Here is a 144,179-nt window from a genome sequence, read left to right on the forward strand (position 1 = left end):
TTCAGCTACATTAATCTTGTTTAATCAAATAAACTTCTTCTCATTTAAACCTAACCTTATTAAAAGAGCAGAAAAAGGAACAATTGAAATAAAAAACTTAAATTGAAAATGATAACAAATCTATTCTCAACATTTGACCCATCAACTAACATCTTTAATTTATCATTAAATTGAACTAGAACATTTCTAGGACTATTATTAATCCCATCACTATTTTGACTTACACCATCACGAATTAACATTATCTGAAATAAACTAAATTTAACCTTACATATTGAATTTAAAACACTTCTTGGACCAAAATCATTTAATGGAACAACATTCATTTTCATCTCAATTTTTATTATAATATTATTTAACAATTTCATAGGATTATTCCCTTATATTTTTACTAGAACAAGACATTTAGCATTAACATTTGCAATTGCCCTACCTATATGGCTAAGATTTATATTATTTGGATGAATTAACCATACTAATCATATATTTACACACCTTGTACCACAAGGTACACCGCCTGCATTAATATCATTTATAGTACTAATTGAAACAATTAGTAATGTTATTCGACCAGGTACATTAGCAGTACGGTTGGCAGCAAATATAATTGCAGGACACTTATTATTAACCTTATTAGGAAACACAGGACCATCTATAGCAATAAACTTAATCTCATTACTAATTATTGGACAAATACTTCTATTAATTCTAGAATCAGCAGTAGCAATAATTCAAGCCTATGTTTTCTCAATTCTAAGAACTCTATATTCTAGAGAAGTATATTAAACCTATGTTAACAACTCACTCAAACCACCCATTCCACTTAGTAGACTATAGACCTTGACCATTAACAGGAGCAATTGGAGCAATAGTCCTAGTATCAGGACTAGCAAAATGATTCCACCTATTTAATATTAACTTATTCATAATTGGATTTGGAATTACCCTACTAACTATAATTCAATGATGACGAGATGTAGTACGAGAAGGAACATATCAAGGATTACATACAGGATTTGTATCAATTGGATTACGATGAGGAATAATTTTATTTATTGCATCAGAGGTATTATTTTTCGTTTCTTTTTTTTGAGCATTCTTTAGAAGAAGATTAGCACCAACAATTGAACTAGGAATACTATGACCTCCAATAGGAATTCAACCCTTTAACCCTATACAAATTCCATTACTTAATACAGCTATTCTTTTAGCATCAGGAGTAACAGTAACATGAGCACATCATAGTTTAATGGAATCTAATCATACTCAAGCACTACAAGGATTATTCTTCACAGTGTTATTAGGACTATACTTTACAATACTTCAAGCATATGAATATTGAGAAGCACCTTTTACCATTGCAGATGCAGTTTATGGATCAACATTCTTTGTTGAAACAGGATTCCATGGTTTACACGTAATTATTGGAACAATCTTTTTATCAACATGTCTACTTCGACACTCAATAAATCAATTTTCACCAAGACATCACTTTGGATTTGAAGCAGCAGCATGATACTCACACTTCGTAGACGTAGTATGATTATTCTTATATATCTCTATTTATTGATGAGGTAGATAATTGTTTTTCTAGTATAAATAGTACATTTGACTTCCAATCAGAAAGCTTGGTATAAATCAAGAAAAACAATTCTAATTCTATCAACAAGAGTTTTCATTAGATTTATTATTCCAATAATTGTTATAATCCTGGCAACAACACTATCAAAAAAATTAATTAATGATCGAGAAAAAAGATCACCATTTGAATGTGGGTTTGATCCAAAAAGATCAGCACGAATACCATTCTCAATACGATTCTTCCTAATCGCAGTAATCTTTTTAATTTTTGATGTAGAAATTGCACTAATTCTACCAATTGTAATTATTTTTAAAACTTCAGACATTATAATCTGAACAGTATCAACAATATTTTTTATTCTAGTTCTATTAGGAGGACTATACCATGAATGAAACCAAGGAGCATTACAATGAGCAGAATAAAGGGTTGTAGTTAAATATAACATTTGGGTTGCATTCAAAAAGTATTGATATTATCAATCAACCTTAAATAGAATAAGAAGCGAAATATTGCAGTCAGTTTCGACCTGGAAGATTGGTATGTACTACCCTTATTCTTATTAATTGAAGCCAAAAAGAGGCGTATTACTGTTAATAATATAATTGAACTATAATAGTTCCAATTAAGGAAATGTAAAGCCAATATGAAAGCTGCTAACTTTTTATATTAGCGGTTAAACTCCGTTAACATTTCTAAAATTTATATAGTTTAAATAAAACATTACATTTTCACAGTAAAAATAATATATCTATATTTATAAATGCTTAAAAATAAAAATACTTCCTTAACATCTTCAGTGTCACGCTCTAATTATAAGCTATTTAAGTAAACGAAAAACAATATTACCAAAATAAATATTCAAAAAATAAAAGTTAAAAGATAAATCTTGAAATTAGAATCATATCAACCTTGAATATAACCAATTAAATAAATAAATAATCTATATAAACCTTGACCACCAAGTAATTCACCTCAACCATAATCAAATGACTTAGATGAATAATAACCTATTTTTAAAGGAATATATCTAATAAACTTAGTTGAAAGAAAAGGTATAAATCATATAGAACCAGCAAATCTAACAAAAGAAAGTATACTTAAAGAAAATAAATTATGAGAAAAATCAAAATTAGAAATAAGATAACCTAAATAAGCACCTAAAATAACAACTGTAATAGTTAAAAACTTTAAATAATAAGGTAAAGCAATCACATATTAAAACAATAATAATAAAACGATTTATATTCTTTTCACCAGATATATAATCCTCTCTATAATAAATAACCAAAGAAGAAATATATATAACAAAAGATATAAAAATAAGAGATATTCAATCCAAAATTAAAGTTATAACAACTATAGAACCATTTAAATTGAAAAGCTCTCACTCAACAAAAACTCTATAATCAATTATTAAATAATAAATACCTAAAATAAAAATTATAGTTCTCGAAATAAACAAAGAAAAAAAACTCAAAGAACAAATAGAAAATAAATTCACGGCCTAAGATGAAAAACTTCATATCATTGATTCCACAAAACAATATTTTTAATTAAAATACTTAAGCAAACTAAACAAAGAAATATTCACCCTTTAAACAGAGAATATTTAAAGGCAATCAATGTAAAAGTAAAAGATGATATTCACGAAAATAACCAAGAGAACAAGTATAAACTCCAGAATAATAATTCCCATGCTGAGAATAAGAATATATATACAAAGTATAAACAGCTCTAAAACAAGATAAAAAAATCAAAGCAAAGAATCTAAAAGAAGATCAAGATATAATTCTATTTAATAATCTAATTTCACCTACCAAATTTAAAGAAGGAGGAGCAGCCATATTTGATGATCTTAAAAGAAATCATCATAAAGCCATTCTTGGCATCAAATTAATTATACCCTTGTTAATTAATAATCTTCGTCTACCTAAACGTTCATAAATAATATTAGATAAACAAAATAAACCAGAAGAACATAAACCATGACCAACCATTAGAGAAAGAGAACCTACACAACCTCATCAATTCATAGTCATCAATCCACCAATAACCATTCTTATATGAGCAACAGAAGAATATGTAATTAAAGACTTTAAATCAACCTGACGAAAACAAATAAATCTTACAATAACACCCCCAGATAAACCTAAAGACAATCAAAAATAATTAAACTTTAAACCCAAATAAGAAATAACCTTTATAAAACGAAAAATACCATAACCACCTAACTTTAATAAAACACCAGCAAGAATTATTCTACCTGTAATAGGGGCCTCTACATGAGCCTTAGGAAGTCATAAATGAACCAAAAACATAGGTATCTTAACTAAAAAAGCCAAAATTATAAATACATAAAACATAAAATAATAAGAACCAAAATCAACCAATAAAGGAAAATATAAAGTATTAGAAAAATCATAAGCCTTAAATAAAACTAATAATAAAGGTAATCTAGCAACCAAAGTATAAAAAATTAAATAAACACCAGCCTGCAAACGCTCGGGTTGATAACCCCAACCCAAAATTAAAAGTAAAGTAGGAACTAATCTAGCCTCAAAAAAAATATAAAAAGAAAGAAGACTTAATCTAGCAAATGAACAATAAAGCATAATTATTAAAATCAAAACCATAAAAACAAAAAAATTAGAATGATATGAACTTAAATAAACTGAACCTCTAGCAGTGATTATTAAAGAACAAATCCAAAAACTAAGTAAAATTAAACTAAAAGAAAAATAATCAATACCAAAATAATATCTAATTATATTCAAATCAGCATATGAATAAACACAAATTATAAAAACAAAACCCGACAGAAACATTAAAGAATGAACCAACCATCAACAATTATTTAATAAACAAAGAGGGATCAAAAAAATAGTTATAAATAAATACTTTAACATAAAGATAAACCAAAAGAATTAAAAAAATCATTACCATGAGAACGAATTATTGAAACTAAAATAGAAAGACCTAAAGCACCCTCACAAACAGAAAAAACTAAAAAAATAACAGGAAAAAAATAATCATAATCAAACTCAATAAGAAAAACAATAACTAACATCTGTGCAAATCAGGATATCTTGATTATTTATTTTATTATATTTATTTTTTGTTTATTTAATTATTTAATTTAAATAATTTTATTGTATTTTTGTCTTAGTATATTTTATAGAATTGATTTTTTAAATTATAGTTTATTGGTAATAAAAGTGTTTTATGAAATATTATTTTAATTTTTTTAAGTAGATTTTATTTATTGTACCTTTTGTATCAGGGTTTATCAAAATTTTAGTATTTATTTTACTTGTCTCGATTTGGGTTGATTTATAAATAATTTATAGTTAATGTATCATAATTATTATTAAATTATTTATAGAAATGAGATGTTAATCGTTTCCCAAGATATCTAGTTTCTTAAGAAAAAATTTAATTTTTTAAAGTTATTTGTTTTTATTTAATTTTTTAAGTAAAAATATTAACTTATTTATTCTTTAAGGGATAAGCTTTGAAGTTAATAACCTATAATTTATTTTAAAGAAATTTAATAGTAAGCTTTAAACCAGCTATCTTTAAGATTTCGTTTTAGTTCATTATTTTTTATTTTGATTTTATAAATATTTTAGGTTTTTTATTAAGATTATTAATTAAATTTTAAAATTTTTGTAATAATGATAGAATTAGTATATTTATTTGTATGAAATTTTTACCTTGTGAACTTATTATAAGGAACTAGGCAAAATTGATTTCCGCCTGTTTATCAAAAACATGTCCTCTTGTTTATATTTTGAGGTCTGGCCTGCTCACTGAGCGTATTTTTAAAGAGCCGCGGTATTTTGACCGTGCAAAGGTAGCATAATCATTAGTCTCTTAATTAGTGGCTGGAATGAATGGCTTGACGAGAAATCAACTGTCTCTTAATAAATTTTTGAATTTAACTTTTGAGTCAAAAGGCTTAAATTCTTCTTTAGGACGAGAAGACCCTATAGAGCTTGACATTTTACTTTTATATAGTTTTTTGTTTGTCTTTCTATATTTAATGATGATGTTTTGTTGGGGTGACATGAAGAATAGATAAACTCTTCATTATTATATCATTTATTTATGTTTGTTATTTTGATCCATAATTTATGATCATAAGATTAAGTTACCTTAGGGATAACAGCGTAATTGTTTTTGAGAGCTCATATCGACAAAGCAGATTGCGACCTCGATGTTGGATTAAGAAAAATTTTGGGTGCAGGAGCCCAATGATTAGGTCTGTTCGACCTTTAAATTCTTACATGATCTGAGTTCAGACCGGCGTGAGCCAGGTCGGTTTCTATCCTAAGATTGTTAATCCATATTAGTACGAAAGGACCATATGGTTAAAATATTTTTTGTTATATTGATTAATATTAATTTATTTACTATTTTGACAGATTAATGTGTTGAATTTAGAATTCATTTATGTAGATTTTTTCTACAAATAGTATTGATACTTTATGATTTATTTATATTTATTTTGAATTTTCTTTTATTGGTTATTTGTGTTTTAATTAGTGTTGCCTTTTTAACTTTATTAGAGCGTAAGGTTTTAGGTTATATTCAGATTCGAAAGGGTCCAAATAAGGTAGGTTTTGTTGGAATTCCTCAGCCATTTAGAGATGCTATTAAGTTAATTTGTAAGGAGCAGCCAATTCCTATTATATCTAATTACCTACTTTATTATTTATGTTTTTAATTTAATGATTTCTTTAGCCGTTTGAGTAATTTTTCCTTATTTAACTTATATGTGTTCTTTTTCTTATGGATTTTTATTTTTTTTATGTTGTACTAGATTAGGTGTTTATACTGTTATAATTGCTGGTTGATCTTCTAATTCAAATTATTCATTATTAGGTTCTCTTCGTTCTGTTGCTCAAACAATTTCTTATGAAGTTAGTTTAGCTTTAATTTTATTGTCTTTAATTATTTTAATTGGTAGTTTTAATATGTTTGATTTTATAAACTATCAGCTTTATTGTTGATTTATTATTATTTCTTTTCCTTTAGCTTTAGCTTGTTTTGCTACTTGCTTAGCTGAAAGTAATCGTACTCCTTTTCATTTTGCTGAAGGGGAATCTGAGTTACTTTCAGGACTTAATATTGAGTATGGTGCGGGTGGTTTTACTTTAATTTTTTTAGCTGAATATACTAGAATTGTCTTCATAAGAATGTTATTGGCTTTAATTTTTTTGGGCGGTGATTTTTATTCTTTTATATTTTTTATTAAGCTTGCTATTATATCTTTTGGTTTTATTTGGGTTCGTGGAACATTACCACGGTTCCGTTATAATAAATTAATGTACTTAGCTTGAAAAAGTTTTTTACCTTTATCTTTGAATTTTTTTATTTTCTTTGTTGGTTTAAAGATTTTATTTATCTCATTTGTTTAGTGAAATTTTTTGAGAAAAGTTAATAGAAGAGTTAAACTTCTAACTTTATGTTTTCAAAACATATGCTTTTCCTAAGCAAATTAACTTTATTCCTTAATTAATTTATCTCATGCGTTTGCGACATGGACATTAATTAAGAAATATGTGAAGTAAATAATTGTTAAGATTTGACCTGTTATAATATAAGGTTCTTCAACAGGTCGTTTACCAATTCACGTTAGTAAGCATACAACAACTACTATAATTCAGAATAAAATTTGATTAATAGGGTAAAATTGAATGCCTCGGAATGGTGTTTTATTATAAAATGGTAAAATTTTTAAGATTCTAATTGATAAAAATAATGCAATAACACCTCCTAACTTATTAGGGATAGATCGTAGAATTGCATATGCAAATAGGAAATATCATTCTGGTTGAATGTGAACTGGTGTTACTAATGGGTTGGCAGGTACAAAGTTATCTGGACCTCCTAATAGGTAAGGATTAATTAAACATAGTATAATTAATAATGATGTTATTATTACAAATGTAATAGAATCCTTAAAGGTAAAGTATGGATGGAATGGAATTTTTTCAATATCTCCATTTAGTCCAAGAGGATTATTAGATCCTGTTTGGTGAAGAAAAAATAAATGAATTGCTGCTATAGCAGCAATAATAAATGGTAATACAAAATGGAATGTGAAGAATCGATTTAATGTTGCATTATCAACAGCGAATCCTCCTCATACTCATTGGACTAAATCTGTTCCTAAGTATGGGATTGCTGATAATAAATTAGTAATTACTGTTGCACCTCAAAAAGATATTTGGCCTCAGGGTAAGACATATCCTATAAATGCAGTTGCTATAACTAAAAATAAAATCACTGTACCAATTATTCAGGTATGTATATATATATAAGATCCATAGTAAATTCCCCGTCCTACATGTAAGTAAATACAAATAAAAATATTTATTCTTTCTATAGGTTTTTTAATTATTAGTCCTAATTTAATTAGAATTTTATTAGGTTGAGATGGTTTAGGTTTAGTTTCTTATTGTTTAGTTATTTATTATAAAAATGTAAAATCTTATAGTGCTGGTATATTAACTGCACTTTCTAATCGTATTGGTGATGTTGCTATTTTAATTTCTATTGCATGAATGTTAAATTTTGGTGGTTGAAATTATATTTATTATTATGATTTTATTTCTAATTCTTTTGAAATAAAGCACATTACTATATTAATTGTTTTAGCAGCTATAACTAAGAGAGCTCAGATTCCTTTCTCTTCATGACTTCCTGCTGCTATAGCAGCTCCTACTCCTGTTTCTGCTTTAGTTCATTCTTCTACTCTTGTTACTGCTGGTGTTTATTTATTAATTCGTTTTAGACCAATATTGGATACTTATAATTGTGGTTGATTTTTACTTTTAATTGGTTGTATAACTATATTTATGGCTGGATTGGGCGCTAATTTTGAGTTTGATTTAAAGAAGATTATTGCTCTTTCTACTTTAAGACAACTTGGTTTAATAATAAGAATTTTGGCTATAGGTTATCCAAAGCTTGCATTTTTTCATTTATTGGCTCATGCTTTATTTAAGGCATTATTATTTATATGTGCAGGTTCAATAATTCATAATTTGAAGGATTCTCAGGATATTCGTTTTATAGGATCAATTGTTAATTTCATACCTTTAACTTCAGTTTGTTTTAATGTTTCTAGTTTATCTTTGTGTGGAATACCTTTTTTAGCGGGATTTTATTCAAAGGATTTAATTCTTGAGATGGTTTGTTTAAGATGAATTAATTGTTTAATTTTTTTCTTTATTTTGTTTCTACTGGTTTAACTGCTTCTTATTCTTTTCGTTTGTTTTATTATTCAATATCTGGTGATAATAATTTTTATTCTAGATTTTCTTTTGATGATAAGGGTTATTATATTTCATTTGGAATAATTGGTCTATTGTTTGTTGCTGTTTTTGGTGGTAGTCTTTTATCTTGATTAATTTTTCCTATTCCTCATGTGATTGCTTTACCTTATTATTTAAAGTTTTTAACTATTACAGTTGTTATTTTAGGTGCTTATTTAGGTTATCTTATTTCTAATTTTGATTTTTCTCATAATTTATTTTCTTTAAGTATACTTTCTTTTGTTAGATTTGCTGGTTCTATATGATTTATACCTTTTCTTTCAACTAAGTTTATTAGATATATTCCTTTAAAAATAGGTTATTATTCATCTAAGTCATTTGATTATGGTTGAGGTGAATTACTTGGTGGTCAAGGTTTATATAGATTATTTATTTATTTAATTGGTTATATTCAAGGTTGATATGATTCTAATTTCAAGATTTATCTTTTAACTTTTATTTTTTGAATATTTATTTTGGTAATATTGTTTTTCGTTTACTTAAATAGCTTATAATTAGAGCGTGACACTGAAGGTGTTAAGGAAGTATTTTTACTTTTAAGTATTTATAAATATAGATATATTAATTTTACAGTGAAAATGTAATGTTTTATTTAAACTATATAAATGTTAGAAATGTTAACGGAGTTTAACCGCTAATATAAAAAGTTAGCAGCTTTCATATTGGCTTTACATTTCCTTAATTGGAACTATTATAGTTCAATTATATTATTAACAGTAATACGCCTCTTTTTGGCTTCAATTAATAAGAATAAGGGTAGTACATACCAATCTTCCAGGTCGAAACTGACTGCAATATTTCGCTTCTTATTCTATTTAAGGTTGATTGATAATATCAATACTTTTTGAATGCAACCCAAATGTTATATTTAACTACAACCCTTTATTCTGCTCATTGTAATGCTCCTTGGTTTCATTCATGGTATAGTCCTCCTAATAGAACTAGAATAAAAAATATTGTTGATACTGTTCAGATTATAATGTCTGAAGTTTTAAAAATAATTACAATTGGTAGAATTAGTGCAATTTCTACATCAAAAATTAAAAAGATTACTGCGATTAGGAAGAATCGTATTGAGAATGGTATTCGTGCTGATCTTTTTGGATCAAACCCACATTCAAATGGTGATCTTTTTTCTCGATCATTAATTAATTTTTTTGATAGTGTTGTTGCCAGGATTATAACAATTATTGGAATAATAAATCTAATGAAAACTCTTGTTGATAGAATTAGAATTGTTTTTCTTGATTTATATCAAGCTTTCTGATTGGAAGTCAAATGTACTATTTATACTAGAAAAACAATTATCTACCTCATAATAAATAGAGATATATAAGAATAATCATACTACGTCTACGAAGTGTCAGTATCATGCTGCTGCTTCAAATCCAAAGTGATGTCTTGGTGAAAATTGATTTATTGAGTGTCGAAATAGACATGTTGATAAAAAGATTGTTCCAATAATTACGTGTAAACCATGGAATCCTGTTGCAACAAAGAATGTTGATCCATAAACTGCATCTGCAATGCTAAAAGGTGCTTCTCAATATTCATATGCTTGAAGTATTGTAAAGTATAGTCCTAATAACACTGTGAAGAATAATCCTTGTAGTGCTTGAGTATGATTAGATTCCATTAAACTATGATGTGCTCATGTTACTGTTACTCCTGATGCTAAAAGAATAGCTGTATTAAGTAATGGAATTTGTATAGGGTTAAAGGGTTGAATTCCTATTGGAGGTCATAGTATTCCTAGTTCAATTGTTGGTGCTAATCTTCTTCTAAAGAATGCTCAAAAAAAAGAAACGAAAAATAATACCTCTGATGCAATAAATAAAATTATTCCTCATCGTAATCCAATTGATACAAATCCTGTATGTAATCCTTGATATGTTCCTTCTCGTACTACATCTCGTCATCATTGAATTATAGTTAGTAGGGTAATTCCAAATCCAATTATGAATAAGTTAATATTAAATAGGTGGAATCATTTTGCTAGTCCTGATACTAGGACTATTGCTCCAATTGCTCCTGTTAATGGTCAAGGTCTATAGTCTACTAAGAGGAATGGGTGGTTTGAGTGAGTTGTTAACATGGGTTTAATATACTTCTCTAGAATATAGAGTTCTTAGAATTGAGAAAACATAGGCTTGAATTATTGCTACTGCTGATTCTAGAATTAATAGAGGTATTTGTCCAATAATTAGTAATGAGATTAAGTTTATTGCTATAGATGGTCCTGTGTTTCCTAATAAGGTTAATAATAAGTGTCCTGCAATTATATTTGCTGCCAACCGTACTGCTAATGTACCTGGTCGAATAACATTACTAATTGTTTCAATTAGTACTATAAATGATATTAATGCAGGCGGTGTACCTTGTGGTACAAGGTGTGTAAATATATGATTAGTATGGTTAATTCATCCAAATAATATAAATCTTAGCCATATAGGTAAGGCAATTGCAAATGTTAATGCTAAATGTCTTGTTCTAGTAAAAATATAAGGGAATAATCCTATGAAATTGTTAAATAATATTATAATAAAAATTGAGATGAAAATGAATGTTGTTCCATTAAATGATTTTGGTCCAAGAAGTGTTTTAAATTCATTATGTAAGGTTAAATTTAGTTTATTTCAGATAATGTTAATTCGTGATGGTGTAAGTCAAAATAGTGATGGGATTAATAATAGTCCTAGAAATGTTCTAGTTCAATTTAGTGATAAATTAAAGATGTTAGTTGATGGGTCAAATGTTGAGAATAGATTTGTTATCATTTTCAATTTAAGTTTTTTATTTCAATTGTTCCTTTTTCTGCTCTTTTAATAAGGTTAGGTTTAAATGAGAAGAAGTTTATTTGATTAAACAAGATTAATGTAGCTGAAAATATAATGAATAGTGAGAATCATATAAGAGGGGATATTTGAGGGATTTGGATATAATTTCCCCATCAGAAGTAGTCGTTAATTTACTATGATTTGGTTTAAGAGACCATTACTTACTTTCAGTCAGTATCATGCTGCTGCTTCAAATCCAAAGTGATGTCTTGGTGAAAATTGATTTATTGAGTGTCGAAATAGACATGTTGATAAAAAGATTGTTCCAATAATTACGTGTAAACCATGGAATCCTGTTGCAACAAAGAACGTTGATCCATAAACTGCATCTGCAATGCTAAAAGGTGCTTCTCAATATTCATATGCTTGAAGTATTGTAAAGTATAGTCCTAATAACACTGTGAAGAATAATCCTTGTAGTGCTTGAGTATGATTAGATTCCATTAAACTATGATGTGCTCATGTTACTGTTACTCCTGATGCTAAAAGAATAGCTGTATTAAGTAATGGAATTTGTATAGGGTTAAAGGGTTGAATTCCTATTGGAGGTCATAGTATTCCTAGTTCAATTGTTGGTGCTAATCTTCTTCTAAAGAATGCTCAAAAAAAAGAAACGAAAAATAATACCTCTGATGCAATAAATAAAATTATTCCTCATCGTAATCCAATTGATACAAATCCTGTATGTAATCCTTGATATGTTCCTTCTCGTACTACATCTCGTCATCATTGAATTATAGTTAGTAGGGTAATTCCAAATCCAATTATGAATAAGTTAATATTAAATAGGTGGAATCATTTTGCTAGTCCTGATACTAGGACTATTGCTCCAATTGCTCCTGTTAATGGTCAAGGTCTATAGTCTACTAAGAGGAATGGGTGGTTTGAGTGAGTTGTTAACATAGGTTTAATATACTTCTCTAGAATATAGAGTTCTTAGAATTGAGAAAACATAGGCTTGAATTATTGCTACTGCTGATTCTAGAATTAATAGAGGTATTTGTCCAATAATTAGTAATGAGATTAAGTTTATTGCTATAGATGGTCCTGTGTTTCCTAATAAGGTTAATAATAAGTGTCCTGCAATTATATTTGCTGCCAACCGTACTGCTAATGTACCTGGTCGAATAACATTACTAATTGTTTCAATTAGTACTATAAATGATATTAATGCAGGCGGTGTACCTTGTGGTACAAGGTGTGTAAATATATGATTAGTATGGTTAATTCATCCAAATAATATAAATCTTAGCCATATAGGTAGGGCAATTGCAAATGTTAATGCTAAATGTCTTGTTCTAGTAAAAATATAAGGGAATAATCCTATGAAATTGTTAAATAATATTATAATAAAAATTGAGATGAAAATGAATGTTGTTCCATTAAATGATTTTGGTCCAAGAAGTGTTTTAAATTCATTATGTAAGGTTAAATTTAGTTTATTTCAGATAATGTTAATTCGTGATGGTGTAAGTCAAAATAGTGATGGGATTAATAATAGTCCTAGAAATGTTCTAGTTCAAATTAGTGATAAATTAAAGATGTTAGTTGATGGGTCAAATGTTGAGAATAGATTTGTTATCATTTTCAATTTAAGTTTTTTATTTCAATTGTTCCTTTTTCTGCTCTTTTAATAAGGTTAGGTTTAAATGAGAAGAAGTTTATTTGATTAAACAAGATTAATGTAGCTGAAAATATAATGAATAGTGAGAATCATATAAGAGGGGATATTTGAGGGATTTGGATATAATTTCCCCATCAGAAGTAGTCGTTAATTTACTATGATTTGGTTTAAGAGACCATTACTTACTTTCAGTCATCTGATGAATTTCAAGGTGTACTAATTTTTTTTAGTTACTTTAGATTGACACTCTAATGTTATTTATTTTAACTAACTCCTTAAATTATCTTAGATAATCACTTAATAAATAAATTTACTGAAGTTCTTTCAATTACAATTGGTATAAATCTGTGGTTTGCTCCACAGATTTCTGAGCATTGTCCAAAGAATAATCCAGGTCAATTTATTGTGAATGTTCCTTGATTTAATCGACCTGGCGTTGCATCAATTTTAACCCCTAATGCAGGAACTGTTCATGAGTGTAGAACATCTGATGCTCTTCCTAATACTCGTACTTCTGTATTTATTGGTAGGATTGTTCGGTTATCTACATCTAGTAGTCGGAATCCATCATTTTCTAGGTCTTGTTCTGTTGTTATATAAGTGTCAAATTCTACGTCTATGAAGTCTGAATATTCATATCTTCAATATCATTGTCGTCCAATGGTTTTAATTGTAATTATTGCATCTACTGAATCATCAAGTAAATATAATAGTCGTAATGATGGAAGGGCAATAACAATTAATGTAATTGCTGGTAAAGCTGTTCAGATTGTTTCAATTAAATGTCCATGAAGTATATTACGGTTAGTATAGGCAATAAATAATATATAACTTAGGGCATAACCTACAATTACTGTAATTAATAATAATACGACCATAGTATGATCATGAAAGAATGATAATTGCTCCATTAATGGTGAAGCTCCATCTTGAAGAGATAAATTTGATCATGTTGCCATTAATAAATATTTTCTAATAAAAGGTCAAACCTTTATTTGTAGAGCTTAAATCTACTGCACTAATCTGCCATATTAGAATCTAGAGATTAATGGTAATTCTGAGTAACTATGTTCTGCAGGAGGGTTATTTTGTAGTCATTCTGTTGATCTTCTTATGTTAGCTCTAAATATAATTGCTCGGTTTGTAATCATTCTTTCTCATATAATTACAATGAATATAATGATTCCTACAATAGAAATTGTAGACCCAATTCTTGATACTACGTTTCATGATGTATATGCGTCTGGGTAGTCAGAGTATCGTCGAGGTATTCCTGCTAATCCTAGGAAGTGTTGAGGAAAGAATGTTAAATTTACTCCAATGAATATAATTGTAAGTTGGATTTTTAATCATGTATTATTTATAGTTAATCCTGTAAATAGTGGATATCATTGAATGACACCTCCTATAATTGCAAATACTGCTCCTATAGATAATACATAATGAAAGTGGGCTACTACATAATATGTATCATGTAATACAACATCAAGTGATGAATTTGCTAATACTAATCCTGTTAATCCACCAATTGTAAATAGGAAAATAAATCCTAGAGCTCATAATAATGGTGGATTGAACTTAAATTTAGTTCCATATAATGTAGCTAATCATCTAAATACCTTAATTCCTGTAGGTACAGCAATAATTATTGTTGCTGATGTAAAATATGCTCGTGTGTCAACATCCATTCCTACTGTAATTATATGATGTGCTCATACAATAAATCCTATTAGTCCAATTGATAGTATAGCATAAATTATACCTAATGTTCCAAATGATTCAATTTTTCCTCTTTCTTGACATACAATATGTGAAATAATTCCGAACCCCGGTAGAATTAAAATATAAACTTCTGGGTGTCCAAAGAATCAAAATAGATGTTGATATAGAATTGGGTCACCCCCTCCTGCAGGGTCAAAGAATGATGTATTTAAATTTCGATCTGTTAATAATATAGTAATAGCTCCTGCTAAAACTGGAAGTGAAAGAAGGAGAAGTAATGCTGTAATAGCTACAGATCATACAAATAAAGGTGTTTGATCTAAAGTTATACTTTCTGATCGTATATTAATTGCTGTTGTAATGAAATTCACTGCACCAAGAATAGATGATACACCTGCTAAGTGCAGTGAAAAAATAGCTAGATCTACAGATGCACCCCCGTGTGCAATAGCTCCTGCTAGAGGAGGGTAAACTGTTCATCCTGTACCAGCACCATTATCTACTATAGAAGATGTAAGAAGAAGGGTTAGTGAAGGTGGTAGTAATCAAAAACATATTATTATTTTTTCGTGGAAATGCTATATCTGGTGCACCAATTATTAGTGGAACAAGTCAGTTACCAAATCCACCAATTATAATAGGTATTACTATAAAGAAAATTATTACGAATGCGTGAGCTGTAATAATAACATTATAAATCTGGTCATCCCCAATTAGAGATCCGGGTTGGCCAAGTTCAGCACGAATAAGTATTCTTATTGATGTTCCTACTATTCCTGCTCATGCTCCAAATATGAAGTATAAAGTACCAATGTCCTTATGGTTTGTTGAGAACAATCATTTTTGCGGTAAGATGGCTGAATTTTAGGTGGTAGACTGTAAATCTACTTATGAGATGTTTTCTCTCTTATCATATTTAGGTCTTATATTCAATTATGATTCTAGACTGCAATTCTAGAGGTGTAAAATTTTACTAAGGCCTAAAAGATTATACTTTTAATTATAACTTTGAAGGTTATTAGTTTGATTAACTTAAGTCCTTAGTATAATGAAATTAAGGTTGATGTTGAAATCAATCCTATTGTTGAAATTATTACTGTTATAGGAAGAATGATTCTTGATTTTTGGGACTTTATGTTTATAGATCACGAATTTTCTGTGTATGATATAATTAGAGCTGAGAATCTAATACGTATATAGTAGTAGACTGTAATTGTAGTTAATACAACTATAATAGTTATAATAGTTGTTATATTGTTTTCTATTAATGATTGTATTACAATTCATTTTGGTAAGAATCCAAGGAATGGTGGTAGTCCACCTAAAGATAATAAAGATAAGAATATTATTAATTTAATTTCGGTTTTTATATTTCTGGCTGAATAAATTTGATTTATGAAAAATAAATTTATTTGCTTAAATAATAAAACTATAATTAATCTTAATAGTGAGTAAATAATGAAGTATAGTTCTCAGATGTTTTCTCTGACTGTTAATGATCTAATTATTCAACCTAGATGTCTGATTGATGAATATGCTAAAAGTTGTCGTAAGGATGTTTGATTTAAACCTCCTATTGCCCCAATAAGTTCTTAATTGAATACAATAAGATAAGACCATTATTGGGGCGATTATTTGTCATGTTATTAATGTTAAACAATTATTTCATCTTGATGCTCCTATAACTTCTGGAAATCAGAAATGGAAAGATGCAGCTCCAATCTTTAATAATAGTCTAGATCTAATTATTATTGATGGGATAAATTCTGTTTCCCATCCCATTGGATATTTTATTTGAATCAGCAAAATTGAAAATAATAATAATTCGATGCTATTGCTTGGACAATAAAATATTTAATTGATGATTCATTTATTATTATATTTTTATTTCTTGTTAGGAGCGGAATAAATGAAAGTAAGTTGATCTCAAGTCCTATTCAAACCCCAAATCAGGAATTTGATGAAATGGACAGGATCGTTCCTATCATTATGTTGATAGGAAGAGAAGTTTTGTAGAGTTGTTGGTCATTAAAAAGGAGAGGATTGATACCTCTATAAATGGGGTATGAACCCATTAGGTTGTTTAGCTTACCTTTTTACATTAAGGTGTATGATGCACGTTAGTTTTTGATACTAAAGGAGGTAGTTTAATTCTATCTTATGTAATTTTAATGAAGGTAATTTTATTTACTTTAATTACCCTATCAAGGTAACCCTTTAATCAGGCACTTCATTTATTTAATATATAAATCGAAAGTTTTTTTTTGAAATTCTTTTATGTATTATTTTGTTTAATTAGGATTAATTTATCCTGCTCATTTTATATTTTTTTATATATATATATAATAAATAATTTATATTAATATATTACATTTAATTGAAATTAAAGTATTATAAGTTCATCTTACCATTATCAATTGATTATTTTAATGCAATTATTTACCTAGGATTATAGCTACTTATGTTTTTAGCTTAAAATAGGTTATTATAATATAATATATATAATAATATGTAATTTAATATTTAATATTATTATAATTGGATATAATAAATAAAATTATTAATTTAAATATAAAATATTATAATTAATATAAATAATTATATTAATTATAATAATATAATTATGTAAATTATCTATAATTAGATTATTTAACTAATATATATGAAAGTTAACTTAATATAAAAAAAGAAATCATATTAATAACATATTATATTAAATTACATAATTGTATAAAATATATTTATTATATTATTTAATCTTTCTTTATTTATTAGTGAAAAGAAAGATTAAATAAGAAAGAATATAATACATTTATTGCTATACATGTTCCATATTAATCTTTAATTATATATAATAGAGAAGTTGTTGTGGTCATACATAGGGGCGTTTCTTTTTTTTTGTTAATGTTTGTGGTTTTTTTCTTTTTTTTTCTTTAAATATTTGAATCTTTTATTTTTTCCTGAATTAATAGATTTAAAATTTTCTTATTTTTTATTTTTAAAAGTTTTATTCTTGCTTGTTTATTCACTTTTTCTTTGTATTATATGTAAGTTTTGTTAGACTAAATGTTCTTTTTGCAGTAATTTGATTTAATTATCAAGTGATTTTGGATTTAGCAATTGATTTAGTATCGGCATAATTCGTGCCAGCAGCCGCGGTTATACGATTGATACAAGTGAATATTATTGGTTAAAACAGTTGTTTATATTATTAGGGTTGAAATATAAATTTGTAAGGTGAAATGTTAAAATTTATTTGTGGCCCTTTTTATGAATCTGTGAAATTTAAATAATAAACTAGGATTAGATACCCTATTATTTTAAATGTTAATTATATTTACCAGGGTACTATTAGTTAAGGTCTTTAAACCCAAAGAATTTGGCGGTATCTCATTCCATTCAGAGGAACCTACCCCATGATTGATAATACACGATTTACTCTACTTAATTTATTTGTTTGTATATCTCCGTTATCAGAGAATCTTTTTAGAGTTATAATTCTCAAGATTTATAATTATAAAATATTTCAGGTCAAGGTGCAGCTTATAGTTAAGAGGAGGTGGGTTACAATAGATTTTTGTTTATAACGGATTTGATAGTGAAATACTGTTAATGAAGGTGGATTTGATAGTAATTTAATTTATTTAATTTAACTGATATTGGCTCTGAGATGTGTACACATCGCCCGTCGCTCTCATTATTGATTATTCTATTTTATTTTAAAGTAGCTTCAATTTAGATGAGATAAGTCGTAACATAGTAGATGTACTGGAAAGTGTATCTAGGAAGAGTTTCAAGATATAACTTATTAGTAAAGTGTTTCATTTACACTGAAAATTTTTCTGTGCAAATCAGGATATCTTGATTATTTATTTTATTATATTTATTTTTTGTTTATTTAATTATTTAATATAAATAATTTTATTGTATTTTTGTCTTAGTATATTTTATAGAATTGATTATTTAAATTATAGTTTATTGGTAGTGTAAGTGTTTTATGAAATATTATTTTAAATTTTTTTAAGTAGATTTTATTTATTGTACCTTTTGTATCAGGGTTTATCAAAATTTTAGTATTTATTTTACTTGTCTCGATTTGGGTTGATTTATAAATAATTTATAGTTAATGTATCATAATTATTATTAAAATATTTATAGAAATGAGATGTTAATCGTTTCCCAAGATATCTAGTTTCTTAAGAAAAAATTTAATTTTTTAAAGTTATTTGTTTTTATTTAATTTTTTAAGTAAAAATATTAACTTATTTATTCTTTAAGGGATAAGCTTTGAAGTTAATAACCTATAATTTATTTTATAGAAATATAATAGTAAGCTTTAAACCAGCTATCTTTAAGATTACGTTTTAGTTCATTATTTTTTATTTTGATTTTATAAATATTTTAGGTTTTTTATTAAGATTATTAATTTAATTTTAAAATTTTTGTAATAATGATAGAATTAGTATATTTATTTGTATGAAATTTTTACCTTGTGAACTTATTATAAGGAACTAGGCAAAATTGATTTCCGCCTGTTTATCAAAAACATGTCCTCTTGTTTATATTTTGAGGCCTGGCCTGCTCACTGAGCGTATTTTTAAAGAGCCGCGGTATTTTGACCGTGCAAAGGTAGCATAATCATTAGTCTCTTAATTAGTGGCTGGAATGAATGGCTTGACGAGAAATCAACTGTCTCTTAATAAATTTTTGAATTTAACTTTTGAGTCAAAAGGCTTAAATTCTTCTTTAGGACGAGAAGACCCTATAGAGCTTGACATTTTACTTTTATATAGTTTTTTGTTTGTCTTTCTATATTTAATGATGATGTTTTGTTGGGGTGACATGAAGAATAGATAAACTCTTCATTATTATATCATTTATTTATGTTTGTTATTTTGATCCATAATTTATGATCATAAGATTAAGTTACCTTAGGGATAACAGCGTAATTGTTTTTGAGAGCTCATATCGACAAAGCAGATTGCGACCTCGATGTTGGATTAAGAAAAATTTTGGGTGCAGGAGCCCAATGATTAGGTCTGTTCGACCTTTAAATTCTTACATGATCTGAGTTCAGACCGGCGTGAGCCAGGTCGGTTTCTATCCTAAGATTGTTAATCCATATTAGTACGAAAGGACCATATGGTTAAAATATTTTTTGTTATATTGATTAATATTAATTTATTTACTATTTTGACAGATTAATGTGTTGAATTTAGAATTCATTTATGTAGATTTTTTCTACAAATAGTATTGATACTTTATGATTTATTTATATTTATTTTGAATTTTCTTTTATTGGTTATTTGTGTTTTAATTAGTGTTGCCTTTTTAACTTTATTAGAGCGTAAGGTTTTAGGTTATATTCAGATTCGAAAGGGTCCAAATAAGGTAGGTTTTGTTGGAATTCCTCAGCCATTTAGAGATGCTATTAAGTTAATTTGTAAGGAGCAGCCAATTCCTATTATATCTAATTACCTACTTTATTATTTTTCCCCTGTTTTTAATTTAATGATTTCTTTAGCCGTTTGAGTAATTTTTCCTTATTTAACTTATATGTGTTCTTTTTCTTATGGATTTTTATTTTTTTTATGTTGTACTAGATTAGGTGTTTATACTGTTATAATTGCTGGTTGATCTTCTAATTCAAATTATTCATTATTAGGTTCTCTTCGTTCTGTTGCTCAAACAATTTCTTATGAAGTTAGTTTAGCTTTAATTTTATTGTCTTTAATTATTTTAATTGGTAGTTTTAATATGTTTGATTTTATAAACTATCAGCTTTATTGTTGATTTATTATTATTTCTTTTCCTTTAGCTTTAGCTTGTTTTGCTTCTTGCTTAGCTGAAACTAATCGTACTCCTTTTGATTTTGCTGAAGGGGAATCTGAGTTAGTTTCAGGATTTAAAATTGAGTATGGTGCAGGTGGTTTTACTTTAATTTTTTTAGCTGAATATACTAGAATTGTCTTCATAAGAATGTTATTGGCTTTAATTTTTTTGGGCGGTGATTTTTATTCTTTTATATTTTTTATTAAGCTTGCTATTATATCTTTTGGTTTTATTTGGGTTCGTGGAACATTACCACGGTTCCGTTATGATAAATTAATGTACTTAGCTTGAAAAAGTTTTTTACCTTTATCTTTGAATTTTTTTATTTTCTTTGTTGGTTTAAAGATTTTATTTATCTCATTTCTTTAGTGAAATTTTTTGAGAAAAGTTAATAGAAGAGTCAAACTTCTAATTTTATGTTTTCAAAACATATGCTTTTCCTAAGCTAATTAACTTTATTCCTTAATTAATTTATCTCATGCGTTTGCGACATGGACATTAATTAAGAAATATGTGAAGTAAATAATTGTTAAGATTTGACCTGTTATAATATAAGGTTCTTCAACAGGTCGTTTACCAATTCACGTTAGTAAGCATACAACAACTACTATAATTCAGAATAAAATTTGATTAATAGGGTAAAATTGAATGCCTCGGAATGGTGTTTTATTATAAAATGGTAAAATTATTAAGATTCTAATTGATAAAAATAATGCAATAACACCTCCTAACTTATTAGGGATAGATCGTAGAATTGCATATGCAAATAGGAAATATCATTCTGGTTGAATGTGAACTGGTGTTACTAATGGGTTGGCAGGTACAAAGTTATCTGGATCTCCTAATAGGTAAGGATTAATTAAACATAGTATAATTAATAATGATGTTATTATTACAAATGTAATAGAATCCTTAAAGGTAAAGTATGGATGGAATGGAATTTTTTCAATATCTCCATTTAGTCCAAGAGGATTATTAGATCCTGTTTGGTGAAGAAAAAATAAATGAATTGCTGCTATAGCAGCAATAATAAATGGTAATACAAAATGGAATGTGAAGAATCGATTTAATGTTGCATTATCAACAGCGAATCCTCCTCATACTCATTGGACTAAATCTGTTCCTAAGTATGGGATTGCTGATAATAAATTAGTAATTACTGTTGTACCTCAAAAAGATATTTGGCCTCAGGGTAAGACATATCCTATAAATGCAGTTGCTATAACTAAAAATAAAATCACTGAACCAATTATTCAGGTATGTATATATATATAAGATACATAGTAAATTCCCCATCCTACATGTAAGTAAATACAAATAAAAAATATAGATGCTCCATTTGCGTGTGAGGTTCGGATAATTCAACCATTATTTACGTCTCGGCAGATGTGTACTACACTACTGAATGCTATTTCAATATTTGATGTATAATGTATAGCTAAAAATAGTCCAGTTACGATTTGAATTACCAAACATAACCCTAATAGGGATCCAAAATTTCATCAAAATGAAATATTTGTTGGGGCAGGTAAGTCAATTAAAGAGTTATTAATAATTTTAATTAAAGGATGTCTTAATCGTAAGGGTTTATTCATTAGTAATTATCTTATTTTACGAATAGGTCCCTGATTAATATTGGTGATTTTAACAACTGCTAGTAGTGCTAAAAATAAATAAATTATTATTATTATTGTAATAATGAATGTTGGTCTATTATATAATTTTTCTAAAGATATTGTTATTTCTTGATAATGGATTGAATTATCAATATTTATAGTTTCGGTGTTTTTGAAAAAGTCTATAAATATAGATATATCTAGAATAATTAATATTAATATGATAAATACTCACATTATTAATGTTATAATTATAGTGATTGATTTAGGCTGAAATATTTCGTTTGATGCAATTCTTGTAATGTAAATAAATAATACTAGTATACCACCAAGAAATGTTAAAAATAAAATATATGATAATCAATATCTTTCTATTATTGTTCCTGTTATTAATCCAACTAGGAAGGTTTGAAGGATAATAAAAAGCATTATTGATATTGGGTGTCTTAATTTAATAAAATTAATATTTATTACATTTGATAATGATATAATTATTATTTTGATCATTTCAGGGGTTAGTTTATTTAAAATACCGGTTTTGGGGACTGATGATGGAAGCTTTTCCACCTCTGAAGTTTTAAAAGTGGGGGCTGGACTTATTTCCGGTTTACAAGACCGGCGTTTTTTTTAAACTATTAAAACTAATGTTTATATTCTCTATTTTTACTTCTTTATTGATTTATTTTGCTGGTGTTTATGTTTTTTCTTCTAAACGTAAACATTTATTAATGGTTCTTTTGAGATTAGAATATATTGTTCTTTCTTTACTTATGTTAGTTATTGTTTTTCTTATTGAGTTTGATTATGATTATTTTTTTCCTGTTATTTTTTTAGTTTTTTCTGTTTGTGAGGGTGCTTTAGGTCTTTCTATTTTAGTTTCAATAATTCGTTCTCATGGTAATGATTTTTTAAATTCTTTTGGTTTATCTTTATGTTAAAGTATTTATTTATAACTATTTTTTTGATCCCTCTTTGTTTATTAAATAATTGTTGATGGTTGGTTCATTCTTTAATGTTTCTGTCGGGTATTGTTCATTTGCTAGATTAAGTCTTCTTTCTTTTTATATTTTTTTTTAGGCTAGATTAGTTCCTACTTTACTTTTAATTTTGGGTTGGGGTTATTAACCTGAGCGTTTGCAGGCTGGTGTTTATTTAATTTTTTATACTTTGGTTGCTAGATTACCTTTATTATTAGTTTTATTTAAGGTTTATGATTTTTCTAATACTTTATATTTTCCTTTATTGGTTGATTTTGGTTCTTATTATTTTATGTTTTATGTATTTATAATTTTGGCTTTTTTAGTTAAGATACCTATGTTTTTGGTTCATTTATGACTTCCTAAGGCTCATGTAGAGGCCCCTATTTCAGGTAGAATAATTCTTGCTGGTGTTTTATTAAAGTTAGGTGGTTATGGTATTTTTCGTGTTATAAAGGTTATTTCTTATTTGGGTTTAAAGTTTAATTATTTTTGATTGTCTTTAGGTTTATCTGGGGGTGTTATTGTAAGATTTATTTGTTTTCGTCAGGTTGATTTAAAGTCTTTAATTGCATATTCTTCTGTTGCTCATATAAGAATGGTTATTGGTGGATTGATGACTATGAATTGATGAGGTTGTGTAGGTTCTCTTTCTCTAATGGTTGGTCATGGTTTATGTTCTTCTGGTTTATTTTGTTTATCTAATATTATTTATGAACGTTTAGGTAGACGAAGATTATTAATTAACAAGGGTATAATTAATTTGATGCCAAGAATGGCTTTATGATGATTTCTTTTAAGATCATCAAATATGGCTGCTCCTCCTTCTTTAAATTTGGTAGGTGAAATTAGATTATTAAATAGAATTATATCTTGATCTTCTTTTAGATTCTTTGCTTTGATTTTTTTATCTTTTTTTAGAGCTGTTTATACTTTGTATATATATTCTTATTCTCAGCATGGGAATTATTATTCTGGTGTTTATACTTGTTCTCTTGGTTATTTTCGTGAATATCATCTTTTACTTTTACATTGATTGCCTTTAAATATTCTCTGTTTAAAGGGTGAATATTTCTTTGTTTAGTTTGCTTAAGTATTTTAATTAAAAATATTGTTTTGTGGAATCAATGATATGAAGTTTTTCATCTTAGGCCGTGAATTTATTTTCTATTTGTTCTTTGAGTTTTTTTCTTTGTTTATTTCGAGAACTATAATTTTTATTTTAGGTATTTATTATTTAATAATTGATTATAGAGTTTTTGTTGAGTGAGAGCTTTTCAATTTAAATGGTTCTATAGTTGTTATAACTTTAATTTTGGATTGAATATCTCTTATTTTTATATCTTTTGTTATATATATTTCTTCTTTGGTTATTTATTATAGAGAGGATTATATATCTGGTGAAAAGAATATAAATCGTTTTATTATTATTGTTTTAATATTTATTCTTTCTATAGGTTTTTTAATTATTAGTCCTAATTTAATTAGAATTTTATTAGGTTGAGATGGTTTAGGTTTAGTTTCTTATTGTTTAGTTATTTATTATCAAAATGTAAAATCTTATAGTGCTGGTATATTAACTGCACTTTCTAATCGTATTGGTGATGTTGCTATTTTAATTTCTATTGCATGAATGTTAAATTTTGGTGGTTGAAATTATATTTATTATTATGATTTTATTTCTAATTCTTTTGAAATAAAGCTCATTACTATATTAATTGTTTTAGCAGCTATAACTAAGAGAGCTCAGATTCCTTTCTCTTCATGACTTCCTGCTGCTATAGCAGCTCCTACTCCTGTTTCTGCTTTAGTTCATTCTTCTACTCTTGTTACTGCTGGTGTTTATTTATTAATTCGTTTTAGACCAATATTGGATACTTATAATTGTGGTTGATTTTTACTTTTAATTGGTTGTATAACTATATTTATGGCTGGATTGGGCGCTAATTTTGAGTTTGATTTAAAGAAGATTATTGCTCTTTCTACTTTAAGACAACTTGGTTTAATAATAAGAATTTTGGCTATAGGTTATCCAAAGCTTGCATTTTTTCATTTATTGGCTCATGCTTTATTTAAGGCATTATTATTTATATGTGCAGGTTCAATAATTCATAATTTGAAGGATTCTCAGGATATTCGTTTTATAGGATCAATTGTTAATTTCATACCTTTAACTTCAGTTTGTTTTAATGTTTCTAGTTTATCTTTGTGTGGAATACCTTTTTTAGCGGGATTTTATTCAAAGGATTTAATTCTTGAGATGGTTTGTTTAAGATGAATTAATTGTTTAATTTTTTTTCTTTATTTTGTTTCTACTGGTTTAACTGCTTCTTATTCTTTTCGTTGGTTTATTATTCAATATCTGGTGATAATAATTTTTATTCTAGATATTCTTTTGATGATAAGGGTTATTATATTTCATTTGGAATAATTAGTCTATTGTTTGTTGCTGTTTTTGGTGGTAGTCTTTTATCTTGATTAATTTTTCCTATTCCTCATGTGATTGCTTTACCTTATTATTTAAAGTTTTTAACTATTACAGTTGTTATTTTAGGTGCTTATTTAGGTTATCTTATTTCTAATTTTGATTTTTCTCATAATTTATTTTCTTTAAGTATACTTTCTTTTGTTAGATTTGCTGGTTCTATATGATTTACACCTTTTCTTTCAACTAAGTTTATTAGATATATTCCTTTAAAAATAGGTTATTATTCATCTAAGTCATTTGATTATGGTTGAGGTGAATTACTTGGTGGTCAAGGTTTATATAGATTATTTATTTATTTAATTGGTTATATTCAAGGTTGATATGATTCTAATTTCAAGATTTATCTTATAACTTTTATTTTTTGAATATTTATTTTGGTAATATTGTTTTTCGTTTACTTAAATAGCTTATAATTAGAGCGTGACACTGAAGATGTTAAGGAAGTATTTTTACTTTTAAGTATTTATAAATATAGATATATTATTTTTACAGTGAAAATGTAATGTTTTATTTAAACTATATAAATTTTAGAAATGTTAACGGAGTTTAACCGCTAATATAAAAAGTTAGCAGCTTTCATATTGGCTTTACATTTCCTTAATTGGAACTATTATAGTTCAATTATATTATTAACAGTAATACGCCTCTTTTTGGCTTCAATTAATAAGAATAAGGGTAGTACATACCAATCTTCCAGGTCGAAACTGACTGCAATATTTCGCTTCTTATTCTATTTAAGGTTGATTGATAATATCAATACTTTTTGAATGCAACCCAAATGTTATATTTAACTACAACCCTTTATTCTGCTCATTGTAATGCTCCTTGGTTTCATTCATGGTATAGTCCTCCTAATAGAACTAGAATAAAAAATATTGTTGATACTGTTCAGATTATAATGTCTGAAGTTTTAAAAATAATTACAATTGGTAGAATTAGTGCAATTTCTACATCAAAAATTAAAAAGATTACTGCGATTAGGAAGAATCGTATTGAGAATGGTATTCGTGCTGATCTTTTTGGATCAAACCCACATTCAAATGGTGATCTTTTTTCTCGATCATTAATTAATTTTTTTGATAGTGTTGTTGCCAGGATTATAACAATTATTGGAATAATAAATCTAATGAAAACTCTTGTTGATAGAACTAGAATTGTTTTTCTTGATTTATATCAAGCTTTCTGATTGGAAGTCAAATGTACTATTTATACTAGAACAACAATTATCTACCTCATCAATAAATAGAGATATATAAGAATAATCATACTACGTCTACGAAGTGTCAGTACCATGCTGCTGCTTCAAATCCAAAGTGATGTCTTGGTGAAAATTGATTTATTGAGTGTCGAAGTAGACATGTTGATAAAAAGATTGTTCCAATAATTACGTGTAAACCATGGAATCCTGTTGCAACAAAGAATGTTGATCCATAAACTGCATCTGCAATGGTAAAAGGTGCTTCTCAATATTCATATGCTTGAAGTATTGTAAAGTATAGTCCTAATAACACTGTGAAGAATAATCCTTGTAGTGCTTGAGTATGATTAGATTCCATTAAACTATGATGTGCTCATGTTACTGTTACTCCTGATGCTAAAAGAATAGCTGTATTAAGTAATGGAATTTGTATAGGGTTAAAGGGTTGAATTCCTATTGGAGGTCATAGTATTCCCAGTTCAATTGTTGGTGCTAATCTTCTTCTAAAGAATGCTCAAAAAAAAGAAACGAAAAATAATACCTCTGATGCAATAAATAAAATTATTCCTCATCGTAATCCAATTGATACAAATCCTGTATGTAATCCTTGATATGTTCCTTCTCGTACTACATCTCGTCATCATTGAATTATAGTTAGTAGGGTAATTCCAAATCCAATTATGAATAAGTTAATATTAAATAGGTGGAATCATTTTGCTAGTCCTGATACTAGGACTATTGCTCCAATTGCTCCTGTTAATGGTCAAGGTCTATAGTCTACTAAGTGGAATGGGTGGTTTGAGTGAGTTGTTAACATAGGTTTAATATACTTCTCTAGAATATAGAGTTCTTAGAATTGAGAAAACATAGGCTTGAATTATTGCTACTGCTGATTCTAGAATTAATAGAAGTATTTGTCCAATAATTAGTAATGAGATTAAGTTTATTGCTATAGATGGTCCTGTGTTTCCTAATAAGGTTAATAATAAGTGTCCTGCAATTATATTTGCTGCCAACCGTACTGCTAATGTACCTGGTTGAATAACATTACTAATTGTTTCAATTAGTACTATAAATGATATTAATGCAGGCGGTGTACCTTGTGGTACAAGGTGTGTAAATATATGATTAGTATGGTTAATTCATCCAAATAATATAAATCTTAGCCATATAGGTAGGGCAATTGCAAATGTTAATGCTAAATGTCTTGTTCTAGTAAAAATATAAGGGAATAATCCTATGAAATTGTTAAATAATATTATAATAAAAATTGAGATGAAAATGAATGTTGTTCCATTAAATGATTTTGGTCCAAGAAGTGTTTTAAATTCATTATGTAAGGTTAAATTTAGTTTATTTCAGATAATGTTAATTCGTGATGGTGTAAGTCAAAATAGTGATGGGATTAATAATAGTCCTAGAAATGTTCTAGTTCAATTTAATGATAAATTAAAGATGTTAGTTGATGGGTCAAATGTTGAGAATAGATTTGTTATCATTTTCAATTTAAGTTTTTTATTTCAATTGTTCCTTTTTCTGCTCTTTTAATAAGGTTAGGTTTCAATGAGAAGAAGTTTATTTGATTAAACAAGATTAATGTAGCTGAAAATAAAATGAATAGTGAGAATCATATAAGAGAGGATATTTGAGGGATTTGGATATAATTTCCCCATCAGAAGTAGTCGTTAATTTACTATTATTTGGTTTAGGAGACCATTACTTACTTTCAGTCATCTGATGAATTTCAAGGTGTACTAATTTTTTTTAGTTACTTTAGATTGACACTCTAATGTTATTTATTTTAACTAACTCCTTAAATTATCTTAGATAATCACTTAATAAATAAATTTACTGAAGTTCTTTCAATTACAATTGGTATAAATCTGTGGTTTGCTCCACAGATTTCTGAGCATTGTCCACAGAATAATCCAGGTCGATTTATTGTGAATGTTCCTTGATTTAACCGACCTGGCGTTGCATCAATTTTAACCCCTAATGCAGGAACTGCTCATGAGTGTAGAACATCTGATGCTCTTGTTAATACTCGTACTTCTGTATTTATTGGTAGGATTGTTCGGTTATCTACATCTAGTAGTCGGAATCCATCATTTTCTAGGTCTTGTTCTGGTGTTATATAAGTGTCAAATTAACGTCTATGAAGTCTGAATATTCATATCTTCAATATCATTGTCGTCCAATGGTTTTAATTGTAATTATTGCATCTACTGAATCATCAAGTAAATATAATAGTCGTAATGATGGAAGGGCAATAAAAATTAATGTAATTGCTGGTAAAGCTGTTCAGGTTGTTTCAATTAAATGTCCATGAAGTATATTACGGTTAGTATAGGCAATAAATAATATATAACTTAGGGCATAACCTACAATTACTGTAATTAATAATAATACGACCATAGTATGATCATGAAAGAATGATAATTGCTCCATTAATGGTGAAGCTCCATCTTGAAGAGATAAATTTGATCATGTTGCCATTAATAAATATTTTCTAATAAAAGGTCAAACCTTTATTTGTAGAGCTTAAATCTACTGCACTAATCTGCCATATTAGAATCTAGAGATTAATGGTAATTCTGAGTAACTATGTTCTGCAGGAGGGTTATTTTGTAGTCATTCTGTTGATCTTCTTATGTTAGCTCTAAATATAATTGCTCGGTTTGTAATCATTCTTTCTCATATAATTACAATGAATATAATGATTCCTACAATAGAAATTGTAGACCCAATTCTTGATACTACGTTTCATGATGTATATGCGTCTGGGTAGTCAGAGTATCGTCGAGGTATTCCTGCTAATCCTAGGAAGTGTTGAGGAAAGAATGTTAAATTTACTCCAATGAATATAATTGTAAATTGGATTTTTAATCATGTATTATTTATAGTTAATCCTGTAAATAGTGGATATCATTGAATGACACCTCCTATAATTGCAGATACTGCTCCTATAGATAATACATAATGAAAGTGGGCTACTACATAATATGTATCATGTAATACAATATCAAGTGATGAATTTGCTAATACTAATCCTGTTAATCCACCAATTGTAAATAGGAAAATAAATCCTAGAGCTCATAATAATGGTGGATTGAACTTGAATTTAGTTCCATATAATGTAGCTAATCATCTAAATACCTTAATTCCTGTAGGTACAGCAATAATTATTGTTGCTGATGTAAAATATGCTCGTGTGTCAACATCCATTCCTACTGTAAATATATGATGTGCTCATACAATAAATCCTATTAGTCCAATTGATAGTATAGCATAAATTATACCTAATGTTCCAAATGATTCAATTTTTCCTCTTTCTTGACATACAATATGTGAAATAATTCCGAACCCCGGTAGAATTAAAATATAAACTTCTGGGTGTCCAAAGAATCAAAATAGATGTTGATATAGAATTGGGTCACCCCCTCCTGCAGGGTCAAACAATGATGTATTTAAATTTCGATCTGTTAATAATATAGTAATAGCTCCTGCTAAAACTGGAAGTGAAAGAAGGAGAAGTAATGCTGTAATAGCTACAGATCATACAAATAAAGGTGTTTGATCTAAAGTTATACTTTCTGATCGTATATTAATTGCTGTTGTAATGAAATTCACTGCACCAAGAATAGATGATACACCTGCTAAGTGCAGTGAAAAAATAGCTAGAGGGTCAAAGAATGATGTATTTAAATTTCGATCTGTTAATAATATAGTAATAGCTCCTGCTAAAACTGGAAGTGAAAGAAGGAGAAGTAATGCTGTAATAGCTACAGATCATACAAATAAAGGTGTTTGATCTAAAGTTATACTTTCTGATCGTATATTAATTGCTGTTGTAATGAAATTCACTGCACCAAGAATAGATGATACACCTGCTAAGTGCAGTGAAAAAATAGCTAGATCTACAGATGCACCCCCGTGTGCAATAGCTCCTGCTAGAGGAGGGTAAACTGTTCATCCTGTACCAGCACCATTATCTACTATAGAAGATGTAAGAAGAAGGGTTAGTGAAGGTGGTAGTAATCAAAAACTTATATTATTTTTTCGTGGAAATGCTATATCTGGTGCACCAATTATTAGTGGAACAAGTCAGTTACCAAATCCACCAATTATAATAGGTATTACTATAAAGAAAATTATTACGAATGCGTGAGCTGTAATAATAACATTATAAATCTGGTCATCCCCAATTAGAGATCCGGGTTGGCCAAGTTCAGCACGAATAAGTATTCTTATTGATGTTCCTACTATTCCTGCTCATGCTCCAAATATGAAGTATAAAGTACCAATGTCCTTATGGTTTGTTGAGAACAATCATTTTTGCGGTAAGATGGCTGAATTTTAGGTGGTAGACTGTAAATCGAGAAAAAAGATCACCATTTGAATGTGGGTTTGATCCAAAAAGATCAGCACGAATACCATTCTCAATACGATTCTTCCTAATCGCAGTAATCTTTTTAATTTTTGATGTAGAAATTGCACTAATTCTACCAATTGTAATTATTTTTAAAACTTCAGACATTATAATCTGAACAGTATCAACAATATTTTTTATTCTAGTTCTATAAGGAGGACTATACCATGAATGAAACCAAGGAGCATTACAATGAGCAGAATAAAGGGTTGTAGTTAAATATAACATTTGGGTTGCATTCAAAATGTATTGATATTATCAATCAACCTTAAATAGAATAAGAAGCGAAATATTGCAGTCAGTTTCGACCTGGAAGATTGGTATGTACTACCCTTATTCTTATTAATTGAAGCCAAAAAGAGGCGTATTACTGTTAATAATATAATTGAACTATAATAGTTCCAATTAAGGAAATGTAAAGCCAATATGAAAGCTGCTAACTTTTTATATTAGCGGTTAAACTCCGTTAACATTTCTAAAATTTATATAGTTTAAATAAAACATTACATTTTCACTGTAAAAATAATATATCTATATTTATAAATACTTAAAAGTAAAAATAATTCCTTAACATCTTCAGTGTCACGCTCTAATTATAAGCTATTTAAGTAAACGAAAAACAATATTACCAAAATAAATATTCAAAAAATAAAAGTTAAAAGATAAATCTTGAAATTAGAATCATATCAACCTTGAATATAACCAATTAAATAAATAAATAATCTATATAAACCTTGACCACCAAGTAATTCACCTCAACCATAATCAAATGACTTAGATGAATAATAACCTATTTTTAAAGGAATATATCTAATAAACTTAGTTGAAAGAAAAGGTATAAATCATATAGAACCAGCAAATCTAACAAAAGAAAGTATACTTAAAGAAAATAAATTATGAGAAAAATCAAAATTAGAAATAAGATAACCTAAATAAGCACCTAAAATAACAACTGTAATTGTTAAAAACTTTAAATAATAAGGTAAAGCAATCACATGAGGAATAGGAAAAATTAATCAAGATAAAAGACTACCACCAAAAACAGCAACAAACAATAGACCAATTATTCCAAATGAAATATAATAACCCTTATCATCAAAAGAAAACCTAGAATAAAAATTATTATCACCAGATATTGAATAATAAAACAAACGAAAAGAATAAGAAGCAGTTAAACCAGTAGAAAAAAAATAAAGAAAAAAAATTAAACAATTAATTCATCTTAAACAAACCATCTCAAGAATTAAATCCTTTGAATAAAATCCCGCTAAAAAAGGTATTCCACACAAAGATAAACTAGAAACATTGAAACAAGCTGAAGTTAAAGGTATGAAATTAACAATTGATCCTATAAAACGAATATCCTGAGAATCCTTCAAATTATGAATTATTGAACCTGCACATATAAATAATAATGCCTTAAATAAAGCATGAGCCAATAAATGAAAAAATGCAAGCTTTGGATAACCTATAGCCAAAATTCTTATTATTAAACCAAGTTGTCTTAAAGTAGAAAGAGCAATAATCTTCTTTAAATCAAACTCAAAATTAGAGCCCAATCCAGCCATAAATAAAGTTATACAACCAATTAAAAGTAAAAATCAACCACAATTATAAGTATCTAATATTGGTCTAAAACGAATTAATAAATAAACACCAGCAGTAACAAGAGTAGAAGAATGAACTAAAGCAGAAACAGGAGTAGGAGCTGCTATAGCAGCAGGAAGTCATGAAGAGAAAGGAATCTGAGCTCTCTTAGTTATAGCTGCTAAAACAATTAATATAGTAATGAGCTTTATTTCAAAAGAATTAGAAATAAAATCATAATAATAAATATAATTTCAACCACCAAAATTTAACATGCATGCAATAGAAATTAAAATAGCAACATCACCAATACGATTAGAAAGTGCAGTTAATATACCAGCACTGTAAGATTTTACATTTTGATAATAAATAACTAAACAATAAGAAACTAAACCTAAACCATCTCAACCTAATAAAATTCTAATTAAATTAGGACTAATAATTAAAAAACCTATAGAAAGAATAAATATTAAAACAATAATAATAAAACGATTTATATTCTTTTCACCAGATATATAATCCTCTCTATAATAAATAACCAAAGAAGAAATATATATAACAAAAGATATAAAAATAAGAGATATTCAATCCAAAATTAAAGTTGTAACAACTATAGAACCATTTAAATTGAAAAGCTCTCACTCAACAAAAACTCTATAATCAATTATTAAATAATAAATACCTAAAATAAAAATTATAGTTCTCGAAATAAACAAAGAAAAAAAACTCAAAGAACAAATAGAAAATAAATTCACGGCCTAAGATGAAAAACTTCATATCATTGATTCCACAAAACAATATTTTTAATTAAAATACTTAAGCAAACTAAACAAAGAAATATTCACCCTTTAAACAGAGAATATTTAAAGGCAATCAATGTAAAAGTAAAAGATGATATTCACGAAAATAACCAAGAGAACAAGTATAAACACCAGAATAATAATTCCCATGCTGAGAATAAGAATATATATACAAAGTATAAACAGCTCTAAAGAAAGATAAAAAAATCAAAGCAAAGAATCTAAAAGAAGATCAAGATATAATTCTATTTAATAATCTAATTTCACCTACCAAATTTAAAGAAGGAGGAGCAGCCATATTTGATGATCTTAAAAGAAATCATCATAAAGCCATTCTTGGCATCAAATTAATTATACCCTTGTTAATTAATAATCTTCGTCTACCTAAACGTTCATAAATAATATTAGATAAACAAAATAAACCAGAAGAACATAAACCATGACCAACCATTAGAGAAAGAGAACCTACACAACCTCATCAATTCATAGTCATCAATCCACCAATAACCATTCTTATATGAGCAACAGAAGAATATGCAATTAAAGACTTTAAATCAACCTGACGAAAACAAATAAATCTTACAATAACACCCCCAGATAAACCTAAAGACAATCAAAAATAATTAAACTTTAAACCCAAATAAGAAATAACCTTTATAACACGAAAAATACCATAACCACCTAACTTTAATAAAACACCAGCAAGAATTATTCTACCTGAAATAGGGGCCTCTACATGAGCCTTAGGAAGTCATAAATGAACCAAAAACATAGGTATCTTAACTAAAAAAGCCAAAATTATAAATACATAAAACATAAAATAATAAGAACCAAAATCAACCAATAAAGGAAAATATAAAGTATTAGAAACATCATAAACCTTAAATAAAACTAATAATAAAGGTAATCTAGCAACCAAAGTATAAAAAATTAAATAAACACCAGCCTGCAAACGCTCAGGTTGATAACCCCAACCCAAAATTAAAAGTAAAGTAGGAACTAATCTAGCCTCAAAAAAAATATAAAAAGAAAGAAGACTTAATCTAGCAAATGAACAATAAAGCATAATTATTAAAATCAAAACCATAAAAACAAAAAAATTAGAATGATATGAACTTAAATAAACTGAACCTCTAGCAGTGATTATTAAAGAACAAATCCAAAAACTAAGTAAAATTAAACTAAAAGAAAAATAATCAATACCAAAATAATATCTAATTATATTCAAATCAGCATATGAATAAACACAAATTATAAAAACAAAACCCGACAGAAACATTAAAGAATGAACCAACCATCAACAATTATTTAATAAACAAAGAGGGATCAAAAAAATAGTTATAAATTGATTTCCGCCTGTTTATCAAAAACATGTCCTCTTGTTTATATTTTGAGGTCTGGCCTGCTCACTGAGCGTATTTTTAAAGAGCCACGGTATTTTGACCGTGCAAAGGTAGCATAATCATTAGTCTCTTAATTAGTGGCTGGAATGAATGGCTTGACGAGAAATCAACTGTCTCTTAATAAATTTTTGAATTTAACTTTTGAGTCAAAAGGCTTAAATTCTTCTTTAGGACGAGAAGACCCTATAGAGCTTGACATTTTACTTTTATATAGTTTTTTGTTTGTCTTTCTATATTTAATGATGATGTTTTGTTGGGGTGACATGAAGAATAGATAAACTCTTCATTTATTTATGTTTGTTATTTTGATCCATAATTTATGATCATAAGATTAAGTTACCTTAGGGATAACAGCGTAATTGTTTTTGAGAGCTCATATCGACAAAGCAGATTGCGACCTCGATGTTGGATTAAGAAAAATTTTGGGTGCAGGAGCCCAATGATTAGGTCTGTTCGACCTTTAAATTCTTACATGATCTGAGTTCAGACCGGCGTGAGCCAGGTCGGTTTCTATCCTAAGATTGTTAATCCATATTAGTACGAAAGGACCATATGGTTAAAATATTTTTTGTTATATTGATTAATATTAATTTATTTACTATTTTGACAGATTAATGTGTTGAATTTAGAATTCATTTATGTAGATTTTTTCTACAAATAGTATTGATACTTTATGATTTATTTATATTTATTTTGAATTTTCTTTTATTGGTTATTTGTGTTTTAATTAGTGTTGCCTTTTTAACTTTATTAGAGCGTAAGGTTTTAGGTTATATTCAGATTCGAAAGGGTCCAAATAAGGTAGGTTTTGTTGGAATTCCTCAGCCATTTAGAGATGCTATTAAGTTAATTTGTAAGGAGCAGCCAATTCCTATTATATCTAATTACCTACTTTATTATTTTTCCCCTGTTTTTAATTTAATGATTTCTTTAGCCGTTTGAGTAATTTTTCCTTATTTAACTTATATGTGTTCTTTTTCTTATGGATTTTTATTTTTTTTATGTTGTACTAGATTAGGTGTTTATACTGTTATAATTGCTGGTTGATCTTCTAATTCAAATTATTCATTATTAGGTTCTCTTCGTTCTGTTGCTCAAACAATTTCTTATGAAGTTAGTTTAGCTTTAATTTTATTGTCTTTAATTATTTTAATTGGTAGTTTTAATATGTTTGATTTTATAAACTATCAGCTTTATTGTTGATTTATTATTATTTCTTTTCCTTTAGCTTTAGCTTGTTTTGCTTCTTGCTTAGCTGAAACTAATCGTACTCCTTTTGATTTTGCTGAAGGGGAATCTGAGTTAGTTTCAGGATTTAATATTGAGTATGGTGCGGGTGGTTTTACTTTAATTTTTTTAGCTGAATATACTAGAATTGTCTTCATAAGAATGTTATTGGCTTTAATTTTTTTGGGCGGTGATTTTTATTCTTTTATATTTTTTATTAAGCTTGCTATTATATCTTTTGGTTTTATTTGGGTTCGTGGAACATTACCACGGTTCTGTTATGATAAATTAATGTACTTAGCTTGAAAAAGTTTTTTACCTTTATCTTTGAATTTTTTTATTTTCTTTGTTGGTTTAAAGATTTTATTTATCTCATTTGTTTAGTGAAATTTTTTGAGAAAAGTTAATAGAAGAGTTAAACTTCTAATTTTATGTTTTCAAAACATATGCTTTTCCTAAGCTAATTAAGTTTATTCCTTAATTAATTTATCTCATGCGTTTGCGACATGGACATTAATTAAGAAATATGTGAAGTAAATAATTGTTAAGATTTGACCTGTTATAATATAAGGTTCTTCAACAGGTCGTTTACCAATTCACGTTAGTAAGCATACATCAACTACTATAATTCAGAATAAAATTTGATTAATAGGTTAAAATTGAATGCCTCGGAATGGTGTTTTATTATAAAATGGTAAAATTATTAAGATTCTAATAGATAAAAATAATGCAATAACACCTCCTAACTTATTAGGGATAGATCGTAGAATTGCATATGCAAATAGGAAATATCATTCTGGTTGAATGTGAACTGGTGTTACTAATGGGTTGGCAGGTACAAAGTTATCTGGACCTCCTAATAGGTAAGGATTAATTAAACATAGTATAATTAATAATGATGTTATTATTACAAATGTAATAGAATCCTTAAAGGTAAAGTATGGATGGAATGGAATTTTTTCAATATCTCCATTTAGTCCAAGAGGATTATTAGATCCTGTTTGGTGAAGAAAAAATAAATGAATTGCTGCTATAGCAGCAATAATAAATGGTAATACAAAATGGAATGTGAAGAATCGATTTAATGTTGCATTATCAACAGCGAATCCTCCTCATACTCATTAGACTAAATCTGTTCCTAAGTATGGGATTGCTGATAATAAATTAGTAATTACTGTTGCACCTCAAAAAGATATTTGGCCTCAGGGTAAGACATATCCTATAAATGCAGTTGCTATAACTAAAAATAAAATCACTGTACCAATTATTCAGGTATGTATATATATATAAGATCCATAGTAAAATCCCCGTCCTACATGTAAGTAAATACAAATAAAAAATATAGATGCTCCATTTGCGTGTAAGGTTCGGATAATTCAACCATTATTTACGTCTCGGCAGATGTGTACTACACTACTGAATGCTATTTCAATATTTGATGTATAATGTATAGCTAAAAATAGTCCAGTTACGATTTGAATTACCAAACATAACCCTAATAGGGATCCAAAATTTCATCAAAATGAAATATTTGTTGGGGCAGGTAAGTCAATTAAAGAGTTATTAATAATTTTAATTAAAGGATGTCTTAATCGTAAGGGTTTATTCATTAGTAATTATCTTATTTTACGAATAGGTCCCTGATTAATATTGGTGATTTTAACAACTGCTAGTAGTGCTAAAAATAAATAAATTATTATTATTATTGTAATAATGAATGTTGGTCTATTATATAATTTTTCTAAAGATATTGTTATTTCTTGATAATTGATTGAATTATCAATATTTATAGTTTTGGTGTTTTTGAAAAAGTCTATAAATATAGATATATCTAGAATAATTAATATTAATATGATAAATACTCACATTATTAATGTAATAATTATAGTGATTGATTTAGGCTGAAATATTTCGTTTGATGCAATTCTTGTAATGTAAATAAATAATACTAGTATACCACCAAGAAATGTTAAAAATAAAATATATGATAATCAATATCTTTCTATTATTGTTCCTGTTATTAATCCAACTAGGAAGGTTTGAAGGATAATAAAAAGCATTATTGATATTGGGTGTCTTAATTTAATAAAATTAATATTTATTACATTTGATAATGATATAATTATTATTTTGATCATTTCAGGGGTTAGTTTATTTAAAATACCGGTTTTGGGGACCGATGATGGAAGCTTTTCCACCTCTGAAGTTTTAAAAGTGGGGGCTGGACTTATTTCCGGTTTGCAAGACCGGCGTTTTTTTTAAACTATTAAAACTAATGTTTATATTCTCTATTTTTACTTCTTTATTGATTTATTTTGCTGGTGTTTATGTTTTTTCTTCTAAACGTAAACATTTATTAATGGTTCTTTTGAGATTAGAATATATTGTTCTTTCTTTATTTATGTTAGTTATTGTTTTTCTTATTGAGTTTGATTATGATTATTTTTTTCCTGTTATTTTTTTAGTTTTTTCTGTTTGTGAGGGTTCTTTAGGTCTTTCTATTTTAGTTTCAATAATTCGTTCTCATGGTAATGATTTTTTTAATTCATTTGGTTTATCTTTATGTTAAAGTATTTATTTATAACTATTTTTTTGATCCCTCTTTGTTTATTAAATAATTGTTGATGGTTGGTTCATTCTTTAATGTTTCTGTCGGGTTTTGTTTTTATAATTTGTGTTTATTCATATGCTGATTTGAATATAATTAGATATTATTTTGGTATTGATTATTTTTCTTTTAGTTTAATTTTACTTAGTTTTTGGATTTGTTCTTTAATAATCACTGCTAGAGGTTCAGTTTATTTAAGTTCATATCATTCTAATTTTTTTGTTTTTATGGTTTTGATTTTAATAATTATGCTTTATTGTTCATTTGCTAGATTAAGTCTTCTTTCTTTTTATATTTTTTTTGAGGCTAGATTAGTTCCTACTTACTTTTAATTTTGGGTTGGGGTTATCAACCTGAGCGTTTGCAGGCTGGTGTTTATTTAATTTTTTATACTTTGGTTGCTAGATTACCTTTATTATTAGTTTTATTTAAGGTTTATGATGTTTCTAATACTTTATATTTTCCTTTATTGGTTGATTTTGGTTCTTATTATTTTATGTTTTATGTATTTATAATTTTGGCTTTTTTAGTTAAGATACCTATGTTTTTGGTTCATTTATGACTTCCTAAGGCTCATGTAGAGGCCCCTATTTCAGGTAGAATAATTCTTGCTGGTGTTTTATTAAAGTTAGGTGGTTATGGTATTTTTCGTGTTATAAAGGTTATTTCTTATTTGGGTTTAAAGTTTAATTATTTTTGATTGTCTTTAGGTTTATCTGGGGGTGTTATTGTAAGATTTATTTGTTTTCGTCAGGTTGATTTAAAGTCTTTAATTGCATATTCTTCTGTTACTCATATAAGAATGGTTATTGGTGGATTGATGACTATGAATTGATGAGGTTGTGTAGGTTCTCTTTCTCTAATGGTTGGTCATGGTTTATGTTCTTCTGGTTTATTTTGTTTATCTAATATTATTTATGAACGTTTAGGTAGACGAAGATTATTAATTAACAAGGGTATAATTAATTTGATGCCAAGAATGGCTTTATGATGATTTCTTTTAAGATCATCAAATATGGCTGCTCCTCCTTCTTTAAATTTGGTAGGTGAAATTAGATTATTAAATAGAATTATATCTTGATCTTCTTTTAGATTCTTTGCTTTGATTTTTTTATCTTTTTTTAGAGCTGTTTATACTTTGTATATTATTCTTATTCTCAGCATGGGAATTATTATTCTGGTGTTTATACTTGTTCTCTTGGTTATTTTCGTGAATATCATCTTTTACTTTTACATTGATTGCCTTTAAATATTCTCTGTTTAAAGGGTGAATATTTCTTTGTTTAGTTTGCTTAAGTAATTTAATTAAAAATATTGTTTTGTGGAATCAATGATATGAAGCTTTTCATCTTTATTTTCTATTTGTTCTTTGAGTTTTTTTTCTTTGTTTATTTCGAGAACTATAATTTTTATTTTAGGTATTTATTATTTAATAATTGATTATAGAGTTTTTGTTGAGTGAGAGCTTTTCAATTTAAATGGTCCTATAGTTGTTATAACTTTAATTTTGGATTGAATATCTCTTATTTTTATATCTTTTGTTATATATATTTCTTCTTTGGTTATTTATTATAGAGAGGATTATATATCTGGTGAAAAGAATATAAATCGTTTTATTATTATTGTTTTAATATTTATTCTTTCTATAGGTTTTTTAATTATTAGTCCTAATTTAATTAGAATTTTATTAGGTTGAGATGGTTTAGGTTTAGTTTCTTATTGTTTAGTTATTTATTATCAAAATGTAAAATCTTATAGTGCTGGTATATTAACTGCACTTTCTAATCGTATTGGTGATGTTGCTATTTTAATTTCTATTGCATGAATGTTAAATTTTGGTGGTTGAAATTATATTTATTATTATGATTTTGAAATGAAGCTCATTACTATATTAATTGTTTTAGCAGCTATAACTAAGAGAGCTCAGATTCCTTTCTCTTCATGACTTCCTGCTGCTATAGCAGCTCCTACTCCTGTTTCTGCTTTAGTTCATTCTTCTACTCTTGTTACTGCTGGTGTTTATTTATTAATTCGTTTTAGACCAATATTGGATACTTATAATTGTGGTTGATTTTTACTTTTAATTGGTTGTATAACTATATTTATGGCTGGATTGGGCGCTAATTTTGAGTTTGATTTAAAGAAGATTATTGCTCTTTCTACTTTAAGACAACTTGGTTTAATAATAAGAATTTTGGCTATAGGTTATCCAAAGCTTGCATTTTTTCATTTATTGGCTCATGTTTTATTTAAGGCATTATTATTTATATGTGCAGGTTCAATAATTCATAATTTGAAGGATTCTCAGGATATTCGTTTTATAGGATCAATTGTTAATTTCATACCTTTAACTTCAGTTTGTTTTAATGTTTCTAGTTTATCTTTGTGTGGAATACCTTTTTTAGCGGGATTTTATTCAAAGGATTTAATTCTTGAGATGGTTTGTTTAAGATGAATTAATTGTTTAATTTTTTTCTTTATTTTTTTTCTACTGGTTTAACTGCTTCTTATTCTTTTCGTTTGTTTTATTATTCAATATCTGGTGATAATAATTTTTATTCTAGATTTTCTTTTGATGATAAGGGTTATTATATTTCATTTGGAATAATTGGTCTATTGTTTGTTGCTGTTTTTGGTGGTAGTCTTTTATCTTGATTAATTTTTCCTATTCCTCATGAGATTGCTTTACCTTATTATTTAAAGTTTTTAACTATTACAGTTGTTATTTTAGGTGCTTATTTAGGTTATCTTATTTCTAATTTTGATTTTTCTCATAATTTATTTTCTTTAAGTATACTTTCTTTTGTTAGATTTGCTGGTTCTATATGATTTATACCTTTTCTTTCAACTAAGTTTATTAGATATATTCCTTTAAAAATAGGTTATTATTCATTTAAGTCATTTGATTATGGTTGAGGTGAATTACTTGGTGGTCAAGGTTTATATAGATTATTTATTTATTTAATTGGTTATATTCAAGGTTGATATGATTCTAATTTCAAGATTTATCTTTTAACTTTTATTTTTTGAATATTTATTTTGGTAATATTGTTTTTCGTTTACTTAAATAGCTTATAATTAGAGCGTGACACTGAAGATGTTAAGGAAGTATTTTTACTTTTAAGTATTTATAAATATAGATATATTATTTTTACAGTGAAAATGTAATGTTTTATTTAAACTATATAAATTTTAGAAATGTTAACGGAGTTTAACCGCTAATATAAAAAGTTAGCAGCTTTCATATTGGCTTTACATTTCCTTAATTGGAACTATTATAGTTCAATTATATTATTAACAGTAATACGCCTCTTTTTGGCTTCAATTAATAAGAATAAGGGTAGTACATACCAATCTTCCAGGTCGAAACTGACTGCAATATTTCGCTTCTTATTCTATTTAAGGTTGATTGATAATATCAATACTTTTTGAATGCAACCCAAATGTTATATTTAACTACAACCCTTTATTCTGCTCATTGTAATGCTCCTTGGTTTCATTCATGGTATAGTCCTCCTAATAGAACTAGAATAAAAAATATTGTTGATACTGTTCAGATTATAATGTCTGAAGTTTTAAAAATAATTACAATTGGTAGAATTAGTGCAATTTCTACATCAAAAATTAAAAAGATTACTGCGATTAGGAAGAATCGTATTGAGAATGGTATTCGTGCTGATCTTTTTGGATCAAACCCACATTCAAATGGTGATCTTTTTTCTCGATCATTAATTAATTTTTTTGATAGTGTTGTTGCCAGGATTATAACAATTATTGGAATAATAAATCTAATGAAAACTCTTGTTGATAGAATTAGAATTGTTTTTCTTGATTTATGTCAAGCTTTCTGATTGGAAGTCAAATGTACTATTTATACTAGAAAAACAATTATCTACCTCATCAATAAATAGAGATATATAAGAATAATCATACTATGTCTACGAAGTGTCAGTATCATGCTGCTGCTTCAAATCCAAAGTGATGTCTTGGTGAAAATTGATTTATTGAGTGTCGAAGTAGACATGTTGATAAAAAGATTGTTCCAATAATTACGTGTAAACCATGGAATCCTGTTGCAACAAAGAATGTTGATCCATAAACTGCATCTGCAATGGTAAAAGGTGCTTCTCAATATTCATATGCTTGAAGTATTGTAAAGTATAGTCCTAATAACACTGTGAAGAATAATCCTTGTAGTGCTTGAGTATGATTAGATTCCATTAAACTATGATATGCTCATGTTACTGTTACTCCTGATGCTAAAAGAATAGCTGTATTCAGTAATGGAATTTGTATAGGGTTAAAGGGTTGAATTCCTATTGGATATAAATAATTATATTAATTATAATATTTTATATTTAAATTAATAATTTTATTTATTATATCCAATTATAATAATATTAAATATTAAATTACATATTATTATATTTATTATATTGTAATAACCTATTTTAAGCTAAAAACATAAGTAGCTATAATCCTAGGTAAATAATTGCATTAAAATAATCAATTGATAATGGTAAGATGAACTTATAATACTTTAATTTCAATTAAATGTAATATATTAATATAAATTATTTATTATATATATATATAAAAAAATAAAATGAGCAGGATAAATTAATCCTAATTAAACAAAATAATACATAAAAGAATTTCAAAAAAAAACTTTCGATTTATATATTAAATAAATGAAGTGCCTGATTAAAGGGTTACCTTGATAGGGTAAATAAAGTAAATAAAATTACCTTCATTAAAATTACATAAGATGGAATTAAACTACCTCCTTTAGTATCAAAAACTAACGTGCATCATACACCTTAATGTAAAAAGGTAAGCTAAACAAGCTAATGGGTTCATACCCCATTTATAGAGGTATCAATCCTCTCCTTTTTAATGACCAACAACTCTACAAAACTTCTCTTCCTATCAACATTAATGATAGGAACGATCCTGTCCATTTCATCAAATTCCTGATTTGGGGTTTGAATAGGACTTGAGATCAACTTACTTTCATTTATTCCGCTCCTAACAAGAAATAAAAATATAATAATAAATGAATCATCAATTAAATATTTTATTGTCCAAGCAATAGCATCGACAATATTATTATTTTCAATTTTGCTGATTCAAATAAAATATCCCATGGGATGGGAAACAGAATTTATCCCATCAATAATAATTACATCTAGACTATTATTAAAGATTGGAGCTGCACCTTCCCATTTCTGATTTCCAGAAGTTAAAGGAGCATCAAGATGAAATAATTGTTTAACATTAATAACATGACAAAAAATCGCCCCAATAATGGTCTTATCTTATTGTATTCAATTAAGAACTTTTATTTGAACAATTATTATCTTAAGAATTATTATTGGGGCAATAGGAGGTTTAAATCAAACATCCTTACGACAACTTTTAGCATATTCATCAATCAGACATCTAGGTTGAATAATTAGATCATTAACAGTCAGAGAAAACATCTGAGAACTATACTTCATTATTTACTCACTATTAAGATTAATTATAGTTTTATTATTTAAGCAAATAAATTTATTTTTCATAAATCAAATTTATTCAGCCAGAAATATAAAAACCGAAATTAAATTCATAATATTCTTATCTTTATTATCTTTAGGTGGACTACCACCATTCCTTGGATTCTTACCAAAATGAATTGTAATACAATCATTAATAGAAAACAATATAACAACTATTATAACTATTATAGTTGTATTAAGTACAATTACACTCTACTACTATATACGTATTAGATTCTCAGCTCTAATTATATCATACACAGAAAATTCGTGATCTATAAAGATAAAGTCCCAAAAATCAAGAATCATTCTTCCTATAACAGTAATAATTTCAACAATAGGATTGATTTCAACATCAACCTTAATTTCATTATACTAAGGACTTAAGTTAATCAAACTAATAACCTTCAAAGTTATAATTAAAAGAATAATCTTTTAGGCCTTAGTAAAATTTTACACCTCTAGAATTGCAGTCTAGAATCATAATTGAATATAAGACCTAAATATGATAAGAGAGAAAACATCTCATAAGTAGATTTACAGTCTACCACCTAAAATTCAGCCATCTTACCGCAAAAATGATTATTCTCAACAAACCATAAGGACATTGGTACTTTATACTTCATATTTGGAGCATGAGCAGGAATAGTAGGAACATCAATAAGAATACTTATTCGTGCTGAACTTGGCCAACCCGGATCTCTAATTGGGGATGACCTGATTTATAATGTTATTATTACAGCTCACGCATTCGTAATAATTTTCTTTATAGTAATACCTATTATAATTGGTGGATTTGGTAATTGACTTGTTCCACTAATAATTGGTGCACCAGATATAGCATTTCCACGAATAAATAATATAAGTTTTTGATTACTACCACCTTCACTAACCCTTCTTCTTACATCTTCTATAGTAGATAATGGTGCTGGTACAGGATGAACAGTTTACCCTCCTCTAGCAGGAGCTATTGCACACGGGGGTGCATCTGTAGATCTAGCTATTTTTTCACTGCACTTAGCAGGTGTATCATCTATTCTTGGTGCAGTGAATTTCATTACAACAGCAATTAATATACGATCAGAAAGTATAACTTTAGATCAAACACCTTTATTTGTATGATCTGTAGCTATTACAGCATTACTTCTCCTTCTTTCACTTCCAGTTTTAGCAGGAGCTATTACTATATTATTAACAGATCGAAATTTAAATACATCATTCTTTGACCCTGCAGGAGGGGGTGACCCAATTCTATATCTACATCTATTTTGATTCTTTGGACACCCAGAAGTTTATATTTTAATTCTACCGGGGTTCGGAATTATTTCACATATTGTATGTCAAGAAAGAGGAAAAATTGAATCATTTGGAACATTAGGTATAATTTATGCTATACTATCAATTGGACTAATAGGATTTATTGTATGAGCACATCATATATTTACAGTAGGAATGGATGTTGACACACGAGCATATTTTACATCAGCAACAATAATTATTGCTGTACCTACAGGAATTAAGGTATTTAGATGATTAGCTACATTATATGGAACTAAATTCAAGTTCAATCCACCATTATTATGAGCTCTAGGATTTATTTTCCTATTTACAATTGGTGGATTAACAGGATTAGTATTAGCAAATTCATCACTTGATATAGTATTACATGATACATATTATGTAGTAGCCCACTTTCATTATGTATTATCTATAGGAGCAGTATTTGCAATTATAGGAGGTGTCATTCAATGATATCCAATATTTACAGGATTAACTATAAATAATACATGATTAAAAATCCAATTTACAATTATATTCATTGGAGTAAATTTAACATTCTTTCCTCAACACTTCCTAGGATTAGCAGGAATACCTCGACGATACTCTGACTACCCAGACGCATATACATCATGAAACGTAGTATCAAGAATTGGGTCTACAATTTCTATTGTAGGAATCATTATATTCATTGTAATTATATGAGAAAGAATGATTACAAACCGAGCAATTATATTTAGAGCTAACATAAGAAGATCAACAGAATGACTACAAAATGACCCTCCTGCAGAACATAGTTACTCAGAATTACCATTAATCTCTAGATTCTAATATGGCAGATTAGTGCAGTAGATTTAAGCTCTACAAATAAAGGTTTGACCTTTTATTAGAAAATATTTATTAATGGCAACATGATCAAATTTATCTCTTCAAGATGGAGCTTCACCATTAATGGAGCAATTATCATTCTTTCATGATCATACTATGGTCGTATTATTATTAATTACAGTAATTGTAGGTTATGCCCTAAGTTATATATTATTTATTGCCTATACTAACCGTAATATACCTCATGGACATTTAATTGAAACAATCTGAACAGCTTTACCAGCAATTACATTAATTTTTATTGCCCTTCCATCATTACGACTATTATATTTACTTGATGATTCAGTAGATGCAATAATTACAATTAAAACCATTGGACGACAATGATATTGAAGATATGAATATTCAGACTTCATAGACGTAGAATTTGACACTTATATAACACCAGAACAAGACCTAGAAAATGATGGATTCCGACTACTAGATGTAGATAACCGAACAATCCTACCAATAAATACAGAAGTACGAGTATTAACAAGAGCATCAGATGCTCTACACTCATGAGCAGTTCCTGCATTAGGGGTTAAAATTGATGCAACGCGAGGTCGGTTAAATCAAGGAACATTCACAATAAATCGACCTGGATTATTCTTTGGACAATGCTCAGAAATCTGTGGAGCAAACCACAGATTTATACCAATTGTAATTGAAAGAACTTCAGTAAATTTATTTATTAAGTGATTATCTAAGATAATTTAAGGAGTTAGTTAAAATAAATAACATTAGAGTGTCAATCTAAAGTAACTAAAAAAAGTTAGTACACCTTGAAATTCATCAGATGACTGAAAGTAAGTAATGGTCTCTTAAACCAAATAATAGTAAATTAACGACTACTTCTGATGGGGAAATTATATCCAAATCCCTCAAATATCCCCTCTTATATGATTCTCACTATTGATTATAGTTTCAGCTACATTAATCTTGTTTAATCAAATAAACTTCTTCTCATTTAAACCTAACCTTATTAAAAGAGCAGAAAAAGGAACAATTGAAATAAAAAACTTAAATTGAAAATGATAACAAATCTATTCTCAACATTTGACCCATCAACTAACATCTTTAATTTATCATTAAATTGAACTAGAACATTTCTAGGACTATTATTAATCCCATCACTATTTTGACTTACACCATCACGAATTAACATTATCTGAAATAAACTAAATTTAACCATACATAATGAATTTAAAACACTTCTTGGACCAAAATCATTTAATGGAACAACATTCATTTTCATCTCAATTTTTATTATAATATTATTTAACAATTTCATAGGATTATTCCCTTATATTTTTACTAGAACAAGACATTTAGCATTAACATTTGCAATTGCCCTACCTATATGGCTAAGATTTATATTATATATATATATATATATATATATATATATATATATATATATATATATATATATATATATATATATATATATATATATATATATATATATATATATATATATTATATATTATATATATTTTATATTATTTGGATGAATTAACCATACTAATCATATATTTACACACCTTGTACCACAAGGTACACCGCCTGCATTAATATCATTTATAGTACTAATTGAAACAATTAGTAATGTTATTCGACCAGGTACATTAGCAGTACGGTTGGCAGCAAATATAATTGCAGGACACTTATTATTAACCTTATTAGGAAACACAGGACCATCTATAGCAATAAACTTAATCCCATTACTAATTATAATTTTATAATTAAATTAATAATCTTAATAAAAAACCTAAAATATTTATAAAATCAAAATAAAAAATAATGAACTAAAACGTAATCTTAAAGATAGCTGGTTTAAAGCTTACTATTATATTTCTATAAAATAAATTATAGATTATTAACTTCAAAGCTTATCCCTTAAAGAATAAATAAGTTAATATTTTTACTTAAAAAATTAAATAAAAACAAATAACTTTAAAAAATTAAATTTTTTCTTAAGATATCTTGGGAAACGATTAACATCTCATTTCTATAAATAATTTAATAATAATTATGATACATTAACTATAAATTATTTATAAATCAACCCAAATCGAGACAAGTAAAATAAATACTATTTTATTTAATTTAACTGATATTGGCTCTGAGATGTGTACACATCGCCCGTCGCTCTCATTATTGATTATTCTATTTTATTTTAAAGTAGCTTCAATTTAGATGAGATAAGTCGAAACATAGTAGATGTACTGGAAAGTGTATCTAGGAAGAGTTTCAAGATATAACTTATTAGTAAAGTGTTTCATTTACACTGAAAATTTTTCTGTGCAAATCAGGATATCTTGATTATTTATTTTATTATATTTATTTTTTGTTTATTTAATTATTTAATATAAATAATTTTATTGTATTTTTGTCTTAGTATATTTTATAGAATTGATTTTTTAAATTATAGTTTATTGGTAATGTAAGTGTTTTATGAAATATTATTTTAAATTTTTTTAAGTAGATTTTATTAATCGTACCTTTTGTATCAGGGTTTATCAAAATTTTAGTATTTATTTTACTTGTCTCGATTTGGGTTGATTTATAAATAATTTATAGTTAATGTATTATAATTATTATTAAATTATTTATAGAAATGAGATGTTAATCGTTTCCAAAGATATCTAGTTTCTCAAGAAAAATTTTTTTTTTTAAAGTTATTTGTTTTTATTTAATTTTTTAAGTAAAAATATTAACTTATTTATTCTTTAAGGGATAAGCTTTGAAGTTAATAACCTATAATTTATTTTATAGAAATATAATAGTAAGCTTTAAACCAGCTATCTTTAAGATTACGTTTTAGTTCATATTTTTTATTTTGATTTTATAAATATTTTAGGTTTTTTATTAAGATTATTAATTTAATTTTAAAATTTTTGTAATAATGATAGAATTAGTATATTTATTTGTATGAAATTTCTACCTTGTGAACTTATTATAAGGAACTAGGCAAAATTGATTTCCGCCTGTTTATCAAAAACATGTCCTCTTGTTTATATTTTGAGGTCTGGCCTGCTCACTGAGCGTATTTTTAAAGAGCCGCGGTATTTTGACCGTGCAAAGGTAGCATAATCATTAGTCTCTTAATTAGTGGCTGGAATGAATGGCTTGACGAGAAATCAACTGTCTCTTAATAAATTTTTGAATTTAACTTTTGAGTCAAAAGGCTTAAATTCTTCTTTAGGACGAGAAGACCCTATAGAGCTTGACATTTTACTTTTATATAGTTTTTTGTTTGTCTTTCTATATTTAATGATGATGTTTTGTTGGGGTGACATGAAGAATAGATAAACTCTTCATTATTATATCATTTATTTATGTTTGTTATTTTGATCCATAGTTTATGATCATAAGATTAAGTTACCTTAGGGATAACAGCGTAATTGTTTTTGAGAGCTCATATCGACAAAGCAGATTGCGACCTCGATGTTGGATTAAGAAAAATTTTGGGTGCAGGAGCCCAATGATTAGGTCTGTTCGACCTTTAAATTCTTACATGATCTGAGTTCAGACCGGCGTGAGCCAGGTCGGTTTCTATCCTAAGATTGTTAATCCATATTAGTACGAAAGGACCATATGGTTAAAATATTTTTTGTTATATTGATTAATATTAATTTATTTTTTATTTTGACAGATTAATGTGTTGAATTTAGAATTCATATATGTAGATTTTTTCAACAAATAGTATTGATACTTTATGATTTATTTATATTTATTTTGAATTTTCTTTTATTGGTTATTTGTGTTTTAATTAGTGTTGCCTTTTTAACTTTATTAGAGCGTAAGGTTTTAGGTTATATTCAGATTCGAAAGGGTCCAAATAAGGTAGGTTTTGTTGGAATTCCTCAGCCATTTAGAGATGCTATTAAGTTAATTTGTAAGGAGCAGCCAATTCCTATTATATCTAATTACCTACTTTATTATTTTTCCCCTGTTTTTAATTTAATGATTTCTTTAGCCGTTTGAGTAATTTTTCCTTATTTAACTTATATGTGTTCTTTTTCTTATGGATTTTTATTTTTTTTATGTTGTACTAGATTAGGTGTTTATACTGTTATAATTGCTGGTTGATCTTCTAATTCAAATTATTCATTATTAGGTTCTCTTCGTTCTGTTGCTCAAACAATTTCTTATGAAGTTAGTTTAGCTTTAATTTTATTGTCTTTAATTATTTTAATTGGTAGTTTTAATATGTTTGATTTTATAAACTATCAGCTTTATTGTTGATTTATTATTATTTCTTTTCCTTTAGCTTTAGCTTGTTTTGCTTCTTGCTTAGCTGAAACTAATCGTACTCCTTTTGATTTTGCTGAAGGGGAATCTGAGTTAGTTTCAGGATTTAATATTGAGTATGGTGCGGGTGGTTTTACTTTAATTTTTTTAGCTGAATATACTAGAATTGTCTTCATAAGAATGTTATTGGCTTTAATTTTTTTGGGCGGTGATTTTTATTCTTTTATATTTTTTATTAAGCTTGCTATTATATCTTTTGGTTTTATTTGGGTTCGTTGAACATTACCACGGTTCCGTTATGATAAATTAATGTACTTAGCTTGAAAAAGTTTTTTACCTTTATCTTTGAACTTTTTTATTTTCTTTGTTGGTTTAAAGATTTTATTTATCTCATTTGTTTAGTGAAATTTTTTGAGAAAAGTTAATAGAAGAGTTAAACTTCTAATTTTATGTTTTCAAAACATATGCTTTTCCTAAGCTAATTAACTTTATTCCTTAATTAATTTATCTCATGCGTTTGCGACATGGACATTAATTAAGAAATATGTGAAGTAAATAATTGTTAAGATTTGACCTGTTATAATATAAGGTTCTTCAACAGGTCGTTTACCAATTCACGTTAGTAAGCATACAACAACTACTATAATTCAGAATAAAATTTGATTAATAGGGTAAAATTGAATGCCTCGGAATGGTGTTTTATTATAAAATGGTAAAATTATTAAGATTCTAATTGATAAAAATAATGCAATAACACCTCCTAACTTATTAGGGATAGATCGTAGAATTGCATATGCAAATAGGAAATATCATTCTGGTTGAATGTGAACTGGTGTTACTAATGGGTTGGCAGGTACAAAGTTATCTGGATCTCCTAATAGGTAAGGATTAATTAAACATAGTATAATTAATAATGATGTTATTATTACAAATGTAATAGAATCCTTAAAGGTAAAGTATGGATGGAATGGAATTTTTTCAATATCTCCATTAAGTCCAAGAGGATTATTAGATCCTGTTTGGTGAAGAAAAAATAAATGAATTGCTGCTATAGCAGCAATAATAAATGGTAATACAAAATGGAATGTGAAGAATCGATTTAATGTTGCATTATCAACAGCCAATCCTCCTCATACTAATTGGACTAAATCTGTTCCTAAGTATGGGATTGCTGATAATAAATTAGTAATTACTGTTGCACCTCAAAAAGATATTTGGCCTCAGGGTAAGACATATCCTATAAATGCAGTTGCTATAACTAAAAATAAAATCACTGTACCAATTATTCAGGTATGTATATATATATAAGATCCATAGTAAATTCCCCGTCCTACATGTAAGTAAATACAAATAAAAAATATAGATGCTCCATTTGCGTGTAAGGTTCGGATAATTCAACCATTATTTACGTCTCGGCAGATGTGTACTACACTACTGAATGCTATTTCAATATTTGATGTATAATGTATAGCTAAAAATAGTCCAGTTACGATTTGAATTACCAAACATAACCCTAATAGGGATCCAAAATTTCATCAAAATGAAATATTTGTTGGGGCAGGTAAGTCAATTAAAGAGTTATTAATAATTTTAATTAAAGGATGTCTTAATCGTAAGGGTTTATTCATTAGTAATTATCTTATTTTACGAATAGGTCCCTGATTAATATTGGTGATTTTAACAACTGCTAGTAGTGCTAAAAATAAATAAATTATTATTATTATTGTAATAATGAATGTTGGTCTATTATATAATTTTTCTAAAGATATTGTTATTTCTTGATAATTGATTGAATTATCAATATTTATAGTTTTGGTGTTTTTGAAAAAGTCTATAAATATAGATATATCTAGAATAATTAATATTAATATGATAAATACTCACATTATTAATGTAATAATTATAGTGATTGATTTAGGCTGAAATATTTCGTTTGATGCAATTCTTGTAATGTAAATAAATAATACTAGTATACCACCAAGAAATGTTAAAAATAAAATATATGATAATCAATATCTTTCTATTATTGTTCCTGTTATTAATCCAACTAGGAAGGTTTGAAGGATAATAAAAAGCATTATTGATATTGGGTGTCTTAATTAATTAAAATTAATATTTATTACATTTGAAAATGATATAATTATTATTTTGATCATTTCAGGGGTTAGTTTATTTAAAATACCGGTTTTGGGGACCGATGATGGAAGCTTTTCCACCTCTGAAGTTTTAAAAGTGGGGGCTGGACTTATTTCCGGTTTACAAGACCGGCGTTTTTTTTAAACTATTAAAACTAATGTTTATATTCTCTATTTTTACTTCTTTATTGATTTATTTTGCTGGTGTTTATGTTTTTCTTCTAAACGTAAACATTTATTAATGGTTCTTTTGAGATTAGAATATATTGTTCTTTCTTTATTTATGTTAGTTATTGTTTTTCTTATTGAGTTTGATTATGATTATTTTTTTCCTGTAATTTTTTTAGTTTTTTCTGTTTGTGAGGGTGCTTTAGGTCTTTCTATTTTAGTTTCAATAATTCGTTCTCATGGTAATGATTTTTTTAATTCTTTTGGTTTATCTTTATGTTAAAGTATTTATTTATAACTATTTTTTTGATCCCTCTTTGTTTATTAAATAATTGTTGATGGTTGGTTCATTCTTTAATGTTTCTGTCGGGTTTTGTTTTTATAATTTGTGTTTATTCATATGCTGATTTGAATATAATTAGATATTATTTTGGTATTGATTATTTTTCTTTTAGTTTAATTTTACTTAGTTTTTGGATTTGTTCTTTAATAATCACTGCTAGAGGTTCAGTTTACTTAAGTTCATATCATTCTAATTTTTTTGTTTTTATGGTTTTGATTTTAATAATTATGCTTTATTGTTCATTTGCTAGATTAAGTCTTCTTTCTTTTTATATTTTTTTTGAGGCTAGATTAGTTCCTACTTTACTTTTAATTTTGGGTTGGGGTTATCAACCTGAGCGTTTGCAGGCTGGTGTTTATTTAATTTTTTATACTTTGGTTGCTAGATTACCTTTATTATTAGTTTTATTTAAGGTTTATGATTTTTCTAATACTTTATATTTTTCTTTATTGGTTGATTTTGGTTCTTATTATTTTATGTTTTATGTATTTATAATTTTGGCTTTTTTAGTTAAGATACCTATGTTTTTGGTTCATTTATGACTTCCTAAGGCTCATGTAGAGGCCCCTATTTCAGGTAGAATAATTCTTGCTGGTGTTTTATTAAAGTTAGGTGGTTATGGTATTTTTCGTGTTATAAAGGTTATTTCTTATTTGGGTTTAAAGTTTAATTATTTTTGATTGTCTTTAGGTTTATCTGGGGGTGTTATTGTAAGATTTATTTGTTTTCGTCAGGTTGATTTAAAGTCTTTAATTGCATATTCTTCTGTTGCTCATATAAGAATGGTTATTGGTGGATTGATGACTATGAATTGATGAGGTTGTGTAGGTTCTCTTTCTCTAATGGTTGGTCATGGTTTATGTTCTTCTGGTTTATTTTGTTTATCTAATATTATGTATTATCTATAGGAGCAGTATTTGCAATTATAGGAGGTGTCATTCAATGATATCCACTATTTACAGGATTAACTATAAATAATACATGATTAAAAATCCAATTTACAATTATATTCATTGGAGTAAATTTAACATTCTTTCCTCAACACTTCCTAGGATTAGCAGGAATAGCTCGACGATACTCTGACTACCCAGACGCATATACATCATGAAACGTAGTATCAAGAATTGGGTCTACTATTTCTATTGTAGGAATCATTATATTCATTGTAATTATATGAGAAAGAATGATTACAAACCGAGCAATTATATTTAGAGCTAACATAAGAAGATCAACAGAATGACTACAAAATAACCCTCCTGCAGAACATAGTTACTCAGAATTACCATTAATCTCTAGATTCTAATATGGCAGATTAGTGCAGTAGATTTAAGCTCTACAAATAAAGGTTTGACCTTTTATTAGAAAATATTTATTAATGGCAACATGATCAAATTTATCTCTTCAAGATGGAGCTTCACCATTAATGGAGCAATTATCATTCTTTCATGATCATACTATGGTCGTATTATTATTAATTACAGTAATTGTAGGTTATGCCCTAAGTTATATATTATTTATTGCCTATACTAACCGTAATATACTTCATGGACATTTAATTGAATCAATCTGAACAGCTTTACCAGCAATTACATTAATTTTTATTGCCCTTCCATCATTACGACTATTATATTTACTTGATGATTCAGTAGATGCAATAATTACAATTAAAACCATTGGACGACAATGATATTGATGATATGAATATTCAGACTTCATAGACATAGAATTTGACACTTATATAACACCAGAACAACACCTAGAAAATGATGGATTCCGACTACTAGATGTAGATAACCGAACAATCCTACCAATAAATACAGAAGTACGAGTATTAACAAGAGCATCAGATGTTCTACACTCATGAGCAGTTCCTGCATTAGGGGTTAAAATTGATGCAACGCCAGGTTTGTTAAATCAAGGAACATTCACAATAAATCGACCTGGATTATTCTTTGGACAATGCTCAGAAATCTGTGGAGCAAACCACAGATTTATACCAATTGTAATTGAAAGAACTTCAGTAAATTTATTTATTAAGTGATTATCTAAGATAATTTAAAGAGTTAGTTAAAATAAATAACATTAGAGTGTCAATCTAAAGTAACTAAAAAAAATTAGTACACCTTGAAATTCATCAGATGAGTGAAAGTAAGTAATGGTCTCTTAAACCAAATAATAGTAAATTAACGACTACTTCTGATGGGGAAATTATATCCAAATCCCTCAAATATCCCCTCTTATATGATTCTCACTATTCATTATATTTTCAGCTACATTAATCTTGTTTAATCAAATAAACTTCTTCTCATTTAAACCTAACCTTATTAAAAGAGCAGAAAAAGGAACAATTGAAATAAAAAACTTAAATTGAAAATGATAACAAATCTATTCTCAACATTTGACCCATCAACTAACATCTTTAATTTATCATTAAATTGAACTAGAACATTTCTAGGACTATTATTAATCCCATCACTATTTTGACTTACACCATCACGAATTAACATTATCTGAAATAAACTAAATTTAACCTTACATAATGAATTTAAAACACTTCTTGGACCAAAATCATTTAATGGAACAACATTCATTTTCATCTCAATTTTTATTATAATATTATTTAACAATTTCATAGGATTATTCCCTTATATTTTTACTAGAACAAGACATTTAGCATTAACATTTGCAATTGCCCTACCTATATGGCTAAGATTTATATTATTTGGATAAATTAACCATACTAATCATATATTTACACACCTTGTACCACAAGGTACACCGCCTGCATTAATATCATTTATAGTACTAATTGAAACAATTAGTAATGTTATTCGACCAGGTACATTAGCAGTACGGTTGGCAGCAAATATAATTGCAGGACACTTATTATTAACCTTATTAGGAAACACAGGACCATCTATAGCAATAAACTTAATCTCATTACTAATTATTGGACAAATACTTCTATTAATTCTAGAATCAGCAGTAGCAATAATTCAAGCCTATGTTTTCTCAATTCTAAGAACTCTATATTCTAGAGAAGTATATTAAACCTATGTTAACAACTCACTCAAACCACCCATTCCACTTAGTAGACTATAGACCTTGACCATTAACAGGAGCAATTGGAGCAATAGTCCTAGTATCAGGACTAGCAAAATGATTCCACCTATTTAATATTAACTTATTCATAATTGGATTTGGAATTACCCTACTAACTATAATTCAATGATGACGAGATGTAGTACGAGAAGGAACATATCAAGGATTACATACAGGATTTGTATCAATTGGATTACGATGAGGAATAATTTTATTTATGGCATCAGAGGTATTATTTTTCGTTTCTTTTTTTTGAGCATTCTTTAGAAGAAGATTAGCACCAACAATTGAACTAGGAATACTATGACCTCCAATAGGAATTCAACCCTTTAACCCTATACAAATTCCATTACTTAATACAGCTATTCTTTTAGCATCAGGAGTAACAGTAACATGAGCACATCATAGTTTAATGGAATCTAATCATACTCAAGCACTACAAGGATTATTCTTCACAGTGTTATTAGGACTATACTTTACAATACTTCAAGCATATGAATATTGAGAAGCACCTTTTACCATTGCAGATGCAGTTTATGGATCAACATTCTTTGTTGCAACAGGATTCCATGGTTTACACGTAATTATTGGAACAATCTTTTTATCAACATGTCTACTTCGACACTCAATAAATCAATTTTCACCAAGACATCACTTTGGATTTGAAGCAGCAGTATGATACTGACACTTCGTAGACGTAGTATGATTATTCTTATTTATCTCTATTTATTGATGAGGTAGATAATTGTTTTTCTAGTATAAATAGTACATTTGACTTCCAATCAGAAAGCTTGATATAAATCAAGAAAATCAATTCTAATTCTATCAACAAGAGTTTTCATTACATTTATTATTCCAATAATTGTTATAATCCTGGCAACAACACTATCAAAAAAATTAATTAATGATCGAGAAAAAAGATCACCATTTGAATGTGGGTTTGATCCAAAAAGATCAGCACGAATACCATTCTCAATACGATTCTTCCTAATCGCAGTAATCTTTTTAATTTTTGATGTAGAAATTGCACTAATTCTACCAATTGTAATTATTTTTAAAACTTCAGACATTATAATCTGAACAGTATCAACAATATTTTTTATTCTAGTTCTATTAGGAGGACTATACCATGAATGAAACCAAGGAGCATTACAATGAGCAGAATAAAGGGTTGTAGTTAAATATAACATTTGGGTTGCATTCAAAAAGTATTGATATTATCAATCAACCTTAAATAGAATAAGAAGCGAAATATTGCAGTCAGTTTCGACCTGGAAGATTGGTATGTACTACCCTTATTCTTATTAATTGAAGCCAAAAAGAGGCGTATTACTGTTAATAATATAATTGAACTATAATAGTTCCAATTAAGGAAATGTAAAGCCAATATGAAAGCTGCTAACTTTTTATATTAGCGGTTAAACTCCGTTAACATTTCTAAAATTTATATAGTTTAAATAAAACATTACATTTTCACTGTAAAAATAATATATCTATATTTATAAATACTTAAAAGTAAAAATACTTCCTTAACATCTTCAGTGTCACGCTCTAATTATAAGCTATTTAAGTAAACGAAAAACAATATTACCAAAATAAATATTCAAAAAATAAAAGTTAAAAGATAAATCTTGAAATTAGAATCATATCAACCTTGAATATAACCAATTAAATAAATAAATAATCTATATAAACCTTGACCACCAAGTAATTCACCTCAACCATAATCAAATGACTTAGATGAATAATAACCAATTTTTAAAGGAATATATCTAATAAACTTAGTTGAAAGAAAAGGTATAAATCATATAGAACCAGCAAATCTAACAAAAGAAAGTATACTTAAAGAAAATAAATTATGAGAAAAATCAAAATTAGAAATAAGATAACCTAAATAAGCACCTAAAATAACAACTGTAATAGTTAAAAACTTTAAATAATAAGGTAAAGCAATCACATGAGGAATAGGAAAAATTAATCAAGATAAAAGACTACCACCAAAAACAGCAACAAACAATAGACCAATTATTCCAAATGAAATATAATAACCCTTATCATCAAAAGAAAATCTAGAATAAAAATTATTATCACCAGATATTGAATAATAAAACAAACGAAAAGAATAAGAAGCAGTTAAACCAGTAGAAAAAAAATAAAGAAAAAAAATTAAACAATTAATTCATCTTAAACAAACCATCTCAAGAATTAAATCCTTTGAATAAAATCCCGCTAAAGAAGGTATTCCACACAAAGATAAACTAGAAACATTAAAACAAACTGAAGTTAAAGGTATGAAATTAACAATTGATCCTATAAAACGAATATCCTGAGAATCCTTCAAATTATGAATTATTGAACCTGCACATATAAATAATAATGCCTTAAATAAAGCATGAGCCAATAAATGAAAAAATGCAAGCTTTGGATAACCTATAGCCAAAATTCTTATTATTAAACCAAGTTGTCTTAAAGTAGAAAGAGCAATAATCTTCTTTAAATCAAACTCAAAATTAGCGCCCAATCCAGCCATAAATATAGTTATACAACCAATTAAAAGTAAAAATCAACCACAATTATAAGTATCCAATATTGGTCTAAAACGAATTAATAAATAAACACCAGCAGTAACAAGAGTAGAAGAATGAACTAAAGCAGAAACAGGAGTAGGAGCTGCTATAGCAGCAGGAAGTCATGAAGAGAAAGGAATCTGAGCTCTCTTAGTTATAGCTGCTAAAACAATTAATATAGTAATGAGTTTTATTTCAAAAGAATCAGAAATAAAATCATAATAATAAATATAATTTCAACCACCAAAATTTAACATTCATGCAATAGAAATTAAAATAGCAACATCACCAATACGATTAGAAAGTGCAGTTAATATACCAGCACTATAAGATTTTACATTTTGATAATAAATAACTAAACAATAAGAAACTAAACCTAAACCATCTCAACCTAATAAAATTCTAATTAAATTAGGACTAATAATTAAAAAACCTATAGAAAGAATAAATATTAAAACAATAATAATAAAACGATTTATATTCTTTTCACCAGATATATAATCCTCTCTATAATAAATAACCAAAGAAGAAATATATATAACAAAAGATATAAAAATAAGAGATATTCAATCCAAAATTAAAGTTATAACAACTATAGAACCATTTAAATTGAAATCTCTCACTCAACAAAAACTCTATAATCAATTATTAAATAATAAATACCTAAAATAAAAATTATAGTTCTCGAAATAAACAAAGAAAAAAACTCAAAGAACAAATAGAAAATAAATTCACGGCCTAAGATGAAAAACTTCATATCATTGATTCCACAAAACATTATTTTTAATTAAAATACTTAAGCAAACTAAACAAAGAAATATTCACCCTTTAAACAGAGAATATTTAAAGGCAATCAATGTAAAAGTAAAAGATGATATTCACGAAAATAACCAAGAGAACAAGTATAAACACCAGAATAATAATTCCCATGCTGAGAATAAGAATATATATACAAAGTATAAACAGCTCTAAAAAAGATAAAAAAATCAAAGCAAAGAATCTAAAAGAAGATCAAGATATAATTCTATTTAATAATCTAATTTCACCTACCAAATTTAAAGAAGGAGGAGCAGCCATATTTGATGATATTAAAAGAAATCATCATAAAGCCATTCTTGGCATCAAATTAATTATACCCTTGTTAATTAATAATCTTCGTCTACCTAAACGTTCATAAATAATATTAGATAAACAAAATAAACCAGAAGAACATAAACCATGACCAACCATTAGAGAAAGAGAACCTACACAACCTCATCAATTCATAGTCATCAATCCACCAATAACCATTCTTATATGAGCAACAGAAAATATGCAATTAAAGACTTTAAATCAACCTGACGAAAACAAATAAATCCTACAATAACACCCCCAGATAAACCTAAAGACAATCAAAAATAATTAAACTTTAAACCCAAATAAGAAATAACCTTTATAACACGAATAATACCATAACCACCTAACTTTAATAAAACACCAGCAAGAATTATTCTACCTGAAATAGGGGCCTCTACATGAGCCTTAGGAAGTCATAAATGAACCAAAAACATAGGTATCTTAACTAAAAAAGCCAAAATTATAAATACATAAAACATAAATTAATAAGAACCAAAATCAACCAATAAAGGAAAATATAAAGTATTAGAAAAATCATAAACCTTAAATAAAACTAATAATAAAGGTAATCTAGCAACCAAAGTATAAAAAATTAAATAAACACCAGCCTGCAAACGCTCAGGTTGATAACCCCAACCCAAAATTAAAAGTAAAGTAGGAACTAATCTAGCCTCAAAAAAAAAATATAAAAAGAAAGAAGACTTAATCTAGCAAATGAACAATAAAGCATAATTATTAAAATCAAAACCATAAAAACAAAAAAATTTGAATGATATGAACTTAAATAAACTGAACCTCTAGCAGTGATTATTAAAGAACAAATCCAAAAACTAAGTAAAATTAAACTAAAAGAAAAATAATCAATACCAACATAATATCTAATTATATTCAAATCAGCAAATGAATAAACACAAATTATAAAAACAAAACCCGACAGAAACATTAAAGAATGAACCAACCATCAACAATTATTTAATAAACAAAGAGGGATCAAAAAAATAGTTATAAATAAATACTTTAACATAAAGATAAACCAAAAGAATTAAAAAAATCATTACCATGAGAACGAATTATTGAAACTAAAATAGAAAGACCTAAAGCACCCTCACAAACAGAAAAAACTAAAAAAATTACAGGAAAAAAATAATCATAATCAAACTCAATAAGAAAAACAATAACTAACATAAATAAAGAAAGAACAATATATTCTAATCTCAAAAGAACCATTAATAAATGTTTACGTTTAGAAGAAAAAACATAAACACCAGCAAAAGAAATCAATAAAGAAGTAAAAATAGAGAATATAAACATTAGTTTTAATAGTTTAAAAAAAACGCCGGTCTTGTAAACCGGAAATAAGTCCAGCCCCCACTTTTAAAACTTCAGAGGTGGAAAAGCTTCCATCATCGGTCCCCAAAACCGGTATTTTAAATAAACTAACGCCTGAAATGATCAAAATAATAATTATATCATTATCAAATGTAATAAATATTAATTTTATTAAATTAAGACACCCAATATCAATAATGCTTTTTATTATCCTTCAAACCTTCCTAGTTGGATTAATAACAGGAACAATAATAGAAAGATATTGATTATCATATATTTTATTTTTAACATTTCTTGGTGGTATACTAGTATTTTTTATTTACATTACAAGAATTGCATCAAACGAAATATTTCAGCCTAAATCAATCACTATAATTATTACATTAATAATGTGAGTATTTATCATATTAATATTAATTATTCTAGATATATCTATATTTATAGACTTTTTCAAAAACACCAAAACTATAAATATTGATAATTCAATCAATTATAAAGAAATAACAATATCTTTAGAAAAATTATATAATAGACCAACATTCATTATTACAATAATAATAATAATTTATTTATTTTTAGCACTACTAGCAGTTGTTAAAATCACCAATATTAATCAGGGACCTATTCGTAAAATAAGATAATTACTAATGAATAAACCCTTACGATTAAGACATCCTTTAATTAAAATTATTAATAACTCTTTAATTGACTTACCTGCCCCAACAAATATTTCATTTTGTTTGGTAATTCAAATCGTAACTGGACTATTTTTAGCTATACATTACACATCAAATATTGAAATAGCATTCAGTAGTGTAGTACACATCTGCCGAGACGTAAATAATGGTTGAATTATCCGAACCTTACACGCAAATGGAGCATCTATATTTTTTATTTGGATTTACTTACATGTAGGACGGGGAATTTACTATGGATCTTATATATATATACATACCTGAATAATTGGTACAGTGATTTTATTTTTAGTTATAGCAACTGCATTTATAGGATATGTCTTACCCTGAGGCCAAATATCTTTTTGAGGTACAACAGAAATTACTAATTTATTATCAGCAATCCCATACTTAGGAACAGATTTAGTCCAATGAGTATGAGGAGGATTCGCTGTTGATAATGCAACATTAAATCGATTCTTCACATTCCATTTTCTATTACCATTTATTATTGCTGCTATAGCAGCAATTCATTTATTTTTTCTTCACCAAACAGGATCTAATAATCCTCTTGGACTAAATGGAGATATTGAAAAAATTCCATTCCATCCATACTTTACCTTTAAGGATTCTATTACGTTTGTAATAATAACATCATTATTAATTATACTATACCTATTAGGAGATCCAGATAACTATGTACCTGCCAACCCATTAGTAACACCAGTTCACATTCAACCAGAATGATATTTCCTATTTGCATATGCAATTCTACGATCTATCCCTAATAAGTTAGGAGGTGTTATTGCATTATTTTTATCAATTAGAATCTTAATAATTTTACCATTTTATAATAAAACACCATTCCGAGGCATTCAATTTTACCCTATTAATCAAATTTTATTCTGAATTATAGTAGTTGTTGTATGCTTACTAACGTGAATTGGTAAACGACCTGTTGAAGAACCTTATATTATAACAGGAGAAATCTTATCAATTATTTACTTCACATATTTCTTAATTAATGTCCATGTCGCAAACGCATGAGATAAATTAATTAAGGAATAAAGTTAATTAGCTTAGGAAAAGCATATGTTTTGAAAACATAAAATTAGAAGTTTAACTCTTCTATTAACTTTTCTCAAAAAATGTCACTAAACAAATGAGATAAATAAAATCTTTAAACCAACAAAGAAAATAAAAAAATTCAAAGATAAAGGTAAAAAACTTTTTCAAGCTAAGTACATTAATTTATCATAACGGAACCGTGGTAATGTTCCACGAACCCAAATAAAACCAAAAGATATAATAGCAAGCTTAATAAAAAATATAAAAGAATAAAAATCACCGCCCAAAAAAATTAAAGCCAATAACATTCTTATGAAGACAATTCTAGTATATTCAGCTAAAAAAATTAAAGTAAAACCACCCGCACCATACTCAATATTAAATCCTGAAACTAACTCAGATTCCCCTTCAGCAAAATCAAAAGGAGTACGATTAGTTTCAGCTAAGCAAGAAGCAAAACAAGCTAAAGCTAAAGGAAAAGAAATAATAATAAATCAACAATAAAGCTGATAGTTTATAAAATCAAACATATTAAAACTACCAATTAAAATAATTAAAGACAATAAAATTAAAGCTAAACTAACTTCATAAGAAATTGTTTGAGCAACAGAACGAAGAGAACCTAATAATGAATAATTTGAATTAGAAGATCAACCAGCAATTATAACAGTATAAACACCTAATCTAGTACAACATAAAAAAAATAAAAATCCATAAGAAAAAGAACACATATAAGTTAAATAAGGAAAAATTACTCAAACAGCTAAAGAAATCATTAAATTAAAAACAGGGGAAAAATAATAAAGTAGGTAATTAGATATAATAGGAATTGGCTGCTCCTTACAAATTAACTTAATAGCGTCTCTAAATGGCTGAGGAATTCCAACAAAACCTACCTTATTTGGACCCTTTCGAATCTGAATATAACCTAAAACCTTACGCTCTAATAAAGTTCAAAAGGCAACACTAATTAAAACACAAATAACCAATAAAAGAAAATTCAAAATAAATATAAATAAATCATAAAGTATCAATACTATTTGTTGAAAAAATCTACATAAATGAATTCTAAATTCAACACATTAATCTGTCAAAATAGTAAATAAATTAATATTAATCAATATAACAAAAAATATTTTAACCATATGGTCCTTTCGTACTAATATGGATTAACAATCTTAGGATAGAAACCGACCTGGCTCACGCCGGTCTGAACTCAGATCATGTAAGAATTTAAAGGTCGAACAGACCTAATCATTGGGCTCCTGCACCCAAAATTTTTCTTAATCCAACATCGAGGTCGCAATCTGCTATGTCGATATGAGCTCTCAAAAACAATTACGCTGTTATCCCTAAGGTAACTTAATCTTATGATCATAAATTATGGATCAAAATAACAAACATAAATAAATGATATAATAATGAAGAGTTTATCTATTCTTCATGTCACCCCAACAAAACATCATCATTAAATATAGAAAGACAAACAAAAAACTATATAAAAGTAAAATGTCAAGCTCTATAGGGTTTTCTCGTCCTAAAGAAGAATTTAAGCCTTTTGACTCAAAAGTTAAATTCAAAAATTTATTAAGAGACAGTTGATTTCTTGTCAAGCCATTCATTCCAGCCACTAATTAAGAGACTAATGATTATGCTACCTTTGCACGGTCAAAATACCGCGGCTCTTTAAAAATACGCTCAGTGAGCAGGCCAGACCTCAAAATATAAACAAGAGGACATGTTTTTGATAAACAGGCGGAAATCAATTTTGCCTAGTTCCTTATAATAAGTTCACAAGGTAAAAATTTCATACAAATAAATATACAAATTGTATCATTATTACAAAAATTTTAAAATTAAATTAATAATCTTAATAAAAAACCTAAAATATTTATAAAATCAAAATAAAAAATAATGAACTAAAACGTAATCTTAAAGATAGCAGGTTTAAAGCTTACTATTATATTTCTATAAAATAAATTATAGGTTATTAACTTCAAAGCTTATCCCTTAAAGAATAAATAAGATAATATTTTTACTTAAAAAATTAAATAAAAACAAATAACTTTAAAAAATAAAATTTTTTCTTAAGAAACTAGATATCTTGGGAAACGATTAACATCTCATTTCTATAAATAATTTAATAATAATTATGATACATTAACTATAAATTATTTATAAATCAACCCAAATCGAGACAAGTAAAATAAATACTAAAATTTTGATAAACCCTGATACAAAAGGTACAATAAATAAAATCTACTTAAAAAAATTTAAAATAATATTTCATAAAACACTTACATTACCAATAAACTATAATTTAAAAAATCAATTCCTTAAAATATACTAAGACAAAAATACAATAAAATTATTTATATTAAATAATTAAATAAACAAAAAATAAATATAATAAAATAAATAATCAAGATATCCTGATTTGCACAGAAAAATTTTCAGTGTAAATGAAACACTTTACTAATAAGTTATATCTTGAAACTCTTCCTAGATACACTTTCCAGTACATCTACTATGTTACGACTTATCTCATCTAAATTGAAGCTACTTTAAAATAAAATAGAATAATCAATAATGAGAGCGACGGGCGATGTGTACACATCTCAGAGCCAATATCAGTTAAATTAAATAAATTAAATTACTATCAAATCCACCTTCATTAACAGTATTTCACTATCAAATCCGTTATAAACAAAAATCTATTGTAACCCACCTCCTCTTAACTATAAGCTGCACCTTGACCTGAAATATTTTATAATTATAAATCTTGAGAATTATAACTCTAAAAAGATTCTCTGATAACGGAGATATACAAACAAATAAATTAAGTAGAGTAAATCGTGTATTATCAATCATGGGGTAGGTTCCTCTGAATGGAATGAGATACCGCCAAATTCTTTGGGTTTAAAGACCTTAACTAATAGTACCCTGGTAAATATAATTAACATTTAAAATAATAGGGTATCTAATCCTAGTTTATTATTTAAATTTCACAGATTCATAAAAAGGGCCACAAATAAATTTTAACATTTCACCTTACAAATTTATATTTCAACCCTAATAATATAAACAACTGCTTTAACCAATAATATTCACTTGTATCAATCGTATAACCGTGGCTGCTGGCACGAATTATGCCGATACTAAATCAATTGCTAAATCCAAAATCACTTGATAATTAAATCAAATTACTGCAAAAAGAACATTTAGTCTAACAAAACTTACATATAATACAAAGAAAAAGTGAATAAACAAGCAAGAATAAAACTTTTAAAAATAAAAAATAAGAAAATTTTAAATCTATTAATTCAGGAAAAAATAAAAGATTCAAATATTTAAAGAAAAAAAAGAAAAAAACCACAAACATTAACAAAAAAAAAGAAACGCCCCTATGTATGACCACAACAACTTCTCTATTATATATAATTAAAGATTAATATGGAACATGTATAGCAATAAATGTATTATATTCTTTCTTATTTAATCTTTCTTTTCACTAATAAATAATCGTAATCCAATTGATACAAATTATAATTATATACCTATTATATACCTATTATAATTGGTGGATTTGGTAATTGTCTTGTTCCACTAATAATTGGTGCACCAGATATAGCATTTCCACGAATAAATAATATAAGTTTTTGATTACTACCACCTTCACTAACCCTTCTTCTTACATCTTCTATAGTAGATAATGGTGCTGGTACAGGATGAACAGTTTACCCTCCTCTAGCAGGAGCTATTGCACACGGGGGTGCATCTGTAGATCTAGCTATTTTTTCACTGCACTTAGCAGGTGTATCATCTATTCTTGGTGCAGTGAATTTCATTACAACAGCAATTAATATACGATCAGAAAGTATAACTTTAGATCAAACACCTTTATTTGTATGATCTGTAGCTATTACAGCATTACTTCTCCTTCTTTCACTTCCAGTTTTAGCAGGAGCTATTACTATATTATTAACAGATCGAAATTTAAATACAACATTCTTTGACCCTGCAGGAGGAGGTGACCCAATTCTATATCAACATCTATTTTGATTCTTTGGACACCCAGAAGTTTATATTTTAATTCTACCGGGGTTCGGAATTATTTCACATATTGTATGTCAAGAAAGAGGAAAAATTGAATCATTTGGAACACTAGGTATAATTTATGCTATACTATCAATTGGACTAATAGGATTTATTGTATGAGCACATCATATATTTACAGTAGGAATGGATGTTGACACACGAGCATATTTTACATCAGCAACAATAATTATTGCTGTACCTACAGGAATTAAGGTATTTAGATGATTAGCTACATTATATGGAACTAAATTCAAGTTCAATCCACCATTATTATGAGCTCTAGGATTTATTTTCCTATTTACAATTGGTGGATTAACAGGATTAGTATTAGCAAATTCATCACTTGATATTGTATTACATGATACATTTTATGTAGTAGCCCACTTTCATTATATATTATCTATAGGAGCAGTATTTGCAATTATAGGAGGTGTCATTCAATGATATCCACTATTTACAGGATTAACTATAAATAATACATGATTAAAAATCCAATTTACAATTATATTCATTGGAGTAAATTTAACATTCTTTCCTCAACACTTCCTAGGATTAGCAGGAATACCTCGACGATACTCTGACTACCCAGACGCATATACATCATGAAACGTAGTATCAAGAATTGGGTCTACAATTTCTATTGTAGGAATCATTATATTCATTGTAATTATATGAGAAAGAATGATTACAAACCGAGCAATTATATTTAGAGCTAACATAAGAAGATCAACAGAATGACTACAAAATAACCCTCCTGCAGAACATAGTTACTCAGAATTACCATTAATCTCTAGATTCTAATATGGCAGATTAGTGCAGTAGATTTAAGCTCTACAAATAAAGGTTTGACCTTTTATTAGAAAATATTTATTAATGGCAACATGATCAAATTTATCTCTTCAAGATGGAGCTTCACCATTAATGGAGCAATTATCATTCTTTCATGATCATACTATGGTCGTATTATTATTAATTACAGTAATTGTAGGTTATGCCCTAAGTTATATATTATTTATTGCCTATACTAACCGTAATATACTTCACGGACACTTAATTGAAACAATCTGAACAGCTTTACCAGCAATTACATTAATTTTTATTGCCCTTCCATCATTACGACTATTATATTTACTTGATGATTCAGTAGATGCAATAATTACAATTAAAACCATTGGACGACAATGATATTGAAGATATGAATATTCAGACTTCATAGACGTAGAATTTGACACTTATATAACACCAGAACAAGACCTAGAAAATGATGGATTCCGACTACTAGATGTAGATAACCGAACAATCCTACCAATAAATACAGAAGTACGAGTATTAACAAGAGCATCAGATGCTCTACACTCATGAGCAGTTCCTGCATTAGGGGTTAAAATTGATGCAACGCCAGGTCGGTTAAATCAAGGAACATTCACAATAAATCGACCTGGATTATTCTTTGGACAATGCTCAGAAATCTGTGGAGCAAACCACAGATTTATACCAATTGTAATTGAAAGAACTTCAGTAAATTTATTTGTTAAGTGATTATCTAAGATAATTTAAGGAGTTAGTTAAAATAAATAACATTAGAGTGTCAATCTAAAGTAACTAAAAAAAGTTAGTACACCTTGAAATTCATCAGATGACTGAAAGTAAGTAATGGTCTCTTAAACCAAATAATAGTAAATTAACGACTACTTCTGATGGGGAAATTATATCCAAATCCCTCAAATATCCCCTCTTATATGATTCTCACTATTCATTATATTTTCAGCTACATTAATCTTGTTTAATCAAATAAACTTCTTCTCATTTAAACCTAACCTTATTAAAAGAGCAGAAAAAGGAACAATTGAAATAAAAAACTTAAATTGAAAATGATAACAAATCTATTCTCAACATTTGACCCATCAACTAACATCTTTAATTTATCATTAAATTGAACTAGAACATTTCTAGGACTATTATTAATCCCATCACTATTTTGACTTACACCATCACGAATTAACATTATCTGAAATAAACTAAATTTAACCTTACATAATGAATTTAAAACACTTCTTGGACCAAAATCATTTAATGGAACAACATTCATTTTCATCTCAATTTTTATTATAATATTATTTAACAATTTCATAGGATTATTCCCTTATATTTTTACTAGAACAAGACATTTAGCATTAACATTTGCAATTGCCCTACCTATATGGCTAAGATTTATGTTATTTGGATGAATTAACCATACTAATCATATATTTACACACCTTGTACCACAAGGTACACCGCCTGCATTAATATCATTTATAGTACTAATTGAAACAATTAGTAATGTTATTCGACCAGGTACATTAGCAGTACGGTTGGCAGCAAATATAATTGCAGGACACTTATTATTAACCTTATTAGGAAACACAGGACCATCTATAGCAATAAACTTAATCTCATTACTAATTATTGGACAAATACTTCTATTAATTCTAGAATCAGCAGTAGCAATAATTCAAGCCTATGTTTTCTCAATTCTAAGAACTCTATATTCTAGAGAAGTATATTAAACCTATGTTAACAACTCACTCAAACCACCCATTCCACTTAGTAGACTATAGACCTTGACCATTAACAGGAGCAATTGGAGCAATAGTCCTAGTATCAGGACTAGCAAAATGATTCCACCTATTTAATATTAACTTATTCATAATTGGATTTGGAATTACCCTACTAACTATAATTCAATGATGACGAGATGTAGTACGAGAAGGAACATATCAAGGATTACATACAGGATTTGTATCAATTGGATTACGATGAGGAATAATTTTATTTATTGCATCAGAGGTATTATTTTTCGTTTCTTTTTTTTGAGCATTCTTTAGAAGAAGATTAGCACCAACAATTGAACTAGGAATACTATGACCTCCAATAGGAATTCAACCCTTTAACCCTATACAAACTCCATTACTTAATACAGCTATTCTTTTAGCATCAGGAGTAACAGTAACATGAGCACATCATAGTTTAATGGAATCTAATCATACTCAAGCACTACAAGGATTATTCTTCACAGTGTTATTAGGACTATACTTTACAATACTTCAAGCATATGAATATTGAGAAGCACCTTTTACCATTGCAGATGCAGTTTATGGATCAACATTCTTTGTTGCAACAGGATTCCATGGTTTACACGTAATTATTGGAACAATCTTTTTATCAACATGTCTACTTCGACACTCAATAAATCAATTTTCACCAAGACATCACTTTGGATTTGAAGCAGCAGTATGATACTGACACTTCGTAGACGTAGTATGATTATTCTTATATATCTCTATTTATTGATGAGGTAGATAATTGTTTTTCTAGTATAAATAGTACATTTGACTTCCAATCAGAAAGCTTGATATAAATCAAGAAAAACAATTCTAATTCTATCAACAAGAGTTTTCATTAGATATATTATTCCAATAATTGTTATAATCCTGGCAACAACACTATCAAAAAAATTAATTAATGATCGAGAAAAAAGATCACCATTTGAATGTGGGTTTGATCCAAAAAGATCAGCACGAATACCATTCTCAATACGATTCTTCCTAATCGCAGTAATCTTTTTAATTTTTGATGTATAAAATGGCACTAATTCTACCAATTGTAATTATTTTTAAAACTTCAGACATTATAATCTGAACAGTATCAACAATATTTTTTATTCTAGTTCTATTAGGAGGACTATACCATGAATGAAACCAAGGAGCATTACAATGAGCAGAATAAAGGGTTGTAGTTAAATATAACATTTGGGTTGCATTCAAAAAGTATTGATATTATCAATCAACCTTAAATAGAATAAGAAGCGAAATATTGCAGTCAGTTTCGACCTGGAAGATTGGTATGTACTACCCTTATTCTTATTAATTGAAGCCAAAAAGAGGCGTATTACTGTTAATAATATAATTGAACTATAATAGTTCCAATTAAGGAAATGTAAAGCCAATATGAAAGCTGCTAACTTTTTATATTAGCGGTTAAACTCCGTTAACATTTCTAAAATTTATATAGTTTAAATAAAACATTACATTTTCACTGTAAAAATAATATATCTATATTTATAAATACTGAAAAGTAAAAATACTTCCTTAACATCTTCAGTGTCACGCTCTAATTATAAGCTATTTAAGTAAACGAAAAACAATATTACCAAAATAAATATTCAAAAAATAAAAGTTAAAAGATAAATCTTGAAATTAGAATCATATCAACCTTGAATATAACCAATTAAATAAATAAATAATCTATATAAACCTTGACCACCAAGTAATTCACCTCAACCATAATCAAATGACTTAGATGAATAATAACCTATTTTTAAAGGAATATATCTAATAAACTTAGTTGAAAGAAAAGGTATAAATCATATAGAACCAGCAAATCTAACAAAAGAAAGTATACTTAAAGAAAATAAATTATGAGAAAAATCAAAATTAGAAATAAGATAACCTAAATAAGCACCTAAAATAACAACTGTAATAGTTAAAAACTTTAAATAATAAGGTAAAGCAATCACATGAGGAATAGGAAAAATTAATCAAGATAAAAGACTACCACCAAAAACAGCAACAAACAATAGACCAATTATTCCAAATGAAATATAATAACCCTTATCATCAAAAGAAAATCTAGAATAAAAATTATTATCACCAGATATTGAATAATAAAACAAACGAAAAGAATAAGAAGCAGTTAAACCAGTAGAAAAAAAATAAAGAAAAAAAATTAAACAATTAATTCATCTTAAACAAACCATCTCAAGAATTAAATCCTTTGAATAAAATCCCGCTAAAAAAGGTATTCCACACAAAGATAAACTAGAAACATTAAAACAAACTGAAGTTAAAGGTATGAAATTAACAATTGATCCTATAAAACGAATATCCTGAGAATCCTTCAAATTATGAATTATTGAACCTGCACATATAAATAATAATGCCTTAAATAAAGCATGAGCCAATAAATGAAAAAATGCAAGCTTTGGATAACCTATAGCCAAAATTCTTATTATTAAACCAAGTTGTCTTAAAGTAGAAAGAGCAATAATCTTCTTTAAATCAAACTCAAAATTAGCGCCCAATCCAGCCATAAATATAGTTATACAACCAATTAAAAGTAAAAATCAACCACAATTATAAGTATCCAATATTGGTCTAAAACGAATTAATAAATAAACACCAGCAGTAACAAGAGTAGAAGAATGAACTAAAGCAGAAACAGGAGTAGGAGTTGCTATAGCAGCAGGAAGTCATGAAGAGAAAGGAATCTGAGCTCTCTTAGTTATAGCTGCTAAAACAATTAATATAGTAATGAGCTTTATTTCAAAAGAATTAGAAATAAAATCATAATAATAAATATAATTTCAACCACCAAAATTTAACATTCATGCAATAGAAATTAAAATAGCAACATCACCAATACGATTAGAAAGTGCAGTTAATATACCAGCACTATAAGATTTTACATTTTGATAATAAATAACTAAACAAACACTAGATCGCGTGTTGTCTACAATACATGCCCCGACTGAGAAAAATACCCTCCTCCTGGGAACCTAAACTGTATTTTAAAAAAATACACAATTCCCCTAGTACTGGCCAGGGAGTCTAAACCAATTTCGTTACGGTATTTATCTATAATAAATAACCAAAGAAGAAATATATATAACAAAAGATATAAAAATAAGAGATATTCAATCCAAAATTAAAGTTATAACAACTATAGAACCATTTAAATTGAAAAGCTCTCACTCAACAAAAACTCTATAATCAATTATTAAATAATAAATACCTAAAATAAAAATTATAGTTCTCGAAATAAACAAAGAAAAAAAACTCAAAGAACAAATAGAAAATAAATTCACGGCCTAAGATGAAAAACTTCATATCATTGATTCCACAAAACAATATTTTTAATTAAAATACTTAAGCAAACTAAACAAAGAAATATTCACCCTTTAAACAGAGAATATTTAAAGGCAATCAATGTAAAAGTAAAAGATGATATTCACGAAAATAACCAAGAGAACAAGTATAAACACCAGAATAATAATTCCCATGCTGAGAATAAGAATATATATACAAAGTATAAACAGCTCTAAAAAAAGATAAAAAAATCAAAGCAAAGAATCTAAAAGAAGATCAAGATATAATTCTATTTAATAATCTAATTTCACCTACCAAATTTAAAGAAGGAGGAGCAGCCATATTTGATGATCTTAAAAGAAATCATCATAAAGCCATTCTTGGCATCAAATTAATTATACCCTTGTTAATTAATAATCTTCGTCTACCTAAACGTTCATAAATAATATTAGATAAACAAAATAAACCAGAAGAACATAAACCATGACCAACCATTAGAGAAAGAGAACCTACACAACCTCATCAATTCATAGTCATCAATCCACCAATAACCATTCTTATATGAGCAACAGAAGAATATGCAATTAAAGACTTTAAATCAACCTGACGAAAACAAATAAATCTTACAATAACACCCCCAGATAAACCTAAAGACAATCAAAAATAATTAAACTTTAAACCCAAATAAGAAATAACCTTTATAACACGAAAAATACCATAACCACCTAACTTTAATAAAACACCAGCAAGAATTATTCTACCTGAAATAGGGGCCTCTACATGAGCCTTAGGAAGTCATAAATGAACCAAAAACATAGGTATCTTAACTAAAAAAGCCAAAATTATAAATACATAAAACATAAAATAATAAGAACCAAAATCAACCAATAAAGGAAAATATAAAGTATTAGAAAAATCATAAACCTTAAATAAAACTAATAATAAAGGTAATCTAGCAACCAAAGTAAAAAAAATTAAATAAACACCAGCCTGCAAACGCTCAGGTTGATAACCCCAACCCAAAATTAAAAGTAAAGTAGGAACTAATCTAGCCTCAAAAAAAATATAAAAAGAAAGAAGACTTAATCTAGCAAATGAACAATAAAGCATAATTATTAAAATCAAAACCATAAAAACAAAAAAATTAGAATGATATGAACTTAAATAAACAGAACCTCTAGCAGTGATTATTAAAGAACAAATCCAAAAACTAAGTAAAATTAAACTAAAAGAAAAATAATCAATACCAAAATAATATCTAATTATATTCAAATCAGCATATGAATAAACACAAATTATAAAAACAAAACCCGACAGAAACATTAAAGAATGAACCAACCATCAACAATTATTTAATAAACAAAGAGGGATCAAAAAATAGTTATAAATAAATACTTTAACATAAAGATAAACCAAAAGAATTAAAAAAATCATTACCATGAGAACGAATTATTGAAACTAAAACAGAAAGACCTAAAGCACCCTCACAAACAGAAAAAACTAAAAAAATAACAGGAAAAAAATAATCATAATCAAACTCAATAAGAAAAACAATAACTAACATAAATAAAGAAAGAACAATATATTCTAATCTCAAAAGAACCATTAATAAATTTTTACATTTAGAAGATAAACATAAACACCAGCAAAATAAATCAATAAAGAAGTAAAAATAGAGAATATAAACATTAGTTTTAATAGTTTAAAAAAAACGCCGGTCTTGTAAACCGGAAATAAGTCCAGCCCCCACTTTTAAAACTTCAGAGGTGGAAAAACTTCCATCATCGGTCCCCAAAACCGGTATTTTAAATAAACTAACCCCTGAAATGATCAAAATTATAATTATATCATTATCAAATGTAATAAATATTAATATTATTAAACTAAGACATCCAATATCAATAATGCTTTTTATTATCCTTCAAACCTTCCTAGTTGGATTAATAACAGGAACAATAATAGAAAGATATTGATTATCATATATTTTATTTTTAACATTTCTTGGTGGTATACTAGTATTATTTATTTACATTACAAGAATTGCATCAAACGAAATATTTCAGCCTAAATCAATCACTATAAATATTACATTAATAATGTGAGTATTTATCATATTAATATTAATTATTCTAGATATATCTATATTTATAGACTTTTTCAAAAACACCGAAACTATAAATATTGATAATTCAATCAATTATCAAGAAATAACAATATCTTTAGAAAAATTATATAATAGACCAACATTCATTATTACAATAATAATAATAATTTATTTATTTTTAGCACTACTAGCAGTTGTTAAAATCACCAATATTAATCAGGGACCTATTCGTAAAATAAGATAATTACTAATGAATAAACCCTTACGATTAAGACATCCTTTAATTAAAATTATTAATAACTCTTTAATTGACTTACCTGCCCCCACAAATATTTCATTTTGATGAAATTTTGGATCCCTATTAGGGTTATGTTTGGTAATTCAAATCGTAACTGGACTATTTTTAGCTATACATTATACATCAAATATTGAAATAGCATTCAGTAGTGTAGTACACATCTGCCGTGACGTAAATAATGGTTGAATTATCCGAACCTTACACGCAAATGGAGCATCTATATTTTTTATTTGTATTTACTTACATGTAGGACGGGGAATTTACTATGGATCTTATATATATATACATACCTGAATAATTGGTACAGTGATTTTATTTTTAGTTATAGCAACTGCATTTATAGGATATGTCTTACCCTGAGGCCAAATATCTTTTTGAGGTGCAACAGTAATTACTAATTTATTATCAGCAATCCCATACTTAGGAACAGATTTAGTCCAATGAGTATGAGGAGGATTCGCTGTTGATAATGCAACATTAAATCGATTCTTCACATTCCATTTTGTATTACCATTTATTATTGCTGCTATAGCAGCAATTCATTTATTTTTTCCTCACCAAACAGGATCTAATAATCCTCTTGGACTAAATGGAGATATTGAAAAAATTCCATTCCATCCATACTTTACCTTTAAGGATTCTATTACATTTGTAATAATAACATCATTATTAATTATACTATGTTTAATTAATCCTTACCTATTAGGAGATCCAGATAACTTTGTACCTGCCAACCCATTAGTAACACCAGTTCACATTCAACCAGAATGATATTTCCTATTTGCATATGCAATTCTACGATCTATCCCTAATAAGTTAGGAGGTGTTATTGCATTATTTTTATCAATTAGAATCTTAATAATTTTACCATTTTATAATAAAACACCATTCCGAGGCATTCAATTTTACCCTATTAATCAAATTTTATTCTGAATTATAGTAGTTGTTGTATGCTTACTAACGTGAATTGGTAAACGACCTGTTGAAGAACCTTATATTATAACAGGTCAAATCTTAACAATTATTTACTTCACATATTTCTTAATTAATGTCCATGTCGCAAACGCATGAGATAAATTAATTAAGGAATAAAGTTAATTAGCTTAGGAAAAGCATATGTTTTGAAAACATAAAATTAGAAGTTTAACTCTTCTATTAACTTTTCTCAAAAAATTTCACTAAACAAATGAGATAAATAAAATCTTTAAACCAACAAAGAAAATAAAAAAATTCAAAGATAAAGGTAAAAAACTTTTTCAAGCTAAGTACATTAATTTATCATAACGGAACCGTGGTAATGTTCCACGAACCCAAATAAAACCAAAAGATATAATAGCAAGCTTAATAAAAAATATAAAAGAATAAAAATCACCGCCCAAAAAAATTAAAGCCAATAACATTCTTATGAAGACAATTCTAGTATATTCAGCTAAAAAAATTAAAGTAAAACCACCCGCACCATACTCAATATTAAATCCTGAAACTAACTCAAATTCCCCTTCAGCAAAATCAAAAGGAGTACGATTAGTTTCAGCTAAGCAAGAAGCAAAACAAGCTAAAGCTAAAGGAAAAGAAATAATAATAAATCAACAATAAAGCTGATAGTTTATAAAATCAAACATATTAAAACTACCAATTAAAATAATTAAAGACAATAAAATTAAAGCTAAACTAACTTCATAAGAAATTGTTTGAGCAACAGAACGGAGAGAACCTAATAATGAATAATTTGAATTAGAAGATCAACCAGCAATTATAACAGTATAAACACCTAATCTAGTACAACATAAAAAAAATAAAAATCCATAAGAAAAAGAACACATATAAGTTAAATAAGGAAAAATTACTCAAACGGCTAAAGAAATCATTAAATTAAAAACAGGGGAAAAATAATAAAGTAGGTAATTAGATATAATAGGAATTGGCTGCTCCTTACAAATTAACTTAATAGCATCTCTAAATGGCTGAGGAATTCCAACAAAACCAACCTTATTTGGACCCTTTCGAATCTGAATATAACCTAAAACCTTACGCTCTAATAAAGTTAAAAAGGCAACACTAATTAAAACACAAATAACCAATAAAAGAAAATTCAAAATAAATATAAATAAATCATAAAGTATCAATACTATTTGTAGAAAAAATCTACATAAATGCATTCTAAATTCAACACATTAATCTGTCAAAATAGTAAATAAATTAATATTAATCAATATAACAAAAAATATTTTAACCATATGGTCCTTTCGTACTAATATGGATTAACAATCTTAGGATAGAAACCGACCTGGCTCACGCCGGTCTGAACTCAGATCATGTAAGAATTTAAAGGTCGAACAGACCTAATCATTGGGCTCCTGCACCCAAAATTTTTCTTAATCCAACATCGAGGTCGCAATCTGCTTTGTCGATATGAGCTCTCAAAAACAATTACGCTGTTATCCCTAAGGTAACTTAATCTTATGATCATAAATTATGGATCAAAATAACAAACATAAATAAATGAAGAGTTTATCTATTCTTCATGTCACCCCAACAAAACATCATCATTAAATATAGAAAGACAAACAAAAAACTATATAAAAGTAAAATGTCAAGCTCTATAGGGTCTTCTCGTCCTAAAGAAGAATTTAAGCCTTTTGACTCAAAAGTTAAATTCAAAAATTTATTAAGAGACAGTTGATTTCTCGTCAAGCCATTCATTCCAGCCACTAATTAAGAGACTAATGATTATGCTACCTTTGCACGGTCAAAATACCGCGGCTCTTTAAAAATACGCTCAGTGAGCAGGCCAGACCTCAAAATATAAACAAGAGGACATGTTTTTGATAAACAGGCGGAAATCAATTTTGCTTAGTTCCTTATAATAAGTTCACAAGGTAAAAATTTCATACAAATAAAATATACTAATTCTATCATTATTACAAAAATTTTAAAATTAAATTAATAATCTTAATAAAAAACCTAAAATATTTATAAAATCAAAATAAAAAATAATGAACTAAAACGTAATCTTAAAGATAGCTGGTTTAAAGCATACTATTATATTTCTATAAAATAAATTATAGGTTATTAACTTCAAAGCTTATCCCTTAAAGAATAAATAAGTTAATATTTTTACTTAAAAAATTAAATAAAAACAAATAACTTTAAAAAATTAAATTTTTTCTTAAGAAACTAGATATCATGGGAAACGATTAACATCTCATTTCTATAAATAATTTAATAATAATTATGATACATTAACTATAAATTATTTATAAATCAACCCAAATCGAGACAAGTAAAATAAATACTAAAATTTTGATAAACCCTGATACAAAAGGTACAATAAATAAAATCTACTTAAAAAAATTTAAAATAATATTTCATAAAACATTTACATCACCAATAAACTATAATTTAAAAAATCAATTCTATAAAATATACTAAGACAAAAATACAATAAAATTATTTATATTAAATAATTAAATAAACAAAAAATAAATATAATAAAATAAATAATCAAGATATCCTGATTTACCTAGGATTATAGCTACTTATGTTTTTAGCTTAAAATAGGATATTATAATATAATATATATAATAATATGTAATTTAATATTTAATATTATTATAATTGGATATAATAAATAAAATTATTAATTTAAATATAAAATATTATAATTAATATAAATAATTATATTAATTATAATAATATAATTATGTAAATTATCTATAATTAGATTATTTAACTAATATATATGAAAGTTAACTTAATATAAAAAAAGAATTCATATTAATAACATATTATATTAAATTACATAATTGTATGAAATATATTTATTATATTATTTAATCTCTCTTTATTTATTAGTGAAAAGAAAGATTAAATAAGAAAGAATATAATACATTTATTGCTATACATGTTCCATATTAATCTTTAATTATATATAATAGAGAAGTTGTTGTGGTCATACATAGGGGCGTTTCTTTTTTTTTGTTAATGTTTGTGGTTTTTTTCTTTTTTTTTCTTTAAATATTTGAATCTTTTATTTTTTCCTGAATTAATAGATTTAAAATTTTCTTATTTTTTATTTTTAAAAGTTTTATTCTTGCTTGTTTATTCACTTTTTCTTTGTATTATATGTAAGTTTTGTTAGACTAAATGTTCTTTTTGCAGTAATTTGATTTAATTATCAAGTGATTTTGGATTTAGCAATTGATTTAGTATCGGCATAATTCGTGCCAGCAGCCGCGGTTATACGATTGATACAAGTGAATATTATTGGTTAAAACAGTTGTTTATATTATTAGGGTTGAAATATAAATTTGTAAGGTGAAATGTTAAAATTTATTTGTGGCCCTTTTTATGAATCTGTGAAAATTAAATAATAAACTAGGATTAGATACCCTATTATTTTAAATGTTAATTATATTTACCAGGGTACTATTAGTTAAGGTCTTTAAACCCAAAGAATTTGGCGGTATCTCATTCCATTCAGAGGAACCTACCCCATGATTGATAATACACGATTTACTCTACTTAATTTATTTGTTTGTATATCTCCGTTATCAGAGAATCTTTTTAGAGTTATAATTCTCAAGATTTATAATTATAAAATATTTCAGGTCAAGGTGCAGCTTATAGTTAAGAGGAGGTGGGTTACAATAGATTTTTGTTTATAACGGATTTGATAGTGAAATACTGTTAATGAAGGTGGATTTGATAGTAATTTAATTTATTTAATTTAACTGATATTGGCTCTGAGATGTGTACACATCGCCCGTCGCTCTCATTATTGATTATTCTATTTTATTTTAAAGTAGCTTCAATTTAGATGAGATAAGTCGTAACATACTAGATGTACTGGAAAGTGTATCTAGGAAGAGTTTCAAGATATAACTTATTAGTAAAGTGTTTCATTTACACTGAAAATTTTTCTGTGCAAATCAGGATATCTTGATTATTTATTTTATTATATTTATTTTTTGTTTATTTAATTATTTAATATAAATAATTTTATTGTATTTTTGTCTTAGTATATTTTAAGGAATTGATTTTTTAAATTATAGTTTATTGGTAATGTAAGTGTTTTATGAAATATTATTTTAAATTTTTTTAAGTAGATTTTATTTATTGTACCTTTTGTATCAGGGTTTATCAAAATTTTAGTATTTATTTTACTTGTCTCGATTTGGGTTGATTTATAAATAATTTATAGTTAATGTATCATAATTATTATTAAATTATTTATAGAAATGAGATGTTAATCGTTTCCCAAGATATCTAGTTTCTTAAGAAAAAATTTAATTTTTTAAAGTTATTTGTTTTTATTTAATTATTTAAGTAAAAATATTAACTTATTTATTCTTTAAGGGATAAGCTTTGAAGTTAATAACCTATAATTTATTTTATAGAAATATAATAGTAAGCTTTAAACCAGCTATCTTTAAGATTACGTTTTAGTTCATTATTTTTTATTTTGATTTTATAAATATTTTAGGTTTTTTATTAAGATTATTAATTTAATTTTAAAATTTTTGTAATAATGATAGAATTAGTATATTTATTTGTATGAAATTTTTACCTTGTGAACTTATTATAAGGAACTAGGCAAAATTGATTTCTGCCTGTTTATCAAAAACATGTCCTCTTGTTTATATTTTGAGGTCTGGCCTGCTCACTGAGCGTATTTTTAAAGAGCCGCGGTATTTTGACCGTGCAAAGGTAGCATAATCATTAGTCTCTTAATTAGTGGCTGGAATGAATGGCTTGACGAGAGATCAACTGTCTCTTAATAAATTTTTGAATTTAACTTTTGAGTCAAAAGGCTTAAATTCTTCTTTAGGACGAGAAGACCCTATAGAGCTTGACATTTTACTTTTATATAGTTTTTTGTTTGTCTTTCTATATTTAAAGATGATGTTTTGTTGAGGTGACATGAAGAATAGATAAACTCTTCATTATTATATCATTTATTTATGTTTGTTATTTTGATCCATAATTTATGGTCATAAGATTAAGTTACCTTAGGGATAACAGCGTAATTGTTTTTGAGAGCTCATATCGACAAAGCAGATTGCGACCTCGATGTTGGATTAAGAAAAATTTTGGGTGCAGGAGCCCAATGATTAGGTCTGTTCGACCTTTAAATTCTTACATGATCTGAGTTCAGACCGGCGTGAGCCAGGTCGGTTTCTATCCTAAGATTGTTAATCCATATTAGTACGAAAGGACCATATGGTTAAAATATTTTTTGTTATATTGATTAATATTAATTTATTTACTATTTTGACAGATTAATGTGTTGAATTTAGAATTCATTTATGTAGATTTTTTCTACAAATAGTATTGATACTTTATGATTTATTTATATTTGTTTCGAATTTTCTTTTATTGGTTATTTGTGTTTTAATTAGTGTTGCCTTTTTAACTTTATTAGAGCGTAAGGTTTTAGGTTATATTCAGATTCGAAAGGGTCCAGATAAGGTAGGTTTTGTTGGAATTCCTCAGCCATTTAGAGATGCTATTAAGTTAATTTGTAAGGAGCAGCCAATTCCTATTATATCTAATTACCTACTTTATTATTTTTCCCCTGTTTTTAATTTAATGATTTCTTTAGCCGTTTGAGTAATTTTTCCTTATTTAACTTATATGTGTTCTTTTTCTTATGGATTTTTATTTTTTTTATGTTGTACTAGATTAGGTGTTTATACTGTTATAATTGCTGGTTGATCTTCTAATTCAAATTATTCATTATTAGGTTCTCTTCGTTCTGTTGCTCAAACAATTTCTTATGAAGTTAGTTTAGCTTTAATTTTATTGTCTTTAATTATTTTAATTGGTAGTTTTAATATGTTTGATTTTATAAACTATCAGCTTTATTGTTGATTTATTATTATTTCTTTTCCTTTAGCTTTAGCTAGTTTTGCTTCTTGCTTAGCAGAAACTAATCGTACTCCTTTTGATTTTGCTGAAGGGGAATCTGAGTTAGTTTCAGGACTTAATATTGAGTATGGTGCGGGTGGTTTTACTTTAATTTTTTTAGCTGAATATACTAGAATTGTCTTCATAAGAATGTTATTGGCTTTAATTTTTTTGGGCGGTGATTTTTATTCTTTTATATTTTTTATTAAGCTTGCTATTATATCTTTTGGTTTTATTTGGGTTCGTGGAACATTACCACGGTTCCGTTATGATAAATTAATGTACTTAGCTTGAAAAAGTTTTTTACCTTTATCTTTGAATTTTTTTATTTTCTTTGTTGGTTTAAAGATTTTATTTATCTCAGTTGTTTAGTGAAATTTTTTGAGAAAAGTTAATAGAAGAGTTAAACTTCTAATTTTATGTTTTCAAAACATATGCTTTTCCTAAGCTAATTAACTTTATTCCTTAATTAATTTATCTCATGCGTTTGTGACATGGACATTAATTAAGAAATATGTGAAGTAAATAATTGTTAAGATTTGACCTGTTATAATATAAGGTTCTTCAACAGGTCGTTTACCAATTCACGTTAGTAAGCATACAACAACTACTATAATTCAGAATAAAATTTGATTAATAGGGTAAAATTGAATGCCTCGGAATGGTGTTTTATTATAAAATGGTAAAATTATTAAGATTCTAATTGATAAAAATAATGCAATAACACCTCCTAACTTATTAGGGATAGATTGTAGAATTGCATATGCAAATAGGAAATATCATTCTGGTTGAATGTGAACTGGTGTTACTAATGGGTTGGCAGGTACAAAGTTATCTGGATCTCCTAATAGGTAAGGATTAATTAAACATAGTATAATTAATAATGATGTTATTATTACAAATGTAATAGAATCCTTAAAGGTAAAGTATGGATGGAATGGAATTTTTTCAATATCTCCATTTAGTCCAAGAGGATTATTAGATCCTGTTTGGTGAAGAAAAAATAAATGAATTGCTGCTATAGCAGCAATAATAAATGGTAATACAAAATGGAATGTGAAGAATCGATTTAATGTTGCATTATCAACAGCGAATCCTCCTCATACTCATTGGACTAAATCTGTTCCTAAGTATGGGATTGCTGATAATAAATTAGTAATTACTGTTGCACCTCAAAAAGATATTTGGCCTCAGGGTAAGACATATCCTATAAATGCAGTTGCTATAACTAAAAATAAAATCACTGTACCAATTATTCAGGTATGTATATATATATAAGATCCATAGTAAATTCCCCATCCTACATGTAAGTAAATACAAATAAAAAATATAGATGCTCCATTTGCGTGTAAGGTTCGGATAATTCAACCATTATTTACGTCTCGGCAGATGTGTACTACACTACTGAATGCTATTTCAATATTTGATGTATAATGTATAGCTAAAAATAGTCCAGTTACGATTTGAATTACCAAACATAACCCTAATAGGGATCCAAAATTTCATCAAAATGAAATATTTGTTGGGGCAGGTAAGTCAATTAAAGAGTTATTAATAATTTTAATTAAAGGATGTCTTAATCGTAAGGGTTTATTCATTAGTAATTATCTTATTTTACGAATAGGTCCCTGATTAATATTGGTGATTTTAACAACTGCTAGTAGTGCTAAAAATAAATAAATTATTATTATTATTGTAATAATGAATGTTGGTCTATTATATAATTTTTCTAAAGATATTGTTATTTCTTGATAATTGATTGAATTATCAATATTTATAGTTTCGGTGTTTTTGAAAAAGTCTATAAATATAGATATATCTAGAATAATTAATATTAATATGATAAATACTCACATTATTAATGTAATAATTATAGTGATTGATTTAGGCTGAAATATTTCGTTTGATGCAATTCTTGTAATGTAAATAAATAATACTAGTATACCACCAAGAAATGTTAAAAATAAAATATATGATAATCAATATCTTTCTATTATTGTTCCTGTTATTAATCCAACTAGGAAGGTTTGAAGGATAATAAAAAGCATTATTGATATTGGGTGTCTTAATTTAATAAAATTAATATTTATTACATTTGATAATGATATAATTATTATTTTGATCATTACAGGGGTTAGTTTATTTAAAATACCGGTTTTGGGGACCGATGTTGGAAGCTTTTCCACCTCTGAAGTTTTAAAAGTGGGGGCTGGACTTATTTCCGGTTTACAAGACCGGCGTTTTTTTTAAACTATTAAAACTAATGTTTATATTCTCTATTTTTACTTCTTTATTGATTTATTTTGCTGGTGTTTACGTTTTTTCTTCTAAACGTAAACATTTATTAATGGTTCTTTTGAGATTAGAATATATTGTTCTTTCTTTATTTATGTTAGTTATTGTTTTTCTTATTGAGTTTGATTATGATTATTTTTTTCCTGTTATTTTTTTAGTTTTTTCTGTTTGTGAGGGTGCTTTAGGTCTTTCTATTTTAGTTTCAATAATTCGTTCTCATGGTAGTGATTTTTTTAATTCTTTTGGTTTATCTTTATGTTAAAGTATTTATTTATAACTAATTTTTTGATCCCTCTTTGTTTATTAAATAATTGTTGATGGTTGGTTCATTCTTTAATGTTTCTGTCGGGTTTTGTTTTTATAACTTGTGTTTATTCATATGCTGATTTGAATATAATTAGATATTATTTTGGTATTGATTATTTTTCTTTTAGTTTAATTTTACTTAGTTTTTGGATTTGTTCTTTAATAATCACTGCTAGAGGTTCAGTTTATTTAAGTTCATATCATTCTAATTTTTTGTTTTTATGGTTTTGATTTTAATAATTATGCTTTATTGTTCATTTGCTAGATTAAGTTTTCTTTCTTTTTATATTTTTTTTAGGCTAGATTAGTTCCTACTTTACTTTTAATTTTGGGTTGGGGTTATCAACCTGAGCGTTTGCAGGCTGGTGTTTATTTAATTTTTTATACTTTGGTTGCTAGATTACCTTTATTATTAGTTTTATTTAAGGTTTATGATTTTTCTAATACTTTATATTTTTTCTTTATTGGTTGATTTTGGTTCTTATTATTTTATGTTTTATGTATTTATAATTTTGGCTTTTTTAGTTAAGATACCTATGTTTTTGGTTCATTTATGACTTCCTAAGGCTCATGTAGGGGCCCCTATTACAGGTAGAATAATTCTTGCTGGTGTTTTATTAAAGTTAGGTGGTTATGGTATTTTTCATGTTATAAAGGTTATTTCTTATTTGGGTTTAAAGTTTAATTATTTTGGATTGTCTTTAGGTTTATCTGGGGGTGTTATTGTAAGATTTATTTGTTTTCGTCAGGTTGATTTAAAGTCTTTAATTGCATATTCTTCTGTTGCTCATTTAAGAATGGTTATTGGTGGATTGATGACTAAGAATTGATGAGGTTGTGTAGGTTCTCTTTCTCTAATGGTTGGTCATGGTTTATGTTCTTCTGGTTTATTTTGTTTATCTAATATTATTTATGAACGTTTAGGTAGACGAAGATTATTAATTAACAAGGGTATAATTAATTTGATGCCAAGAATGGCTTTATGATGATTTCTTTTAAGATCATCAAATATGGCTGCTCCTCCTTCTTTAAATTTGGTAGGTGAAATTAGATTATTAAATAGAATTATATCTTGATCTTCTTTTAGATTCTTTGCTTTGATTTTTTTATCTTTTTTTAGAGCTGTTTATACTTAGTATATATATTCTTATTCTCAGCATGGGAATTATTATTCTGGTGTTTATACTTGTTCTCTTGGTTATTTTCGTGAATATCATCTTTTACTTTTACATTGATTGCCTTTAAATATTCTCTGTTTAAAGGGTGAATATTTCTTTGTTTAGTTTGCTTAAGTATTTTAATTAAAAATATTGTTTTGTGGAATCAATGATATGAAGTTTTTCATCTTAGGCCGTGAATTTATTTTCTATTTGTTCTTTGAGTTTTTTTTCTTTGTTTATTTCGAGAACTATAATTTTTATTTTAGGTATTTATTATTTAATAATTGATTATAGAGTTTTTGTTGAGTGAGAGCTTTTCAATTTAAATGGTTCTATAGTTGTTATAACTTTAATTTTGGATTGAATATCTCTTATTTTTATATCTTTTGTTATATATATTTCTTCTTTGGTTATTTATTATAGAGAGGATTATATATCTGGTGAAAAGAATATAAATCGTTTTATTATTATTGTTTTAATATTTATTCTTTCTATAGGTTTTTTAATTATTAGTCCTAATTTAATTAGAATTTTATTAGGTTGAGATGGTTTAGGTTTAGTTTCTTATTGTTTAGTTATTTATTATCAAAATGTAAAATCTTATAATGCTGGTATATTAACTGCACTTTCTAATCGTATTGGTGATGTTGCTATTTTAATTTCTATTGCATGAATGTTAAATTTTGGTGGTTGAAATTATATTTATTATTATGATTTTATTTCTAATTCTTTTGAAATAAAGCTCATTACTATATTAATTGTTTTAGCAGCTATAACTAAGAGAGCTCAGATTCCTTTCTCTTCATGACTTCCTGCTGCTATAGCAGCTCCTACTCCTGTTTCTGCTTTAGTTCATTCTTCTACTCTTGTTACTGCTGGTGTTTATTTATTAATTCGTTTTAGACCAATATTGGATACTTATAATTGTGGTTGATTTTTACTTTTAATTGGTTGTATAACTATATTTATGGCTGGATTGGGCGCTAATTTTGAGTTTGATTTAAAGAAGATTATTGCTCTTTCTACTTTAAGACAACTTGGTTTAATAATAAGAATTTTGGCTATAGGTTATCCAAAGCTTGCATTTTTTCATTTATTGGCTCATGCTTTATTTAAGGCTTTATTATTTATATGTGCAGGTTCAATAATTCATAATTTGAAGGATTCTCAGGATATTCGTTTTATAGGATCAATTGTAAATTTCATACCTTTAACTTCAGTTTGTTTTAATGTTTCTAGTTTATCTTTGTGTGGAATACCTTTTTTAGCGGGATTTTATTCAAAGGATTTAATTCTTGAGATGGTTTGTTTAAGATGAATTAATTGTTTAATTTTTTTTCTTTATTTTTTTTCTACTGGTTTAACTGCTTCTTATTCTTTTCGTTTGTTTTATTATTCAATATCTGGTGATAATAATTTTTATTCTAGATTTTCTTTTGATGATAAGGGTTATTATATTTCATTTGGAATAATTGGTCTATTGTTTGTTGCTGTTTTTGGTGGTAGTCTTTTATCTTGATTAATTTTTCCTATTCCTCATGTGATTGCTTTACCTTATTATTTAAAGTTTTTAACTATTACAGTTGTTATTTTAGGTGCTTATTTAGGTTATCTTATTTCTAATTTTGATTTTTCTCATAATTTATTATCTTTAAGTATACTTTCTTTTGTTAGATTTGCTGGTTCTATATGATTTATACCTTTTCTTTCAACTAAGTTTATTAGATATATTCCTTTAAAAATAGGTTATTATTCATCTAAGTCATTTGATTATGGTTGAGGTGAATTACTTGGTGGTCAAGGTTTATATAGACTATTTATTTATTTAATTGGTTATATTCAAGGTTGATATGATTCTAATTTCAAGATTTATCTTTTAACTTTTATTTTTTGAATATTTATTTTGGTAATATTGTTTTTCGTTTACTTAAATAGCTTATAATTAGAGCGTGACACTGAAGATGTTAAGGAAGTATTTTTACTTTTAAGTATTTATAAATATAGATATATTATTTTTACAGTGAAAATGTAATGTTTTATTTAAACTATATAAATTTTAGAAATGTTAACGGAGTTTAACCGCTAATATAAAAAGTTAGCAGCTTTCATATTGGCTTTACATTTCCTTAATTGGAACTATTATAGTTCAATTATATTATTAACAGTAATACGCCTCTTTTTGGCTTCAATTAATAAGAATAAGGGTAGTACATACCAATCTTCCAGGTCGAAACTGACTGCAATATTTCGCTTCTTATTCTATTTAAGGTTGATTGATAATATCAATACTTTTTGAATGCAACCCAAATGTTATATTTAACTACAACCCTTTATTCTGCTCATTGTAATGCTCCTTGGTTTCATTCATGGTATAGTCCTCCTAATAGAACTAGAATAAAAAATATTGTTGATACTGTTCAGATTATAATGTCTGAAGTTTTAAAAATAATTACAATTGGTAGAATTAGTGCAATTTCTACATCAAAAATTAAAAAGATTACTGCGATTAGGAAGAATCGTATTGAGAATGGTATTCGTGCTGATCTTTTTGGATCAAACCCACATTCAAATGGTGATCTTTTTTCTCGATCATTAATTAATTTTTTTGATAGTGTTGTTGCCAGGATTATAACAATTATTGGAATAATAAATCTAATGAAAACTCTTGTTGATAGAATTAGAATTGTTTTTCTTGATTTATATCAAGCTTTCTGATTGGAAGTCAAATGTACTATTTATACTAGAAAAACAATTATCTACCTCATCAATAAATAGAGATATATAAGAATAATCATACTATGTCTACGAAGTGTCAGTATCATGCTGCTGCTTCAAATCCAAAGTGATGTCTTGGTGAAAATTGATTTATTGAGTGTCGAAGTAGACATGTTGATAAAAAGATTGTTCCAATAATTACGTGTAAACCATGGAATCCTGTTGCAACAAAGAATGTTGATCCATAAACTGCATCTGCAATGGTAAAAGGTGCTTCTCAATATTCATATGCTTGAAGTATTGTAAAGTATAGTCCTAATAACACTGTGAAGAATAATCCTTGTAGTGCTTGAGTATGATTAGTTTCCATTAAACTATGATGTGCTCATGTTACTGTTACTCCTGATGCTAAAAGAATAGCTGTATTAAGTAATGGAATTTGTATAGGGTTAAAGGGTTGAATTCCTATTGGAGGTCATAGATTTCCTAGTTCAATTGTTGGTGCTAATCTTCTTCTAAAGAATGCTCAAAAAAAAGAAACGAAAAATAATACCTCTGATGCAATAAATAAAATTATTCCTCATCGTAATCCAATTGATACAAATCCTGTATGTAATCCTTGATATGTTCCTTCTCGTACTACATCTCGTTATCATTGAATTATAGTTAGTAGGGTAATTCCAAATCCAATTATGAATAAGTTAATATTAAATAGGTGGAATCATTTTGCTAGTCCTGATACTAGGACTATTGCTCCAATTGCTCCTGTTAATGGTCAAGGTCTATAGTCTACTAAGTGGAATGGGTGGTTTGAGTGAGTTGTTAACATAGGTTTAATATACTTCTCTAGAATATAGAGTTCTTAGAATTGAGAAAACATAGGCTTGAATTATTGCTACTGCTGATTCTAGAATTAATAGAAGTATTTGTCCAATAATTAGTAATGAGATTAAGTTTATTGCTATAGATGGTCCTGTGTTTCCTAATAAGGTTAATAATAAGTGTCCTGCAATTATATTTGCTGCCAACCGTACTGCTAATGTACCTGGTCGAATAACATTACTAATTGTTTCAATTAGTACTATAAATGATATTAATGCAGGCGGTGTACCTTGTGGTACAAGGTGTGTAAATATATGATTAGTATGGTTAATTCATCCAAATAATATAAATCTTAGCCATATAGGTAGGGCAATTGCAAATGTTAATGCTAAATGTCTTGTTCTAGTAAAAATATAAGGGAATAATCCTATGAAATTGTTAAATAATATTATAATAAAAATTGAGATGAAAATGAATGTTGTTCCATTAAATGATTTTGGTCCAAGAAGTGTTTTAAATTCATTATGTAAGGTTAAATTTAGTTTATTTCAGATAATGTTAATTCGTGATGGTGTAAGTCAAAATAGTGATGGGATTAATAATAGTCCTAGAAATGTTCTAGTTCAATTTAATGATAAATTAAAGATGTTAGTTGATGGGTCAAATGTTGAGAATAGATTTGTTATCATTTTCAATTTAAGTTTTTTATTTCAATTGTTCCTTTTTCTGCTCTTTTAATAAGGTTAGGTTTAAGTGAGAAGAAGTTTATTTGATTAAACAAGATTAATGTAGCTGAAAATATAATGAATAGTGAGAATCATATAAGAGGGGATATTTGAGGGATTTGGATATAATTTCCCCATCAGAAGTAGTCGTTAATTTACTATTATTTGGTTTAAGAGACCATTACTTACTTTCAGTCATCTGATGAATTTCAAGGTGTACTAATTTTTTTTAGTTACTTTAGATTGACACTCTAATGTTATTTATTTTAACTAACTCCTTAAATTATCTTAGATAATCACTTAATAAATAAATTTACTGAAGTTCTTTCAATTACAATTGGTATAAATCTGTGGTTTGCTCCACAGATTTCTGAGCATTGTCCAAAGAATAATCCAGGTCGATTTATTGTGAATGTTCCTTGATTTAACCGACCTGGCGTTGCATCAATTTTAACCCCTAATGCAGGAACTGCTCATGAGTGTAGAACATCTGATGCTCTTGTTAATACTCGTACTTCTGTATTTATTGGTAGGATTGTTCGGTTATCTACATCTAGTAGTCGGAATCCATCATTTTCTAGGTCTTGTTCTGGTGTTATATAAGTGTCAAATTCTACGTCTATGAAGTCTGAATATTCATATCTTCAATATCATTGTCGTCCAATGGTTTTAATTGTAATTATTGCATCTACTGAATCATCAAGTAAATATAATAGTCGTAATGATGGAAGGGCAATAAAAATAAATGTAATTGCTGGTAAAGCTGTTCAGATTGTTTCAATTAAATGTCCATGAAGTATATTACGGTTAGTATAGGCAATAAATAATATATAACTTAGGGCATAACCTACAATTACTGTAATTAATAATAATACGACCATAGTATGATCATGAAAGAATGATAATTGCTCCATTAATGGTGAAGCTCCATCTTGAAGAGATAAATTTGATCATGTTGCCATTAATAAATATTTTCTAATAAAAGGTCAAACCTTTATTTGTAGAGCTTAAATCTACTGCACTAATCTGCCATATTAGAATCTAGAGATTAATGGTAATTCTGAGTAACTATGTTCTGCAGGAGGGTTATTTTGTAGTCATTCTGTTGATCTTCTTATGTTAGCTCTAAATATAATTGCTCGGTTTGTAATCATTCTTTCTCATATAATTACAATGAATATAATGATTCCTACAATAGAAATTGTAGACCCAATTCTTGATACTACGTTTCATGATGTATATGTGTCTGGGTAGTCAGAGTATCGTCGAGGTATTCCTGCTAATCCTAGGAAGTGTTGAGGAAAGAATGTTAAATTTACTCCAATGAATATAATTGTAAATTGGATTTTTAATCATGTATTATTTATAGTTAATCCTGTAAATAGTGGATATCATTGAATGACACCTCCTATAATTGCAAATACTGCTCCTATAGATAATACATAATGAAAGTGGGCTACTACATAATATGTATCATGTAATACAATATCAAGTGATGAATTTGCTAATACTAATCCTGTTAATCCACCAATTGTAAATAGGAAAATAAATCCTAGAGCTCATAATAATGGTGGATTGAACTTGAATTTAGTTCCATATAATGTAGCTAATCATCTAAATACCTTAATTCCTGTAGGTACAGCAATAATTATTGTTGCTGATGTAAAATATGCTCGTGTGTCAACATCCATTCCTACTGTAAATATATGATGTGCTCATACAATAAATCCTATTAGTCCAATTGATAGTATAGCATAAATTATACCTAATGTTCCAAATGATTCAATTTTTCCTCTTTCTTGACATACAATATGTGAAATAATTCCGAACCCCGGTAGAATTAAAATATAAACTTCTGGGTGTCCAAAGAATCAAAATAGATGTTGATATAGAATTGGGTCACCCCCTCCTGCAGGGTCAAAGAATGATGTATTTAAATTTCGATCTGTTAATAATATAGTAATAGCTCCTGCTAAAACTGGAAGTGAAAGAAGGAGAAGTAATGCTGTAATAGCTACAGATCATACAAATAAAGGTGTTTGATCTAAAGTTATACTTTCTGATCGTATATTAATTGCTGTTGTAATGAAATTCACTGCACCAAGAATAGATGATACACCTGCTAAGTGCAGTGAAAAAATAGCTAGATCTACAGATGCACCCCCGTGTGCAATAGCTCCTGCTAGAGGAGGGTAAACTGTTCATCCTGTACCAGCACCATTATCTACTATAGAAGATGTAAGAAGAAGGGTTAGTGAAGGTGGTAGTAATCAAAAACTTATATTATTTATTCGTGGAAATGCTATATCTGGTGCACCAATTATTAGTGGAACAAGTCAATTACCAAATCCACCAATTATAATAGGTATTACTATAAAGAAAATTATTACGAATGCGTGAGCTGTAATAATAACATTATAAATCTGGTCATCCCCAATTAGAGATCCGGGTTGGCCAAGTTCAGCACGAATAAGTATTCTTATTGATGTTCCTACTACTCCTGCTCATGCTCCAAATATGAAGTATAAAGTACCAATGTCCTTATGGTTTGTTGAGAATAATCATTTTTGCGGTAAGATGGCTGAATTTTAGGTGGTAGACTGTAAATCTACTTATGAGATGTTTTCTCTCTTATCATATTTAGGTCTTATATTCAATTATGATTCTAGACTGCAATTCTAGAGGTGTAAAATTTTACTAAGGCCTAAAAGATTATTCTTTTAATTATAACTTTGAAGGTTATTAGTTTGATTAACTTAAGTCCTTAGTATAATGAAATTAAGGTTGATGTTGAAATCAATCCTATTGTTGAAATTATTACTGTTATAGGAAGAATGATTCTTGATTTTTGGGACTTTATCTTTATAGATCACGAATTTTCTGTGTATGATATAATTAGAGCTGAGAATCTAATACGTATATACTAGTAGAGTGTAATTGTAGTTAATACAACTATAATAGTTATAATAGTTGTTATATTGTTTTCTATTAATGATTGTATTACAATTCATTTTGGTAAGAATCCAAGGAATGGTGGTAGTCCACCTAAAGATAATAAAGATAAGAATATTATGAATTTAATTTCGGTTTTTATATTTCTGGCTGAATAAATTTGATTTATGAAAAATAAATTTATTTGCTTAAATAATAAAACTATAATTAATCTTAATAGTGAGTACATAATGAAGTATAGTTCTCAGATGTTTTCTCTGACTGTTAATGATCTAATTATTCAACCTAGATGTCTGATTGATGAATATGCTAAAAGTTGTCGTAAGGATGTTTGATTTAAACCTCCTATTGCCCCAATAATAATTCTTAAGATAATAATTGTTCAAATAAAAGTTCTTAATTGAATACAATAAGATAAGACCATTATTGGGGCGATTTTTTGTCATGTTATTAATGTTAAACAATTATTTCATCTTGATGCTCCTATAACTTCTGGAAATCAGAAATGGAAAGGTGCAGCTCCAATCTTTAATAATAGTCTAGATCTAATTATTATTGATGGGATAAATTCTGTTTCCCATCCCATGGGATATTTTATTTGAATCAGCAAAATTGAAAATAATAATATTGTCGATGCTATTGCTTGGACAATAAAATATTTAATTGATGATTCATTTATTATTATATTTTTATTTCTTGTTAGGAGCGGAATAAATGAAAGTAAGTTGATCTCAAGTCCTATTCAAACCCCAAAACAGGAATTTGATGAAATGGACAGGATCGTTCCTATCATTAATGTTGATAGGAAGAGAAGTTTTGTAGAGTTGTTGGTCATTAAAAAGGAGAGGATTGATACCTCTATAAATGGGGTATGAACCCATTAGCTTGTTTAGCTTACCTTTTTACATTAAGGTGTATGATGCACGTTAGTTTTTGATACTAAAGGAGGTAGTTTAATTCTATCTTATGTAATTTTAATGAAGGTAATTTTATTTACTTTATTTACCCTATCAAGGTAACCCTTTAATCAGGCACTTCATTTATTTAATATATAAATCGAAAGTTTTTTTTGAAATTCTTTTATGTATTATTTTGTTTAATTAGGATTAATTTATCCTGCTCTTTTTATTTATATATATATATATATATATAATAAATAATTTATATTAATATATTACATTTAATTGAAATTAAAGTATTATAAGTTCATCTTACCATTATCAATTGATTATTTTAATGCAATTATTTACCTAGGATTACAGCTACTTATGTTTTTAGCTTAAAATAGGTTATTATAATATAATATATATAATAATATGTAATTTAATATTTAATATTATTATAATTGTATATAATAAATAAAATTATTAATTTAAATATAAAATATTATAATTAATATAAATAATTATATTAATTATAATAATATAATTATGTAAATTATCTATAATTAGATTATTTAACTAATATATATGAAAGTTAACTTAATATAAAAAAAAGAATTCATATTAATAACATATTATATTAAATTACATAATTGTATAAAATATATTTATTATATTATTTAATCTTTCTTTATTTGTTAGTGAAAAGAAAGATTAAATAAGAAAGAATATAATACATTTATTGCTATACATGTTCCATATTAATCTTTAATTATATATAATAGAGAAGTTGTTGTGGTCATACATAGGGGCGTTTCTTTTTTTTTTTTGTTAATGTTTGTGGTTTTTTCTTTTTTTTTCTTTAAATATTTGAATCTTTTATTTTTTCCTGAATTAATAGATTTAAAATTTTCTTATTTTTTATTTTTAAAAGTTTTATTCTTGCTTGTTTATTCACTTTTTCTTTGTATTATATGTAAGTTTTGTTAGACTAAATGTTCTTTTTGCAGTAATTAGATTTAATTATCAAGTGATTTTGGATTTAGCAATTGATTTAGTATCGGCATAATTCGTGCCAGCAGCCGCGGTTATACGATTGATACAAGTGAATATTATTGGTTAAAACAGTTGTTTATATTATTAGGGTTGAAATATAAATTTGTAAGGTGAAATGTTAAAATTTATTTGTGGCCCTTTTTATGAATCTGTGAAAATTAAATAATAAACTAGGATTAGATACCCTATTATTTTAAATGTTAATTATATTTACCAGGGTACTATTAGTTAAGGTCTTTAAACCCAAAGAATTTGGCGGTATCTCATTCCATTCAGAGGAACCTACCCCATGATTGATAATACACGATTTACTCTACTTAATTTATTTGTTTGTATATCTCCGTTATCAGAGAATCTTTTTAGAGTTATAATTCTCAAGATTTATAATTATAAAATATTTCAGGTCAAGGTGCAGCTTATAGTTAAGAGGAGGTGGGTTACAATAGATTTTTGTTTATAACGGATTTGATAGTGAAATACTGTTAATGAAGGTGGATTTGATAGTAATTTAATTTATTTAATTTAACTGATATTGGCTCTGAGATGTGTACACATCGCCCGTCGCTCTCATTATTGATTATTCTATTTTATTTTAAAGTAGCTTCAATTTAGATGAGATAAGTCGTAACATACTAGATGTACTGGAAAGTGTATCTAGGAAGAGTTTCAAGATATAACTTATTAGTAAAGTGTTTCATTTACACTGAAAATTTTTCTGTGCAAATCAGGATATCTTGATTATTTATTTTATTATATTTATTTTTTGTTTATTTAATTATTTAATATAAATAATTTTATTGTATTTTTGTCTTAGTATATTTTATAGAATTGATTTTTTAAATTATAGTTTATTGGTAATGTAAGTGTTTTATGAAATATTATTTTAAATTTTTTTAAGTAGATTTTATTTATTGTACCTTTTGTATCAGGGTTTATCAAAATTTTAGTATTTATTTTACTTGTTTCGATTTGGGTTGATTTATAAATAATTTATAGTTAATGTATCATAATTATTATTAAATTATTTATAGAAATGAGATGTTAATCGTTTCCCAAGATATCTAGTTTCTTAAGAAAAAATTTAATTTTTTAAAGTTATTTGTTTTTATTTAATTTTTTAAGTAAAAATATTAACTTATTTATTCTTTAAGGGATAAGCTTTGAAGCTAATAACCTATAATTTATTTTATAGAAATATAATAGTAAGCTTTAAACCAGCTATCTTTAAGATTACGTTTTAGTTCATTATTTTTTATTTTGATTTTATAAATATTTTAGGTTTTTTATTAAGATTATTAATTTAATTTTAAAATTTTTGTAATAATGATAGAATTAGTATATTTATTTGTATGAAATTTTTACCTTGTGAACTTATTATAAGGAACTAGGCAAAATTGATTTCCGCCTGTTTATCAAAAACATGTCCTTTTGTTTATATTTTGAGGTCTGGCCTGCTCACTGAGCGTATTTTTAAAGAGCCGCGGTATTTTGACCGTGCAAAGGTAGCATTATCATTAGTCTCTTAATTAGTGGCTGGAATGAATGGCTTGACGAGAAATCAACTGTCTATTAATAAATTTTTGAATTTAACTTTTGAGTCAAAAGGCTTAAATTCTTCTTTAGGACGAGAAGACCCTATAGAGCTTGACATTTTACTTTTATATAGTTTTTTGTCTGTCTTTCTATATTTAATGATGATGTTTTGTTGGGGTGACATGAAGAATAGATAAACTCTTCATTATTATATCATTTATTTATGTTTGTTATTTTGATCCATAATTTATGATCATAAGATTAAGTTACCTTAGGGATAACAGCGTAATTGTTTTTGAGAGCTCATATCGACAAAGCAGATTGCGACCTCGATGTTGGATTAAGAAAAATTTTGGGTGCAGGAGCCCAATGATTAGGTCTGTTCGACCTTTAAATTCTTACATGATCTGAGTTCAGACCGGCGTGAGCCAGGTCGGTTTCTATCCTAAGATTGTTAATCGATATTAGTACGAAAGGACCATATGGTTAAAATATTTTGTGTTATATTGATTAATATTAATTTATTTACTATTTTGACAGATTAATGTGTTGAATTTAGAATTCATTTATGTAGATTTTTTCTACAAATAGTATTGATACTTTATGATTTATTTATATTTCTTTTGAATTTTCTTTTATTGGTTATTTGTGTTTTAATTAGTGTTGCCTTTTTAACTTTATTAGAGCGTAAGGTTTTAGGTTATATTCAGATTCGAAAGGGTCCAGATAAGGTAGGTTTTGTTGGAATTCCTCAGCCATTTAGAGATGCTATTAAGTTAATTTGTAAGGAGCAGCCAATTCCTATTATATCTAATTACCTACTTTATTATTTTTCCCCTGTTTTTAATTTAATGATTTCTTTAGCCGTTTGAGTAATTTTTCCTTATTTAACTTATATGTGTTCTTTTTCTTATGGATTTTTATTTTTTTTATGTTGTACTAGATTAGGTGTTTATACTGTTATAATTGCTGGTTGATCTTCTAATTCAAATTATTCATTATTAGGTTCTCTTCATTCTGTTGCTCAAACAATTTCTTATGAAGTTAGTTTAGCTTTAATTTTATTGTCTTTAATTATTTTAATTGGTAGTTTTAATATGTTTGATTTTATAAACTATCAGCTTTATTGTTGATTTATTATTATTTCTTTTCCTTTAGCTTTAGCTTGTTTTGCTTCTTGCTTAGCAGAAACTAATCGTACTCCTTTTGATTTTGCTGAAGGGGAATCTGAGTTAGTTTCAGGATTTAATATTGAGTATGGTGCGGGTGGTTTTACTTTAATTTTTTTAGCTGAATATACTAGAATTGTCTTCATAAGAATGTTATTGGCTTTAATTTTTTTGGGCAGTGATTTTTATTCTTTTATATTTTTTATTAAGCTTGCTATTATATCTTTTGGTTTTATTTGGGTTCGTGGAACATTACCACGGTTCCGTTATGATAAATTAATGTACTTAGCTTGAAAAAGTTTTTTACCTTTATCTTTGAATTTTTTTATTTTCTTTGTTGGTTTAAAGATTTTATTTATCTCATTTGTTTAGTGAAATTTTTTGAGAAAAGTTAATAGAAGAGTTAAACTTCTAATTTTATGTTTTCAAAACATATGCTTTTCCTAAGCTAATTAACTTTATTCCTTAATTAATTTATCTCATGCGTTTGCGACATGGACATTAATTAAGAAATATGTGAAGTAAATAATTGTTAAGATTTGACCTGTTATAATATAAGGTTCTTCAACAGGTCGTTTACCAATTCACGTTAGTAAGCATACAACAACTACTATAATTCAGAATAAAATTTGATTAATAGGGTAAAATTGAATGCCTCGGAATGGTGTTTTATTATAAAATGGTAAAATTATTAAGATTGTAATTGATAAAAATAATGCAATAACACCTCCTAACTTATTAGGGATAGATCGTAGAATTGCATATGCAAATAGGAAATATCATTCTGGTTGAATGTGAACTGGTGTTACTAATGGGTTGGCAGGTACAAAGTTATCTGGATCTCCTAATAGGTAAGGATTAATTAAACATAGTATAATTAATAATGATGTTATTATTACAAATGTAATAGAATCCTTAAAGGTAAAGTATGGATGGAATGGAATTTTTTCAATATCTCCATTTAGTCCAAGAGGATTATTAGATCCTGTTTGGTGAAGAAAAAATAAATGAATTGCTGCTATAGCAGCAATAATAAATGGTAATACAAAATGGAATGTGAAGAATCGATTTAATGTTGCATTATCAACAGCGAATCCTCCTCATACTCATTGGACTAAATCTGTTCCTAAGTATGGGATTGCTGATAATAAATTAGTAATTACTGTTGCACCTCAAAAAGATATTTGGCCTCAGGGTAAGACATATCCTATAAATGCAGTTGCTATAACTAAAAATAAAATCACTGTACCAATTATTCAGGTATGTATATATATATAAGATCCATAGTAAATTCCCCGTCCTACATGTAAGTAAATACAAATAAAAAATATGGATGCTACATTTGCGTGTAAGGTTCGGATAATTCAACCATTATTTACGTCTCGGCAGATGTGTACTACACTACTGAATGCTATTTCAATATTTGATGTATAATGTATAGCTAAAAATAGTCCAGTTACGATTTGAATTACCAAACATAACCCTAATAGGGATCCAAAATTTCATCAAAATGAAATATTTGTTGGGGCAGGTAAGTCAATTAAAGAGTTATTAATAATTTTAATTAAAGGATGTCTTAATCGTAAGGGTTTATTCATTAGTAGTTATCTTATTTTACGAATAGGTCCCTGATTAATATTGGTGATTTTAACAACTGCTAGTAGTGCTAAAAATAAATAAATTATTATTATTATTGTAATAATGAATGTTGGTCTATTATATAATTTTTCTAAAGATATTGTTATTTCTTGATAATTGATTGAATTATCAATATTTATAGTTTCGGTGTTTTTGAAAAAGTCTATAAATATAGATATATCTAGAATAATTAATATTAATATGATAAATACTCACATTATTAATGTAATAATTATAGTGATTGATTTAGGCTGAAATATTTCGTTAGATGCAATTCTTGTAATGTAAATAAATAATACTAGTATACCACCAAGAAATGTTAAAAATAAAATATATGATAATCAATATCTTTCTATTATTGTTCCTGTTATTAATCCAACTAGGAAGGTTTGAAGCATAATAAAAAGCATTATTGATATTGGGTGTCTTAATTTAATCTATAATTATATTATTTAACTAATATATATGAAAGTTAACTTAATATAAAAAAAAGAATTCATATTAATAACATATTATATTAAATTACATAATTGTATAAAATATATTTATTATATTATTTAATCTTTATTTATTTATTAGTGAAAAGAAAGATTAAATAAGAAAGAATATAATACATTTATTGCTATACATGTTCCATATTAATCTTTAATTATATATAATAGAGAAGTTGTTGTGGTCATACATAGGGTCGTTTCTTTTTTTTTTTGTTAATGTTTGTGGTTTTTTTCATTTTTTTTCTTTAAATATTTGAATCTTTTATTTTTTCCTGAATTAATAGATTTAAAATTTTCTTATTTTTTATTTTTAAAAGTTTTATTCTTGCTTGATTATTCACTTTTTCTTTGTATTATATGTAAGTTTTGTTAGACTAAATGTTCTTTTTGCAGTAATTTCATTTAATTATCAAGTGATTTTGGATTTAGCAATTGATTTAGTATCGGCATAATTCGTGCCAGCAGCCGCGGTTATACGATTGATACAAGTGAATATTATTGGTTAAAACAGTTGTTTATATTATTAGGGTTGAAATATAAATTTGTAAGGTGAAATGTTAAAATTTATTTGTGGCCCTTTTTATGAATCTGTGAAATTTAAATAATAAACTAGGATTAGATACCCTATTATTTTAAATGTTAATTATATTTACCAGGGTACTATTAGTTAAGGTCTTTAAACCCAAAGAATTTGGCGGTATCTCATTCCATTCAGAGGAACCTACCCCATGATTGATAATACACGATTTACTCTACTTAATTTATTTGTTTGTATATCTCCGTTATCAGAGAATCTTTTTAGAGTTATAATTCTCAAGATTTATAATTATAAAATATTTCAGGTCAAGGTGCAGCTTATAGTTAAGAGGAGGTGGGTTACAATAGATTTTTGTTTATAACGGATTTGATAGTGAAATACTGTTAATGAAGGTGGATTTGATAGTAATTTAATTTATTTAATTTAACTGATATTGGCTCTGAGATGTGTACACATCGCCCGTCGCTCTCATTATTGATTATTCTATTTTATTTTAAAGTAGCTTCAATTTAGATGAGATAAGTCGTAACATAGTAGATGTACTGGAAAGTGTATCTAGGAAGAGTTTCAAGATATAACTTATTAGTAATGTGTTTCATTTACACTTAAAATTTTTCTGTGCAAATCAGGATATCTTGATTATTTATTTTATTATATTTATTTTTTGTTTATTTAATTATTTAATATAAATAATTTTATTGTATTTTTGTCTTAGTATATTTTATAGAATTGATTTTTTAAATTATAGATTATTGGTAATGTAAGTGTTTTATGAAATATTATTTTAAATTTTTTTAAGTAGATTTTATTTATTGTATCTTTTGTATCAGGGTTTATCAAAATTTTAGTATTTATTTTACTTGTCTCGATTTGGGTTGATTTATAAATAATTTATAGTTAATGTATCATAATTATTACTAAATTATTTATAGAAATGAGATGTTAATCGTTTCCCAAGATATCTAGTTTCTTAAGAAAAAATTTAATTTTTTAAAGTTATTTGTTTTTATTTATTTTTTTAAGTAAAAATATTAACTTATTTATTCTTTAAGGGATAAGTTTTGAAGTTAATAACCTATAATTTATTTTATAGAAATATAATAGTAAGCTTTAAACCAGCTATCTTTAAGATTACGTTTTAGTTCATTATTTTTTATTTTGATTTTATAAATATTTTAGGTTTTTTATTAAGATTATTAATTTCATTTTAAAATTTTTGTAATAATGATAGAATTAGTATATTTATTTGTATGAAATTTTTACCTTGTGAACTTATTATAAGGAACTAGGCAAAATTGATTTCCGCCTGTTTATCAAAAACATGTCCTCTTGTTTATATTTTGAGGTCTGGCCTGCTCACTGAGCGTATTTTTAAAGAGCCGCGGTATTTTGACCGTGCAAAGGTAGCATAATCATTAGTCTCTTAATTAGTGACTGGAATGAATGGCTTGACGAGAAATCAACTGTCTCTTAATAAATTTTTGAATTTAACTTTTGAGTCAAAAGGCTTAAATTCTTCTTTAGGACGAGAAGACCCTATAGAGCTTGACATTTTACTTTTATATAGTTTTTTGTTTGTCTTTCTATATTTAATGATGATGTTTTGTTGGGGTGACATGAAGAATAGATAAACTCTTCATTATTATATCATTTATTTATGTTTGTTATTTTGGTCCATAATTTATGATCATAAGATTAAGTTACCTTAGGGATAACAGCGTAATTGTTTTTGAGAGCTCATATCGACAAAGCAGATTGCGACCTCGATGTTGGATTAAGAAAAATTTTGGGTGCAGGAGCCCAATGATTAGGTCTGTTCGACCTTTAAATTCTTACATGATCTGAGTTCAGACCGGCGTGAGCCAGGTCGGTTTCTATCCTAAGATTGTTAATCCATATTAGTACGAAAGGACCATTGGTTAAAATATTTTTTGTTATATTGATTAATATTAATTTATTTACTATTTTGACAGATTAATGTGTTGAATTTAGAATTCATTTATGTAGATTTTTTCTACAAATAGTATTGATACTTTATGATTTATTTATATTTGTTTTGAATTTTCTTTTATTGGTTATTTGTGTTTTAATTAGTGTTGCCTTTTTAACTTTATTAGAGCGTAAGGTTTTAGGTTATATTCAGATTCGAAAGGGTCCAAATAAGGTAGGTTTTGTTGGAATTCCTCAGCCATTTAGAGATGCTATTAAGTTAATTTGTAAGGGGCAGCCAATTCCTATTATATCTAATTACCTACTTTATTATTTTTCCCCTGTTTTTAATTTAATGATTTCTTTAGCCGTTTGAGTAATTTTTCCTTATTTAACTTATATGTGTTCTTTTTCTTATGGATTTTTATTTTTTTTATGTTGTACTAGATTAGGTGTTTATACTGTTATAATTGCTGGTTGATCTTCTAATTCAAATTATTCATTATAAGGTTCTCTTCGTTCTGTTCCTCAAACAATTTCTTATGAAGTTAGTTTAGCTTTAATTTTATTGTCTTTAATTATTTTAATTGGTAGTTTTAATATGTTTGATTTTATAAACTATCAGCTTTATTGTTGATTTATTATTATTTCTTTTCCTTTAGCTTTAGCTTGTTTTGCTTCTTGCTTAGCTGAAACTAATCGTACTCCTTTTGATTTTGCTGAAGGGGAATCTGAGTTAGTTTCAGGATTTAATATTGAGTATGGTGCGGGTGGTTTTACTTTAATTTTTTTAGCTGAATATACTAGAATTGTCTTCATAAGAATGTTATTGGCTTTAATTTTTTTGGGCGGTGATTTTTATTCTTTTATATTTTTTATTAAGCTTGCTATTATATCTTTTGGTTTTATTTGGGTTCGTGGAACATTACCACGGTTCCGTTATGATAAATTAATGTACTTAGCTTGAAAAAGTTTTTTACCTTTATCTTTGAATTTTTTTATTTTCTTTGTTGGTTTAAAGATTTTATTTATCTCATTTGTTTAGTGAAATTTTTTGAGAAAAGTTAATAGAAGAGTTAAACTTCTAATTTTATGTTTTAAAAACATATGCTTTTCCTAAGCTAATTAACTTTATTCCTTAATTAATTTATCTCATGCGTTTGCGACATGGACATTAATTAAGAAATATGTGAAGTAAATAATTGTTAAGATTTGACCTGTTATAATATAAGGTTCTTCAACAGGTCGTTTACCAATTCACGTTAGTAAGCATACAACAACTACTATAATTCAGAATAAAATTTGATTAATAGGGTAAAATTGAATGCCTCGGAATGGTGTTTTATTATAAAATGGTAAAATTATTAAGATTGTAATTGATAAAAATAATGCAATAACACCTCCTAACTTATTAGGGATAGATCGTAGAATTGCATATGCAAATAGGAAATATCATTCTGGTTGAATGTGAACTGGTGTTACTAATGGGTTGGCAGGTACAAAGTTATCTGGATCTCCTAATAGGTATAGTATAATTAATAATGATGTTATTATTACAAACGTAATAGAATCCTTAAAGGTAAAGTATGGATGGAATGGAATTTTTTCAATATCTCCATTTAGTCCAAGAGGATTATTAGATCCTGTTTGGTGAAGAAAAAATAAATGAATTGCTGCTATAGCAGCAATAATAAATGGTAATACAAAATGGAATGTGAAGAATCGATTTAATGTTGCATTATCAACAGCGAATCCTCCTCATACTCATTGGACTAAATCTGTTCCTAAGTATGGGATTGCTGATAATAAATTAGTAATTACTGTTGCACCTCAAAAAGATATTTGGCCTCAGGGTAAGACATATCCTATAAATGCAGTTGCTATAACTAAAAATAAAATCACTGTACCAATTATTCAGGTATGTATATATATATAAGATCCATAGTAAATTCCCCGTCCTACATGTAAGTAAATACAAATAAAAAATATAGATGCTCCATTTGCGTGTAAGGTTCGGATAATTCAACCATTATTTACGTCTCGGCAGATGTGTACTACACTACTGAATGCTATTTCAATATTTGATGTATAATGTATAGCTAAAAATAGTCCAGTTACGATTTGAATTACCAAACATAACCCTAATAGGGATCCAAAATTTCATCAAAATGAAATATTTGTTGGGGCAGGTAAGTCAATTAAAGAGTTATTAATAATTTTAATTAAAGGATGTCTTAATCGTAAGGGTTTATTCATTAGTAATTATCTTATTTTACGAATAGGTCCCTGATTAATATTGGTGATTTTAACAACTGCTAGTAGTGCTAAAAATAAATAAATTATTATTAATATTGTAATAATGAATGTTGGTCTATTATATAATTTTTCTAAAGATATTGTTATTTCTTGATAATTGATTGAATTATCAATATTTATAGTTTCGGTGTTTTTGAAAAAGTCTATAAATATAGATATATCTAGAATAATTAATATTAATATGATAAATACTCAAATTATTAATGTAATAATTATAGTGATTGATTTAGGCTGAAATATTTCGTTTGATGCAATTCTTGTAATGTAAATAAATAATACTAGTATACCACCAAGAAATGTTAAAAATAAAATATATGATAATCAATATCTTTCTATTATTGTTCCTGTTATTAATCCAACTAGGAAGGTTTGAAGGATAATAAAAAGCATTATTGATATTGGGTGTCTTAATTTAAGAAAATTAATATTTATTACATTTGATAATGATATAATTATTATTTTGATCATTTCAGGGGTTAGTTTATTTAAAATACCGGTTTTGGGGACCGATGATGGAAGCTTTTCCACCTCTGAAGTTTTAAAAGTGGGGGCTGGACTTATTTCCGGTTTACAAGACCGGCGTTTTTTTTAAACTATTAAAACTAATGTTTATATTCTCTATTTTTACTTCTTTATTGATTTATTTTGCTGGTGTTTATGTTTTTTCTTCTAAACGTAAACATGTATTAATGGTTCTTTTGAGATTAGAATATATTGTTCTTTCTTTATTTATGTTAGTTATTGTTTTTCTTATTGAGTTTGATTATGATTATTTTTTTCCTGTTATTTTTTTAGTTTTTTCTGTTTGTGAGGGTGCTTTAGGTCTTTCTATTTTAGTTTTAATAATTCGTTCTCATGGTAGTGATTTTTTTAATTCTTTTGGTTTATCTTTATGTTAAAGTATTTATTTATAACTAATTTTTTGATCCCTCTTTGTTTATTAAATAATTGTTGATGGTTGGTTCATTCTTTAATGTTTCTGTCGGGTTTTGTTTTTATAATTTGTGTTTATTCATATGCTGATTTGAATATAATTAGATATTATTTTGGTATTGATTATTTTTCTTTTAGTTTAATTTTACTTAGTTTTTGGATTTGTTCTTTAATAATCACTGCTAGAGGTTCAGTTTATTTAAGTTCATATCATTCTAATTTTTTTGTTTTTATGGTTTTGATTTTAATAATTATGCTTTATTGTTCATTTGCTACATTAAGTCTTCTTTCTTTTTATATTTTTTTTGAGGCTAGATTAGTTCCTACTTTACTTTTAATTTTGGGTTGGGGTTATCAACCTGAACGTTTGCAGGCTCGTGTTTATTTAATTTTTTATACTTTGGTTGCTAGATTACCTTTATTATTAGTTTTATTTAAGGTTTATGATTTTTCTAATACTTTATATTTTCCTTTATTGGTTGATTTTGGTTCTTATTATTTTATGTTTTATGTATTTATAATTTTGGCTTTTTTAGTTAAGATACCTATGTTTTTGGTTCATTTATGACTTCCTAAGGCTCATGTAGAGGCCCCTGTTTCAGGTAGAATAATTCTTGCTGGTGTTTTATTAAAGTTAGGTGGTTACGGTATTTTTCGTGTTATAAAGGTTATTTCTTATTTGGGTTTAAAGTTTAATTATTTTTGATTGTCTTTAGGTTTATCTGGGGGTGTTATTGTAAGATTTATTTGTTTTCGTCAGGTTGATTTAAAGTCTTTAATTGCATATTCTTCTGTTGCTCATATAAGAATGGTTATTGGTGGATTGATGAATTGATGAGGTTGTGTAGGTTCTCTTTCTCTAATGGTTGGTCATGGTTTATGTTCTTCTGGTTTATTTTGTTTATCTAATATTATTTATGAACGTTTAGGTAGACGAAGATTATTAATTAACAAGGGTATAATTAATTTGATGCCAAGAATGGCTTTATGATGATTTCTTTTAAGATCATCAAATATGGCTGCTCCTCCTTCTTTAAATTTGGTAGGTGAAATTAGATTATTAAATAGAATTATATCTTGATCTTCTTTTAGATTCTTTGCTTTGATTTTTTTATCTTTTTTTAGAGCTGTTTATACTTTGTATATATATTCTTATTCTCAGCATGGGAATTATTATTCTGGTGTTTATACTTGTTCTCTTGGTTATTTTCGTGAATATCATCTTTTACTTTTACATTGATTGCCTTTAAATATTCTCTGTTTAAAGGGTGAATATTTCTTTGTTTAGTTTGCTTAAGTATTTTATTTAAAAATATTGTTTTGTGGAATCAATGATATGAAGTTTTTCATCTTAGGCCGTGAATTTATTTTCTATTTGTTCTTTGAGTTTTTTTTCTTTGTTTATTTCGAGAACTATAATTTTTATTTTAGGTATTTATTATTTAATAATTGATTATAGAGTTTTTGTTGAGTGAGAGCTTTTCAATTTAAATGGTTCTATAGTTGTTATAACTTTAATTTTGGATTGAATATCTCTTATTTTTATATCTTTTGTTATATATATTTCTTCTTTGGTTATTTATTATAGAGAGGATTATATATCTGGTGAAAAGAATATAAATCGTTTTATTATTATTGTTTTAATATTTATTCTTTCTATAGGTTTTTTAATTATTAGTCCTAATTTAATTAGGAGTTTTTTAGGTTGAGATGGTTTAGGTTTAGTTTCTTATTGTTTAGTTATTTATTATAAAAATGTAAAATCTTATAGTGCTGGTATATTAACTGCACTTTCTAATCGTATTGGTGATGTTGCTATTTTAATTTCTATTGCATGAATGTTAAATTTTGGTGGTTGAAATTATATTTATTATTATGATTTTATTTCTAATTCTTTTGAAATAAAGCTCATTACTATATTAATTGTTTTAGCAGCTATAACTAAGAGAGCTCAGATTCCTTTCTCTTCATGACTTCCTGCTGCTATAGCAGCTCCTACTCCTGTTTCTGCTTTAGTTCATTCTTCTACTCTTGTTACTGCTGGTGTTTATTTATTAATTCGTTTTAGACCAATATTGGTTACTTATAATTGTGGTTGATTTTTACTTTTAATTGGTTGTATAACTATATTTATGGCTGGATTGGGCGCTAATTTTGAGTTTGATTTAAAGAAGATTATTGCTCTTTCTACTTTAAGACAACTTGGTTTAATAATAAGAATTTTGGCTATAGGTTATCCAAAGCTTGCATTTTTTCATTTATTGGCTCATGCTTTATTTAAGGCATTATTATTTATATGTGCAGGTTCAATAATTCATAATTTGAAGGATTCTCAGGATATTCGTTTTATAGGATCAATTGTTAATTTCATACCTTTAACTTCAGTTTGTTTTAATGTTTCTAGTTTATCTTTGTGTGGAATACCTTTTTTAGCGGGATTTTATTCAAAGGATTTAATTCTTGAGATGGTTTGTTTAAGATGAATTAATTGTTTAATTTATTTTCTTTATTTTTTTTCTACTGGTTTAACTGCTTCTTATTCTTTTCGTTTGTTTTATTATTCAATATCTGGTGATAATAATTTTTATTCTAGATTTTCTTTTGATGATAAGGGTTATTATATTTCATTTGGAATAATTGGTCTATTGTTTGTTGCTGTTTTTGGTGGTAGTCTTTTATCTTGATTAATTTTTCCTATTCCTCATGTGATTGCTTTACCTTATTATTTAAAGTTTTTAACTATTACAGTTGTTATTTTAGGTGCTTATTTAGGTTATCTTATTTCTAATTTTGATTTTTCTCATAATTTATTTTCTTTAAGTATACTTTCTTTTGTTAGATTTGCTGGTTCTATATGATTTATACCTTTTCTTTCAACTAAGTTTATTACATATATTCCTTTAAAAATAGGTTATTATTCATCTAAGTCATTTGATTATGGTTGAGGTGAATTACTTGGTGGTCAAGGTTTATATAGATTATTTATTTATTTAATTGGTTATATTCAAGGTTGATATGATTCTAATTTCAAGATTTATCTTTTAACTTTTATTTTTTGAATATTTATTTTGGTAATATTGTTTTTCGTTTACTTAAATAGCTTATAATTAGAGCGTGACACTGAAGATGTTAAGGAAGTATTTTTACTTTTAAGTATTTATAAATATAGATATATTATTTTTACAGTGAAAATGTAATGTTTTATTTAAACTATATAAATTTTAGAAATGTTAACGGAGTTTAACCGCTAATATAAAAAGTTAGCAGCTTTCATATTGGCTTTACATTTCCTTAATTGGAACTATTATAGTTCAATTATATTATTAACAGTAATACGCCTCTTTTTGGCTTCAATTAATAAGAATAAGGGTAGTACATACCAATCTTCCAGGTCGAAACTGACTGCAATATTTCGCTTCTTATTCTATTTAAGGTTGATTGATAATATCAATACTTTTTGAATGCAACCCAAATGTTATATTTAACTACAACCCTTTATTCTGCTCATTGTAATGCTCCTTGGTTTCATTCATGGTATAGTCCTCCTAATAGAACTAGAATAAAAAATATTGTTGATACTGTTCAGATTATAATGTCTGAAGTTTTAAAAATAATTACAATTGGTAGAATTAGTGCAATTTCTACATCAAAAATTAAAAAGATTACTGTGATTAGGAAGAATCGTACTGAGAATGGTATTCGTGCTGATCTTTTTGGATCAAACCCACATTCAAATGGTGATCTTTTTTCTCGATCATTAATTAATTTTTTTGATAGTGTTGTTGCCAGGATTATAACAATTATTGGAATAATAAATCTAATGAAAACTCTTGTTGATAGAATTAGAATTGTTTTTCTTGATTTATATCAAGCTCTCTGATTGGAAGTCAAATGTACTATTTATACTAGAAAAACAATTATCTACCTCATCAATAAATAGAGATATATAAGAATAATCATACTACGTCTACGAAGTGTCAGTATCATGCTGCTGCTTCAAATCCAAAGTGATGTCTTGGTGAAAATTGATTTATTGAGTGTCGAAGTAGACATGTTGATAAAAAGATTGTTCCAATAATTACGTGTAAACCATGGAATCCTGTTGCAACAAAGAATGTTGATCCATAAACTGCATCTGCAATGGTAAAAGGTGCTTCTCAATATTCATATGCTTGAAGTATTGTAAAGTATAGTCCTAATAACACTGTGAAGAATAATCCTTGTAGTGCTTGAGTATGATTAGATTCCATTAAACTATGATGTGCTCATGTTACTGTTACTCCTGATGCTAAAAGAATAGCTGTATTAAGTAATGGAATTTGTATAGGGTTAAAGGGTTGAATTCCTATTGGAGGTCATAGTATTCCTAGTTCAATTGTTGGTGCTAATCTTCTTCTAAAGAATGCTCAAAAAAAAGAAACGAAAAATAATACCTCTGATGCAATAAATAAAATTATTCCTCATCGTAATCCAATTGATACAAATCCTGTATGTAATCCTTGATATGTTCCTTGTCGTACTACATCTCGTCATCATTGAATTATAGTTAGTAGGGTAATTCCAAATCCAATTATGAATAAGTTAATATTAAATAGGTGGAATCATTTTGCTAGTCCTGATACTAGGACTATTGCTCCAATTGCTCCTGTTAATGGTCAAGGTCTATAGTCTACTAAGTGGAATGGGTGGTTTGAGTGAGTTGTTAACATAGGTTTAATATACTTCTCTAGAATATAGAGTTCTTAGAATTGAGAAAACATAGGCTTGAATTATTGCTACTGCTGATTCTAGAATTAATAGAAGTATTTGTCCAATAATTAGTAATGAGATTAAGTTTATTGCTATAGATGGTCCTGTGTTTCCTAATAAGGTTAATAATAAGTGTCCTTCAATTATATTTGCTGCCAACCGTACTGCTAATGTACCTGGTCGAATAACATTACTAATTGTTTCAATTAGTACTATAAATGATATTAATGCAGGCGGTGTACCTTGTGGTACAAGGTGTGTAAATATATGATTAGTATGGTTAATTCATCCAAATAATATAAATCTTAGCCATATAGGTAGGGCAATTGCAAATGTTAATGCTAAATGTCTTGTTCTAGTAAAAATATAAGGGAATAATCCTATGAAATTGTTAAATAATATTATAATAAAAATTGAGATGAAAATGAATGTTGTTCCATTAAATGATTTTGGTCCAAGAAGTGTTTTAAATTCATTATGTAAGGTTAAATTTAGTTTATTTCAGATAATGTTAATTCGTGATGGTGTAAGTCAAAATAGTGATGGGATTAATAATAGTCCTAGAAATGTTCTAGTTCAATTTAATGATAAATTAAAGATGTTAGTTGATGGGTCAAATGCTGAGAATAGATTTGTTATCATTTTCAATTTAAGTTTTTTATTTCAATTGTTCCTTTTTCTGCTCTTTTAATAAGGTTAGGTTTAAATGAGAAGAAGTTTATTTGATTAAACAAGATTAATGTAGCTGAAAATATAATGAATAGTGAGAATCATATAAGAGGGGATATTTGAGGGATTTGGATATAATTTCCCCATCAGAAGTAGTCGTTAATTTACTATTATTTGGTTTAAGTGACCATTACTTACTTTCAGTCATCTGATGAATTTCAAGGTGTACTAATTTTTTTTAGTTACTTTAGATTGACACTCTAATGTTATTTATTTTAACTAACTCCTTAAATTATCTTAGATAATCACTTAATAAATAAATTTACTGAAGTTCTTTCAATTACAATTGGTATAAATCTGTGGTTTGCTCCACAGATTTCTGAGCATTGTCCAAAGAATAATCCAGGTCGATTTATTGTGAATGTTCCTTGATTTAACCGACCTGGCGTTGCATCAATTTTAACCCCTAATGCAGGAACTGCTCATGAGTGTAGAATATCTGATGCTCTTGTTAATACTCGTACTTCTGTATTTATTGGTAGGATTGTTCGGTTATCTACATCTAGTAGTCGGAATCCATCATTTTCTAGGGCATGTTCTGGTGTTATATAAGTGTCAAATTCTACGTCTATGAAGTCTGAATATTCATATCTTCAATATCATTGTCGTCCAATGGTTTTAATTGTAATTATTGCATCTACTGAATCATCAAGTAAATATAATAGTCGTAATGATGGAAGGGCAATAAAAATTAATGTAATTGCTGGTAAAGCTGTTCAGATTGTTTCAATTAAATGTCCATGAAGTATATTACGGTTAGTATAGGCAATAAATAATATATAACTTAGGGCATAACCTACAATTACTGTAATTAATAATAATACGACCATAGTATGATCATGAAAGAATGATAATTGCTCCATTAATGGTGAAGCTCCATCTTGAAGAGATAAATTTGATCATGTTGCCATTAATAAATATTTTCTAATAAAAGGTCAAACCTTTATTTGTAGAGCTTAAATCTACTGCACTAATCTGCCATATTAGAATCTAGAGATTAATGGTAATTCTGAGTAACTATGTTCTGCAGGAGGGTTATTTTGTAGTCATTCTGTTGATCTTCTTATGTTAGCTCTAAATATAATTGCTCGGTTTGTAATCATTCTTTCTCATATAATTACAATGAATATAATGATTCCTACAATAGAAATTGTAGACCCAATTCTTGATACTACGTTTCATGATGTATATGCGTCTGGGTAGTCAGAGTATCGTCGAGGTCAAAGAATGATGTATTTAAATTTCGATCTGTAATAATATAGTAATAGCTCCTGCTAAAACTGGAAGTGAAAGAAGGAGAAGTAATGCTGTAATAGCTACAGATCATACAAATAAAGGTGTTTGATCTAAAGTTATACTTTCTGATCGTATATTAATTGCTGTTGTAATGAAATTCACTGCACCAAGAATAGATGATACACCTGCTAAGTGCAGTGAAAAAATAGCTAGATCTACAGATGCACCCCCGTGTGCAATAGCTCCTGCTAGAGGAGGGTAAACTGTTCATCCTGTACCAGCACCATTATCTACTATAGAAGATGTAAGAAGAAGGGTTAGTGAAGGTGGTAGTAATCAAAAACTTATATTATTTATTCGTGGAAATGCTATATCTGGTGCACCAATTATTAGTGGAACAAGTCAATTACCAAATCCACCAATTATAATAGGTATTACTATAAAGAAAATTATTACGAATGCGTGAGCTGTAATAATAACATTATAAATCTGGTCATCCCCAATTAGAGATCCGGGTTGGCCAAGTTCAGCACGAATAAGTATTCTTATTGATGTTCCTACTATTCCTGCTCATGCTCCAAATATGAAGTATAAAGTACCAATGTCCTTATGGTTTGTTGAGAATAATCATTTTTGCGGTAAGATGGCTGAATTTTAGGTGGTAGACTGTAAATCTACTTATGAGATGTTTTCTCTCTTATCATATTTAGGTCTTATATTCAATTATGATTCTAGACTGCAATTCTAGAGGTGTAAAATTTTACTAAGGCCTAAAAGATTATTCTTTTAATTATAACTTTGAAGGTTATTAGTTTGATTAACTTAAGTCCTTAGTATAATGAAATTAAGGTTGATGTTGAAATCAATCCTATTGTTGAAATTATTACTGTTATAGGAAGAATGATTCTTGATTTTTGGGACTTTATCTTTATAGATCACGAATTTTCTGTGTATGATATAATTAGAGCTGAGAATCTAATACGTATATACTAGTAGAGTGTAATTGTAGTTAATACAACTATAATAGTTATAATAGTTGTTATATTGTTTTCTATTAATGGTTGTATTACAATTCATTTTGGTAAGAATCCAAGGAATGGTGGTAGTCCACCTAAAGATAATAAAGATAAGAATATTATGAATTTAATTTCGGTTTTTATATTTCTGGCTGAATAAATTTGATTTATGAAAAATAAATTTATTTGCTTAAATAATAAAACTATAATTAATCTTAATAGTGAGTAAATAATGAAGTATAGTTCTCAGATGTTTTCTCTGACTGTTAATGATCTAATTATTCAACCTAGATGTCTGATTGATGAATATGCTAAAAGTTGTCGTAAGGATGTTTGATTTAAACCTCCTATTGCCCCAATAATAATTCTTAAGATAATAATTGTTCAAATAAAAGTTCTTAATTGAATACAATAAGATAAGACCATTATTGGGGCGATTTTTTGTCATGTTATTAATGTTAAACAATTATTTCATCTTGATGCTCCTATAACTTCTGGAAATCAGAAATGGAAAGGTGCAGTTCCAATCTTTAATAATAGTCTAGATCTAATTATTATTGATGGAATAAATTCTGTTTCCCATCCCATGGGATATTTTATTTGAATCAGCAAAATTGAAAATAATAATATTGTCGATGCTATTGCTTGGACAATAAAATATTTAATTGATGATTCATTTATTATTATATTTTTATTTCTTGTTAGGAGCGGAATAAATGAAAGTAAGTTGATCTCAAGTCCTATTCAAACCCCAAATCAGGAATTTGATGACATGGACAGGATCGTTCCTATCATTAATGTTGATAGGAAGAGAAGTTATGTAGAGTTGTGGTCATTAAAAAGGAGAGGATTGATACCTCTATAAATGGGGTATGAACCCATTAGCTTGTTTAGCTTACCTTTTTACATTAAGGTGTATGATGCACGTTAGTTTTTGATACTAAAGGAGGTAGTTTAATTCTATCTTATGTAATTTTAATGAAGGTAATTTTATTTACTTTATTTACCCTATCAAGGTAACCCTTTAATCAGGCACATCATTTATTTAATATATAAATCGAAAGTTTTTTTTTGAAATTCTTTTATGTATTATTTTGTTTAATTAGGATTAATTTATCCTGCTCATTTTATTTTATATATATATATATATATAATAAATAATTTATATTAATATATTACATTTAATTGAAATTAAAGTATTATAAGTTCATCTTACCATTATCAATTGATTATTTTAATGCAATTATTTACCTAGGATTATAGCTACTTATGTTTTTAGCTTAAACAAGGTTATTATAATATAATATATATATAATAATATGTAATTTAATATATAATATCATTATAATTGGATATAATAAATAAAATTATTAATTTAAATATAAAATATTATAATTAATATAAATAATTATATTAATTATAATAATATAATTATGAAAATTATCTATAATTAGATTATTTAACATATATATGAAAGTTAACTTAATATAAAAAAAAGAATTCATATTAATAACATATTATATTAAATTACATAATTGTATAAAATATATTTATTATATTATTTAATCTTTCTTTATTTATTAGTGAAAAGAAAGATTAAATATGAAAGAATATAATACATTTATTGCTATACATGTTCCATATTAATCTTTAATTATATATAATAGAGAAGTTGTTGTGGTCATACATAGGGGCGTTTCTTTTTTTTTGTTAATGTTTGTGGTTTTTTTCTTTTTTTTCTTTAAATATTTGAATCTTTTATTTTTTCCTGAATTAATAGATTTAAAATTATCTTATCTTTTATTTTTAAAAGTTTTATTCTTGCTTGTGTATTCACTTTTTCTTTGTATTATATGTAAGTTTTGTTAGACTAAATGTTCTTTTTGCAGTAATTTGATTTAATTATCAAGTGATTTTGGATTTAGCAATTGATTTAGTATCGGCATTATTCGTGCCAGCAGCCGCGGTTATACGATTGATACAAGTGAATATTATTGGTTAAAACAGTTGTTTATATTATTAGGGTTGAAATATAAATTTGTAAGGTGAAATGTTAAAATTTATTTGTGGCCCTTTTTATGAATCTGTGAAATTTAAACAATAAACTAGGATTAGATACCCTATTATTTTAAATGTTAATTATATTTACCAGGGTACTATTAGTTAAGGTCTTTAAACCCAAAGAATTTGGCGGTATCTCATTCCATTCAGAGGCACCTACCCCATGATTGATAATACACGATTTACTCTACTTAATTTATTTGTTTGTATATCTCCGTTATCAGAGAATCTTTTTAGAGTTATAATTCTCAAGATTTATAATTATAAAATATTTCAGGTCAAGGTGCAGCTTATAGTTAAGAGGAGGTGGGTTACAATAGATTTTTGTTTATAACGGATTTGATAGTGAAATACTGTTAATGAAGGTGGATTTGATAGTAATTTAATTTATTTAATTTAACTGATATTGGCTCTGAGATGTGTACACATCGCCCGTCGCTCTCATTATTGATTATTCTATTTTATTTTAAAGTAGCTTCAATTTAGATGAGATAAGTCGTAACATAGTAGATGTACTGGAAAGTGTATCTAGGAAGAGTTTCAAGATATAACTTATTAGTAAAGTGTTTCATTTACACTGAAAATTTTTCTGTGCAAATCAGGATATCTTGATTATTTATTTTATTATATTTATTTTTTGTTTATTTAATTATTTAATATAAATAATTTTATTGTATTTTTGTCTTAGTATATTTTATAGAATTGATTTTTTAAATTATAGTTTATTGATAATGTAAGTGTTTTATGAAATATTATTTTAAATTTTTTTAAGTACATTTTATTTATTGTACCTTTTGTATCAGGGTTTATCAAAATTTTAGTATTTATTTTACTTGTCTCGATTTGGGTTGATTTATAAATAATTTATAGTTAATGTATCATAATTATTATTAAATTATTTATAGAAATGAGATGTTAATCGTTTCCCAAGATATCTAGTTTCTTAAGAAAAAATTTAATTTTTTAAAGTTTTTTGTTTTTATTTAATTTTTTAAGTAAAAATATTAACTTATTTATTCTTTAAGGGATAAGCTTTGAAGTTAATAACCTATAATTTATTTTATAAAAATATAATAGTAAGCTTTAAACCAGCTATCTTTAAGATTACGTTTTAGTTCATTATTTTTTATTTTGATTTTATAAATATTTTAGGTTTTTTATTAAGATTATTAATTTCATTTTAAAATTTTTGTAATAATGATAGAATTAGTATATTTATTTGTATGAAATTTTTACCTTGTGAACTTATTATAAGGAACTAGGCAAAATTGATTTCCGCCTGTTTATCAAAAACATGTCCTCTTGTTTATATTTTGAGGTCTGGCCTGCTCACTGAGCGTATTTTTAAAGAGCCGCGGTTTTTTGACCGTGCAAAGGTAGCATAATCATTAGTCTTTTAATTAGTGGCTGGAATGAATGGCTTGACGAGAAATCAACTGTCTCTTAATAAATTTTTGAATTTAACTTTTGAGTCAAAAGGCTTAAATTCTTCTTTAGGACGAGAAGACCCTATAGAGCTTGACATTTTACTTTTATATAGTTTTTTGTTTGTCTTTCTATATTTAATGATGATGTTTTGTTGGGGTGACATGAAGAATAGATAAACTCCTCATTATTATATCATTTATTTATGTTTGTTATTTTGATCCATAATTTATGATCATAAGATTAAGTTACCTTAGGGATAACAGCGTAATTGTTTTTGAGAGCTCATATCGACAAAGCAGATTGCGACCTCGATGTTGGATTAAGAAAAATTTTGGGTGCAGGAGCCCAATGATTAGGTCTGTTCGACCTTTAAATTCTTACATGATCTGAGTTCAGACCGGCGTGAGCCAGGTCGGTTTCTATCCTAAGATTGTTAATCCATATTAGTACGAAAGGACCATATGGTTAAAATATTTTTTGTTATATTGATTAATATTACTTTATTTACTATTTTGACAGATTAATGTGTTGAATTTAGAATTCATTTATGTAGATTTTTTCTACAAATAGTATTGATACTTTATGATTTATTTATATTTATTTTGAATTTTCTTTTATTGGTTATTTGTGTTTTAATTAGTGTTGCCTTTTTAACTTTATTAGAGCGTAAGGTTTTAGGTTATATTCAGATTCGAAAGGGTCCAAATAAGGTAGGTTTTGTTGGAATTCCTCAGCCATTTAGAGATGCTATTAAGTTAATTTGTAAGGAGCAGCCAATTCCTATTATATCTAATTACCTACTTTATTATTTTTTCCCTGTTTTTAATTTAATGATTTCTTTAGCCGTTTGAGTAATTTTTCCTTATTTAACTTATATGTGTTCTTTTTCTTATGGATTTTTATTTTTTTATGTTGTACTAGATTAGGTGTTTATACTGTTATAATTGCTGGTTGATCTTCTAATTCAAATTATTCATTATTAGGTTCTCTTCGTTCTGTTGCTCAAACAATTTCTTATGAAGTTAGTTTAGCTTTAATTTTATTGTCTTTAATTATTTTAATTGGTAGTTTTAATATGTTTGATTTTATAAACTATCAGCTTTATTGTTGATTTATTATTATTTCTTTTCCTTTAGCTTTAGCTTGTTTTGCTTCTTGCTTAGCTGAAACTAATCGTACTCCTTTTGATTTTGCTGAAGGGGAATCTGAGTTAGTTTCAGGATTTAATATTGAGTATGGTGCGGGTGGTTTTACTTTAATTTTTTTAGCTGAATATACTAGAATTGTCTTCATAAGAATGTTATTGGCTTTAATTTTTTTGGGCGGTGATTTTTATTCTTTTATATTTTTTATTAAGCTTGCTATTATATCTTTTGGTTTTATTTGGGTTCGTGGAACATTACCACGGTTCCGTTATGATAAATTAATGTACTTAGCTTGAAAAAGTTTTTTACCTTTATCTTTGAATTTTTTTATTTTCTTTGTTGGTTTAAAGATTTTATTTATCTCATTTGTTTAGTGAAATTTTTTGAGAAAAGTTAATGGAAGAGTTAAACTTCTAATTTTATGTTTTCAAAACATATGCTTTTCCTAAGCTAATTAACTTTATTCCTTAATTAATTTATCTCATGCGTTTGCGACATGGACATTAATTAAGAAATATGTGAAGTAAATAATTGTTAAGATTTGACCTGTTATAATATAAGGTTCTTCAACAGGTCGTTTACCAATTCACGTTAGTAAGCATACAACAACTACTATAATTCAGAATAAAATTTGATTAATAGGGTAAAATTGAATGCCTCGGAATGGTGTTTTATTATAAAATGGTAAAATTATTAAGATTGTAATTGATAAAAATAATGCAATAACACCTCCTAACTTATTACGGATAGATCGTAGAATTGCATATGCAAATAGGAAATATCATTCTGGTTGAATGTGAACTGGTGTTACTAATGGGTTGGCAGGTACAAAGTTATCTGGATCTCCTAATAGGTAAGGATTAATTAAACATAGTATAATTAATAATGATGTTATTATTACAAATGTAATAGAATCCTTAAAGGTAAAGTATGGATGGAATGGAATTTTTTCAATATCTCCATTTAGTCCAAGAGGATTATTAGATCCTGTTTGGTGAAGAAAAAATAAATGAATTGCTGCTATAGCAGCAATAATAAATGGTAATACAAAATGGAATGTGAAGAATCGATTTAATGTTGCATTATCAACAGCGAATCCTCCTCATACTCATTGGACTAAATCTGTTCCTAAGTATGGGATTGCTGATAATAAATTAGTAATTACTGTTGCACCTCAAAAAGATATTTGGCCTCAGGGTAAGACATATCCTATAAATGCAGTTGCTATAACTAAAAATAAAATCACTGTACCAATTATTCAGGTATGTATATATATATATATATAAGATCCATAGTAAATTCCCTGTCCTACATGTAAGTAAATACAAATAAAAAATATAGATGCTCCATTTGCGTGTAAGGTTCGGATAATTCAACCATTATTTACGTCTCGGCAGATGTGTACTACACTACTGAATGCTATTTCAATATTTGATGTATAATGTATAGCTAAAAATATTCCAGTTACGATTTGAATTACCAAACATAACCCTAATAGGGATCCAAAATTTCATCAAAATGAAATATTTGTTGGGGCAGGTAAGTCAATTAAAGAGTTATTAATAATTTTAATTAAAGGATGTCTTAATCGTAAGGGTTTATTCATTAGTAATTATCTTATTTTACGAATAGGTCCCTGATTAATATTGGTGATTTTAACAACTGCTAGTAGTGCTAAAAATAAATAAATTATTATTATTATTGTAATAATGAATGTTAGTCTATTATATAATTATTCTAAAGATATTGTTATTTCTTGATAATTGATTGAAATATCAATATTTATAGTTTCGGTGTTTTTGAAAAAGTCTATAAATATAGATATATCTAGAATAATTAATATTAATATGATAAATACTCACATTATTAATGTAATAATTATAGTGATTGATTTAGGCTGAAATATTTCGTTTGATGCAATTCTTGTAATGTAAATAAATAATACTAGTATACCACCAAGAAATGTTAAAAATAAAATATATGATAATCAATATCTTTCTATTATTGTTCCTGTTATTAATCCAACTAGGAAGGTTTGAAGGATAATAAAAAGCATTATTGATATTGGGTGTCTTAATTTAATAAAATTAATATTTATTACATTTGATAATGATATAATTATTATTTTGATCATTTCAGGGGTTAGTTTATTTAAAATACCGGTTTTGGGGACCGATGATGGAAGCTTTTCCACCTCTGAAGTTTTAAAAGTGGGGGCTGGACTTATTTCCGGTTTACAAGACCGGCGTTTTTTTTTAAACTATTAACACTAATGTTTATATTCTCTATTTTTACTTCTTTATTGATTTATTTTGCTGGTGTTTATGTTTTTTCTTCTAAACGTAAACATTTATTAATGGTTCTTTTGAGATTAGAATATATTGTTCTTTCTTTATTTATGTTAGTTATTGTTTTTCTTATTGAGTTTGATTATGATTATTTTTTTCCTGTTATTTTTTTAGTTTTTTCTGTTTGTGAGGGTGCTTTAGGTCTTTCTATTTTAGTTTCAATAATTCGTTCTCATGGTAATGATTTTTTTAATTCTTTTGGTTTATCTTTATGTTAAAGTATTTATTTATAACTATTTTTTTGATCCCTCTTTGTTTATTAAATAATTGTTGATGGTTGGTTCATTCTTTAATGTTTCTGTTGGGTTTTGTTTTTATAATTTGTGTTTATTCATATGCTGATTTGAATATAATTAGATATTATTTTGGTATTGATTATTTTTCTTTTAGTTTAATTTTACTTAGTTTTTGGATTTGTTCTTTAATAATCACTGCTAGAGGTTCAGTTTATTTAAGTTCATATCATTCTAATTTTTTTGTTTTTATGGTTTTGATTTTAATAATTATGCTTTATTGTTCATTTGCTAGATTAAGTCTTCTTTCTTTTTATATTTTTTTTGAGGCTAGATTAGTTCCTACTTTACTTTTAATTTTGGGTTGGGGTTATCAACCTGAGCGTTTGCAGGCTGGTGTTTATTTAATTTTTTATACTTTGGTTGCTAGATTACCTTTATTATTAGTTTTATTTAAGGTTTATGATTTTTCTAATACTTTATATTTTCCTTTATTGGTTGATTCTGGTTCTTATTATTTTATGTTTTATGTATTTATAATTTTGGCTTTTTTAGTTAAGATACCTATGTTTTTGGTTCATTTATGACTTCCTAAGGCTCATGTAGAGGCCCCTATTTCAGGTAGAATAATTCTTGCTGGTGTTTTATTAAAGTTAGGTGGTTATGGTATTTTTCGTGTTATAAAGGTTATTTCTTATTTGGGTTTAAGGTTTAATTATTTTTGATTGTCTTTAGGTTTATCTGGGGGTGTTATTGTAAGATTTATTTGTTTTCGTCAGGTTGATTTAAAGTCTTTAATTGCATATTCTTCTGTTGCTCATATAAGAATGGTTATTGGTGGATTGATGACTATGAATTGATGAGGTTGTGTAGGTTCTCTTTCTCTAATGGTTGGTCATGGTTTATGTTCTTCTGGTTTATTTTGTTTATCTAATATTATTTATGAACGTTTAGGTAGACGAAGATTATTAATTAACAAGGGTATAATTAATTTGATGCCAAGAATGGCTTTATGATGATTTCTTTTAAGATCATCAAATATGGCTGCTCCTCCTTCTTTAAATTTGGTAGGTGAAATTAGATTATTAAATAGAATTATATCTTGATCTTCTTTTAGATTCTTTGCTTTGATTTTTTTATCTTTTTCTAGAGCTGTTTATACTTTGTATATATATTCTTATTCTCAGCATGGAAATTATTATTCTGGTGTTTATACTTGTTCTCTTGGTTATTTTCGTGAATATCATCTTTTACTTGTACATTGATTGCCTTTAAATATTCTCTGTTTAAAGGGTGAATATTTCTTTGTTTAGTTTGCTTAAGTATTTTAATTAAAAATATTGTTTTGTGGAATCAATGATATGAAGTTTTTCATCTTAGGCCGTGAATTTATTTTCTATTTGTTCTTTGAGTTTTTTTTCTTTGTTTATTTCGAGAACTATAATTTTTATTTTAGGTCTTTAATATTTAATAATTGATTATAGAGTTTTTGTTGAGTGAGAGCTTTTCAATTTAAATGGTTCTATAGTTGTTATAACTTTAATTTTGGATTGAATATCTCTTATTTTTATATCTTTTGTTATATATATTTCTTCTTTGGTTATTTATTATAGAGAGGATTATATATCTGGTGAAAAGAATATAAATCGTTTTATTATTATTGTTTTAATATTTATTCTTTCTATAGGTTTTTTAATTATTAGTCCTCATTTAATTAGAATTTTATTAGGTTGAGATGGTTTAGGTTTAGTTTCTTATTGTTTAGTTATTTATTATCAAAATGTAAAATCTTATAGTGCTGGTATATTAACTGCACTTTCTAATCGTATTGGTGATGTTGCTATTTTAATTTCTATTGCATGAATGTTAAATTTTGGTGGTTGAAATTATATTTATTATTATGATTTTATTTCTAATTCTTTTGAAATAAAGCTCATTACTATATTAATTGTTTTAGCAGCTATATCTAAGAGAGCTCAGATTCCTTTCTCTTCATGACTTCCTGCTGCTATAGCAGCTCCTACTCCTGTTTCTGCTTTAGTTCATTCTTCTACTCTTGTTACTGCTGGTGTTTATTTATTAATTCGTTTTAGACCAATATTGGATACTTATAATTGTGGTTGATTTTTACTTTTAATTGGTTGTATAACTATATTTATGGCTGGATTGGGCGCTAATTTTGAGTTTGATTTAAAGAAGATTATTGCTCTTTCTACTTTAAGACAACTTGGTTTAATAATAAGAATTTTGGCTATAGGTTATCCAAAGCTTGCATTTTTTCATTTATTGGCTCATGCTTTATTTAAGGCATTATTATTTATATGTGCAGGTTCAATAATTCATAATTTGAAGGATTCTCAGGATATTCGTTTTATAGGATCAATTGTTAATTTCATACCTTTAACTTCAGTTTGTTTTAATGTTTCTAGTTTATCTTTGTGTGGAATACCTTTTTTAGCGGGATTTTATTCCAAGGATTTAATTCTTGAGATGGTTTGTTAAGATGAATTAATTGTTTAATTTTTTTCTTTTATTTTTTTCTACTGGTTTAACTGCTTCTTATTCTTTTCGTTTGTTTTATTATTCAATATCTGGTGATAATAATTTTTATTCTAGATTTTCTTTTGATGATAAGGGTTATTATATTTCATTTGGAATAATTGGTCTATTGTTTGTTGCTGTTTTTGGTGGTAGTCTTTTATCTTGATTAATTTTTCCTATTCCTCATGTGATTGCTTTACCTTATTATTTAAAGTTTTTAACTATTACAGTTGTTATTTTAGGTGCTTATTTAGGTTATCTTATTTCTAATTTTGATTTTTCTCATAATTTATTTTCTGTAAGTATACTTTCTTTTGTTAGATTTGCTGGTTCTATATGATTTATACCTTTTCTTTCAACTAAGTTTATTAGATATATTCCTTTAAAAATAGGTTATTATTCATCTAAGTCATTTGATTATGGTTGAGGTGAATTACTTGGTGGTCAAGGTTTATATAGATTATTTATTTATTTAATTGGTTATATTCAAGGTTGATATGATTCTAATTTCAAGATTTATCTTTTAACTTTTATTTTTTGAATATTTATTTTGGTAATATTGTTTTTCGTTTACTTAAATAGCTTATAATTAGAGCGTGACACTGAAGATGTTAAGGAAGTATTTTTACTTTTAAGTATTTATAAATATAGATATATTATTTTTACAGTGAAAATGTAATGTTTTATTTAAACTATATAAATTTTAGAAATGTTAACGGAGTTTAACCGCTAATATAAAAAGTTAGCAGCTTTCATATTGGCTTTACATTTCCTTAATTGGAACTATTATAGGTCAATTATATTATTAACAGTAATACGCCTCTTTTTGGCTTCAATTAATAAGAATAAGGGTAGTACATACCAATCTTCCAGGTTCGAAACTGACTGCAATATTTCGCTTCTTATTCTATTTAAGGTTGATTGATAATATCAATACTTTTTGAATGCAACCCAAATGTTATATTTAACTACAACCCTTTATTCTGCTCATTGTAATGCTCCTTGGTTTCATTCATGGTATAGTCCTCCTAGTAGAACTAGAATAAAAAATATTGTTGATACTGTTCAGATTATAATGTCTGAAGTTTTAAAAATAATTACAATTGGTAGAATTAGTGCAATTTCTACATCAAAAATTAAAAAGATTACTGCGATTAGGAAGAATCGTATTGAGAATGGTATTCGTGCTGATCTTTTTGGATCAAACCCACATTCAAATGGTGATCTTTTTTCTCGATCATTAATTAATTTTTTTGATAGTGTTGTTGCCAGGATTATAACAATTATTGGAATAATAAATCTAATGAAAACTCTTGTTGATAGAATTAGAATTGTTTTTCTTGATTTATATCAAGCTTTCTGATTGGAAGTCAAATGTACTATTTATACTAGAAAAACAATTATCTACCTCATCAATAAATAGAGATATATAAGAATAATCATACTACATCTACGAAGTGTCAGTATCATGCTGCTGCTTCAAATCCAAAGTGATGTCTTGGTGAAAATTGATTTATTGAGTGTCGAAGTAGACATGTTGATAAAAAGATTGTTCCAATAATTACGTGTAAACCATGGAATCCTGTTGCAACAAAGAATGTTGATCCATAAACTGCATCTGCAATGGTAAAAGGTGCTTATCAATATTCATATGCTTGAAGAATTGTAAAGTATAGTCCTAATAACACTGTGAAGAGTAATCCTTGTAGTGCTTGAGTATGATTAGATTCCATTAAACTATGATGTGCTCATGTTACTGTTACTCCTGATGCTAAAAGAATAGCTGTATTAAGTAATGGAATTTGTATAGGGTTAAAGGGTTGAATTCCTATTGGATATAAATAATTATATTAATTACAATATTTTATATTTAAATTAATAATTTTATTTATTATATCCAATTATAATAATATTAAATATTAAATTACATATTAATATATATATTATATTATAATAACCTATTTTAAGCTAAAAACATAAGTAGCTATAATCCTAGGTAAATAATTGCATTAAAATAATCAATTGATAATGGTAAGATGAACTTATAATACTTTAATTTCAATTAAATGTAATATATTAATATAAATTATTTATTATATATATATATATATATATATATATATATATATATATATATATATATATATATATATAAATGAGCATGATAAATTAATCCTAATTAAACAAAATAATACATAAAAGAATTTCAAAAAAAAAACTTTCGATTTATATATTAAATAAATGAAGTGCCTGATTAAAGGGTTACCTTGATAGGGTAAATAAAGTAAATAAAATTACCTTCATTAAAATTACATAAGATAGAATTAAACTACCTCCTTTAGTATCAAAAACTAACGTGCATCATACACCTTAATGTAAAAAGGTAAGCTAAACAAGCTAATGGGTTCATACCCCATTTATAGAGGTATCAATCCTCTCCTTTTTAATGACCAACAACTCTACAAAACTTCTCTTCCTATCAACATTAATGATAGGAACGATCCTGTCCATTTCATCAAATTCCTGATTTGGGGTTTGAATAGGACTTGAGATCAACTTACTTTCATTTATTCCGCTCCTAACAAGAAATAAAAATATAATAATAAATGAATCATCAATTAAATATTTTATTGTCCAAGCAATAGCATCGACAATATTATTATTTTCAATTTTGCTGATTCAAATACAATATCCCATGGGATGGGAAACAGAATTTATCCCATCAATAATAATTAGATCTAGACTATTATTAAAGATTGGAGCTGCACCTTTCCATTTCTGATTTCCAGAAGTTATAGGAGCATCAAGACGAAATAATTGTTTAACATTAATAACATGACAAAAAATCGCCCCAATAATGGTCTTATCTTATTGTATTCAATTAAGAACTTTTATTTGAACAATTATTATCTTAAGAATTATTATTGGGGCAATAGGAGGTTTAAATCAAACATCCTTACGACAACTTTTAGCATATTCATCAATCAGCCATCTAGGTTGAATAATTAGATGATTAACAGTCAGAGAAAACATCTGAGAACTATACTTCATTATTTACTCACTATTAAGATTAATTATAGTTTTATTATTTAAGCAAATAAATTTATTTTTCATAAATCAAATTTATTCAGCCAGAAATATAAAAATCGAAATTAAATTCATAATATTCTTATCTTTATTATCTTTAGGTGGACTACCACCATTCCTTGGATTCTTACCAAAATGAATTGTAATACAATCATTAATAGAAAACAATATAACAACTATTATAACTATTATAGTTGTATTAACTACAATTACACTCTACTACTATATACGTATTAGATTCTCAGCTCTAATTATATCATACACAGAAAATTCGTGATCTATAAAGATAAAGTCCCAAAAATCAAGAATCATTCTTCCTATAACAGTAATAATTTCAACAATAGGATTGATTTCAACATCAACCTTAATTTCATTATACTAAGGACTTAAGTTAATCAAACTAATAACCTTCAAAGTTATAATAAAAAGAATAATCTTTTAGGCCTTAGTAAAATTTTACACCTCTAGAATTGCAGTCTAGAATCATAATTGAATATAAGACCTAAATATGATAAGAGAGAAAACATCTCATAAGTAGATTTACAGTCTACCACCTAAAATTCAGCCATCTTACCGCAAAAATGATTATTCTCAACAAACCATAAGGACATTGGTACTTTATACTTCATATTTGGAGCATGAGCAGGAATAGTAGGAACATCAATAAGAATACTTATTAGTGCTGAACTTGGCCAACCCGGATCTCTAATTGGGGATGACCAGATTTATAATGTTAATATTACAGCTCACGCATTCATAATAATTTTCTTTATAGTAATACCTATTATAATTGGTGGATTTGGTAATTGACTTGTTCCACTAATAATTGGTGCACCAGATATAGCATTTCCACGAATAAATAATATAAGTTTTTGATTACTACCACCTTCACTAACCCTTCTTCTTACATCTTCTATAGTAGATAATGGTGCTGGTACAGGATGAACAGTTTACCCTCCTGTAGCAGGAGCTATTGCACACGGGGGTGCATCTGTAGATCTAGCTATTTTTTCACTGCACTTAGCAGGTGTATCATCTATTCTTGGTGCAGTGAATTTCATTACAACAGCAATTAATATACGATCAGAAAGTATAACTTTAGATCAAACACCTTTATTTGTATGATCTGTAGCTATTACAGCATTACTTCTCCTTCTTTCACTTCCAGTTTTAGCAGGAGCTATTACTATATTATTAACAGATCGAAATTTAAATACATCATTCTTTGACCCTGCAGGAGGGGGTGACCCAATTCTATATCTACATCTATTTTGATTCTTTGGACACCCAGAAGTTTATATTTTAATTCTACCGGGGTTCGGAATTATTTCACATATTGTATGTCAAGAAAGAGGAAAAATTGAATCATTTGGAACATTAGGTATAATTTATGCTATACTATCAATTGGACTAATAGGATTTATTGTATGAGCACATCATATATTTACAGTAGGAATGGATGTTGACACACGAGCATATTTTACATCAGCAACAATAATTATTGCTGTACCTACAGGAATTAAGGTATTTAGATGATTAGCTACATTATATGGAACTAAATTCAAGTTCAATCCACCATTATTATGAGCTCTAGGATTTATTTTCCTATTTACAATTGGTGGATTAACAGGATTAGTATTAGCAAATTCATCACTTGATATTGTATTACATGATACATATTATGTAGTAGCCCACTTTCATTATGTATTATCTATAGGAGCAGTATTTGCAATTATAGGAGGTGTCATTCAATGATATCCACTATTTACAGGATTAACTATAAATAATACATGATTAAAAATCCAATTTACAATTATATTCATTGGAGTAAATTTAACATTCTTTCCTCAACACTTCCTAGGATTAGCAGGAATACCTCGACGATACTCTGACTACCCAGACGCATATACATCATGAAACGTAGTATCAAGAATTGGGTCTACAATTTCTATTGTGGGAATCATTATATTCATTGTAATTATATGAGAAAGAATGATTACAAACCGAGCAATTATATTTAGAGCTAACATAAGAAGATCAACAGAATGACTACAAAATAACCCTCCTGCAGAACATAGTTACTCAGAATTACCATTAATCTCTAGATTCTAATATGGCAGATTAGTGCAGTAGATTTAAGCTCTACAAATAAAGGTTTGACCTTTTATTAGAAAATATTTATTAATGGCAACATGATCAAATTTATCTCTTCAAGATAGAGCTTCACCATTAATGGAGCTATTATCATTCTTTCATGATCATACTATGGTCGTATTATTATTAATTACAGTAATTGTAGGTTATGCCCTAAGTTATATATTATTTATTGCCTATACTAACCGTAATATACTTCATGGACATTTAATTGAAACAATCTGAACAGCTTTACCAGCAATTACATTAATTTTTATTGCCCTTCCATCATTACGACTATTATATTTACTTGATGATTCAGTAGATGCAATAATTACAATTAAAACCATTGGACGACAATGATATTGAAGATATGAATATTCAGACTTCATAGACGTAGAATTTGACACTTACATAACACCAGAACAAGACCTAGAAAATGATGGATTCCGACTACTAGATGTAGATAACCGAACAATCCTACCAATAAATACAGAAGTACGAGTATTAACAAGAGCATCAGATGTTCTACACTCATGAGCAGTTCCTGCATTAGGGGTTAAAATTGATGCAACGCCTGGTCGGTTAAATCAAGGAACATTCACAATAAATCGACCTGGATTATTCTTTGGACAATGCTCAGAAATCTGTGGAGCAAACCACAGATTTATACCAATTGTAATTGAAACAACTTCAGTAAATTTATTTATTAAGTGATTATCTAAGATAATTTAAGGAGTTAGTTAAAATAAATAACATTAGAGTGTCAATCTAAAGTAACTAAAAAAAAATTAGTACACCTTGAAATTTACTATGGATCTTATATATATATACATACCTGATTAATTGGTACAGTGATTTTATTTTTAGTTATAGCAACTGCATTTATAGGATATGTCTTACCCTGAGGCCAAATATCTTTTTGAGGTGCAACAGTAATTACTAATTTATTATCAGCAATCCCATACTTAGGAACAGATTTAGTCCAATGAGTATGAGGAGGATTCGCTGTTGATAATGCAACATTAAATCGATTCTTCACATTCCATTTTGTATTACCATTTATTATTGCTGCTATAGCAGCAATTCATTTATTTTTTCTTCACCAAACAGGATCTAATAATCCTCTTGGACTAAATGGAGATATTGAAAAAATTCCATTCCATCCATACTTTACCTTTAAGGATTCTATTACATTTGTAATAATAACATCATTATTAATTATACTATGTTTAATTAATCCTTACCTATTAGGAGATCCAGATAACCTTGTACCTGCCAACCCATTAGTAACACCAGTTCACATTCAACCAGAATGATATTTCCTATTTGCATATGCAATTCTACGATCTATCCCTAATAAGTTAGGAGGTGTTATTGCATTATTTTTATCAATTAGAATCTTAATAATTTTACCATTTTATAATAAAACACCATTCCGAGGCATTCAATTTTACCCTATTAATCAAATTTTATTCTGAATTATAGTAGTTGTTGTATGCTTACTAACGTGAATTGGTAAACGACCTGTTGAAGAACCTTATATTATAACAGGTCAAATCTTAACAATTATTTACTTCACATATTTCTTAATTAATGTCCATGTCGCAAACGCATGAGATAAATTAATTAAGGAATAAAGTTAATTAGCTTAGGAAAAGCATATGTTTTGAAAACATAAAATTAGAAGTTTAACTCTTCTATTAGCTTTTCTCAAAAAATTTTACTAAACAAATGAGATAAATAAAATCTTTAAACCAACAAAGAAAATAAAAAAATTCAAAGATAAAGGTAAAAAACTTTTTCAAGCTAAGTACATTAATTTATCATAACGGAACCGTGGTAATGTTCCACGAACCCAAATAAAACCAAAAGATATAATAGCAAGCTTAATAAAAAATATAAAAGAATAAAAATCACCGCCCAAAAAAATTAAAGCCAATAACATTCTTATGAAGACAATTCTAGTATATTCAGCTAAAAAAATTAAAGTAAAACCACCCGCACCATACTCAATATTAAATCCTGAAACTAACTCAGATTCCCCTTCAGCAAAATCAAAAGGAGTACGATTAGTTTCAGCTAAGCAAGAAGCAAAACAAGCTAAAGCTAAAGGAAAAGAAATAATAATAAATCAACAATAAAGCTGATAGTTTATAAAATCAAACATATTAAAACTACCAATTAAAATAATTAAAGACAATAAAATTAAAACTAAACTAACTTCATAAGAAATTGTTTGAGCAACAGAACGAAGAGAACCTAATAATGAATAATTTGAATTAGAAGATCAACCAGCAATTATAACAGTATAAACACCTAATCTAGTACAACATAAAAAAAATAAAAATCCATAAGAAAAAGAACACATATAAGTTAAATAAGGAAAAATTACTCAAACGGCTAAAGAAATCATTAAATTAAAAACTGGGGGAAAATAATAAAGTAGGTAATTAGATATAATAGGAATTGGCTTCTCCTTACAAATTAACTTAATAGCATCTCTAAATGGCTGAGGAATTCCAACAAAACCTACCTTATTTGGACCCTTTCGAATCTGAATATAACCTAAAACCTTACGCTCTAATAAAGTTAAAAAGGCAACACTAATTAAAACACAAATAACCAATAAAAGAAAATTCAAAATAAATATAAATAAATCATAAAGTATCAATACTATTTGTAGAAAAAATCTACATAAATGAATTCTAAATTCAACACATTAATCTGTCAAAATAGTAAATAAATTAATATTAATCAATATAACAAAAAATATTTTAACCATATGGTCCTTTCGTACTAATATGGATTAACAATCTTAGGATAGAAACCGACCTGGCTCACGCCGGTCTGAACTCAGATCATGTAAGAATTTAAAGGTCGAACAGACCTAATCATTGGGCTCCTGCACCCAAAATTTTTCTTAATCCAACATCGAGGTCGCAATCTGCTATGTCGATATGAGCTCTCAAAAACAATTACGCTGTTATCCCTAAGGTAACTTAATCTTATGATCATAAATTATGGATCAAAATAACAAACATAAATAAATGATTTAATAATGAAGAGTTTATCTATTCTTCATGTCACCCCAACAAAACATCATCATTAAATATAGAAAGACAAACAAAAAACTATATAAAAGTAAAATGTCAAGCTCTATAGGGTCTTCTCGTCCTAAAGAAGAATTTAAGCCTTTTGACTCAAAAGTTAAATTCAAAAATTTATTAAGAGACAGTTGATTTCTCGTCAAGCCATTCATTCCAGCCACTAATTAAGAGACTAATGATTATGCTACCTTTGCACGGTCAAAATACCGCGGCTCTTTAAAAATACGCTCAGTGAGCAGGCCAGACCTCAAAATATAAACAAGAGGACATGTTTTTGATAAACAGGCGGAAATCAATTTTGCCTAGTTCCTTATAATAAGTTCACAAGGTAAAAATTTCATACAAATAAATATACTAATTCTGTCATTATTACAAAAATTTTAAAATTAAATTAATAATCTTAATAAAAAACCTAAAATATTTATAAAATCAAAATAAAAAATAATGAACTAAAACGTAATCTTAAAGATAGCTGGTTTAAAGCTTACTATTATATTTCTATAAAATAAATTATAGGTTATTAACTTCAAAGCTTATCCCTTAAAGAATAAATAAGTTAATATTTTTACTTAAAAATTAAATAAAAACAAATAACTTTAAAAAATTAAATTTTTTCTTAAGAAACTAGATATCTTGGGAAACGATTAACATCTCATTTCTATAAATAATTTAATAATAATTATGATACATTAACTATAAATTATTTATAAATCAACCCAAATCGAGACAAGTAAAATAAATACTAAAATTTTGATAAACCCTGATACAAAAGGTACAATAAATAAAATCTACTTAAAAAAATTTAAAATAATATTTCATAAAACACTTACATTACCAATAAACTATAATTTAAAAAATCAATTCTATAAAATATACTAAGACAAAAATACAATAAAATTATATATATTAAATAATTAAATAAACAAAAAATAAATATAATAAAATAAATAATCAAGGTATCCTGATTTGCACAGAAAAATTTTCAGTGTAAATGAAACACTTTACTAATAAGTTATATCTTGAAACTCTTCCTAGATACACTTTCCAGTACATCTACTATGTTACGACTTATCTCATCTAAATTGAAGCTACTTTAAAATAAAATAGAATAATCAATAATGAGAGCGACGGGCAATGTGTACACATCTCAGAGCGAATATCAGTTAAATTAAATAAATTAAATTACTATCAAATCCACCTTCATTAACAGTATTTCACTATCAAATCCGTTATAAACAAAAATCTATTGTAACCCACCTCCTCTTAACTATAAGCTGCACCTTGACCTGAAATATTTTATAATTATAAATCTTGAGAATTATAACTCTAAAAAGATTCTCTGATAACGGAGATATACAAACAAATAAATTAAGTAGAGTAAATCATGTATTATCAATCATGGGGTAGGTTCCTCTGAATGGAATGAGATACCGCCAAATTCTTTGGGTTTAAAGACCTTAACTAATAGTACCCTGGTAAATATAATTAACATTTAAAATAATAGGGTATCTAATCCTAGTTTATTATTTAAATTTCACAGATTCATAAAAAGGGCCACAAATAAATTTTAACATTTCACCTTACAAATTTATATTTCAACCCTAATAATATAAACAACTGTTTTAACCAATAATATTCACTTGTATCAATCGTATAACCGCGGCTGCTGGCACGAATTATGCCGCTACTAAATCAATTGCTAAATCCAAAATCACTTTATAATTAAATCAAATTACTGCAAAAAGAACATTTAGTCTAACAAAACTTACATATAATACAAAGAAAAAGTGAATAACAAGCAAGAATAAAACTTTTAAAAATAAAAAATAAGAAAATTTTAAATCTATTAATTCAGGAAAAAATAAAAGATTCAAATATTTAAAGAAAAAAAAAGAAAAAAACCACAAACATTAACAAAAAAAAAGAAACGCCCCTATGTATGACCACAACAACTTCTCTATTATATATAATTAAAGATTAATATGGAACATGTATAGCAATAAATGTATTATATTCTTTCTTATTTAATCTTTCTTTTCACTAATAAATAAGGAAAGATTAAATAATATAATAAATATATTTTATACAATTATGTAATTTAATATAATATGTTATTAATATGAATTCTTTTTTTTATATTAAGTTAACTTTCATATATATTAGTTAAATAATCTAATTATAGATAATTTACATAATTATATTATTATAATTAATATAATTATATATATTAATTATAATATTTTATATGTAAATTAATAATTTTATTTATTATATCCAATTATAATAATATTAAATATTAAATTACATATTATTATATATATTATATTATAATAACCTATTTTAAGCTAAAAACATAAGTAGCTATAATCCTAGGTAAATAATTGCATTAAAATAATCAATTGATAATGGTAAGAAGAACTTATAATACTTTAATTTCAATTAAATGTAATATATTAATATAAATTATTTATTATATATATATATATATATATATAAATAAAATGAGCAGGATATATTAATCCTAATTAAACAAAATAACACATAAAAGAATTTCAAAAAAAAACTTTCGATTTATATATTAAATAAATGATGTGCCTGATTAAAGGGTTACCTTGATAGGGTAAATAAAGTAAATAAAATTACCTTCATTAAAATTACATAAGATAGAATTAAACTACCTCCTTTAGTATCAAAAACTAACGTGCATCATACACCTTAATGTAAAAAGGTAAGCTAAACAAGCTAATGGGTTCATACCCCATTTATAGAGGTATCAATCCTCTCCTTTTTAATGACCAACAACTCTACATAACTTCTCTTCCTATCAACATTAATGATAGGAACGATCCTGTCCATTTCATCAAATTCCTGATTTGGGGTTTGAATAGGACTTGAGATCAACTTACTTTCATTTATTCCGCTCCTAACAAGAAATAAAAATATAATAATAAATTAATCATCAATTAAATATTTTATTGTCCAAGCAATAGCATCGACAATATTATTATTTTCAATTTTGCTGATTCAAATAAAATATCCCATGGGATGGGAAACAGAATTTATCCCATCAATAATAATTAGATCTAGACTATTATTAAAGATTGGAGCTGCACCTTTCCATTTCTGATTTCCAGAAGTTATAGGAGCATCAAGATGAAATAATTGTTTAACGTTAATAACATGACAAAAAATCGCCCCAATAATGGTCTTATCTTATTGTATTCAATTAAGAACTTTTATTTGAACAATTATTATCTTAAGAATTATTATTGGGGCAATAGGAGGTTTAAAACAAACATCCTTACGACAACTTTTAGCATATTCATCAATCAGACATCTAGGTTGAATAATTAGATCATTAACAGTCAGAGAAAACATCTGAGAACTATACTTCATTATTTACTCATTATTAAGATTAATTATAGTTTTATTATTTAAGCAAATAAATTTATTTTTCATAAATCAAATTTATTCAGCCAGAAATATAAAAACCGAAATTAAATTCATAATATTCTTATCTTTATTATCTTTAGGTGGACTACCACCATTCCTTGGATTCTTACCAAAATGAATTGTAATACAATCATTAATAGAAAACAATATAACAACTATTATAACTATTATAGTTGTATTAACTACAATTACACTCTACTACTATATACGTATTAGATTCTCAGCTCTAATTATATCATACACAGAAAATTCGTGATCTATAAAGATAAAGTCCCAAAAATCAAGAATCATTCTTCCTATAACAGTAATAATTTCAACAATAGGATTGATTTCAACATCAACCTTAATTTCATTATACTAAGGACTTAAGTTAATCAAACTAATAACCTTCAAAGTTATAATTAAAAGAATAATCTTTTAGGCCTTAGTAAAATTTTACACCTCTAGAAGTGCAGTCTAGAATCATAATTGAATATAAGACCTAAATATGATAAGAGAGAAAACATCTCATAAGTAGATTTACAGTCTACCACCTAAAATTCAGCCATCTTACCGCAAAAATGATTATTCTCAACAAACCATAAGGACATTGGTACTTTATACTTCATATTTGGAGCATGAGCAGGAATAGTAGGAACATCAATAAGAATACTTATTCGTGCTGAACTTGGCCAACCCGGATCTCTAATTGGGGATGACCAGATTTATAATGTTATTATTACAGCTCACGCATTCGTAATAATTTTCTTTATAGTAATACCTATTATAATTGGTGGATTTGGTAATTGACTTGTTCCACTAATAATTGGTGCACCAGATATAGCATTTCCACGAATAAATAATATAAGTTTTTGATTACTACCACCTTCACTAACCCTTCTTCTTACATCTTCTATAGTAGATAATGGTGCTGGTACAGGATGAACAGTTTACCCTCCTGTAGCAGGAGCTATTGCACACGGGGGTGCATCTGTAGATCTAGCTATTTTTTCACTGCACTTAGCAGGTGTATCATCTATTCTTGGTGCAGTGAATTTCATTACAACAGCAATTAATATACGATCAGAAAGTATAACTTTAGATCAAACACCTTTATTTGTATGATCTGTAGCTATTACAGCATTACTTCTCCTTCTTTCACTTCCAGTTTTAGCAGGAGCTATTACTATATTATTAACAGATCGAAATTTAAATACATCATTCTTTGACCCTGCAGGAGGGGGTGACCCAATTCTATATCAACATCTATTTTGATTCTTTGGACACCCAGAAGTTTATATTTTAATTCTACCGGGGTTCGGAATTATTTCACATATTGTATGTCAAGAAAGAGGAAAAATTGAATCATTTGGAACATTAGGTATAATTTATGCTATACTATCAATTGGACTAATAGGATTTATTGTATGAGCACATCATATATTTACAGTAGGAATGGATGTTGACACACGAGCATATTTTACATCAGCAACAATAATTATTGCTGTACCTACAGGAATTAAGGTATTTAGATGATTAGCTACATTATATGGAACTAAATTCAAGTTCAATCCACCATTATTATGAGCTCTAGGATTTATTTTCCTATTTACAATTGGTGGATTAACAGGATTAGTATTAGCAAATTCATCACTTGATATTGTATTACATGATACATATTATGTAGTAGCCCACTTTCATTATGTATTATCTATAGGAGCAGTATTTGCAATTATAGGAGGTGTCATTCAATGATATCCACTATTTACAGGATTAACTATAAATAATACATGATTAAAAATCCAATTTACAATTATATTCATTGGAGTAAATTTAACATTCTTTCCTCAACACTTCCTAGGATTAGCAGGAATACCTCGACGATACTCTGACTACCCAGACGCATATACATCATGAAACGTAGTATCAAGAATTGGGTCTACAATTTCTATTGTAGGAATCATTATATTCATTGTAATTATATGAGAAAGAATGATTACAAACCGAGCAATTATATTTAGAGCTAACATAAGAAGATCAACAGAATGACTACAAAATAACCCTCCTGCAGAACATAGTTACTCAGAATTACCATTAATCTCTAGATTCTAATATGGCAGATTAGTGCAGTAGATTTAAGCTCTACAAATAAAGGTTTGACCTTTTATTAGAAAATATTTATTAATGGCAACATGATCAAATTTATCTCTTCAAGATGGAGCTTCACCATTAATGGAGCAATTATCATTCTTTCATGATCATACTATGGTCGTATTATTATTAATTACAGTAATTGTAGGTTATGCCCTAAGTTATATATTATTTATTGCCTATACTAACCGTAATATACTTCATGGACATTTAATTGAAACAATCTGAACAGCTTTACCAGCAATTACATTAATTTTTATTGCCCTTCCATCATTACGACTATTATATTTACTTGATGATTCAGTAGATGCAATAATTACAATTAAAACCATTGGACGACAATGATATTGAAGATATGAATATTCAGACTTCATAGACGTAGAATTTGACACTTATATAACACCAGAACAAGACCTAGAAAATGATGGATTCCGACTACTAGATGTAGATAACCGAACAATCCTACCAATAAATACAGAAGTACGAGTATTAACAAGAGCATCAGATGTTCTACACTCATGAGCAGTTCCTGCATTAGGGGTTAAAATTGATGCAACGCCAGGTCGGTTAAATCAAGGAACATTCACAATAAATCGACCTGGATTATTCTTTGGACAATGCTCAGAAATCTGTGGAGCAAACCACAGATTTATACCAATTGTAATTGAAAGAACATCAGTAAATTTATTTATTAAGTGATTATCTAAGATAATTTAAGGAGTTAGTTAAAATAAATAACATTAGAGTGTCAATCTAAAGTAACTAAAAAAAATTAGTACACCTTGAAATTCATCAGATGACTGAAAGTAAGTAATGGTCTCTTAAACCAAATAATAGTAAATTAACGACTACTTCTGATGGGGAAATTATATCCAAATCCCTCAAATATCCCCTCTTATATGATTCTCACTATTCATTATATTTTCAGCTACATTAATCTTGTTTAATCAAATAAACTTCTTCTCATTTAAACCTAACCTTATTAAAAGAGCAGAAAAAGGAACAATTGAAATAAAAAACTTAAATTGAAAATGATAACAAATCTATTCTCAACAATTGACCCATCAACTAACATCTTTCATTTATCATTAAATTGAACTAGAACATTTCTAGGACTATTATTAATCCCATCACTATTTTGACTTACACCATCACGAATTAACATTATCTGAAATAAACTAAATTTAACCTTACATAATGAATTTAAAACACTTCTTGGACCAAAATCATTTAATGGAACAACATTCATTTTCATCTCAATTTTTATTATAATATTATTTAACAATTTCATAGGATTATTCCCTTATATTTTTACTAGAACAAGACATTTAGCATTAACATTTGCAATTGCCCTACCTATATGGCTAAGATTTATATTATTTGGATGAATTAACCATACTAATCATATATTTACACACCTTGTACCACAAGGTACACCGCCTGCATTAATATCATTTATAGTACTAATTGAAACAATTAGTAATGTTATTCGACCAGGTACATTAGCAGTACGGTTGGCAGCAAATATAATTGAAGGACACTTATTATTAACCTTATTAGGAAACACAGCACCATCTATAGCAATAAACTTAATCTCATTACTAATTATTGGACAAATACTTCTATTAATTCTAGAATCAGCAGTAGCAATAATTCAAGCCTATGTTTTCTCAATTCTAAGAACTCTATATTCTAGAGAAGTATATTAAACCTATGTTAACAACTCACTCAAACCACCCATTCCACTTAGTAGACTATAGACCTTGACCATTAACAGGAGCAATTGGAGCAATAGTCCTAGTATCAGGACTAGCAAAATGATTCCACCTATTTAATATTAACTTATTCATAATTGGATTTGGAATTACCCTACTAACTATAATTCAATGATGACGAGATGTAGTACGAGAAGGAACATATCAAGGATTACATACAGGATTTGTATCAATTGGATTACGATGAGGAATAATTTTATTTATTGCATCAGAGGTATTATTTTTCGTTTCTTTTTTTTGAGCATTCTTTAGAAGAAGATTAGCACCAACAATTGAACTAGGAATACTATGACCTCCAATAGGAATTCAACCCTTTAACCCTATACATATTCCATTACTTAATACAGCTATTCTTTTAGCATCAGGAGTAACAGTAACATGAGCACATCATAGTTTAATGGAATCTAATCATACTCAAGCACTACAAGGATTATTCTTCACAGTGTTATTAGGACTATACTTTACAATACTTCAAGCATATGAATATTGAGAAGCACCTTTTACCATTGCAGATGCAGTTTATGGATCAACATTCTTTGTTGCAACAGGATTCCATGGTTTACACGTAATTATTGGAACAATCTTTTTATCAACATGTCTACTTCGACATTCAATAAATCAATTTTCACCAAGACATCAATTTGGATTTGAAGCAGCAGCATGATACTGACACTTCGTAGACGTAGTATGATTATTCTTATATATCTCTATTTATTGATGAGGTAGATAATTGTTTTTCTAGTATAAATAGTACATTTGACTTCCAACCAGAAAGCTTGATATAAATCAAGAAAAACAATTCTAATTCTATCAACAAGAGTTTTCATTAGATTTATTATTCCAATAATTGTTATAATCCTGGCAACAACACTATCAAAAAAATTAATTAATGATCGAGAAAAAAGATCACCATTTGAATGTGGGTTTGATCCAAAAAGATCAGCACGAATACCATTCTCAATACGATTCTTCCTAATCGCAGTAATCTTTTTAATTTTTGATGTAGAAATTGCACTAATTCTACCAATTGTAATTATTTTTAAAACTTCAGACATTATAATCTGAACAGTATCAACAATATTTTTTATTCTAGTTCTATTAGGAGGACTATACCATGAATGAAACCAAGGAGCATTACAATGAGCAGAATAAAGGGTTGTAGTTTAATATAACATTTGGGTTGCATTCAAAAAGTATTGATATTATCAATCAACCTTAAATAGAATAAGAAGCGAAATATTGCAGTCAGTTTCGACCTGGAAGATTGGTATGTACTACCCTTATTCTTATTAATTGAAGCCAAAAAGAGGCGTATTACTGTTAATAATATAATTGAACTATAATAGTTCCAATTAAGGAAATGTAAAGCCAATATGAAAGCTGCTAACTTTTTATATTAGCGGTTAAAATCCGTTAACATTTCTAAAATTTATATAGTTTAAATAAAACATTACATTTTCACTGTAAAAATAATATATCTATATTTATAAATACTTAAAAGTAAAAATACTTCCTTAACATCTTCAGTGTCACGCTGTAATTATAAGCTATTTAAGTAAACGAAAAACAATATTACCAAAATAAATATTCAAAAAATAAAAGTTAAAAGATAAATCTTGAAATTAGAATCATATCAACCTTGAATATAACCAATTAAATAAATAAATAATCTATATAAACCTTGACCACCAAGTAATTCACCTCAACCATAATCAAATGACTTAGATGAATAATAACCTATTTTTAAAGGAATATATCTAATAAACTTAGTTGAAAGAAAAGGTATAAATCATATAGAACCAGCAAATCTAACAAAAGAAAGTATACTTAAAGAAAATAAATTATGAGAAAAATCAAAATTAGAAATAAGATAACCTAAATAAGCACCTAAAATAACAACTGTAATAGTTAAAAACTTTAAATAATAAGGTAAAGCAATCACATGAGGAATAGGAAAATTTAATCAAGATAAAAGACTACCACCAAAAACAGCAACAAACAATAGACCAATTATTCCAAATGAAATATACTAACCCTTATCATCAAAAGAAAATCTAGAATAAAAATTATTATCACCAGATATTGAATAATAAAACAAACGAAAAGAATAAGAAGCAGTTAAACCAGTAGAAAAAAAATAAAGAAAATAAATTAAACAATTAATTCATCTTAAACAAGGCATCTCAAGAATTAAATCCTTTGAATAAAATCCCGCTAAAAAAGGTATTCCACACAAAGATAAACTAGAAACATTAAAACAAACTGAAGTTAAAGGTATGAAATTAACAATTGATCCTATAAAACGAATATCCTGAGAATCCTTCAAATTATGAATTATTGAACCTGCACATATAAATAATAATGCCTTAAATAAAGCATGAGCCAATAAATGAAAAAATGCAAGCTTTGGATAACCTATAGCCAAAATTCTTATTATTAAACCAAGTTGTCTTAAAGTAGAGCAATAATCTTCTTTAAATCAAACTCAAAATTAGCGCCCAATCCAGCCATAAATATAGTTATACAACCAATTAGAAGTAAAAATCAACCACAATTATAAGTATCCAATATTGGTCTAAAACGAATTAATAAATAAACACCAGCAGTAACAAGAGTAGAAGAATGAACTAAAGCAGAAACAGGAGTAGGAGCTGCTATAGCAGCAGGAAGTCATGAAGAGAAAGGAATCTGAGCTCTCTTAGTTATAGCTGCTAAAACAATTAATATAGTAATGAGCTTTATTTCAAAAGAATTAGAAATAAAATCATAATAATGAATATAATTTCAACCACCAAAATTTAACATTCATGCAATAGAAATTCAAATAGTAACATCACCAATACGATTAGAAAGTGCAGGTTATATACCAGCACTATAAGATTTTACATTTTGATAATAAATAACTAAACAATAAGAAACTAAACCTAAACCATCTCAACCTAATAAAATTCTAATTAAATTAGGACTAATAATTAAAAAACCTATAGAAAGAATAAATATTAAAACAATAATAATAAAACGATTTATATTCTTTTCACCAGATATATAATCCTCTCTATAATAAATAACCAAAGAAGAAATATATATAACAAAAGATATAAAAATAAGAGATATTCAATCCAAAATTAAAGTTATAACAACTATAGAACCATTTAAATTGAAAAGCTCTCACTCAACAAAAACTCTATAATCAATTATTAAATAATAAATACCTAAAATAAAAATTATAGTTCTCGAAATAAACAAAGAAAAAAAACTCAAAGAACAAATAGAAAATAAATTCACGGCCTAAGATGAAAAACTTCATATCATTGATTCCACAAAACAATATTTTTAATTAAAATACTTAAGCAAACTAAACAAAGAAATATTCACCCTTTAAACAGAGAATATTTAAAGGCAATCAATGTAAAAGTAAAAGATGATATTCACGAAAATAACCAAGAGAACAAGTATAAACACCAGAATAATAATTCCCATGCTGAGAATAAGAATATATATACAAAGTATAAACAGCTCTAAAAAAAGATAAAAAAATCAAAGCAAAGAACCTAAAAGAAGATCAAGATATAATTCTATTTAATAATCTAATTTCACCTACCAAATTTAAAGAAGGAGGAGCAGCCATATTTGATGATCTTAAAAGAAATCATCATAAAGCCATTCTTGGCATCAAATTAATTATACCCTTGTTAATTAATAATCTTCGTCTACCTAAACGTTCATAAATAATATTAGATAAACAAAATAAACCAGAAGAACATAAACCATGACCAACCATTAGAGAAAGAGAACCTACACAACCTCATCAATTCATAGTCATCAATCCACCAATAACCATTCTTATATGAGCAACAGAAGAATATGCAATTAAAGACTTTAAATCAACCTGACGAAAACAAATAAATCTTACAATAACACCCCCAGATAAACCTAAAGACAATCAAAAATAATTAAACTTTAAACCCAAATAAGAAATAACCTTTATAACACGAAAAATACCATAACCACCTAACTTTAATAAAACACCAGCAAGAATTATTCTACCTGAAATAGGGGCCTATACATGAGCCTTAGGAAGTCATAAATGAACCAAAAACATAGGTATCTTAACTAAAAAAGCCAAAATTATAAATACATAAAACATAAAATAATAAGAACCAAAATCAACCAATAAAGGAAAATATAAAGTATTAGAAAAACCATAAACCTTAAATAAAACTAATAATAAAGGTAATCTAGCAACCAAAGTATAAAAAATTAAATAAACACCAGCCTGCAAACGCTCAGGTTGATAACCCCTACCCAAAATTAAAAGTAAAGTAGGAACTAATCTAGCCTCAAAAAAAATATAAAAAGAAAGAAGACTTAATCTAGCAAATGAACAATAAAGCATAATTATTAAAATCAAAACCATAAAAACAAAAAAATTACAATGATATGAACTTAAATAAACTGAACCTCTAGCAGTGATTATTAAAGAACAAATCCAAAAACTAAGTAAAATT

General features: G+C 26.8%; 6 long non-coding RNA genes and 6 pseudogenes across 6 annotated transcripts; 7 read left to right on the plus strand and 5 right to left on the minus strand.

Annotated features, from left to right (window-relative positions):
• The first annotated feature begins 8,553 nt into the window (after positions 1–8,553).
• LOC126306473 (NADH-ubiquinone oxidoreductase chain 5-like) lies at positions 8,554–9,403 on the plus strand (annotated as a pseudogene).
• Positions 9,404–13,661: 4,258 nt separating this feature from the next.
• On the minus strand, positions 13,662–29,274 carry LOC126306490 (uncharacterized). Its single transcript, XR_007553560.1, has 2 exons — positions 29,188–29,274; positions 13,662–13,816 (listed from the first exon to the last, which is right to left on the minus strand). It is a non-coding gene; the product is annotated as an uncharacterized LOC126306490 (long non-coding RNA).
• On the plus strand, positions 13,700–29,587 carry LOC126306482 (uncharacterized). Its single transcript, XR_007553552.1, has 2 exons — positions 13,700–13,780; positions 29,152–29,587. It is a non-coding gene; the product is annotated as an uncharacterized LOC126306482 (long non-coding RNA).
• Positions 29,588–32,241: 2,654 nt separating this feature from the next.
• Positions 32,242–33,984, minus strand: LOC126306444 (NADH-ubiquinone oxidoreductase chain 5-like; annotated as a pseudogene).
• Positions 33,985–35,381: 1,397 nt separating this feature from the next.
• LOC126306479 (uncharacterized) lies at positions 35,382–98,008 on the plus strand. The gene is made up of 2 exons (XR_007553549.1): positions 35,382–35,430; positions 97,392–98,008. It is a non-coding gene; the product is annotated as an uncharacterized LOC126306479 (long non-coding RNA).
• Positions 37,162–52,526, plus strand: LOC126306487 (uncharacterized). The gene is made up of 2 exons (XR_007553558.1): positions 37,162–37,317; positions 51,889–52,526. It is a non-coding gene; the product is annotated as an uncharacterized LOC126306487 (long non-coding RNA).
• Positions 45,387–68,590, minus strand: LOC126306485 (uncharacterized). Its single transcript, XR_007553555.1, has 2 exons — positions 67,289–68,590; positions 45,387–45,591 (listed from the first exon to the last, which is right to left on the minus strand). It is a non-coding gene; the product is annotated as an uncharacterized LOC126306485 (long non-coding RNA).
• LOC126306446 (NADH-ubiquinone oxidoreductase chain 5-like) lies at positions 58,538–59,697 on the minus strand (annotated as a pseudogene).
• LOC126306476 (uncharacterized) lies at positions 64,868–79,513 on the plus strand. Its single transcript, XR_007553546.1, has 2 exons — positions 64,868–65,706; positions 79,195–79,513. It is a non-coding gene; the product is annotated as an uncharacterized LOC126306476 (long non-coding RNA).
• LOC126306461 (NADH-ubiquinone oxidoreductase chain 5-like) lies at positions 72,330–73,232 on the minus strand (annotated as a pseudogene).
• On the plus strand, positions 87,579–88,722 carry LOC126306460 (NADH-ubiquinone oxidoreductase chain 5-like; annotated as a pseudogene).
• A 10,783-nt stretch (positions 98,009–108,791) lies between the features above and the next one.
• On the plus strand, positions 108,792–109,588 carry LOC126306474 (NADH-ubiquinone oxidoreductase chain 5-like; annotated as a pseudogene).
• Positions 109,589–144,179: the final 34,591 nt, after the last annotated feature.

Source organism: Schistocerca gregaria, unplaced genomic scaffold, assembly GCF_023897955.1.
Source record: "Schistocerca gregaria isolate iqSchGreg1 unplaced genomic scaffold, iqSchGreg1.2 ptg000333l, whole genome shotgun sequence".
Classification (NCBI taxonomy): Eukaryota; Metazoa; Arthropoda; class Insecta; order Orthoptera; family Acrididae; genus Schistocerca; species Schistocerca gregaria.